We start from the raw sequence: 144179 nt of genomic DNA, 5'->3' as shown, positions 1-144179 counted from the left end.
ACAGGCACAGTACTGAACATGCCCTGGCAATCTTCCTGCCTCACATCCTCATATAAACAATGCACTATGGCTCAGGACCAGGCCATCCACTTCTCTTCACAGCTCACAGCATTGGCACAGATGAGGTGCTCCATAAATGTCTGCTGACCTGAAACGAATTGCTTCTACTTGATAAGTCACTGACCTTCTGTGTGTGGTAGGAAAAGTAACATGTCTGGCTGGCATCTTGTAGAAGAAAGATCATCAATGGTTTTGGCATCAGTTTATGTTCCAGTTCACCCTCACACCATGTTGGGAGAGTTACTGAAACTCCTTTTTCTCACATGCAGCAGCAGGATGCTATCCCCTTGGCTGTTGTGAAAATTGAATATGGTAATGCATCCTGAAAGTCCTGAAGATGGTAGTTTCTCAATGATTGCTTGTTCCTAATAATCATGGTAGCACAAGTGGGGAGATACCCTAGTATATACCAGGCAGTTGATGAAAGTGTTTTACACAAATGATCTCATTTAATCTTTACACTGGCTCTTTAAGGTTAGACCAACTACAATATGCATTTAATAGGAGAGAAAGCTGAGGCTCAGAGAGGTCAAGTAATGTGCCAGATGTAACATATGAGTCTGAGGGGACCTATACTCTAAGACTGATTCTGTCCCACACCAGAGCCTGATCTCTAATCATGACCTTGAGCTGCCCCATTATGTGCTCTCCAGCTCTCCCCATCATGGAAAACATGCAAAGTTACAAGACTTCATGTAAGTCACACATCAGATGACTAGCCTCTGTGCCTCATTGAGAAATACATTCTGGTAAAAAGGCCTTCTCACCACTGTCAGGGACCAACACCTCCACTCCTTCTTATAACTGGAAATGATGTGTAATCGGAATACATGGAAAGTCTCAACAATGCCTGACACCACTATTTTTCTGTTTCCAGTGACTTAGCTTTTCCATTCAGACCTACGAGGGAAAGAAAGCAGCACAATCGCAGTGTGTCCTAGCACCGGACACAGACAGCCTTCCCCCAGAAGGTTCAGAGGTGTCAGAAAATACATTTAGACCCGGCAGCTGGCTTGAGAATAAAGTAGTGCTTGCTCTGGGTTGTCAAGGTACATAATTTGCTAGTCATACTCACAAGGGCATCTAAACTCTGTCACGGCCCCCAAGATCTATGCCAGCCCAGACCTGCTGTCAGAGTTAAAGAATCACATAAGGAATTATGTGCTTCTGCGGGCCCAACTTTAATAAAAGTGCAGCCTCGCTGCCCGAATGATTGGGAATGAGTTGGAGAGTAGTATTTCATCAGCCTTACATGCACCTGACCTTCCTTGTGTGACAGTGCCTTGGTGAAAGGGCTTTGCATTCATTCTCTCATTTAGCAAGAATGACATCCTCACAGAAAAGAAATTATCTCAATTTTACATATCAGAACAAAGAACCTTCATAGGAAGACATTTCTTTAGCAAGTGGTTCCAACTCCCTACCTTCTCAGTGGATAATATCCACTGTTATTTACAATCCTTCTCCTTTCTTTCTAGTCTTACCCTGTCAGGATGGCTATTGGATGAAAGATGTATTTTTGGGAGAATCCATTCTTTACCTATGACTTATCTATCATACATCTTCTGAAGTATTCCCCGTAAGACCACATGTTATCCTTTCCTTTGTTATAGGCAAGGACAGTGATGTTCAAGGAAGGTGAATGACTTCACAGAGCTTATAAGTGGGAGCACCCAGGACCATTGGATTCCATTCTTGTGCTTATTCAATCTTCCATGAAAGCAAGCTAATAAGAAAAACAAGTAAAACAATAAGCTAGATCAAGGGTTCAAGTGATTCATCAATTAGATGATATTTCCCAAAAAAAATTTGCAATCTGTTTACACTAAAGTGTCTCTCTAGCAAGGGTGAAGCCAAAAAAAAAAAATACTATGACAGAAAGCAAAGATTAGGAAAGGTATTGATCTCCCTAACCCTCCAGGTGACTTTGGATGGTAGAGAGGACTGGCTGTGTTTGAAATGAATCTTCGATTCATTAGTTGATTCAATCTACCATTCATAATTATTGCTTGCTTGCTTTATATCAGCAATAGTAGGCCTAAAACTGAGAAGCTTCAGAATATATTTCCTTGGCCCAATGTGGGAACTCATAAAATCCTTGAGGAAGGAAAGACATGAGGGAAAGAGAAAATAAATGAGACTCTATCCTGGTCTTCAAAGAGTTAAGCCATGCATAAGAGCAAATGCAAGCAATTGTTAGACATCAGTGTTGACACAGGCCATGAAGGAAGAAGGAAAAGGAGATGTCATGACAGCCTCCCCAGAGGAAGAAAAGTGACTTCTAAGTTGAGATCTGGAAGACCCAGAGTAGTTGAATGGAAGTCAAAAACTGCAGGAACAAAGACGTTCAAGACAGAAGTATGACATAGTTTGAAGTGTTGCAATCTCTTTAAGAGTCCAGATATCTCAGAAAGAGCTGTTGTGGGACTATGTGTAGGGACGTACAGGGCAGCATGATTAAGGTGGGAAGAGAGGTGTCTAGAGATGAGCCTGGAGAGACTGACAGATATGACCAGGTTGTAAAGAGGATATAAAAATGTGAACTTCTTGGAAGAGTGGAAAACCATGAAAGCATTTTCAACACAAGTGAAATGTCTTTAGTTCTGTCAGCTGTAGAATAGTTTGGAGCAGTTGAGACTAGGTGCAGAGAGACATGAAAGATGATAAGAAGCTGTTGTCTTAATCCAGGTGGGCAATGCTGGTTATCTAAGTTTAGGCAATTTCAGTTTCAAAAGATTTATGATCCAAATAGGACAACTGGAGATTGTTCAGAATATTCTGAAGCCTTGAGTGGAGATTCTGATACCAAAATCAATGGTGTACCTTCCATAATTATTTACCTCTGTGGACCCAACTTTATTTTTTTTTTCAAATACAGTAACTACACTGATAAAAATTCCTCACACTTACATAAATATTACAAATGGCAATGTGTTCCCACATACCTTATACTTGAATAAGTCTGCTGTCCAGTAGGCATTCAATAAATGAATATGTTCACTGGATTAGCTCAATAAGCAGAATCATGGTCAGCTTCTCTATTTTACAGACAAAAATATTGAGGTTCAAAGAAATTAATGAGTTCCTGAGGGTCCTAGAAAATTCCAGAGTCAGTAATGAAACTAAATTCCTTGTGATCTTAGCAAAGTATTCTGCCAACTCCATGTTGGAGTATGAGCGCATAATTCTTGGCACCTAAAGACAGGATTCTTACCTTTTGAGTAGCCTAATAGCAATTGATCTTGAAAACTTAGTTTCTACTTAAGATTCTGTAGGAGGATCAGAATACAAGGTAATAAGCATAGCTGGGAGACAGGAGGAAGGTAAGGGAACTTGAAACAACATATTAAAGTGTATCTGCCCATTGGACCCCCTATTCCTGGATCTATGCCTCACTTTAAGGAGGGAAAAAAACATCTAAGATGGTCTCTTTCCCAAAGTTCCAAATATCCCAGTCAAGCTGAGCCTTAAGCTGACTGCTCTTAAGCAGTCCACGTTAGTACATGTTCATTTCCACTGACAACAAGTGAAAATCAGGTCTTGGTCCCAATCTCAGTCTCACTGTCCCATTAATCTCGGCAGATGCCAAGTCCCACATGCCATGAGTCCTTCCTCACAACTGGCACAGGCTGAGCCAGTGCTGGCTGCACACAAGAATTTCTCAGCAGTCTGAGCCACCAGCCTCTATATCCTGGGAGAAGTCCCTTCCAAACAGCATTGGGAAAGACACAGATGGTGAAATCCTTCTTAACACCTCCTGAAAAGCCACATCCTGCCAGGATCTTCCTGGCTCTGGATATAGGCTCTTTCCCTCAGTCTCCCTTCCTGGGCCAGGTGGAGATGAAGTCAGCCTCTTGGCTCCTCCATCTCATTTCTGGTCACTCAGCTCAGCCCACAGCTCTCCCACACTCAGTGAGCTTGACGACTGGCCACTGGGAAGAGGAGTAGTTGGGGGAGGTAAGCCAGTAGAGACAGAGAGTACAGTTAGCCCCGGTCCTGGCCTCTTGTGATAGACAGTATCACTGTGTACACATTCCGTGTCCTTTGTATGGAGGATTACACCCTCATCTTTTTCAATTCAGACTGTCATGTCACTTGGTTCTGGTCACGAAAACATGTGCAGGAGTGATGTGTGTACCTTCTAGGAAGAAGCTTCTAAGAGCCAATATATTGTTGTCACGTTCTTTGCTTCTCTCTGCTCACTTGGCTCACATTCTAAGCTGAGGTTGAGGATGCAACAGTGTCACAATGGCCATATAGTAAGACAGAGAAGCAAACCCTGTGATTGCACTTTGAGATTTGGGGGTATTTGTTACTTAAGCAAAACCTGAACTATCCTGACACTCTCAGGCTCCCTTTCTGCCCTTCTCCAACCCGCTAAAGTGGGCCCTGTGCCTCCTCTCCAGGTTCCCTGGAACTGTCCCCCATGTGTTGTTCCTCTCTAAGACGGACCATAGCATCTTGAAATGTGAATGTGCTGAGTATTTGTCCACAAGCTCCTAGGTTCTGTGCACCTTGATCTATACCTATATGTTTGAAATTAGCTCATTTTATTTATTCCTGCAGTTAATGTTGTATGTTATCCCTTCTTTGGACATAACATTGTGTTCAACCCCTGGGAGAATGAAGAAATAGAACAAATATCATTGATGCCTTTGTGAAGTTTCCAGGAGAGGAAGGTTGACATGACTGTACTGTCAGTTGTCTGAACTAACATACATACCTGGTGACATGTTTCTTATCATCTCTATAGAACCTAGAAACATAACCAAGAGTAACTACCTAACTTGATTTTAGACAATGAAACATAAGTAGAAACTTGCTGGGTATTCTAGGAAAACTTTTGCTTTTCTTTTAAGAGAATCAAGTGTAGATAATGTCACCTTCCCCCCTTCTTCCTGAATTGAATGGGAATGAGATGCCTGGGATTGTGACTGCTGACATGAGAAGATTCCTGGGTGAAGAACGCAGGCACAAACCTTGACATTATTGAGGCCACATTTGCTGATAGGTGAAAAAATAACCCAGTTGTATTTCTTGTTAGGTTTTTCTGTCACTGGCAACCAAACGCACCCTAACTGATATGGGAAGTAAGTTGTTTATTTTAATTCATTGTATTTTCAGGAACATCCACCTTTGCAATTCATGTGCATTATCTGTCTCCTACTGAATCCTCAAGACTCAACTTGACAAAGTTGAGTCTAGTTTTTACAGCAAAGTACAAACCTGGATCTGTTCTGCCTGAATCATTGAAAATACCCTGCTCCTACGTGAATCCATGTTCCCATGTATGTTCTATGAAAAGCTAATTGTATTATCCCTGCACATCTTCTTAATGACAAACCATGCTGAGATTTCTGCTGTCTGCTAAGTGTCCCTGACTAATCCATTCTCTCCGGATTGTACGTTTTAAGTTCCATCATATCCGAACTTGAATATCACTCGGTAGGTTAGCAGGGACCTGGCAATAATTGGGCTCAACCTGGGACACCAGGACTACAGTAAATCCTCCAGGATCTACACACTGCTCTTGATAGCTGCATATATTCAGATCCCAGAGACATTATTGAGGATGGGTCTTACTTGTTGTATATCACTGCTGAAATCCTGAATCCTGTATATTAATGCTGAAATCCCAAAACTATGTCTCTCCAGTTCTTCCCCTTAGATTCAGACTTGAATAAGTATACCCCTATTTAGTTTCTGCAAAGGCTTTCAATTGCACTGCCTTCTACCGTAGTAACCCCCTACCATGCTACATACAGAAGAAGAGTGGCATATTAAGAAGGGGGGAGAAGAGTAAGGGCATAATCTAGATCCTTGTGAATGGGGATCATGGTACAACCCAGAACAAAGCAGGGCTCAAAATTTGGCTCTCCCACTTACTAACTGTGTGACCATGGAAAATTAAATAGCCTCATTGTGCCTCGGTTTCTCATCTAAAAAGTGGGAATTTTAACAATACCTACCTCAAAAACTGTAGAGAGGATTTGTTAAGCCAGCGTATGTAAACTGCTTAGCACATTATCTGCACATAGTAATTGCTGAATAAATTTTAGTGGGTACTATCAAGATGTAAAGATAGAGGTGAATTCATTGATCTGTGGTCTCAAAATTGAGAGCTGCTGTGAAACTTTTGTACATGCAAAATGCATGAAAGGAGGCAATCAAGAAAATGAATCAGAGAAGAAGACTTGATGTCCCAATAAAAAATTAGATTGGTCAAAATATAATTCTGAAAGATTTGTTAACTCATAGGAAATGGCTCAGGCAGGGGATCAAGTGACCTGATTTGGAGAACTAATTAGACTGCAGACTGGAAACAAAGATGACTAAAAGGAAAAGAGCTCAGCATCATAGTCCAGCACTTCATTGCAGGACCTGTTTTCCTGGGGATAAACTCAGTTTAGGATTAAGAATTTGGTCCCCTTCACTGTGATGCTAAACAGCTGCAATTCATTTTCCATTCCCGTCAAGGAAGTTGGATGCAAGAAGCTGAGGCAGGAATGCAAGGATGTGACATTGAGAGAGGTCATGTTCACCAGGGAGTCATGGACATGAAGTTGATGCAGAGGCAGCCATGATTTCCAGGCTGAAATATAAATTGGGAAATATTCAGTGTGGCGAAATGAACTTCTCCGAATATGTATTTCTGTTGTTTCAAATCGGAACTGGTCACAGTGCATTGTGGTTGTGTTGTTTGGATGCAATGTGTGGGTCCCAGCCCAGGGTGGAGAGGCTCTTACCCCTACCTTGAATTAATGCCTTCTCTCTCTGGGCCTCAGTTGTCCTAAATGTTAATTGAGTTGGACTTCTCCAAATCTCCTTCCAGCTTTAGAGGGATAAGATATGTAGCCATAAAGAAAAACAAGCCACTGATCATGGTTGTGATTTTATGGAGTCCCTTAAATGACACCCAATTTCTCTCTCCAAATTCAGAATCAACTGCTTAAATGAAATTAAGATCACATTTAACAAAAGAATCAAAAATGTCAGCTTTGTTAAGTAAAAGTTTGGTTGGAGAACAAACGGTATGAGTATAGGAAATCATGGCTTCCTAACACTGCACCTGAAATTAGCATGTGGGAACACCTTTGTGTGTATGTCACAGTTGTATGTTCCCCCACATCTACTATGCCAGTAGGGCCATTTTTTTAAATCACATGGCAGAAAGCAGACCAGAAAATAATTCCTCTGCAGGCAGGCAGATCCAAGATCCAAGAGAGAAAGGAGAAATCAGCTCATCTGTGGTTGTCAATTTGAGCTTATATCCTCTGGTCCACGGCATGCTGACAAAGTCACTGTTCTAGGAGTTACAAGATTAAGGTTAGAGTACACCTAGACCATCAAATGGCCTAGTTAACACACAGGTGGCAAGGTCCACCCACAAATTTCTAGTTCAGTGAACTGGGAGTGTGCATTTCCTACATGCTTCCTAGTGATATTGATGACACTGAAGCTGGAACCACATTGAGAACTACTCAATTAAACTAAGTCTGCTCGGCAACTTCTCCCAAACTCACCAACCTGATCAAGTGACTTCTGCTCTGGGATCACAGGGGAGGAGGGAGGACATCAGTGCCACCAGGGACTCTATTTGAGCTCTCTCACATGGAGCAAGAGATGAGTGACCTTTAACACCAGCTGATAAGCTTCAAGTGTGACTTGTTCAGGTAGTACTTCTTCATTATGGACCCACAAAAGAGAGCCAGAAAGCACGCTATTACCATTGTGTTTTAGTATTTTAACTGTAACAATTGATAACTCATGGAATACTAGTCTATTTCCTTCAAATAGTTTTATTACTCTTCCAATTGAAAATAAATTTTCATAATTTTCAATTCATTAGGCTACAATGAAACAACATAATTATCAGATGGACCAAAAGGAGAATTTTTATAATTCTTGTAATTGAAATTATAGCAATATTGAATTAGCTATTGCCCTGGATCTTGCACCTGTGCTACTGATTTAAACTATTTACAGTCTTCATTAAAGAAACATCAAGGGGCTTATATCTTCTGGTCCATGGCATGCTGGCAAAGTCATTGTTGTATGAGTTAAAAGAGTGCACCTTGACTGTTGTTTTCGCTGGTTAAGCTTGGGTATGTCACATCCCCTTTTGAACCTCATTTCTTATCTGTGACATTCACAGATGTGGACACATGAAAGGTCTGTGCCCTCTTACCTTTCTCTCTTCAGGTCTGAGTATCTTCTATTTTCGCATGTCACAAGTTCATCAAGTGCTCATTGATTAAGAGCCTTTAAAATCAAGCAACTCCTCTCACTCAGTAAAGCAGGAAAAACATCATGGATGCTTAGACAGGTAGAATGCTGGTGAAATCCTGCTGTCAACTTGGCCTTCTCTACTGCCTAAATTGATTTGATTAAAGGAGAAGAGTCCCTCTCACCCTCAGGTCTTAGAGAAGAGCTCTCATTACGCTAAACAGGCAGTTGGAAGGAGTGTAAACATTCCTCCAGCTTTAGAATTTCTCTCAAGGTTGAAAGAGCTAAAGCATATCAAAATGTGTCATCATCAAAGATCTAAGAGGGATCATTCCCATCATGCAATGACTAGGAGAGCGTGGTTCTTCCTTCTAAGAAAATATCTACAAGGAGAATTTGGAGACAGGTGAAGAGGAAACAGTAGATGGGATGGGAGCAAAAATAAGGAGCACTAAGGGTGACTTTAAAACTCTAGAAGCAGAGAGTGCATTGGCTGGGAATTAATACCTCGCCCACTGTTAGCAGTCAGCTATTAAGTCAGAGAACAATTTAGAGATTTGGATCCCGGGCATGGATGAGATTATGGTGTGCAAGGGGGAGGGAACTGGAGAAAGAGAAGAGCCCCAAAGCCACAACCCAAGGAAAGCCAAAATGGAAGAGACAGAGAAGCAACCGTCACAGCTGTCCAAGCAAATGAATGATGCAAACAAATGCCAAGAGAAACGTGAGTTTCAGCAAGAACCAATTAACACTACCCAGTCCATGTAGATAAGGTGGCCACTGGGCCTAGTCATGTGAAGATGCAGACTAATGGCAGGGGATGGGGGGTTGGGGGGAAGAAGGCTGATCAATATGAATTGGCAGGGCCTCCCCGGTGGTGCAGCGGGTTGAGCGCAGCACTGTGAAGCTGTCCGCAGCCTCTGCAGCGCGGGTTCGATTCCCGGACAGCCAGGAAGATTCCCACAGGGCACGGCAGACCTCTCCTGTCTCACGCCTGCTGCTCCCCTCAGCAGTGTATTTCGGCCCGTCTGCCTGTTCTGCTCCCTGCTCTGTCTCTGGTGAATTCTCTCACCCTCCCATGCCTCTGGCCTGTACCCCGGTTCTTGTATAAATAAAAATCAATCTTAAAAAAAAAAAATAAAATGAATTGGCAAATGAGTATGAGATGAAGAAAGTGAATATAGTCCCTGCAAGGATAAGTTGAACATATCACACAGAACTGGGTCCAAAGCATGGACTTTGTGTAAAAGAAAGAGGGAAAGGGAAAACAAGGAATGTATATTTCAGGGTAGGAAGGAAATGCCATGTGGGCACATCAGAACCATGAAAGGGCTAAGGTTTCTATGGAACCCTTTCAGGGAAATTGATAGTTATGTTTTATTCAGAGACGTGTATCCATGAATTAAATTACAAGCCTGAAGAGACAACAAAGAGAAAGATCTCTTCTCCCTCTGGACAGATTCTTTGCATCTTTGGCACATTTTCTATTCAGTCTAAATATTTATGCAGACAGCTTCACTTGGAATTGTGCTGTTTTATTCAGGGAAAGTTAGCAACGTGACAAAGGCCCAAAGAGGAGTGATGATAAATGGGGATGCCTGGTGAGGTGGGGTGGCAGTGTGGGGTAAGCATTCTGAAGACGACATTTTCTAGAGATGCTTTGATAAAAATCTGACATTATAGGCAGGAACACATTAATCACAGTCCATGGCAATATTTCAGGATGGCTAATGAAAATGATTAATTTGCTATTAGCTTTGCCTTGGTCTATGTGTTGACGCCGTGGAATTGCCAGTGAGGCCTACCTGGAAGGGATAGGGAAAGCCGTTCTCCATCCACTTGCCTCTGACCCACACATCCTGTGACCTGGCCCTTGCCTGCATCTCTATCTCCATCTCTTCCCACTGCCAACCTTCACTAACTCCTCTCTACCCGTAATGCTTGCGCTTTTATCCAAATCACCAAATGAGTCTGACTCAAGGTGTTAGTCTTAGGTGGCCCTATGCTGAGGGAACAGCTATCAAAGATATTTTCAAAATCCCTCCTCATTATTTCTTTGATCAGAAGACATCCCCTGACACAGGCCTTCCCTGGCCACCCTTCCTAAAATAAATCCCCACCGCCATACTGTTCACTGGACCATTGTGTTACTTATATTCTTCATGACTGCCTCTGAATACTTACATGTTCCATTTCTTGCACTAGACAGAGGAATATTTTCATTTTCTTAGTGCCGTATCATCTAATATCTGAAAGAACTCCAGGATAAATGGAACCACTAAATATGTGGTGAATGGGTAAAAAAAACATTCATCAGTTTAATTCATGAACCCTTCAGGAAGGTCCCTCTGTTTCCCAGGCTAGGGTCGGTGCCCTGCATCACTGCTGCTTTACCTCGGGGGTCTGCATTCCCTATGATTATCTATTATTAATAAAATCAGCTGCTCTAATGTGTAACTCTTCCACTTGTTGGTGAGCCCCTGAAGCTCATGTACTGTGACATATTTGCATCTCCATTGTCTCACACACATTGTTTTTCATAGAACTAAAGGGAAAAAGTCTTATACCCCAAATGCTGGTGTCCACTAGCCAGAAAAAGGACAGTGAGGCAAAAGGTGAGCTTGGGACTTAGCAATGATTTGTTGAGAAATAAGTTGATAGTGCTGCCAAAAAAATTTCTTTTTTAAAAACTCAACCAACAAAATGTATTAACCATTCATTAAGAGTGATGTGCCTGGTAGAAGAGGGCATCTGGAACTTGGGTTCAGCAAACCTCTGTTCTGGCCTGGGCCTTTGCGTGAGTCTGAGGAATCCCTTTCTGTCTCCAAGCCCATACAGGCACTGTGCAGACTCCTATCTGTGTAGTGAGAAGATTAGACCATGAAGTGTCTAACGGTCCTTATATTCCTGATATTCTGAGATTCTGCTTACCTAGGGCAGTGACTAATGCAATGTAATAAGAAAAATATGTAAAATGCAAAGCCCTGCTCTCAAGAAAGAACAGCCACACAGGATTTGGAATCAAACACACTTGGGTTTGAATTGAGACTCTGGAACTTGCAAACTTGATGAATTTCGGAAACTCCATTAATCACTCTAGGCCTCTGTAACATGGAAAATAGTCACTCCTATCTCCATGTTCAGTAAATAGTAACTTGCTTTGTCCTTCATCTGTCCTGTGATTAGCCTGTAAGTCAAGCTGACTTAAGAACTAGAAGATTCTTTTGTAAACACCTCCCTAGCAGTTTGGATATCTCCAGCACTGCTGCAGCTTCAGTTGACCCCAACATGGGGGTAGACAGCATCCTTTGCTAGGCGAAAGTTTTCCAGGATGCCCCTTTGGTGCCTCTGAGCAAACTCCATTTGCGTTGCCCAGGAAATTTCTAGAGAAGTCTCTGTTGCTAGAATTCCATAATAAACATTCTTACAGATAACTTACTGCCTGTCACAACACTCTGCAGCTCACTTTCCAGAAAGAATTCCTGTGGAATGAAGTCAATCACATTTACTAACCATGACTTCCATTTTGTTTCACCCCTTTTGGTCTTGTTGTTAAGATGATGAGCAACAGCCTTTGCTACATCAACATCAACCAGTGGCTTCCAGCAGCTATGAGAGCAAAATGTTCCAACAGTCTAAGACAGAGCCCAGAGGACCCAGGGAGATGAGGCACGGACTTCAAATCCAACAGAGAACATTGAGGGAAACTCCAAGTTCATAGATCCAGAAATAATTTTGAGAAGTTCTTCACATGTTTCTGAGGGTTTTGGAAATGGATAATATGTGAAGGGCTTGTCCTCCCATAGAGGCCATTTATTCATCAATCGCCCCATCAGACCAGGATTGATATTTCTTCTTATTATGCTTCCAACATGTTGGAAAACCTTTAAAAAATGAGCTAAGCATGCCGTAGAGGGCATGTTTATTGTGGCTTGCTTAATGTGACTTTCACGCCTGATTGGACAGTAGCAGGAGTTCCTTTCCCAGTCACGAGAAGCACAAGCCAGGATCTTCGCATGAACATCTCCCACTGCACTCTTCAAGAGGATCCTTGATATTTCCTTCTCAGAATGTGTGCATGAGCATGTGCTCACCTTCGTATTTTCCTGAATGGCTAAATCATTAATCCATTTGATAAATCACTTTATCTTTTATCTCAGCCAGATAATGCCTGATGCATGAGAAATGCAGAAAAGGGCATTCAATAGACTCAACTAAAGACTCTTGGCCAACATGACGGAGACAACTGCTCCTATTTTGATTTCCAGTTGATAATAATGCCCTATGACTTCTTATTAGCATAACATTTCAGTAATAGCAACAGAGGAGCTCAATTTCATTCAGCCTTCTATTCCATTATTCAGCACACCTTACAGAGCCCATGAGAGAAGGATAGACTTCCAAGCATGTTACCTAAACTTCAACCCCATCTTGAGTCCACTGCCTAACTTCTCTGAGCCTTGATTTTCTAAATCATAAAATGGAGATAATATTAGAATCTATCTTCTAGTCTTGTGGGTGGGATGAAGAGTCAATACATGTAAAGTAGCATCTGGTACTGAGTAGGCTGTCGATGGTATTAGCTGTTATCTCTGGTGGTAGTAATAGTCATAGTATATAAGTAATGGCTGTATAGTGGCAATGATAGTACTAGTAGCATAACAATGTAGTAACACAGTCGTAGGATAGTACTAGTATTACAATAGTAACCATAGCATGATAATAATTATAGTCACACAATAGTAGTGGTAGTAGCATATTGGTAGCAATAGTAGTAGGAAGATATAGTAATGTTAGTCGTAATAGTTTAACATTAGAAATAGTATGAATCGTAGTACTAGGAGAGTTTGGAATCCAATTTTTAGGTACAGGTAATGTTCTAAGTGCTTATAAATGTCATTTCATTTTATTCTTATAAATACCCTTGTCTGGTTCTTTTTTTTTTAAGATTTATTGATTGATTGATTGATTGATTGATTGATTTATATAAGCACTGGGTACAATTAGAAGCGCGGGAGGGTGAGAGAATTCACCAGAGCCAGAGCGGGGAGCAGAGCAGGCAGAAGGACCGAAGTACACTGCTGAGGGGAGCAGGGGGCGGCAGGAGAGGTCTGCGTGCCATGTGGGACCCTCCTCCTGTGGCCAGGGAGCAGCCAGGGATCGAACTGGTGCTGCAGAGGCTGCAGGCAGCTTTGCAACCCAGCGCTCAACTGCTGCGCCACCAGGGAGGCCCCCTTGTCTGGTTTTTAAAATTGGTTTGTCTTGTCTGTTTTCCAGGCCATTTATTTGTTCCAATAATAATTACTGAGAACTCAGTGTAGCCGTATATTTGAGAACAGAGTAACTTTGCCCCTGTCCTCAAGAAGCTTACAGTCTAGTGAGAGGCAGTCAGGGAAGCAGCTAATTATACACAGCACAGGTCTTATAATAGTAGGGGGCCCTGCAATCTCATGGAAGGGAAACAAACCCAATCTAGGGAGCCGATGTCAGAGAATTCTTCCCGGAGGATATGTCACCTTGGATTGGACTTGAAGGATGCATTTGTTGAATGGAGAGAAGGAGGAGAACTGGTCTAGGTGGAGAAAAGTGCATGATCTAAGGACAGATGAAGAACATAGGTAGGAGAAGTGGGGGGTGTGGATGGGGAGAACAGGAATGCCAAGAGAGGGAAGTCATCGGAGATAGGCTCAAAAGGTGGGGCGCCAGCAATGCTGTGTCTGCAGGCTTAATTATGAAGTGGGTACCATCACAGACCATGAGCTCCTTGGCAAAGGAGACCTCTCTGATTTACTATTTTGTGCTTCCATATAGCACAATATTTAAAGCAGAGAAATATTTAATAAGTGTTTGTCAAATGATTGCATGGATGAACAAAAAACAATGCTTTCAAGAAAATGCCCTTTCTTTCTTTTTCACAAAGATTTCTGTTATTTCAAAGGGACAACTTTACCACCCCCAACCTGTAAGGGCTGGCTGACTGTGGAACTGACTGTGTTCAAAATGTATTCTATAAGGCATTTTTTCTGAATATTTCCCTAAATATTTTCAGTTTTCAAGAGTCAGACTAGAGACATGTGTTTGGCATTTTATTGATGGAAGAAAAAAAATACAGATTCCAGAGATGCATCAAGCTGAGCCCAAGTGATAAGAGAAATGACTCAAGAGAGAACATTAAAAGGAACTTTTTGAAAATACTTATAAATCTGAAAATTATCCTGTCACCATGCTGTCTTGATTAGAAACCTGCAATTGAGAAGTATATATTTTTTTCTTCTCTGCTAAGATTTCATCATAACTGGCAGCTCAAACCCCCTAGTTGCTGAGGGTTTGTGGATCTTTGAATTGAGAGCTAGAAGGACTGATCTCAGAGCATTACCTTCCAGCCAGTTCTCAGGAAAAAACAGAGCATTGAGTGTATCCTTCCGGGACCATTGTGTAGACCTCCAATGCAAGCACTGGTTTTCAAGAAGACAGGGCTCCCTCAGGGGGTTGGCCAGCAAAAGAAACAGTAAAAAGATAAAGTCATACCAGGCATGTTGCCAAACCTTAAATAGCCCTACGGGGCCGCTGGCTAAGGACCAGGCTGTCAGGGTTCAGCCAGTCAGTCATTTATGCGGTGTGCTCCATGCCTGTGACTGCACTTAGTCAACTGAGCCCATAGACCCTGCCCACCACTGAACGGCATGATGGATGGAAAGAGAAGAGGCTACGTGAAAATGCAGATTCCAATACTGCTGCTGTCCCTGTGCATTGCTTGCTCAAGCTAAAACTCCAAGTTCTTGTCTGGAAATACAAAAAAGAAAGGGGGCCTCCATGGTGGTGCAAGGGGTAAAGACACAACCTATGAAGCTTTCCGCAGCCTCTGCAGCATGAGTTTGATCCCCAGCCAGGGAGCTACCCACATGGCACAGCAGACCTCTCCTGACTCGCCTGCTGCTCCCCTCAGCAATGTATTTCAATCAATCTGCCTATTCTGCTCCCCACTCTGTCTCTGGTGAATCTTCTTGCCCCCACACCTCTGCCCTGTACCCCAGTTCTTGTATGCATAAAGAAATAAATCTTTTAAAAAATAAATTAACCCTACTGCTTGTTCCCAAAGAAATAGAATTTATTTATTTTTTTAAAGATCTATTTATTTATGCATACAAGAGCTGGGGTACAGGTCAGAGATGTGGGGGGTGAGAGGACCCACCAAAGACAAAGTGGGGAGCAGAACAGGCAGATTTATTGAAATACACTGCTGAGGGGAGCAGCGGGTGAGACAGGAGAGGTCTGCTGCACCATGTGGGTTTCTCCCTGGCCGGCCGGGGATCAAACTCGTGCTGCAGAGGCTGAAGATTGCTTCACAGTGCGGTGCTTAACCCCTGGTGCCACCAGGAAGGCCAGAAATAGGATTTAATAAACATCAGCAATTCTGGAATGGCCGCCTCTGTAAGAGCAAGGAGGAGTATCTGCTCTAGTTGAAAGCCTCACACTCACCTGGGAATGTCTTTGATGACCATATACCTTGCCACTTACAAAAAACCTTAAATATTTTGGGGTTTAAACTTTGAAAAATCAGAATCCTAGAGGCCCAGAAGGTAGGTTTGGGTCAGTCAGGCCAAAATGAAAATATTACCATTTAAATGAATGAAAATAATATCTGAACCTCATGAAGTTTAAGTATTAAGTGTTTTTGTTTCACACACATGAAATTGTCCAACACAGGATGTGCTCGTTGGTGTCACTGACTGCTTCATTCAACAAATATGTCAAGCATCCCCAATGTCCCAAAAATATTCTGGAGAGTGCTGATTCTGTTGTGAACTCAACAGTGCCCTGACCCTCATGGAATCTTCATTTTAGAGGAAGAAGCAGGCAGCAAACAGATAAACAGATTGCTCTCAGCTGGAATGACTGCTATGAAGTGGAATCAGAGGATGGACAGTGATAAGAGTTAGAAACAAACACTTTTTTCCCCTTTGCTCACACAGATCTTCTTTTCTTATATCCCAATCTCTGCCACCTCCTGACCACTCCAGAAAGGATGAGTCAGAGAATCTGTTGAATTGAGTCATCAGACATCTTTCAAGTAAGATTGTGGACACCAGTAGACTCTTGGAGACTAACAGTGACTTTGTCTCCAGACTTGTCATAGTTGACACTACAGAGGCAATTCTTGGATAATGGAAACCCCAACCCCCAAAGGAGGCAACCCTCGATAATGCCATCTTTGTTGTAACAAAACATCAATGACCTTGTTCTGAGCTGGGTCCAAGTTGAGAGGAAAGACGAGAATGGCCAGCTGTGAAAAGATCAATTTGTTTCCAGTCCACTCTTTCTTACCATCAGAGCGGCTGGCTCCCCACATTGGCTGGATCTGTCAGGGACAGATGCCAAGTAAGGCACAGACTGAAGCAACACCCCCTGTTCCCACTGAAGCAGGAGCATTCAGCCTTCTGAGCAGAGTCTGTGTCATTAGCCATCACCCAGTTATATTGCTCTGGGGAGACACAGGTTAAAGCAGCCAAGAGAGATGTCTCTAGCCTAATTCAAAAATTGATTATTCAAATCCTATTCTAATTCACATTTGAAATACCTAGTATCAGCTGGATATGGGAGAGCTGGTAAACTCATGTACCATAGTCAAGACCGAAAATTGGTGTAACCTCATTTGAAACCCATTTAGCAGTGTCTTGGGAAATTGAAAGCTTTGTTGCAGCCAGTCCAATTCTAGGAATTTATCCTTCATGTGAATCCTCAGATGTACTCATGAATACTCATGAAGATGTTTGTTGTAGCACTGTTAGTACTAGCAAAAGTCTAAAACCAGCTAAATCATATGTTGTAACTAAAATGAATGATGTACTTGTAGATTTATGTGGAAAGAAGTCCAAAAGCAAAAGGGAGAAAATCAATATGCAAGTTTATGCATGTGGTTGAATCGATTTGTTAGATGTAATGTTAATCCCTCTATCAGTGTGTATGTGCTATTATAACTGCTTACACTTCTATCTAATCCACCGCCAATCCCAACACTTGATAATATTCACATGGTGAAGAGACTCATGTAGGGCCCAGGAGGTGTGTAAGATGCAGGAATGAATGAACACCATAGGTAGATGTAAGAGGAAGGGATCTTGCAAACGTCTATTAACTCGACTTTGTAAATCTGTTCTCCTGGGCCAGAATGAGGTAGAATCAAAAGCCAGCTGGGCAGTAATTTTGTTTATGATTTTTTTTTTCCCCAAGACTAAGACCATACTCCTTGTATTTTCACTTTTTTAGTCTCTTCATAATGAATGACCCATTTTCTTCTTTCAGGAAATAGCACAAAGAACAAATGTGAAGGAACCTAAAAGCTCCCTGAAATAAAGAACTGTTCATATTTGTGCAGTCAGAATTTGCACCCATCCAGCTCTAAAACATCCCAAAATGTTCCCATTGCAAATATTACCAAAGTTCACAATAAGCACCAAATGTTGAAGAAAAAATAAGTAATTATGTCCATCCTGCCACTCACTAGCAATGGAAAGTTGATGGGGCATCCTGCTCTCACTGAGTTTCAGTCCTCCCTATGGTCCATGTGATATGTACTGTTTGTGCCTGGGCCAGCTCAGGATGGCAAATACAGAGCATCTGTGCCACCTCTCGCCCTGCTTCCTCCAACAGGCATGACTAATCAATCACAACATTCTTTTTTACAGACCCCAGATGGATGATTCCTCTGAATCCTCTTGATATAATATTTAAATCACTAATAATTAATCACTAACAATTAATCTAAGTTGTTATAAAAGCTTATACTTAATTGCCTTCTTCAGACTGGATGATCTCTGACATTTATTCCACATTTAACAGTCTATTTCCATAATGCAAACTCACTTAAATCCCTGGTGCTTTATAAAGTCAATCTAGATTAGTGAATCACGGATTAGTTTTTCCCACTTCTGAGTTACAGTCTAGCCCATATTAAGTCAATGTGAATTTGACTTCTGGCTGCTATGCATTGTTATCTCATTGCTGTTACCTGTATAAACATGCTGTCTGGGAGGGGGGAGGGGGAAAGAGACTTAATTTAATTACAGAAAGAACATCTCATAGCAGTTTTCAAATTGCAGTGCCTCATAACCATTAAGGCAATCAAAGGGTTTCCTAGGACTCCAGTTGACAGATAGTTTTAAGGAAATTTTCGGGTTTCCAACCTCCATTTGTAATCTTTCTCAAGAATCTGAGAATAAGGAGGCTTCTCATAAACGCCTTCCTCCCACTTTACAAGAGGAAGGCATACCTCTCACTCATCTTGAGTTGCCTTGGGGTATAAAAATCTCCAGGGGACCAAACAAAGGTACAATTCAAACTTCTGTCATAAGTGTTGAGAAAGAGCATGACTAATGATCTAGTAACAAATCATTTTACAAGTCACAGGACTTCCAATGCTTTGAGTTCAACAAAACTGATGGGCACCTAATTGAAATATCAGTTGAGAAATCATTTCAAAAAATTCTGATGATTATTCATTCCTGTGTGATTTTTGGCATACAACGTGATAGGAGATTGTAACATTGCTATAACAGAGTCCTTCTTTTCTCATCTACTTATTTCTGCTAAGAGGTTTCTGAGTGTTTACAACCAAAAAATGAAAACTAGAAATAGAATTTATATAATGCCATCTCGTGCAACCATCTCAGACTCAACAGATAGATCACCTAATTGAAATAAATTTATTTCACTCAGAAAAGCATTTTTTTTAATTAATTTATCTATGCGAGAGAACTCACCAGAGCCAGAGTGGGGAACAGAGCAGGCAGAAGGACCTAAGCACACTGCTGAGGGGAGCAGCGGGTGGCCGGAGAGGTCTGTGTGCCATGTGGGACCCTCGCCGGACAGCGGGGGAGCCGGGGATCGAACCCGCGCTGCAGAGGCTGCGGGCAGACTTGTAACCCAGTGCTCAAAAGCGGTGCCACCAGGGAGGCCCCAGAAAAGCATTTCTAGGGCCTCCCCGGTGGCGCAGCGGTTGAGCGCTGGGTTGCGAAGCTGCGCGCGGCCTCTGCGGCGCCGGTTCGATCCCCGGCTGCTCCCCGGCCACCAGAGGAGGGTCCCACATGGCGCGCAGACCTCTCCTGCCGCCCGCTGCTCCCCTCAGCAGTGTGCTTCGGTCCTTCTGCCTGCTCTGCTCCCCGCTCTGGCTCTGGTGAATTCTCTCGCCCTCCCGCGCTTCTGACTGTACCCAGTGCATGTATAAACAAAACAAACAAACAAACCAGCAAACAAATAAATAAAGCATGCCTCTATAAAAAAAAAAAAAAAAAAAAAAAAAAGAAAGCATTTCTATTTATTTATTTATTTTTTTTTTTTTTTTTTAAATAGAGGCATGTTTTATTTATTTATTTTGTTTGTTGTTTGTTTTGTTTATACATGCACTGGGTACAGTCAGAAGCGCGGGTGAGAGAATTCACCAGAGCCAGAGCGGGGAGCAGAGCAGGCAGAAGGACCGAAGTACACTGCTGAGGGGAGCAGCGGGCGGCAGGAGAGGTCTGCGCGCCATGTGGGATCCTCCGCCGGTGGCCGGGGAGCAGCCGGGGATCGAACCGGCGCCGCAGAGGCCGCGGGCAGCTTCGCAACCCAGCGCTCAACCGCTGCGCCACCGGGGAGGCCCAGAAAAGCATTTCTAATAAAACTTCATATTTCATGTCACAGGTACTTACCAAATTTTAATAAATGCATAGCAGAATGATAAATTAAGTATGTTGAATAAGTGTTATGATAATTTGATCTAGGGAGAAATTTTTGTGCCAAAATCTTTTACTTACAGAGCATTAAAGAAATCTTACTATAACTTATATATGTTTTATATCAGAGGAATGTGGTATCATGATCAATGAAAAGTTTTCAAGTATAACAAACTATGTTAGAATCTATTCCTACGGAGGGAATGGGATGGAAATTCTCATTTAAGGAGGAAAAGGAACTATGTAAGTTTTCAACTGTTAAGGAAGATCTGATTCATTTATTTCTTAATGAGTAGATATTAGTTTTATTTATTTATTAAGAGTTATTTATTTATTTATACAAGCACTGGGTACAGTCAGAAGGACGGGAGGGTGAGAGAATTCACCAGAGCCAGAGTGGAGAACAGAACAGGCAGACTGACAAAATACACTGCTGAAGGCAGCAGTGGGCACGGCAGGAGAGGTCTGTCGCTCCATGTGGGACCCTCGCCAGAGGCTGGGAATTGAACCGGCGCTGCAGAAGCTACGGGCAGCTTCGCAACCCAGCGCTCAACTGCTGTGCCACCAGGGGAGGCCCAATGAGTAGATATTAGTATCAAATCACCATGAATTTAGATTTCATTAAGTCTACTAAAAAGAGTGATAAAATTCTATTTTTATTTTTTCAAGATTTATATTTTTACGCATACAAGAACTGAGGTGTAAGCCAGAAGTGTCAGGGGTGAGAGGATTCACCATAGAGAATGGGGAGCAGAACAGGCAGATCTACTGAAATACACTGCTGAGGGGAGCAGCAGGCGAGACAGGAGAGGTCTGCTGTGCCATATGGGTTAGCTCCCTGGCCAATGGGGATCAAAATCGTGCTGCAGTGTTTGGCGATAGCTTGATAGCGCTGTCTTTCACCCCTGTGCCACCAGGGAGGCCCAAGTTTTATCTTTAAATGACTGTATTTTCAACATAGTTGAGATTATATCCATTGCAGCTACTTAAATGTACAAAAAAAGTGTTTGTCAACTTATAAATGTACATAGTTTTCTAATATTATTTTAGAGAGTACAACAAACTCTTGAAGACTAGTTTATTTTACCACAGTAAATTATCTTTAATAACTGTAATAGGGTTGATGAAATGGTAGTTGTTCAAGGGAATCTGATTTGTTGATGAATTAATCTGTGTAACCAAGGTGAGGAGGACACATTTTCTAAGTTTAAATGTTACTAGTCTAGCTGAACTGAGGTTGCACTATATTTGGACCTCTTTGTCAATCCCAGAGCAGTGTTCCTACCTCTGGAGTCATCCTACCCTTTGTAACTGAGTTCCTTAACTTGCATTAGGAAATTAAAAGGGTTTTAAACCCTATTGTTGAGAAGCTTAAAAAAAAAAAAGAAAAAAGGTGCCTTGAAATCAATGCCTTATCTGGGGGAACACAAGCAAAGCAATAAATATTTGTGCCATTCCTTAAGATTGCCCCACCTGCTTTGGCTGTTCAGATGTTTTCCTTCCTGTGTAGATTTCTAAATTGGGACAAAGGCAAGGTAAGGAGGTGGTAAGGTGTTGTCTACCTACTGTTGCCTCACTTCTAAGTGGGGTCTATTTACCCATTGACTCATTCAGTTAGTCTTAACCTGAGCACAGGCTGTGCCAAGTTCTGGGTCAAGATGAACAACCTCCAAGGCCAAGAAAACACAAGTTCTGTGAACTTACTCACCATTTACTAAAAGAAAGACAAACTCATAAATAAATAGTTAAGATACTCTGTAGAATGACTTAGATTAGAATTGGTCAGATTAGCCTGGAATGATCAGGAAGCTGAGGACCAGAGACAATGGGGTGCTCAATTCTGCAGGAAGCGTTGATATTTTCACAAGGTCCTGGTTAAGAAGTGAGAAACAAGGGTAGTGCCAGCAGAAGTCACAGAACACACTTTGACATTAAAGTGCATATGACCCAGACATTTGAAGAAAGGATATTATAGCTAAAACAGAGGGTAAAATCAACATTTAGGAGATGGGGGCAGAAGATAAAGGTCAAGAACTTGATTCTTCAAGTATGACCCAATAAGGATTTTAGATTGATAATTCTGGGTGGCCATTGTTAGAAATGTGAAAAATTTCCAGCCCAGCAATGAATTTAAACACTCTCAAAAAAATCTTAATTGACCTCTCATTACCTTTCCTCCTTAAAAAAAAAAAATAAAACAAGAGTTCTGAATCTGTGAAATATACCCAGAGAATGTCTTATAATGAGAAGAAACAGAAATGAGCCAAGCATAAGGTAAGAATTATTCATTCTTTTTTTTTTCAATATTTATCAGGTGTTTACTCTGTACCAGTGGTTCTTCACATTTATTATTTATTTTAGCATTTATTATTACATTTATTATTACATTTTTATTTCTTGATTTTGTTGAGGTGTACTGGTTCACAGCACTGTATATGATGCAGAGATATAGGATCAATCACACCTCTTCAGATGTATGTTATCACATACAACTACCATCAAAGTACCATAGTCTTCCACCACAGTCCACTGGGCCCCTTCCAGACTCTGCTGTAAACTCTCCTCCTCTCTCTTTGGTAGCCTCAATTCTGTAGTCAGACTTCTTGGGTTTGACATTGGTTCAGATATCTCTGACCCTTTGTTTTGTTTCTCTATATTCCACTAGTAAATAAAACCATCTAGTATTTGTCTCTTTCCTTCTGACTTAATCATTTAGCATTATCCCACTTGTTCCATCCAGGTTGTTGCAAATGGGAAATGTTGATCTTTTTTATGCCTGAATGGTATTCCACTGTGTATACACACCACGTTTTCTTAATCTGCTCCTCTGTTTTTGGGCACTTGGGTTGTTTCCATAACTTAAATATTGTAAATAGTACTTTAAGGAACATAGGAGAACATATATCCCTTTGAATTAGTGTTTTTGTATCCTTAGGGTAGATACCTAGGTGTGAAACTGCTGTTCATTATGGCAGATCTATGTTTAATATTCTGAGGATCTATGTTTAATAGTTTAAAATTTCCGTAGGGGCTTGACCAGTCTACATTCCCACCGACAGTGTATGAGCTTTCCTTTTTATTCACCTGGCCAAAATTTATTTTCTGTCTTTTTGATATGGGTTAGAAAAAATTAATATTGTTAAAATTATCATCTTCCCCAAAGCAATATGCATATTGAGTGCAATCCCTGTCAAGGCTCAATGGCATCCTTCAAAGAAATGAACAAATATTACTGAAATTCATATAGAATCACAGACGACCTCAAATAGCCAAAATTATCCTGACAAAAAAGGGAAAGTGGTGGTATCACACTCTCAAACTTCAAACTACACTACAAGCCGTAGCAATCAAAACAGTATGGTACTAGAACAAAAATAGACATATAGACCAATAAAATAGAATCGAGAGCCCAGAAACAACCTACACCTCCTGCCTCTACAAGCCAAGAGAACACATTGGAGAAAGGAGAGTCTCTTCAACAAATGCCATTGGGAAAACTGGACAGCCACATCTAAAAAATTTAACTAAATCACCATCTCTCCCCTTACACAAAAATTATCTCAAAATGCATTAAGTGCTTGACCTGAAACTATAAAATACATTGAAGAAAGCATAGTAAAACACTCCAGGACATTGGTTTCAGTGATGTCTTTGCGGATTCGTCTCCAATGCCAAGAGAGACAAAAGTAAATATAAACAAGTTTGTGCCTAAACAACCTAGTCCTTCTGAGGCCAGAATCACAGAGGAATCCTGTTGCTACCATCACCTCTATTCTTGAAATCAAACTCCTGGATCCAAGTGGTGGTCACCCTCAAACTCCCCTAATCCTGTTTCAGTGAGTGGCATTACTATCCACTAGCCCCATCCAGAATGCTGCTCCCTCTGATACGATACCCACACCCAATCAGTCACCAAACCCTGGCAGGCTGGTTTTCCATATCACTAAAATCTTTCCATTTCCTCCAGTCCCACAGCTCTCACTCTGGTCCAAAACACAATCATTTTTTGCTTAAATAACCATGACAGCCTGACTTCCGTTTGCCTTCTGAACAGTGCTTCACACTGAAGCCTGGATATTTCCAAAGCTTGAGTTTATGCTTGTCCCTGCTTTGTGGATACCTAGAGTGCCTTCTGTCACTTATCTCTTGGAGAAGAGCTTGAAATCCTTCCCCAGGCGCTCAAGATCCTACAATGAGAACCTGCCAATCTTGCCTCTCTCCCCAGCCACCCCCACCCCAGCATTCTCTCTTCCCTCAACCTCCCTCCTCTGACATTCCAAAAATGCAGTGAGCAGTTAGTCCTTGCCACGCTCTGGTAGTGGAAGATCCCTGTACTTCTCTCCCACTCCCTCCCTTCCCTTCCCTTCCAGGTCTGGAAGTCACATTCAAGATTCTGTTCAGGCATAACCCTCTTTAGCAAGCCTTTCCCTTTTCTTCACCCACCTGGATCCATTACTGGCTCTGTTGTGGCACTGATAGATTGGATAAAATAAATTCTTTACTTGTCTGTCTCTTCTGGGCTATAAGTATCTTAATGGCAAAGCCACAGTTCACTTATTTTTTTTTTTTCCAATGCCCAGAACAATGCTAAATACACAGCAAATGATCAGTAAATATGTATTAAGTAAATGAGTAAATATGCTCTCTTAATAGATCTGTGTGTTTGTACACAGGGTGATTGCAAAAGTTAAATGAACTTGAATATTGCTAATAACTCATTAGGGCCATCCTCAGCCTGCCTCACCATACGCTGGTAAAGATGGCTTCATCAGGGCCTCCCTGGTGGTGCAAGGGATTGAGCACCGGACTGTGAAGCTGTCTGTAGCCTTTATGGCACAAGTTCGATCCCCTGCCAGCCAGGGAGCTACCCACATGGCACAGCAGACCTCTCCTGTCTCACCCTCTGCTCCCCTCAGCAGTGTGTTTCCGTCAGTCTGCCTGTTCTGTTTCCCACTCTGTCTCTGGTGAATCCTCTCACCCCTGCACCTCTGGCCTGTGCCCCAGTTCTTGTATGCATAAATAAATTTGTGTAAAAAAAAAAAAAAAAAGATGGTGTTGTCATCTCCCTGAGACTGAATTCCCTCTAGCAGGGGAACCAACTTATCCAGCTCATTGCAAACAGGGGCAAAAAAGATACCCCTTCTGCAATTTTAAAGGTTTGAACAGGCCTTCTGACATCAGTGAACACTGGATTTTTCACACCTGCTTTTTCAAAACCAGAAAGGAATCCAGTTCAAGCTTTGCAAAAGAAGAGCCCTTGTAACCTTTTCTTTTGGAAGGAAAATATCAATATAGCAGGTCTCAGGCTACTGAGTGGAAATCATTTCCCCACTCATGTCTCCTTTCCCCAAGTATGCACTCATGAGCATGCACACACACACACAAACTCTTCGAAGCAGATGTTTGAAGATGTTCTGCAATCAAAGATTAACCAAGAAAGCGTTGCATTTCATTAGCTGTTTCATCAAGGGGAAGCGACATCGGGGTTGCTAAAGGCCATGAAAGAAGATGAAAGAGGGCAGAAGACCAGGTGGTCCACATGCCACATCATGACACACAGCTGCTTGGAAAGAGAAGTTTTGCAAACCGGATCTTAAAATATATCACAACGTCACTCCACATTCTAGTATGATGAAGCACAGAACAAGATATGTCCAGTGGTAAAGGCCATTGGCAGAAATCTGACATATTTAGTGCTCTGACTCCTTGGTTATGCCATTGTTAAGCTTTCCTGGTAATTTTTTTTCTAGTATATAATGAGCCTCGGATGGATATTCCACTACTTGGATCGAAAAAAGAAGAATTCCTAGGATTTTAGTAAAATTTATTTTGTTGCTACCATTTTCCAGGAACTGTTGTGCCATGCTGGGAGAGCGCACAGAACTCGATAAAGACATATTTTTAAGACTTCCAGGAGCTTAACATCAAAGAACCTCCCTTTACTTACTTTAAACTGGAACTAGTAACATCTGCCTACAGTCAACTTGAGAAAATTCCATGAAATAGAACATGTAAAACAATTATCCCAGGGCTTGGCATATGAAGGCTCATAATAAATGTTACTTTCGTTATTTTATATCTCATGAGAAGGGCACATATGGAAGCAATTATTTAGGCAAAGAGGGCAATCAAAGAATAAAGACATACATAAAGTAGAGAGAATCATTCTGAATTAAATATTGAGGAATGATTTACAGGACAGGTGGCATTTGGGTTGAGCATCAGAAGATGGAAAGCATTGTGGGTAGGATTAAAAGACGTCTTCCCAGAAGCCTGTGTTCAGTTCATCTTTCCAGTAGAGTGTAGAAAGAAAGTAACACTTCTTGGCTCAGTTACTATTGTATCCTTTGTTAACATTGTCACATCTTTTCCATGTGTCTCTGCTTCCTGTCCAAAAATAGATTACAAATCAGAAACTGAGATGTCATTTCCCGGAGCATCTTCCTGATGTGTCTCCTCCAAGAATGCTGGTGGCAGAGGGCAACAAGTCTCGGTGTACTCACTATACAGAAAATGGAAACAGAAAATGGAAACAGCCATCATCTCCCTGGAGATGGCAAGAGGAAGGACATCATTGTGTTGAAGCATCCCTGGGAGAACAGGCAGTGGTTCCTAAGCCGGTAGAGAATAAATGTCCATTCTGACATGCACCATTGCTATGAGACTAGAATTTGTAACAGAGATTGTGTACACACTACAGTGCCAAGGGAACATAATAAGAGAAAGTTCTTAGCCTAGTGACATGCACACAGGAGTGTTGGTAGTGCTCAGGTCATTGTGGGTAAGCAGCGAATTCTCATCAGGCCAGCTGTGGGAGTTCCATTTAGTCCCATTAGAAGTCTGAGTCCCAGTGGATATTGTCTTTTGGGGAGATAAGAAAAGGTAAAGAAATGCATACCCCCTAGGTGAACACACAGTACACTTCAGGAATTAATTTAACAATGATTCTCCCTTCCTCATGGATTTACTCCCCATCACTCCTAACCCATTCATCACTCGAGTGCCTTTCCGTGTCTCCTTGTCTTTGCACATGTTGCTCCTCTACCCAACTGTCCTCCAGCCTGGGTTAGATGAACCTCATTTGGCCTGTGCCAGTCTCCATCACAGCACTCAGGCCACTGGATTGTAGCTGTTCTGCTCCTTGTCTTTTTCACACTTGGCCTAAACTCTTCAAGAGCAGAGACTGATGTTTAGGTTCCTTGCCTGGCATTAACTAAGTGAATCAATGAATTAGTTACAACTTGGGCAGATTCACATGGAACAGTGATAAGAGGACCCCACTGACTCTTCTTCCCACAGGTTTTACTTTCACCCTATGGGGATATAGCTCAGTCACCTTGTCCTGAGCCCATCACAGTTACCAGGATGGAGGGCTGTAATAGAATTAGCCAACTGAATGATGCGATCTTGGGGTACCACCATATCTGTTACTTATCAAAACTTCCCCCAAATCCCTGACCATGTCTTCCAAGTTCAAGAACAAACTTCAGAGATCCCCCTGTAACAGAGAGAGTCTATACATAATACTCACTTCCTCATCTTCCCAGGACAACAGGGGAGCTACATTTCCCAGCTTTCCTTGCAGCTAAGTGTGGCTCTGTGATTGGGCTCCAGCCAATGGAATGTTACTACTTGAATACACTGCTGCATCAAGTCCCTAAAGCCACCCATGTTTTCATCCTTGCTTTTCCTGTTCCTGCTGGCTTACTGCCGTTAATCACAGTCTCCACAGAAGCCAAGACATTAAAGCTGTAGATTGAATCTGGTATCACTGCATGAAAGAGTGCCAACCCCCTAACAGGGCTGTAAATGAGCGAGATACAAATTTCCATTTTGTTAAGCCACTGAATTTGTGTGTCTTCTCTTTTTGTTATAGCAGCTGTCCTTACCCCAATAAATATATTTTGTCTCTGCACAGGTGCATCCTGGAGTCTTGGCACTATTCATCAGATAACCATGACCGCAGGGACACTGAGAGCATGGGCCGCGCTGAGGACTGGTAACACCTGGAACTACCACAGGGGCAGCAGCGGTGGCAAGGCCAGGTGAGAGAGGGCAGTTACTTGGCACTCACTTCACCTTCTTCCATATGCACTGAAGAGCACTGTCCTAAATTCTTCCATGGCAGTGGTGTGAGGTTTTGGATTAGCTAAGCTTTATGCAAAAGTTAGCTCCCTCCTTACTAGTGAGAGGCACCTAAGTCCCGGTAAGACCCAAGTCTCAAATGAAGTGAAGCTTGGGTTGGAATCCTGCTTTGCCACTCTGTAGTTCTTGCCTGTGGGTGAACCTCTTTCCTTTACTTTCCAGTATGTCAGCATCCAAGGGCACACGCAGACCTACTCAGTGCTGTTTTAGGATTACATGAGAAAATATTGGCCCAACATCACACAGTAACTGCTCAGTAATTAGTGCCCCTTCTTATTCTTTCACATGAAATATAAACTCTGAGACATCTAATTAGTTATAGATTTCTATTTGAAAAATTACAGACTCCTGGTACCGACCATGAAAAGCACAAGAAATAAACAGCCAGAAATATCCAGTGCCTGCCCTGAAAAGAGGACATTGATGTTCATTTCAGATTTTTTCTATTCTTAGCTTTCTTCTTTTTGATTGCCAGAACTGCCAGAGCACCCCTCTCCTTGCCTGTCTGGGGGTGAGTTTGGGTCATGAAGGTGAAAGGCCTGCCCAGAGAGTACCAGGCAACCTTGGGTCTTCAGAGCCAGCGCTGCTGTCAATGTAATCCGATCTGGCCACAGAGAATGTGGCTAAGTGAAACCCCATCTGCTGTGAGGTTTCCCTGAACTCCCCAGGGGGACCAGAGCAGGATATGAGGCGGCGGCGACGCCGAGGTGCCGGGGTCTGCCCGGAAATGGTGAGATCCCCCACGTGTGATGTGTCTCACCGCAGGCCTGTGTGGGTCTCCCCCAGCATGACATCATTCTGGAACTCACCCCTGGCTCTGCACACACTGCTCCCTCCATGTGTGCTGGGGGATTGGGGGGGGCGGTGAGCTCATATGTGTGTGTGCGCCGCCGGAAGCTATAAACCAGGTTCCTCAGTCTCAGCATTATTGCCATATTTGTGCTGGATAATTCTTTGTTTGAGGAGGCTCTCCTGCCATTGGAAAATGTTCCAAGGCATCCCTGGCCTCCACCCACCAGTTGCCGGTAGCACTACCCCCCAAGTCGTGACAGCCAGAAATGTCTCCAGTCACTTCCAATTGCCCCCTGAGGTAGCAAAACACTGGCATAAACCAAAGGGTGAAACAAATCAGACCTCCTCTTAGTAAAGGCAGGGGAAAGAATTCAGGGAGAAATAAAATACTACCGTAAGTCTCCAACTCCTTTTTTAGCTTTCGAAATGAAGTAAAAGCTGCAGAGGAAACTGTGTTTGATAGTTCAGATGATTTTTTCTTCAGTAAAGAAGAAAATCTGGAAATAACCATAATGACCAACTGTCTTGCACTTTCAATATTGTAGGCCTGCTCCCAAGTGCTTTGTCTCACTGACTCCTAACAACTAACTGGAGGTGGGTGTTCTAGTTTCCATTTCATACATAAAGATGCAGAGATTCAGCGGGTAGACAGCCCTTCCCAGGAACATACAGCCCGTAAGTAGCTGAGCTGGGATTTGAACCCAGGTCTGCATGATTTCAAGCCCCAACTCAGCACCACTGGGTTATCTTAGTCCATTATTTTGTAATCTGTTTGCAACACCATAAAAACTTCAAACTTAATGACTTAAATGGATGAATATTTAATAAGGTCTTCCACAATCAGCATCAGCCTAGACAGGAGTGGGTGGAAGTGGGTGGAAGTCAGACTTTCCATGTCCTCTCTTAAGCAAGACTAGCCCACATTCATAAATTAACATGAGATAGTATAGATCAACTCCTCAGTTGGCAGTACATGCTAAAGATGTACAAGTAAACAGAACACTGAAGAGAAGGAATTTGCTGAATGACTGTTTTTCTAAGACTCTGTCCCTGATTGGGGTGCTCTTAGACCTGGGACTCCTAGTGAACAGTTTGGAGTTGGAAGCATGTGTGGTTCTAGGTTCTAATCCGAGTCCTGACACTTACCAGTCATGTGGATTTGGGCAAAGAACTTCACCACTGGGAACCTCAGCTGACTCTTCAGCAAAATGGAGATGAAAATTCTCATGTCTCAGGAATGAACTTAGACCAGGTAGTGGGAACAAAGACAGTGTCTCACAGTTACTTGGCCTTTTTTCATCACACTCGTTACTGTAATTGTGTGCCTGTTTGTGTGTTTATGTATTTATTAGCTGTCTCTTCCATGAGTCTAAAAGTTCTGTGAGGGGGGATTGCACCCCCTTTACTCACTGTCTTACATAGTAATTAGCACATAGTAGATACTCATTCACGATACAATGAAGAGGAAGATGTGGTATATATACACAGTGGAATACTGCTCAGCTATCCAAAAAAAAAAATTCTTGATATTGTGCCAACGTGGGTAGACCGGGAGGGGATTATGCTAAGTGAAGAAAGTCAGAAGGAGAAAGACAAATACCAGGTGGTGTCACCTGTATGTAGGATATGGAGAAACCAAGCTAAGAACTAACCCTAGAAAGCTGGCTATAGACTGAGCCCATGGGATGGGGGTGGGGGCAGAAAGGGGAGGTCGGGAATAAGCACAATGGACTATGGTTATCGTGGTGGTGGTGTGGTGTGGTAATAACACCTGCAGGGCAAAGTCCTGTACTTCCAATACACAAACAATGATGTAGACCAATATTACCTCAAAAAAAAAAAAGAAAAAAAATACACAGAAGAATAGACAGTTTCAATGTATTTTTTCTCCCTGCCTTTTCTCCTGAGTTTCCTGAGGGTCAAAGTATTCAAGCAGTTCTATTCGCTGTCCCTCTGTGTCCCTGCCTTAACCTTTTATGGACACTTGCATGACAGCAGCTCAGTTTTGCAGTGACCTCTTTCTGCTCCTTTCTCCCCCATGGGCTATTAGTTCCTTCAGATCTGGATAGAACACCTTTAAATGCCCACGACATGCTCCCATTACCTATACCCAAGGTGTGACATGTGCCCAAGCCAAATAAACGTTTGCAGAATAAAGGCATGGATGCTTTAGAACTCATCTTGTTGACCAAATCAGATCTCAAACAAAAACTACCATTCTGTCTTCCAGTTCATCCATTCTCGGTTATAGCAGCTCTCACTGTCGCCAACTCTGCTACAGAACAAAAGATTAGGGTTGTTATTTGTATTGCAATAGGTAAACACAAACCATCAATAATTCATACTGAATTAAATTGGCTGTCTTTACAAGGAAATTTGTGAGCAGGATTTTCTAAATCCAGGTTTGCCCTTCAAAGATGATTAGATTCAACTATAAATAAAATAAATGCCTATTGAGTGCTTACTACATAACAGCCACTGTTCAGGTACTGGTCAAATCCTGTTGGCTCATTCAATACCTAGAAAATGGTTTTGATATTGGACAATCTCATCACCCAGAGGAAACCTGTTCGAGTTAGACAGCAAAAAAGCATTTAGAGGTCTGGGAGACAAACTCTTTATCCTCTGGTCTCAGCATCTTTGGAGAAAGGAACATCTGATACACAAAGGAAATAGTTAATTAGCCACAGCTACATCCTCCAAAACAGGTAGTCGCCAATACAGATTGCTTAGGTATTGGAAAGTTTGGCATACCTGTTGGTCTCATCTCTAACCATCATGTAACTTCCCTAAAAACAGGAAAATCTGTTCATTTGTGATTGTTCTCCATAAGAAGGGGGAAGGAAACCAGCACTTTCTGGTTAGTCATAAGCTGGTATTTTTATGTCTGTAGCCTATTAGTAGATGTTGGAGTAGAAGAAACATCCCGTTCCTTATTTCTCTCAACCATGCCATTCTTTTCTAAGTCTTCACCCAACTAGTAGGAAATTTAATGATCTGTGTTGGGGAACTGTTCTCTTTGCCCACCTGTGTATTCAGAAGTCAGGATCTTTCGTGGCCCAGAATATGGGAAAGAGTTGTATGCCTCATTCTTCTCTACCCATGGCCAGTAATGTCATCATTCAAGACTGCACCCATAAATGAATGTGACTGGCTCTGTGCCTTCTGTACCCACCTGTGGTGCTGGGCTCTTGGCAAGGCCTGGGAGACCACTCAGGGCACAGTCCATGGCTCTGATGTACTGAGGTCTCCTCACTTCCTGGGGCTGTGTTTGGGGAGATGGCTGTCCTCACATCTCACTAAACCTACAACTTCTCACACATACAGTCCCATTGCATGTCTTTTGGGTTAGTTCTCCCCATAGTAATGAATGTTACACAGTGATTTTTTGGGTCTAAGTGCAGGTCTCACACAGTAGGTAATTGTCATGGTCCCCAAATCTCTACATTCTCACTAGATCAGCATTATTCAAACTCAGCATTGTTAACATTTTGGGCCAAGTCATTGTTGCAAGGGACTATTCTAGAATAGATGTATTATAGATTGGATGTCTCCCTGCTCCACCGAGATTTTATGTGGAGCTTAGATCTAAATACACACACATGGCAGAAAGGAGTCCATTGGCCAACCATGGTTCACAGAATTAGAGGGCTAAGTTACTCCCTGCCTTCAGAAAGATTCTCCCCTACACCAACCTGGCCTATTTTCCTATGACAAAGCTACTTTATAGTCATCCAAGGTCTGCTCTGGAATTTGTCTTTGTCACAGCTTTGGTGATATAACTTGGAACATATTCAGTTGATTTAACATGAAGTGCCCTATTTGTAGGTCAAATGTAGCTGAATACCAGCAACTTCTTATAAATTACTTAATAGATTAACTGTGCAAACAAAATTGCAATTCGCTAAAAAGCTAAAGTATTTGCACTTCCTGTAAAAGCAACCACTGACTATTGACTTTTGCTCATTAAACCAGGCCCCCAGAGGAGCTCTCCTTGGCAAAACTTTACTGGCTTAGATAAGCTACTAGCAGAATACAGTTCAAAGCGAGATTCCCCTCAGCTGGTCTTCTACAAGGCAGCTGTCTCGCTGATTCATCCTGGCCCCCACCTCCTCCTGCCCATAGGGATTATCAAGTCTTCACCATAATTTCCTTATAAAGTATTTCCATGGGGGAAATCCTAAACCATCTGCCTTATGGATGAGTCATCTATCTCTACTCACTGGAGAGCACTCCCCATATAATATTCATCCACAAGTCAAGTCCAATCCTGGCCTAGGCAGGTGTTCCAAAGAATTAAGAAAGACTTTGAACTTTCCCTACAGAGGCTGTTCTCTGAGACATTGTCTGGAAGACTTAGTGTCTCACTAAGGGGCTCCTTCAGTCCCCAGATACCGCAGCTCCACATGATGAGCTCACTGAGCGAAAAGCAAGCCAGAGGGAAGCTGAGGAGAGAGTTAGGACTTGAGAATCGTGTGCAGAACACAGAAGGGAGTTGGGAGACTGGCATGTGTCCACTTCCTCCTCTCAACTCCTCTTTTATGTCTTTTCTCTCTGAATAGAAGAACCTCAATGTGTGTGGAAGATTTTTGAAGCAATAAAATCCTCTGGGGTTTGTGGGTCTTCCAGAAATCTAGACAAGTGGCTTCCTCCATGTGAAACATTATGCCAAGAAGAGATCTGGATGTGAGCCTCAGCTCACCACAGCTCACACTGTGTGGGCAGAGCAGACAACTGCCCAGGGCCTCCATTCCTTGTCTCTCCCTGGAGCACATGCTCTCTTAGCTCTTTTCAACTTGACAAAGTGTGCGGAGGACGAGTCCACAGAGTTATAGATGAGCAGCTACAGATAAGCCTGACACTTATTAGGGTCAGGCTGACTCTGGAATGATAAGGATGTAATGTTTGAGTCCAGTTTTGCTCCTTTCTCTGGGCTAAATCACTCAGCACTGCCAAGCTCCCACATCAAGAGGCCACTTCAAAACTGTCAAGTAAATGATGGGGTTGCTGCTCCCTCTGATTTCTCTTTCTTTCCATGTCTTCCAGCCAATACCTAAAAAACATGTTAGTGGAGCAGTAACAAGAGGTATTTGAAAATCCACTGAAATGGAATTACTATTTTTGAGGTCCGGTTACACACTGGGCACTTGAAGCATTCCATTTAGTTCTCCTGTTTGTTTCTTAGGATTGCTGTAAGAAATAACTAGAAACTTAGTGGTTTAAAACAACAAATACAGGGCCTCCCTGGTGGCACAGAGGTTAAAGTCTCAGCACTATCAAGCTATCACCAGCCATTGCAGCATGAGTTCGATCCCCGGCCAGGGAGCTGACACACATGGCGCAGCAGACCTCTCTGTTTCGCCTGCTGCTCCCCTCAGCAGTGTATTTCAGTAGATCTGCCTGTCCTTCTCCCCACTCTGTTTCTGGGGAATCCTCTCACTGCCCCCCAGAGGCCAGAGGGCCTACACCACAATTTTTGTATTTATAAATAAATAAATAATAAATCTTTTAAAAAAGGCACCCTCTTACAATTCTGGAGGCAGAGTCCCAAATGAGTTTTATTGGGCTAAAATCAGGTTGCCCATGGGGCTGGTCCCTTCTGGAGGCTCCAGGAGAGAATCTGTTCCTTCCTTCTTTTATTCCTTGCTTCTATTGTCTTCCAGTAACTGCCAGCATCCCTTGATTAGTGGCCACATTACTTTAATCTCCGGCCCCTGCCTTCCCTCCCATTAATCACATCTCCTTCTGCCTTTGTCTCTCCTCATGTCACAACCTTAACTTTGTCATGTCTGCAAAGTTCCTTTTGCCATGTAACATTCACGGGTTCTGGGAATTAGGGCCTGGCCATCTTGAGGGGTTATTATTCAGTCTACTGCTGTTTTTCTGTTCACTGGGTGAAGTGAATAACTTCACTCACATTTTCCAGACAATAATACAGAGGGGGGCTCACAGGAGTGAAGGAATTTCAAATATTTCACACATTAATCAATGCCAGAGCTGGGACAAAACGCTCATCTATCTCATTTGAAATACAGGCATCCACTATACCACTGTACCTCATAAAACTGATTAAATCATGTTCTTTATCAATGGCTTCTGCAGTGGAAACCAAAGACCCCAGTATTTTGCAGGTAGGGACTTTCTGTCAAACCACATACTGGGTATGTCAATTTAAGCAAATCTCTTGACCTTTTCTCACCTCAGTTTCCCCCTGAAATATGAGGGCAGTGTAGGTGTGAGGACTGAAATAATGTTAATGCTTCATAATGTTACTAGGAAATACAAGCTGTTGTTACCAGTGCTACAGTTGAAAAGCTGTGGGGCAGGGAGGGAACTGAGGTAAGATGAGCCAGTCAGGACAGAGGGCCAGCCCAGAGGACCCTCCAAGGGAGATACTGACTCCCATACCAGCACATAAATGTCTGGATCTTGCTGAGAAGGCTTCTAGCTCTGAGGGAAGTTATGTCGTCCAGCTGATTCTCAATAGGGGAGGATTTTCCAGCATCACCTGAAGAAATGGATTGTGTAAAGCCTTGGAAAACAATGGGAGAACGGGATCCTAAAGGCTGCTGTTGAATGAATAAGCAAATGTAGTTCCACCTTTCAAAGGAAGTTAATACTGTTTCTCCCAGGCAAGTAATCACTCAGAACAACACTAACCTCCCTTCAGGAGAACACTCATTTCAGTGAGCTCATGCATGCATGTGCATAGAGTGTGTGTGTGTGTGTGTGTGTGTGTGTGTGTGTGTGTGGTGGCGGGGGGTGGGGGTGGAGGAGGAGGGGGCATTTGCACAGCAGGTTGCTGAGAAAATTTATGAAGGACATTTGAATAAATAGTGTAACCAGTAACTCAGTTTGGGAATCTCATGATCTGTAACTAAAGAAGCTATATATTTTTTATTTGCTCATACATTTTTTAAATTGACATTCTTATTTTAGCGAGCACATTTCTGGAACATAGCTCTGAGATGATCTTTTTCATCATTTACACATGACAGAATAAATGCCCACAATAGAATAAGTGACTTGCCTATAACAGCCCATGGCTACTACTTTGAGATGATAGAACGTGGCAAGTCTAAACATTTGACTAAGTCTCAGGATTTCCTATAATCCCAAGAATTACTCCAAGAAATATTGCATATTACTGTACCCATTTAAAAATGAGTGACCCATCACAGATGTAATTTTCCCAAGGTCCCACTCCTTTCCATAACTAGTTACTGGTTGAATTAGGGCAGGATACTTTTTTTAAAGCCAGATACTAAAATTCCATCATTAGCACAGACATGGTCTTTTCACTGCACTGCACTGCACCCGCCACCACAGGACTCAAGAAACGTAACAAAAGCCCTTCTTACCTCATTGGATCTTTATGCACAAACTCCATGGTTACTCAACTGAATCCAAGAATGCCATCTTTGCCTTCAAATGATTGTTAAATATATAAGGAAACTCCCCCCTCAAAATAGGAAATTTGGGTTAGAGACTCAACCTGGGCTTGCTCTCATTTATTACTCATGTGTCTTGGCCAACTTTCTTGAACTTTCCGTACCTCATAACCCACATCTGCAAAATGGAAATAATGATGGCAGCTACCCAGAAGATACATTACAGAGAGTACAGGACTTAATACATGTAAACTGCTTAAATAATGCCTACATCACAGGAACTACTCAATAACTGTGAGCGATTGCTATCCATCAGTGTCCATAAAAGAAATCTAAGAAAACCAATGAGAGAAGTAAGGGGCAAACTATACTTCTTCACAAGTACCTATCTATCTCAGCTGTGGCAAATCAATCAAAGAAATTCAATCCTCATTGGCTTCAAAGCTGTGCGTTCCCTGTGACTTACATTAAACCAGAGATGCTTTGAATCACTTGTATTGGTCAGGGCAGCATGGGCTCAGGTCAGTAAAGATGACCACAACCACCTCTCTAATCCTCTCCAGTGAATGCACAAGTCCAGCCTGTCCACTTATGCTGGTTTTTTCAACTCTTCCACTTCAGCCTCCAGTGAAGAAGTGGTCTCTAGAAAGTCTTAGCAGACAAGACAGCACCAGGTGACTTCAACTCCCTTTGCCCCGCCGCCATTAATCCTTCCAAGAAGCCCAGAAATAGTTTAGATGAGGTTGAAACAATGCAGCTATGCAATGTGTGAGCTTTGAACTGGGGTTTTTAGGGGGGAAATCATTCATCATCAGAAAACTTGCAAAGGACATTATAGTTCACCAAGCACTTTCTCTGTTACTCTTAGTTGGTCTTCACACCAACTGTGGGAGGTTCTTAAGGTCGGGATTTTTATCCAGCTCACTGAGGAATTTAAGTTTCAGAGAAGGGACATGATTTTCTCATTCATCTTCTAAATGATCAAGGTGATCAGAACTCAAAATTATGTGTACCAATATTTTGCCCTTTCCACATTTTCTTTTTTTTTTTTGTAGTATTTAAGTCTTTTTTTTTAATTAATAAATTTTATTTTTATATTCCCCATACAATTGCAATCCCCCCATTCTGACCCCAATCCCTCCCCTCCCGCCCCCACCCCCCAAAAAGTGTCTCTGGTTCATAGTTTTTGTTGATTTTGATTTTCACTTTCTTATAGTTATTCATTTTCCTGGTCCCTTATTTAAGTTTTCTAGATTCCTGCTATGAGTGAGACCATCCGGTATTTTTCTTTTTCTTTTTGGCTTATTTCACTGAGTATGATCCCTTCCAGCGCCATCCATGTTGCTGCAAATTGCATGTGTTTATCTTTTTTGAATGCTAAGTAATATTCCATGGCGTATATGTACCACATCTTCTTGATCCAGTCATCTATTTTTGGGCATTTGGGCTGTTTCCAAAGCTTAGCTATTGTAAACAGTGCTGCTATAAACATAGGGGTGCAGGTGTTCTTTGGAATTGATGTTTCTGTGTCCTTTGGGTAAATACCTAGGAGTGGAATTGCTGGATCCTGTGGAAGCTCTATGTTTAGTAGGTCCAGAAATCTCCACACAGCTCTCCATAGTGGTTGGACCAGTTTGCACTCCCACCAACAGTGCAGAAGAGTTCCTTTTTCTCCACAACCTCGCCAACATTTGTTGTTGCTAGTTTTTTTTAATATGTGCCATTCTCACTGGTGTAAGATGGTATCTCATGGTAGTTTTGATTTACATTTCCCTGATTTCAAGTGATGTTGAACATTTTTTCATATGCCTGTTGGCCATTCGCATTTCCTCTTCAGAGAAGTTTCTTTTTAGCTCTTCTGCCCATTTTTTGACTGGGTTATTTTCTTTGTTGTTGTTGAGTCTCATCAGCTCTTTGCAGATTTTTGTGATCAGTCCTTTATCATTAGTGTTGTGTGCAAAAATTTTCTCCCAGTTGGTGGGGTTTCTCTTTGTTTTTGTTATTGTCTCTTTTGCTGTGCAGAAGCTCTTTAATTTAATGTAGTCCCAGCTGTTGATCTTTGCCTTCACCTTTCCACATTTTCTATCACTCAGCCAGTCAGTCATTTCCTGGGAACATTCACTGACTTCCTGGGGCTTTGGGGTGGAAGGCAAAGTTCTTGCCTACATGGAGTTCTCATCATCCCCTTGGGAAATGGATGAATAAATTGGTGACAATAATACAGACCTAAGTCACCAAACAAATCATTTCAAAAACTTTTTTTGTTGGTTTTTACCTCCATAATCCATCACAGGCCATCGTAGTCCTTCCTAAAACCATGGTTTGCAGGAATTACTAGATTTCAAATGGTATGGCATAGATGCCAATCCTTGAAATCTTTTTTTAAAGATTTATTTATTTATGCAAAAAAAAAAAAAAAACTGTGGTGTAGGCCAGAGGTACAGGTACAGGAGCTTAGAGGATTCACAAGAGACAGAGTAGGGAGCAGAACAGACAGATTGACTGAAATACACTGCTGAGGGTTGCAGCAGAAAAGACGGGAGAGGTCTGCTGTGCTATGTGAGTCAGCTCCCTGGCGGGGCTGCCAATAGCTTGATAGTGCTCTATCTTTAACCCTTGCAGTCCTTGAAATCTTCATCCTCTAATACAACCAGACAAGTGTGCAATTGCTGAAGATAAAACCTGGAAGTCTGGATGAACAGGGAGGAGGGGCACTTCTCCCTAAATATAAGGTCATGGAAACTCTCTTTACTATGAAGTAAATCTTGAAAAATAATATAGGAATTTGTCTTGTGGGTTTGTGGGGGCAGTGTGGGGGGTGGGTGTTACCCCATGGATAGAACTGAATGTGCAAAGGCTCAAAGGCCTCTAAATTATTTCTCCAAAATTTTTTATTTAAAACTTTAGTTAAGATACTTAATGATGGCTCGTTGGTAACCAGAACATGGAGGGTCAGAAAAAAGGAAGGATTTGCCCAATGTCGTGCAGGAAGTTGATCAGGACTGGAACCCACTCCAATCCAAAGCTCTTCCCATGCTGAGTGGACAGTCTACTTTTGGTTTATTATACAGCTCATTCACCCTATTCCATCAGTCAGGGAAGCTCTCCTTTATCTTGTCATTTATTCAAAGTTGTCTTTGAACTTTTTTGTGCTTTATTGTCTAAAAACAATGTGAGGTAAGACAGAGACATGAGCACTAAACAAAGACGTGCAGGCAGCAAGTTGGGAAACTAAATAAATCATTTCACTGAATGACTGGTCCATTGTGTTGGGCCAGAGCAGCTTCAGCGCTTCGGGAAAGTCTCTGGCAATTTTAGAGTCATGTGGAACTTTTGGATGGGTGTTAGCACACTAGATGAATCCCAAGAAGAAGAAGAGGCGGTTGGGGCGGTGAAGGAGTGAGTGAGCAGGGATAGGGAATAAGAGGGTCGTGTGGGAAGTAGATGCCAGAACTTAACAAATGGATGCTTGACTTCCTCACACAGCAGTAGTTCTGGCCAATATTCATTCGTTGATAGATCTGGAAAAAAATTGTATGGCATTTCACAGACCTTCAAGGAAATGAGAATGATCTCACCTAAGATGAACCCCCATGATGCCTCTAGTCTCCAATCCACAGCCTTCACCAGCAACTGTGAATGAGGATTGCAAATGAACAATAACAAAATCATTCTTTGGCTGAGAATTTCGTGCAGAGGTGGTGTTTACAAGCATTCACTCTGCCTTCTCACGTGGAAAAAAGTGCTTACCCTACTGAGAAGGATGCAATAGTAAAAGATCAGATGCCAAGATATACAGCCTCTGCCAAGGAAGATGAATGGTTATTAGTTCCATAAACATTCTCTGCGTAATATCTAGTGTGGTCCGGTTGATCGGTTCTAACTCTAAAGACCATGTCCATGACTTGGGTAGATCAGGGTCCCCTTTCCTCGTCTGTGTGATGGATGTGTCAGAAACAATAATCTAGTTTCCCTCCCACATTCTGTGAATGCAAAAGAAAGAATTTACTTATAAAGCATAGTATGTCAAATATTCTCTCATTCCTCCATTACTTCATTCATTCAGTAAACATTTGCTGAGCTTCTACACTACCCCATAGTCTATGCCAGGCACAGAAAAGACAGGTATGATCACTGCCCTCAGAACTCCAGCATAATGGAGGAACAACTAAGTCAACGTACACAAAATTACACCAAGTAGAGGCATTGGTGCCTAACAGTTACAAATTGCTATGATGCACGGAAGCGTAGCCTGTGGGAGAAATCTAGGATACTCCTTGATTGCACTGGCTTAGTGGATGAGAGAAGGTGGGGGTAAGAATTCTAGGAAGTAGCGCATTAGCAAAGGTTTGGGTAGCAGCGAGCACCTGGCTTATGCAGAGCCATCTGCCTGAAACAGACACTGCAAAAGGCCCATAGTTGGAAAACAAGTCCTCACTCAAAAGTCAAGATGTGGTTTAAGATTCCACATGGGTTTTTAGAGATAGCACCTTTTATAAGCGCCTCTTCGAAGATGCATAAATAAAATCAGTCATCTCTAGGTTATCAGAATACACTTCAGTGATAATTCTTCACTTAATGTTTAATAATATTCTTGTCTGTCTGTTTTACTGGTCTTCCTCCAGCTTCGAGGGCCAGTCTGGTCATTTGGGGTTTTGTTTTCACTGGCACTGACTACACCATGTGTGTATGCCCTAATTATTGACTGTGGAATACAACCAGGACAGGCGGCCAGAGCTAGGACATCCCCAGAAGCCATATTTGTTATCTAGTTTTCAGCATGTTTTCTAGTCTCGTTTAAATGCACACACATACTTGCAAATATATTTTGATTATGTTATATGCCAATATGGTCGATATAGCACATGACATGTACTATACACTGTTCTAACATTTTGCTCCCTGACCCAAGAGATAAACTCAGTAGCCTAAGGGAAGCCAAGAGGCATGGAAGCAGTTACTACTGGTTGAAAAACACAATCTCAGGCTATCCCGTATGTGTTGGCTAAAACACAGTAGATGAGACTTCCAAAACAACATTTGTATCAGCCAAAATGGTTCAAAAGTTCAAATGAGTTGTTTTATGACATGACTATTTATGGACTTTCTTGCTGTCTGGGAGGGTCACAGAGAATCCTAGAATGCCAGAGCCTGAGTGACTCTAAGGGTGACCTAATCTTTTCCCACTTCTTTCAAAAGGGGTAAACTGAGGCCCAGTGCAATAATGATAATAAATGTGATATCTTAATTGAAACTTCCATTATCAGTTGTGACTTAAAAAGCCAAAGATCTCCTTAAATACCTTTGTGGAACAAGGATATACTTCCAGACTCAAATATGACTGATTTTTAGACAAGTGGATCTATAATCGATTAAGATGGAAACATCATTTCAATATCATCTCACAGTTATGGTGAGCACATGTGAAAGGAGAAACCCTATACTGTGAAAGAAAAATTAACAAGAATATAAAATAATGGCACCTCATTAAAAAAGAAAAAATAATATGGTCTCACATGTTCTGGGCAGCAGTGTGTAATAGGAGGAGCGATGGGGCTCAGTGTAGTCACCCAAACTCTTGCCAGATGTATTCACCTGGACAAGCGACATCACTTCTCTGAATCCCAGTTTCTTCATCTGTAAAATGGGGACAATACCCAGCCCTATTGCACTAAGAGAATGTGAGAATGCACTGAAAGAATGTTCGAGAGTACCTTACACAGCTCCTCATACAGACTTCACAGGGAGGGTCCCGTGGTAGCTACAGGTTATTTGGTCTCTCACTTTCCTCCACTACCACAAAACTATGTGCTGTGACAAGCTCAAGCGTGGGTGCCAGGCCCTGGCTTCTTCCCCGCTCCCTCAAATGCCTGTGTGTGCCCTGCGGATACTCTGAGCATGTTAACCACCTAACGAGTGGATGACTCAGAGCTTGGAAGGAATCCACAGCAGGCTGGAGAGCAAAAGCACAGTTTATGTCTCGAAGATTAAGTTGCTGCTTTTTTTTTTCCTTTTTTTCTTTCGTGGCGGACACCTTTCAGCACGGAAAAGAAACCCTAGAGACTTTTTACCCAAAGAAGCAACTTAGAAGACAGAACCATGTAGAATGTTAAAAAATCCACAGGGACAGTGATACCCCAGGCAGCTGGACAGGGCTGGCTCCCACATTAGAGAAGCAGGACTGACTGATCTTTGCTGCCAGGGCTGTCCCACCTGCTGAGGTCTAATCCTGGGTTATCTCCCTGCTGGCGGAAAGAAACCCAAGACTCCCCAGGCTTTTGAAGGGCTTTATCTCCTCTTTCCAGGAACTCAGCTCAGTCCCTTTGCTTTCTCCGAAGTGCCACTGAGCAGCTGCTGCCCAGAGCCCAGGCAAGTCTCCTTTCCAGCCTGCCCAGTAACAGAGCCAGGGCTGCCGATCTGCTCCCTCTCTCCTGCCCGGCTTCTGTCTCACAATTACAAAATCCGTTTGGGGAGAAAAGCAAAAATCACACTTCACACAGCTGCACTGTGTTGAGGGCAGGAGGCGAGGGAAGTGGGAATTCCTACTTTCGCCATAAATTGTATGCAAATGGGGTTCTCTTCCTGGCAGAGAGCAGGCAGTGAGTGTGTCTTTCATGAGCTAACCCCATTCCGCTGGGAGGGCTGTTCCTTTAATTCAGCAACTGAAAAAGTGGGAAAGGATGTCTGGAGGCGAGGCGTCCCATTACAGAGGAAGGAGCTTGCTATATAAGCCCGCCAAAGCTGGCTGCGCTGGCCACAGCCTGCCCACTGTCACACACTCTCCCCTCGCAGACTTACGCCTGCCTCTGCTCTGCCTCTGCTCTGCACAAAGACGGCGCGGGCTCTCCTGGCGCTGGGGTGACACGGAGGGGCGCGCACGTGGGAGTCCGCTGCTGCAAATCCAGGTAGTCACTCCATGGAGCCGGTTCGCTCAGGAATCTAGGTCTTTTCCAACTCCGGAAAGGTAAGTCTGTTTCACCCCCATCACCAAAGATCCTTGTGATACACTTGTTTGTATTCCTAATAACAGATGTATTGTGGTTTCCAAGCTATCACAACTTTTGCTTTTTAATCTTCGCCACTTTGATAATGTGAAAACTTTTTGCTGAATCGGCGATTGGCAAAATGGGGTGCTGCTTATGATCGGATGCACCTTGACTTTTCTGCCTGCCCCTTCATGGTTTTGCAGATTTGGGTCTGTTTTCGTTTTCTGGAAGGAACTTTTGGTGAGGTTTTTACCTCTTCTGCTCTTAGAGGAAAAGTAAAAATTTTCTCTTCCTGACTGATTCACCTGTGAATATTTCTGCGTGAGGGTTAGAGAAGTAGTGTTTGAAGTTTGCTTATGACATTTTCTGGGACAAGTGAGAAGGAGATTGATAGAGAACTGTAGAGAACGTAAGACAATTTTACGTCTGAATAGCCCTTACCTTACAGTTTACCAGAAGTTTTATATCCCTGCCTCATTCCACAGAATCCACCCGGTAGTCAGCCATGGAAAAGGATGGGGGGGTGGGGGGGCGGGCCGTTCAGGGAGTGGGAAGCAAGGGGAGGCAAGAAAGAAGGGGACTCCTGAAGTCAGATGAATAACTATACGCCACAACAGTGGAGTGGTGGAAACATCAGCCATCAGCTTCCTTTCTGAAGGACAGGGGGACCCCCATGGGAACCTCCTAATTTACTATTTGTGTTGTGTATGTGTAAATGGGGTGCTCAGCACCAGCACCTTATCTTTGTAGGATCACCTCTCCCCTCCTTTCATTGCAGACTGCTATGGAGAAACAAATACCCCCAGGGGTGGGAAGCTCCCCTCGAAGACCGAGGGAGTGCCTGGGTCCCACTCTTCTCTCAACCTTGTTAGGGGCTTAAGACTTTAGGTGTTGAAGTCAGGGGTCACCTTGGTGTCCCTTTCACCACACATAACCATGATGAAAATGTATAACCCCTCTGGAGCCTCAGTTTCCACATCTTTAAAAGGGGGCAGTAACTCCTCTTGTAGTGAGGAGGAGGAGATGAGGTGTCCCAAAGGGCTTGGAAGAGGGTGTGCACAAGAACTGGAAGGTTGGATAATCAATGTCATTGCCAAAAAGTGCCATCAGGAAGTTAAAAGAGGCACTCAGCTGGGTTGTTTCTGTGTGCTTCTCCCCTCACCCCCACTTCCCGACAGCTTATCTCTCCAGGTCCGAGGGTGTCTCCCTTTTACAAGCAGGAGATTATGTAGGCACAAGTTGGGAGAAAAGGAAGCAGCCCAAGGCTGGATGTGATGTGTGGGGTTTTGAGTTCAGACATTGCAGATTCTAAAGCTGTTGTCCACAAAGTGCAATGCTGTGGGTGAGGGAGGGACTCTGGAAATGATTTCTGTCTAGAGGGAAATAGGACAGGGAATCCCAGTTAAAAAATGAATGACTCCATGTTTTTGTGGACCCCCCCCTTTTTTTAATGGAACTTTCCTCTATGTTGCTTTAGAAATAAAACCTGCTGCCCACCCAGTAGCTTCCTGCGCTGTCCTGCCCAGTCCAGGACTGGGACGAGGTGTGTTCAGAGAAGCCGATGGAAAGTTATTGGCATCAGAGCAGCTGAGTCCTTTGCTCAGCTGATGTGAATGAATATACTTTGACCCAGTGTGTTTCAGGGAAGCGATGCTATTTGGGGGGAAGAGCACACAATAAGAATATTCTCATGTGCTTGCTCGAACAGTGTGAATTGGATACGGGGTGATGGGGGTGATGTCAAGCTTTGCAGTCCTTAAAGATTTTGTTCTCTATACTTTGAAAACCTCAAGTTCCCTATGTCATTTCCCACTAACCACCTCTTTCCCCACTCCAAAACTTACCGACTTTCCAACCCTCAGTTTTGTCACCCCATGACAAACATGATCTAGATACAGAGAATAATCTAGATCCCATGGACTCCTGGGACATTCAAATAAGATATCGTGTAGCAAACTCTCGGCTCAGAAGCTGGCCAGTCAGTGGAGGTGTTTCTTGGTTTTCCTGCGTACCAATTTATAAGGACTTGTCCAAGTCTAATGTTCTAAATGGTTTTCAAACTTATTTTTAACAGTGGAAATACTCATTAAGTGAAATCGAGGGCAAAGCCCTCCCATCTGACAGGGAAATGTAGCCCTGCTATGGTTGAAATGGGGGGGCAAAGGGTCCACATCTTACCCGCTTGCTCTCAGATTCTGGGGCGTGCCCACAGGATCTGGAACAACACATAACACAGTTGAAAATCAGAAAATCAGGTGGCATCATTCGGTTTGCGACTTTGTTCTTCCACAAGGATTTCTGCCTCTCGAGTCCCACCTGTGCTAGGAGCCAGAACAATTCCCCAAGACAGGAATATGTGGAAATTTTAAAATGCATCACAGAGGATGATGATTTTACATAATGGCCATGCTAACAATAGCCAAAATAATGAGACAGCCAACTTCCCAACTTTTAGGCTCTTAATTATACACCATTTCATGAAATATGCACGTTTCTGAAAAACTGACTCTACCGATTAGACAAAAACGCAGCTGTAGGAGCAGAGTGGCTGAGAGACTTTTCCAGAGCCCTAGATCTAGGATGGGACCAGTTTTCAGAACCAGGTCCCCACTGCTCTCCTGTGCACATTGCTGCCTCTTGTACTGCTTGGAGAAAGAAAGCACTTCCTTTCTGACAAAAGCCGCCCTTCCAGCCAGACTGTGGCCACCCATAAATGCAGCAGTAGCCTGATCATATAACCAGAATGGAATTTGGAGTGGGAATTCAGGCCGACAGAATGAAAAACATATCCCCCTTCATCCTACCCTTTCTGTTGCTCACAAGGAACTCAAACACCTATTCTCATCACCCCCCGCCCCTGCATTTCTGTAGCCATGCTGAACAATATCCTCAGCTGAAAGCACAAGCCCCTCCATGCTGAAGCCATTTCAGTTTGACAAGCAGAAAGAAGGTCATAAACATTCAAGTGACTCTAGATGCACAATCTTCGTGATGATAAAACACACCCACACACCCAGTAGTTCATGATGCTAAGCTTGCATCATGTATGTGATTGGAGGGATTGCCTATGGCTTCTGACAAATTCTCACTCTACAGTGCCCATTATAAATCCCTAGCTCCGTTTTATGGATGGAGAAATTGAAGTCCAAGGGTGTGAAGTGACTCATCTGAGGCTTTCTGAGTGAGGAGCAGAGTTGATTTTGAACCCAAAAATTCCAACTAAAACCATACTATTCTTTCCACTATGCTGCCTTGCCTTCTGCAGTCAGCATGGCCTGCCTTGTGCAGAACCTTGAACAGTGTCCTTCAGTGATTGGCCAAGATGCCAGTGAAGCCCTGATGGGCATTGGTGTCTATTGACTTTACAGAATACCTGCATATATCACATTTCCTGGTGCTCTGGAAAGGTCAGCTCCTGGCCGAGCGATTCTCTGTGTGGAGACGGAAAAGTTCAAGTTTCAGTCCTAGGAGAGAAGAATGACACTAGAGGCAGATGTCAAGTCATTGCTGCAGATTTTCCTTCCAGAAAAGCTGACACCTGCTTCACCCTGCTCTCTCTGCCTACCTACACCCTCTCTGAGAAGCGAAGTGGACACCTGGTTTTTAAAGAGCTGGTCGGAAGATAAAGTCACATTGTGTGCCCAGCCTTGGGAGGGTGAATCCCAGGACCATGAGGAAATGGTAGTAAGTTTCGAGCCACCAGTTTCTCTGATGCCTAAGACATGACGGTTATGATGCAATCCCTTCTGACTTTGAGACAGTCTCAGGGAATCTCCCTGAATCTAATCCAGGCTCGTTTGTATACCTCCAACATGTGCGAAACATTACAGGAAAGCTCTCTTCCAAAGAACTCCCCCACAACCCTTGCAAATTCCAGGCAACAGTTGCACCTAGCACAATTTACAGTAGCCTCACCTGCCATAGAAAGACCGGGCTTTCTTTGACAGCTTTGCAGAGAAGAAAGGCTTATGTCCCATGATTCTAACCTGGTGACCAGGCTGCTTACTCTGATGCTGTTATGCCTAGAAATCCCTTTGGAGTTTCCTTGCCCCTCCTCTTGTATTTCCACCTCTCTTTAACATGGAGCACCATGTAGTTCATCACTGTCATTGCTCCTTTGGGGCCTCCATCAGGAATCAAAGCAAAACACCCACGTTGAGCAGATCGTGAGTGGAAAATCCCTTCCATGTGTATTTTTAGTCTACTGATGAGTGAAAATGAAAACAAAATTATTTCATGCCAAGTTTTCTCAGATTTTTTAAATTTCCGGAAATTCACAAGTCCTTAATGATGCATCTGTGGTAACTCAAATAACTTTGGTCGGTCCTTTCGTCCTCCCAAAGCATCCTATGCCAAGAACCAGAGATATTTTGTAAGCTCTCAAAGTAGACAGTTTTGCTTGTGCATTCGCCACTGGTCCCCTCTTACCCTGGAGAAGGTGAGTTGGCACCTGCTAACTTCCATGGGAGCACATCCAAAAAGCGCTGGAGGAGCCCAGGGGGTGATGTGTGAGCTAACATTTCCTGCATGCTCTACAAGCCTCTTGCCATTTAATCATGAACCATTGTTTCCAGTAAGTATGACTGCTGCCCCAAATTCAAACATGGGGAGCCTAAGACTGAAAACATTTCAGTAGCTACCGAACCAAACACCACACAGAAAATGATGGGTGGAGCCAGAACTCGAATCCAAGCTGGAGGTGAGAACCATTAGGATAATGGTTATAAGCAAGTCATGTTCTGTGCCGAAGTTGCATTCATCTTTTTAGGAGCGAGAGCGCTGACAAAGCCAAGCCAGTAAAGACTCAAAAGCGCGTCTCTTAGACCCCCATGTTCTCTTCATGGGTGTGGCTGCTCTCTTCAACCTGCTCCTTCAGGTTTTGGTTCCTGTGAACACTTTAAGCCAATAAACAGAATCTGAGTTCTAGTGTGAGGTGCTTCCTTTCTGCTAAGCTGCATCCCTCCTGCCAACCTGAGACTAGAGCCTGGACACACTCAAACAGGTGCTCCCTAAATGAAGCCGGGCTTGCTCTGCAGACTGGCCTAAATTCCAGTCTTCTGGGGTCCTGAGAGCTCTAAGCTTCCCATTGACCCCAATGATAACCTCCTCCCTCATCCCATTTGACTGCACCCCAAGGAGGTGTAGAATATTAATGAGGTAAAATCGTATCTTCTAGAATTATTTTTCCTCAGAGCCTAGCCCACCCTGGCACATAGCAGGCCTTCTGGAAGTTATTATTGAAGAAGCTGCTGCTCCGAAGGCAGCAGAGCAACAGAACCTCACCACATTCACTATGCTGAGCTCTGTTTTATGAAGCATTGTACATGCCAGATAAATTTTAAACAAAGAAGGACACAATTATCCATTTACAAAATGCCTTTTCTGTGCCTTGCTCTCAGATACTCCCAGCAGCTATATATCATTTTGCAGACAAGTGGACAGCCTGGAAAGATCATCACTTACACAAAGTGGGAAGGGGTGCCGTCGAGCTCCTGAAACTGCTGCTCTCACTGTGTCCCTCAGTACTCAGGTAGTCTCCTCATTTTCCAGGTGAACAAAAAAGTGAAAGACAGCAGGCCACTTGCTAGAGGAATATTTTTGCTTTCAGAAGGTAGTTTAACAAAATGGGCAATGTTCAACTCAAGAGAGAATGACCAGCAGTCAACTGTCAGCAAGAGAAAAATCAGGAAAAATAGAAGAGCTCAGATTTCATCCCCCAAGGATATATTCAGGGGTAAAAACCATACTTGGAAGGGAGAGTGAAAGATGGTAGAGACTAAGTCTTGAATGCAAGGTAGTGTTTTGGTTTTTTTTGTTTTCTGCTCAAAGTTCTAAATAAACCTGGACCTGCAGCATAGGGGACCCCGGACTAGTCACAGTGCACTGGGGACTCTGATCCGCACGCAGTGTGCTGAGAACACAAGAAAGCTCATGTCCAACCAGACAAGGGAACCTAGAGCAGCCCCCACATCTGCTGAGACCCGGGTATTTTGCATTAGAAGTCAGTTTGTTTGGCAGCCAAGGTTCCTCTTGAATATCACCCCAGGGTAATGTATTTCTTTGAAAGACAAGGTATTCAGAGTGACCAGACTGAAACATCCCCTATCACCTCTTCCCTACCTTTCCTCTCTCAGCAGATTTAAGGAAGGTTAAAATCCAGGATTTGTTCCTTCTCCCTTTCCACCTTTTCCCACCACCCCAGTCCATAGCGGTGCAAGCACAAAGGTACAAAACAGCAACCCGTGATGATGATGAGGAGGAGGAGGAGGAGGATGAAGGAGGATGAGAGTACACTAGGAAGGGGAAGCCACCTCGGGGGAAAGACAGCCTGGGAGAGGAAAACACCTAAGGAGCTTTGGTGCAACAGAGGCAACCCACCAGCTGGGGAGCTGAGGAAGCCAAAACTGGCTCTGGAAACTGATAGGTGTCCCTTTAGGGCTGCCCCCAAGGGACGTGACCTGCTCTCTGATGTTCTTATACCCTGCCCAGGGACCATCTCGCAGAAGTAACTCGCTGCAGAGATGTCACCAAGGAGTGACCTAACTTGTGGGCAGATTGTTAAGACATTTTTAAATGTTTTAGGGAGTACAATGACTCATAGGTATCCTGGAAGCCAGGGGCTTGAGGTTGGGTTTAAAAGACCTCTCCAAGGTGATTGGGGGGCTGCCATGCAGAGATGAGGGGGCAATTGGGACGCCACTCAACTTTATTTCAACTTAAGCCCCCCCTCCACTTTTCTGTTTTGTCTACGGAGCTTCCTTGTGAACTATCATTTGATGGAAGAATTCTGTGGCCAAAAAAAATGTTTTTGTAAATGATTGACCTAATTTAACTCCCTTCATTTTAAAGATGGTGAAACAGACATAGAGAAGGGAAGAGTCTTTCTAAGATCTCACGCCAATTGGCAACAGGGTCAGGACTGAATCCTAGGTTTTCTGACTCTTGCTCTCAGAAGCCAGAGACAATATAAAATGCAGAAGAGTTAACACATTCTTTAAAGAGTAAAAACTAAACATCTACTCTGAACAGCCTTAGCTAATATGGACTGGGTCCGAGCCCCCATATTAGTTATCTATGGCTGCATAACAAATCCCCACAAATCTTAGTGTTGCAGAAATAAATTCTAGCCTTTTACCCAGGCAGGAGAAGAACAAGCAGTACTTCAGGAATGGTGAGATCAGGAGAAACTTTATTACTCATGCATTAGGTCCCAGACCTGGGTAGTCCCGTAAGGTCTGAGCACTGGCCTAGAGACAGTTTTTTTTTTTTTTTATACATAACCACCTTTACATTGATAAAATTGGTTAGTTAGCATACAAATTCTTGACACAGGAAAAGGGGAAGGATACAGATCTTCCAGGATGGCCTGGGAGATCAATCAGCCTTGCAGGCTGCCAGATCTTGTTTAGATATGCTTATTAAGGAAGCAAACTTGTTATTTACTTTACATTTCCAGGTCTATGACTCTTTAACAGGGCAAGATTTCCTTTTCTTAGCAGTTCCCTTTCTTTCATTTGTAGCTAAAAACAACATATACACTCGTCATTTTATAGTTTTTGCACATCAGTAATCCAAGCCCAGCTTACCTGAATGTTCTACTTCATGGTCTCATGAGTCTTACAACACAGTGTTGGCCAAGTCAGGGTCTCATCTGAAGGCTCTGATTAACTTCCCAGCTCACTTATGTGCTTGCTGACTGGATTCAGCTCCTTGAAGGCCATTGGAAGGAGGACTTCATTCTTTGCTGGCTGTTGCTCCAGGACCTCCCTCAGTTTCTTACCATATGGGCCTTTCCACCACAGCCATTTGCTCCATCAATACCAGAAGGGAGAGGGCTTGCAAGCAAGATGGATATCACAGTCATGTGTCGTTTAGTTGTGGAAATGGCATCCCATTATCTTAGCCATATCATGTTGGTTACAAGCAAGATACCCCCACCTCAAGAGGAGGGGATTACACAAGGAAATGAGTCGTAGAAGGTTGTATCACTGAGGCCCATCTTAGAGTTTGTCTTCTATTGCCTCCAATACTCCAACACTGATTTCTGACACTTTTTTATCAATGACAACTCACTCAACCCACCTGTACTTCTACTGATAAACAATCAATAATTATGGCAGCTGCTATGGTGAACTATATCTTATTTTAACTTCTCACCTGTTTATAAGATGGAGTCAGGTATTTTGCATTAGAAATCATTGTTCATCTGAGAGCCATAATCCCTCTTGAACATCACTCCAGGGAAGGGACTTCAAATGTATTTCAATCAAAGGCAAGAAGACATTCAAAGTGGTTAAAACTGAAACTTATCCATTATCACCTCTTCCCAACCTATTCCTTCTCAGCAGCTATAAAGAAGTTTAAAATCTAAGATTAACTCCTCCCCTTTCCCATCTTTTCCTCACTACCCCACCACCCACCAAATCATGTGACTTATATTACGCTGATGTATTGTCAGTGTATTGTCTCTGTAACCTCTCCATCATCACCCTAATTCATATTGTGACATCTCCCAGACGTATCTCCATAGCAGTTTCCTATCGGCCCCCAATCCACCATCCTTCACTTATAATCTATGCCTCAACCTCAGGTTGTAAAGGTCACATTCCTAGAACTAAAGATTTGTCAATGGTGCTCTTCTGACCACAGGAAAGATAGAAATCCTCAGCCTGGCATTCTGTGTTTTCCATGATCTAGCTCCTGGTCTCTAAACAGATCATATACTTCATGCTGCCCACACCATGTCATGCTTTTCATGTCCTTAAAGTGCTGTTTTCTCTTCCCTATGTTTTTCACTTACTCATATTCTCCTTTCAAAATCGTCTCAGGAACTAGTTCCCCCAGGTAGATTAAATATTCCTTTACATCATCCAATTCTACCCCATGTTTTATTTTATCATCACCTTATCATTCTGGAATTGCCTATCTGCTCATAGGTCAACTCCTCCTGCCAACAGTGTTTTTGAAAGGAGAATTTTTATCTGGTTTATCTGAAATTAACCACAATTGGAATAAAATTTGTTGTCTTCACAAAGGACAGGCATCCTTGTAGTGTCCCAGATTTGGACTTCATCTTCTGGATCAGAGTTTATTCAGAAAGCCCAGAACTTGAAATTGTTTTCACACTTTGCCCTCTAGACTCTCAGCTGAGCAGAGTAATGACATAACATGACAGGGGGAAACAAGCCCAGCCCTAGGACAGGAAACCATCTCAGGATGCAGACTTCAAGGAATGTCCTTGTTTTCAGAGGTGGTCTCCAGGGTCAAAGCTTGCGGTTGCTGGGATTTTGAAAAGCCAGTACCAAGGACAGAGAAGGCCTGTCTGGGGATCTGAGGCTGAGTCACAGAGATAGCAGAAAATCTGGAGGTTCCAAGAAGCATCAGTCTATGATTAGTGGGAGGAAGGGAAGAGCTTAAGTCAGGAATGAAGACAGAGTTCACTATCTTTGGAACTAGGGAAATTCACAGTCCATAGAATGGATTGGATAATGGTTAAGAGCTTGGCTTTGGCATCAGAAAATTCTGGGTTCAGGAGTTTGCCATTTGCTTGTTATGTGATCTTGGCCAAGGTACTTAATTTCCCTAAGCTTCTTTTTCCTCATCTGTATTTTAGACAAAATGGTAGCACCTACATCATAAGGTTATTGTCATGGTTAAATGAGACAGTTCATTTAGCACAGGAAATGACACAGAATAAATGGTCCATTGTCGTTGTCACTGTACCTGTGGTTGAAATAGTTTTTAGTAATAGGAATCCACTAGGAAATCAGTTCCCCAGAGTGTGTTGTGTGGGAATAGGTTTCTCATGAGATACACCTAAAAAGTGTTCTGTAACCAAATGATCACTCGACACTGCCCTATTCTTGGAAATTCAGAGCTTCTATGTCCATTCAATATACCATCCTAAGGGTTGGAAATTCAGATGATAGCAAGACAGGCAAGGTCTTTCTATTCAATGAACTATGGTGAAAGAAGGTAGACACTAAAATGGAATCAAATAAACTTGTGCTACAATTTCTGGTGGAGATTTCCTAAGAAGAAATATAAAACAAAAGGCAACAGTAAGAAACAGACAACCATGATAGGGAGAAAGATGCTTTCTCCATTGGCCAGGTCATGGAGATAACGTTTGAGCAGAGCTCTGAATGTAAGAAGAAAATGAGCCCTGTAGGGAGGAGTCTGGATTTCATTCTGAATGTGCTCAGAAGCCAGTGGGAGGTTCAGGGTAGAAGAGTAAAGGATCTGATAAATCCCACAACAGTTAATCTTATGTTTAACCCAGTATCCTCAAATTTATTTGACCACAGGGAGCCTTTCCAAGGCATCTACCTAAATGTTGTCTGCAGTGGAGCACAAGACTTCACAGAATTTAAAAGAATGATAGATTTGCTCTCACTCATCTAGACTTACAGTAAAAAGCCAAACAAACAGTTTGGACTGAAACAGGCATGCCCAGAGCAGGAACACCTAGCTGTAAAGGTGGAGACAAGCAGGGTGTCACCCTAATTAGCAACTCTTTTTGGCTAAGATGATTCAATGAGCACAGCCAGGCTTCAGCAAACTGGAATCCCATCTCAGTCCAAAGGAAACTTGCCAGCATCTGCCTGGAAGCTAATAAGCGTTTGCAAAAAGTATACCTTGGCTTAAGTGGTCTCCAAAGGGGAAGCCTATGAAACCTAAGATCCAGCCAGAGGCTTACGTGTGGACAGCCACCAGATTGCTCCTTGAAGAGTTGGGAAATGAAAGGTGAAGATGTGATCCTTGGGCTCTAATCTCTCTCTTTATTGAGCCATGCTAATTTACGTTACCGCCTTATGTGAATTGCAGAAAATTGCCTGATGAACCAGCTCAGTGTAGTAATTGAGAGAACACATCTTAGAGGCATAAGTCAGGATCCAAAAGCTGACTCTGCCTCTTAATCCAGTTGCTGAACCTCCCTGAGTTCCAATCCAGCTTCCAAATAGGTATCATCATACCTGGCTCACCAGGTAGTCATGACAACTGAAAAGATACACAATGGCATATGTAGGAAAATATCTAGCACAAGACTAGGCACAAAACAGGTATATGGTAGACTCTCAACAACATGTTCTAATAGTTTTCTTTTGTCCATGTCAGTCAGTATTTGGCTTTATAATTATAGCTATCATTAACTGACCACTATATTACAGTGAGGATCAGCAAACTGCCAAGTGGCAGCCTATTTTTGTAAATAAAACTTTATTGGAACATAGCTATGCCCATTCGTTTATGCTGTGTCCATGGCTACACCTTCTATAGTGGTGCATCTGAGAAGATGTGATGGAGAATACCTAACTGCAAAGCCTAAAAGATTCACTATCTATTCACTCAGAAATATTTGCTATCTGAAAAATTTACTAACTCCTGCTAATCAATGTGTTAAATTTATATACGTAATTTCCAATCTCCAAAACCTAGCAAAGTGGATATTATTATACACAAAGAGATTAAAGCAGAAATAAATGTTCATCTAATAAATCCTCCTCCAAAAACATAATGCCAAACTCTATACCTGAAGGAAACTTCAAAGAATGAAGAAAAGATTTTTGTGTATATGATTCATTCTCATTTTACCCCTGACAGCCTCTGACTTTTAATTCTCTTAGGCTAAATTTACTGACTTCTCTTCCATATGTTGAATTAAATTATCTGTATAGAAGGAATTTCCCCCTTGTTTATTTGTTTACTCCTTGTTTATTTGTTTGTTCCGATAAGTCCATTCTTTTGAAAATAAAAGTTGTAGTTTATAGACCCTCTGAAATGCTAGGCTACCTAGACTGACTTCCTGGAAGTCATACTTTTTATTTTTTTTTTAGCTATTAACATAGCATGAACCCCAATTTTCCAGAAAGGAAAGACTTTTAAGTTCCCCTGTCTGCTACTTCCCACTTTGTCTTGCTCTCACTTACTTACTTTTTCTCCAGGCCAGACTCAAGAAGAGTAAATTGTTTCCAGGGCCTTTAAAGATTTGCCTGAGACGTCACTATTACAGCATATTTGGCTTGAAGTCTCCCCTCAAATTCAAAACTCTAAAGAGTCATGTGTGCCCCTTCCCCAACACCATCTTCCAAATGGTCCTATTTTAAGAACCTCCCACCTCTATATACATCAGTGGTGTTAGGTTTTCCTCCAATATTTATAGTGTAAATATTAATTCTTGAAACTGAACAATGAAACTTGCTTCAAAAGATAATGTGTTATACAGGAAAGAGTGTAGGGTTTGGAGTTATAAGTCTGGAATTTAATTCTGAGTCAAATAATTATGGACTGACTCACTTAACCGTCTCAAGTTTTCAGTTCTCTTATTAGTAAAATAGGACCAAGGTTCCTAGCTCAGGAAGCTGGTGTCACAATCAAGTGGCATCTATAAAGTGGAAAGCAAAGATGAAGTTTCAACTAATTGCTTTAGGAATAGCTTAAATCTCTGGAGAGCTTACGTCTAAAGCTCTGCATCTCACAGACTGATCACAGTTAGGTCTATCATTACCCCCATCTAGTACATAAGCAAATAAAAGGAAAGTCTAGGATATATTTCAAATCTTCACTCCTACCATGTGTGCCATCAAACCTAATCCTGTGACATACTCCAGACACAAAGTTACCAAGTGAGGGGGGCGGAAACACTCTATAAAGTATTTCCCCTTCTTGGACATGTCCAATGAACACACACATTAATGACTCTGGAAAATCCTGAAATAAAGCTGTGGAATTAGTTTAGTTTAAAATAGCATTTGGTTAAAAAGAGCGTTTTTTTTTAAATTTTTTAAATTTAATTTAACTTTGTATATATTTTACATCATTCTTCCTTTTTGTACAATGCATGCTTTCTTCTCTCAGATTTGGTCCCCATAAAATTCCCACCACTAATTCACCCAGGTACCATCACCGTAGTCCCTTGTATAAGAACACAGTCCCTCCCCTGTTTTGATCCTTCTCCTTTCCCCTCTGCTGCAGAGCATCGCTGATTAATAGGTGCCTGTTAATTTTGTTGTTTAATTTATTATAATTATCTTTTTTCCTGGTCCCTTTTTTGGTTCCCCTACATTCCTCCTATAAGTGAAACCATCCAATAGTTTTCTTTTACCTTCTGGCTTATTTCATTGAGCATAATCCCTTGCAGCTCCATCCATGTTGCTACGAATGGCATGAGTTTGTCCTTTTTGATTGCTGAATAGTATTCTGTTGTGTATATGCACACCACATCTTCTTGATCCAGTCATTTATTTTGGGCATTTGGGTTGTTTCCATATCTTAGCTATTGTAAACAGTGTTTAAATGAATATAGAGGTGTAGTTATCCTTAAAAAGAGCATTTTTCAAACATATTTAATTGGGGAATCTTTTTTCCTTGCTTAATACCTGTCAACATGTTGTAGATTATTTTTGAGAAAACAAAATGCTGCTCCAAGTTACACCATTAACACCAAGTCAAGGATGAGAAATGGCTCTATTTCTTCTACTCTCCCTGTAAGTTATAAAGGCCCTCCTTTGTCAATAGTCATTCTGTACCCTGACCACTGGGTCCTTTGGAAATTAGTCCTTTTAACTTATTTTTTTAAAGATTTATTTATTTATACAAGAACTGGGGTACAAGCTAGATGTGCAGGAGGGTGAGAAGATTCACCAGAGACAGAGTAGGGAACAGAACAGACAGACAGACTGAAATATACTACTGAAGGGAACAGCGGGCGAGACAGGAGAGGTCTGCCGCGCCATGTGGGCATCTCCGTGGCCTGCAGGGATTAAACCGGCACTGCAGAGGCTATGGACAGCTTCACAGCGCTGTGCTCAACCACCTCCACCACCAGGGAGGCCCAGTCCTTGTAAGTTAGATGTGCAAATTATCTTTAGCATCATTCATTGATGGCAGCAAAGCTGGTGGCTAGGAATGGGGTCTCTGACTCATTATTTAGTTCACTTGAATTAAACTCCAGCTCTCTTTCTAGTTGTCTGACCTGGAGCTGTGCAAACCTCAATTTCTTTATCATAAACTGAGAAAGTAAAGGTAGCTATCTCAAAGGTCTTAGAGAAGATTCAATGAGATAACCCCTATAAGCTACATGAAGGAGCTCCTGACTCAGAGGTATTCAATCAATGTTAGTTGTTATTGTTGCATTTAAATGACCCCATTTTGAGAAAGAGAAAGTAGATAATAAAAATGTTTGCTTGGCACACATCAATGACTAGAGTAAATCTGGGTTTTCTCTGAGAATTCAATGACCTGCAATTAGACTTAGAGGCGTATTTTCATTTCTGGAGTCAACTTTTACCAAAATGTATCAGACACTATTCAGCTTGATTCATGCAGGTGTTCTAGTGGTCATTAATTCTGTCTGGCTCCCTCTGACATAGGCCTCCATTCAGTGGTCTTCCATTCATTTGAGTATCAGCAGATAGGGTTGGAAAATATTGTCAAATCTATCTAGGGAAGCCATTGCTAATCACTTCACCTTTACACTTTGAGTGCAAACTTGGCCACAGAATCCTTCTCAACCTGCTCCAGGTAGCCTTATCAGCTAATTAAAGTTATATAAACAAACTTAATTGCCACCCCTAAACAATTCAACCTCTTAACTCATGCTTGAAGCACCTCTTCTTTATTAATGTCTCTTTTAAAATAAGTCCAAAGTTGTGGAGCTCCCTAGTAGGTAAAGCAAGAACGAAAAAGAGAAAAAGACAATAGGTACTACCAGTTGAGTAGCATCATTATTAGTTAATATGTCAGGCAAAGCCATCACTGTCTCTGGAAAGATCCTCATTTTGCAGTTCAAGAAACCATAGTTCAGGCTCCCCAGCAGGTAAGCAGAATTAGTTCTCAGGTCTTCCTCACCCTGTAGACTGTATTCTCCTTTCTCCCAACAAAGTGCCTCGTTTAGAGTTTCCAAAACCTTCCAGGTTTTAATCCTGGCATTGCGTAGCTGATGATGACAGTTTTACAGAGGCCTTTTATAGAATATCTCTTATTCGGGGTTAAGGTATGAGTCCATCCATAACCTGTCCTTTCTAAATAATCTCTTTCATTTTTTTCACTTCTATTCAAGACCTCAAGAACCCTCTTGTCTAATATTTGTGGAAGAGTCAACTAGCTTTCTTTAAATACTGGGTGAAGGCCAAAACAGAGGTCCTTGCTCCATTGGGAAATGAATTCAAATCTATTTTTGAAATGATTTTCCAGAATTTTACAGGAATCTATATTGTTGCCACTTGGTCAGACCCACTTTTTATTTTCTTTTCTGTCTGGGCAAGAAATCGAAGAGAGAAATCAAGTGCTCTGCAGAATTTTTATTCCAAAAATTGAAACCAGACCACACCAGGCCAGTTTGTGGTCTGAATGTATCAATGGATCTAGTCATATTTCATCTGAGCTTTTCATAGGTATACTTAACCACAAATATGAATCTCATTATTGTGTCTGAATGGAAATATTTTATGGATTAAGACTCAAGAACTTAATTTGATTGGTAATGAATCTTATGTTTGGGGGGATGGGAAGGAAAGCCTTGAACATGACCAAATGCTTAAGGCAAATAAACTCTTAGGACTGGAGGGGAGAGGGGGAGATGCGAAGGTGGGTTGTGCTTAATATTGGCCATTTGAAGTGGAATCAAAATTAAATCCAAAGTTAAGTTCAGCAGAAATGTTGCAAAAGTAGCAATGAACCACCAGTCATTGGAATCAAAGAGACTTTAGAATTGAAGTGAAACACAGTTGTTTATTTTGCAGGAGAATATGAGCTCTCAAGAATAGATGTCACACAAAGAGGGGTAAGCAGAACTGTGACTCTTCTAGTTCTCCAATCTGTTGTACTTTCTTTGGCCCCAGGAGAGCATCAAATCTCCAGGAGTTTAAAAATCAGTAATGAAAAGTGTAAGTTCAAAGGAGAAAGAGTTTCTGTAGCTGTGCAGAAGCTTTCTCATTTGATGCTGTCCTATTTGTTTATTTTTGCCTTTGTTTCCCTTGTCATTGGAGTCAAACCCCCCAAAATATCCCTGAAGTCCATGCCTTCAAATGTTTGTGCTTCTTTCTATGCATTTTATGGTTTCAGGTAGTCTTTAATCCATTTTGAATTAGTAAGTCCGGGAGTATGATAACTACTTTCTTCTTTTTCTCAGGATTGCTTTGGCAATTTCAGGGTTTGTTCTATTTTCTTAAAACTTCTGTTTGGGGGGATGGGAGGGAGGAAGCATGGAACACTACCAATGCTAGGAAAGTTGAGAAAGCTAATGCCACTCAAGGCCACTACAGTGTCCCAGTGATAAGAGAGATGACAGTGTGTCCAACGTGTCTGTCAACATGCTTCATCTCCTCAGCACCCACTAGGTGTCTGGCACCTTAAGTTCAAGGGCATTATTAGTGTTCCCTTTTGAGTCAACTGTTTGGAAGTTGCATAGACAGAGCTGATGTCTAGCCTTGAACATGCTGCTTGCATTGGCACTACAGCACAGCCCTGCATGTGAGAGTAGCTCAGAGCACATACTGTGGAATCGGGGAGAGTCAGTATTCAAGTCCTGACACCACTATTTCGTAGAGATCTGAAATTGCACCAGCCATCTTTTTTATCCTATCTCTCAATTTCTTCATCTGCAACATGAAAACAAAGATACTCCCTCATATAACTTTGTCAAAATTTGAAATTGGAGATTTAAAATGCATACCACAGGCTCTGACAAACGAAGCACTGAATGAATAATAATTAATGATATCTTTAATAATTTTATTTTCCTTGTTATGAATTCAGCCTCTTGCTTATCTTTCCAGGCCTCTTCAACCAATCATTTCTTAGCCCTTTCTCTCCCAAGAAGCTCTCTGTACAATTCCAAGCTGAGTCTGACACTTCCTTGATCCCTTCACCTAGACCAGTACTAGTGCTAAATCTTGCTTGTATATATTTCTTTTAGTTTCTGAGATTTTTGAGACCAAAGACCTTGTCCTTTTCCTGGATACTCTCCCCAGCATCTAGCACATTGTGAAACCCATAGTAAATAAGTAACTCTTGAAAAAATCTTAATATTTATGTACTTGCTGTCAACTGAGGAGTGTACACCATGTTCCTAATCTTCAGTGACATGTAAGAACATCACAAATATTAAATCCATGGGACATGAATTTAAAATCAATAGCATTATAGGAACTTTCAGGAGGATATTTAAGCTTCCTAAGTATAGGAAGCATGCTTATCTTCATTTTTGTATCCCTCATACTTAGCTCTGTGATTGATACATGATGTATCCATGTATTTAATAAATATGAACTGAAGAGATGGATGGTTGGATGGATGAATAGAGTAATGGAAAACTGAAGAAATCGTACAGGACCAAGAAATCTGGGATCTCAACACAAATGTTCTCCATGATCCCATTGCTGATAATTTTTCTTTGAAGACCTTTGAAATGTACTTATCTTTAAAGGTGTCTGAGTGGTGTGGGGGAAGAGATAAATTTTTATCAAATTAGTTGACCAAGAGGCAAGATGTCTGAGTTTTGATATCAGCTTTACCACTAATTAGCTGGTGAACCTCTCTGGGTATTTCAGTTCAGTTTTCTTTGAAACTATATACTACTTCCACTTAATTGACTGACTGGAGTGACACATTCATGACTCTGAAGTGTGCTGTTATTGATTAGCAATGTCTGCCACGTATACCAGAAGGGTGTGTGTTGCCACAGATTTGTCAGCCCGGGACTCAGTGTTCTTTTTACTGTTGCTATTGCTCTCTGCTCAAGTCTGATTCTGATTCCATAATTGAATGTCTGTCTGTGTCTGTAGAAAGTGCTGAAAAGTTGAGCCAAACGTTTCCTGTTAGGAGCAATGTCTTGAAAGACCAAACCACAGACAGCCTGTTCTGGACAAAGCCCTGGCTGCACAGCCCTCCCAGTAGCAACACTGCCTCTTGGCCAGAGCACTGGCCTCCCAGAAAAGAGCCCCACCCCAGGCTCATGGACTTAATTTTCTTGCTACTGAATGAGAGTAGAGAGGCTCAGAAGGAACACCAGGGGTATAACCACAGCTTCCTCACTCTCTTGAGACTGCTCTCTCTCCAGCCACACAACAAAGTGAAACATGAAAAATTATGCATTTTTGTTGAAGAACAACAGTGGGCAAGAGAGGTCACCTCCAAATTCCCTTGAGTCTTTTTTCCTTCAGAGACTAGCCTCTGGTCCTGCCTTCTCCAAATGAAAGACGCACATCATTATACAATCACGACATGTGCCAGTTACTAAATCTGCCTCCAGCTGGGTGCTGTCCTGAGTGTTTAACATGTGTTATCTCACTTTTCTTACTTGTAGTTGATGGAACATTATTGTGAGGTTGACATTAGTGTTGCTATTTTACAAACAACAAAATTGAGGCTCAGAGAGTCCATATTAGGTACCCAAGGTCATGGCTGCTAGGTGAAACCCTATCCAACCACTTTGTCATTAAAAAAAAATGACAATTTCATGTGGCTTAACAGCATATGGCAGAACCAAGATCCCATAGCTTGTGACTGAGTCTGGAGCAGATATTTTCAAATAATGTGTAGACTGGTTTTAGGTATTTGTCATTTTTAGCATTAATCATTCTTCTGTGTAAATGTTTAACAGACTGTGAACTCACTGAGGGCAAGAATTATCCATCATTGATCTTGAAAACACTTCACTGGCCAGAGGTCTTAACACTCATTCAAATTAGCCCTATTGAATGTAAGAATAAATAACAAATGAATTGATTCTCAGGCCTCTGGAATGATTGCTGGTTCCACTGACATCTTAACTGGACACCTGTTAAGCCACCATACTACCAAATGGATAAATGCTTTCCAGAGCTGGAATTCAAACACCTAGGGCTTGGAGGAGCTTTGGTTTGGCAGAATTTTCTCAATTCTTTTAAGACAAAGGTTGGGCTTGAGTCCTCAGCTAAAGGATCAGATGTCCTTGGAAAAAAATCCACACTCTGGCACTTCTCTCTTCCTGATGCATTCCAAGAAGGAATTTATGGATTTTGGGAAGGACAAGGCGTAAGAAATTTCTAAAACTTTTATGAACTCCCGTGTAACCAACTCCATGCTTAACTGACTGTGCACAATAAAGTACTCTTGCCTAGGGCCTCCCTGGTGGCGCAGCGGTTGAGCGCTGGGTTGCGAAGCTGCCCGCGGCCTCTGCGGCGCTGGTTCGATTCCCGGGTGCTCCCCGGCCACCAGAGGAGGGTCCCACATGGCGCGCAGACCCCTCCTGCCGCCCGCTGCTCCCCTCAGCAGTGTACTTCGGTCCTTCTGCCTGCTCTGCTCCCCGCTCTGGCTCTGGTGAATTCTCTCACCCTCCCGCGCTTCTGACTGTACCCAGTGCATGTATAAACAAAAACAAACAAACAAATAAATAAATAAATAAAACATGCCTCTATTAAAAAAAAAAATAAATAAATAAAGTACTCTTGCCTATAAGCAGGAAGAAAAATTTGGTGTGAACCACCCCATATGTTTCCAGAATGATGTAGAAAGAAATCCATCTACATTTCTAAACTGCAGGAATCCTCCTTGCCCCCCAGACTAGGATATTTCATGTACGTGCCTGAGTCAACAAGATAAATGCATTCTGTGATCCATTATAGATGATGTCATCAGTTAACTAATTCTGAAATATGATCCTAGCTGGTTGGAAATTTTATCTTTACCTAAAAATGGCATTGTTTATTCTCCAGCTGTGGCCAGGGGAAAATTCAAAGATTGTTCATTCCTTCATCAAGTCATGGTCTTTGTCCTGTGTGGTGGGTGCCTAAAAATAACCCTAAGTTTATTCCGTATTGCTTCCAGAAGGTTAGCTAGCAAACAGCTGTACTGGGAAAAAAACAAAAAACAAACAAAACAGAAACAAAATGAAATGAAAACATGAAACATTTGCTAATAAGCCCAGAGGAATCTTAAGTATAAAGCAAAAGCCCTGGGGGCATGCTGACTGTGGTTCCCCTGCCTGGTAAATGAAGTATTACCGCACAGTGATGTTCTGAATAAAAATCTGTAATGCCAAAATCTGGATATATCATCCTACACTGGCAACACCTAAGACCAAAGAAATTATTTTTAAAAACTTATTTATATCTTCAGTAATTAAGTACTAATACTTTAATACCTTCCTCCAGTAAAATAAGAAAAAGCCTCCAAGACCTGTGTGTGTGTGTGGGGGGGGGCATGTGCACGCACATGTGTTAGGAAAAGATGCCACTAATGCACCAGATATTTGGAGACCAAGGGAGTCTGTGTTCTGCCAAGTTTCCGTGTTGTCTCAACAGCAATTAGGTGCATCGCCTTAGAGAGCTAGAACATTGTCTACTGGCTCAGTACCCGCTCTGCACACTGACCCTTAATGCCCTCCTCCTCCATTGTGGAGCAGCTCCATGTAGTCTGTCCTTCCTACGCCCCTTCCATTTCCATCTGTGTCTCCCCACTACTGCCTATGGTCAGTGGCCACAAAGGGAAGTGGCTACTGTTACTATCTCTTTTCTCATCGCCCAGGCATTCCAGTTGCTTGCTTTTTCTCCCGCTGTTTTCTCTTTCAAAATTTGGGTAAGCTTCAAATTCTACCCACCCATGACAGTTGTATCCATCTGGTTTTAGATGGAGTCCCAGCCATTCTTTAAGCCTATCTCAGATGGCACTTCTTTCGAGGTGGCTTTCATGAGCCCCTCAAAAGAATCAAGTCTCCTCCACTGAGAACGTTAAAAGACCTAAGTTAACCAATTTCTGTTGTTATCTGTCACATTGTTATGATAGACATCAAGTAGCTCCCTGGGTCTCCTGTCCCTTCTGAATGCAAAATTTCTTTCTGGTCTGTGCTCTACTTGAACAGTGTTATTACTGTGGCTTCACTGACGAGTTAACATATATTAAGCATCTATTGTGAGTCAGGCACTGTGCTGACAGCTTAACATACATCTTTTCATCCCATCCTCCCATGGCACTGACACTGTCATGTGGATAGTCACATACCCTTGACTATATGGGGCAAGTGATACTCAGAGGGGACAGTGAATGACCACAGTTAACAGTTACTAAGTAAAAGAGATGGATTCTAAAATAAGTCCATTTTGCTCCAAAACCAGGTAATAAACCCCCTAGAAATAAATGCTAATGAATGTTTTTTCATGTGCCTTTTGGCCAACTATGTCTTCTCTGGAGAGGTGTCTATTTAGCTCTTCAGTCCAGTTTTTAATTGAGTTCTTGGTTTTCTTTTCATTGATTTGTTTGTGTTCTTTTTAGACCATGGATATCAGTCCCTTATTGGATGTATGGTATGCAAATATTTTCTTCCAGTCACTAAAGTGTCTTTTTGTTTTAGTGATAGTTATTTATTTTTTTTTTTTGCTGTGCAGAACTTTTTACCCCCGATTTTTATATTCTCTTTTGGTTATTTTGTTGTTGGAGACACAGCCACAAAGACATCACAACACTATGTCATGGAGTGTTTTGCCTATGTTTTCTTCTATGTATTTTATGGCTTCAAGTTTTATATCCAAGTATTTTCCCCATCTTAGTTATTTTTGTGTGTAAGGTATCAGATAGTGGTCTAATTTCATTCTTTTGCATGTGCCTGACCAGTTTTCCTAACACCATTTGTTAAAGAGACTTTCCTTTCTGCACTGTATACTCTAGGCTCCTTTGTTGTAGATTAACTGTCCATTTACATGTGGGTTTATTTCTGAGGTCTAAGTTCTGAGCTCTATTCCATTAATCTGTGTGTCAGTTTTTGTTCCAGTACCATGCTTTTTTGCTTAGTATAGCATTGTAATATAGTTTGAAGTCAAGGAGTGCAATTCCACCTTTCTTCATCTTTTTGTCAGTATTGCTTTGACTATTCAGGGTCTTTTGTGGTTCCATATGAATTTTAGTAATGTTTGTTCTATATCTTTGAAGAATGCCATTGAAACTTTGACAGGGATTGCATTAAAATCTGTATATTGCTCTGAATAACATGGTAACTTTAACAATGTTAAATCTTCCAGTCTATCACTGGGGAATATATTTCCATTTCTTTGTGTCTTCTCTTTCTTTTAACAATATCTTATAATTTTCCTTGTACATATTCTTCACTTCCTTTGTTATGTTTACTTCCAGGTACTTAATCTTTCTGATGCACTTGTAAATGAGATTGTTATCTTGATTTCTTCCTCTTCTGGCTCACTCTTTGCACATAAAAATGCAACGATTTTGTAACCTGCCATTTTGCTGATACTGTTTCAATTTTTTATTGGTATCTGGAGTGTTCACTATGTATATTATCATGTCATCTGCAAATAATGATAGATTTATGTCTTCTTTCCCAATCTGGATTCATTCTCTATATCCTTCTCTTTTTATATATGGTGTTTAGTATGTTGACATATCTTCTATCCCCAGTTTTTTGATGGTTTCTTTTTATCATAAATGGATGTTGAATCTTATCAGATGCTTTCTTGGCATCTATTGATATGATCGTATGGTTTTTATTTTTTCTTTTGTTGATGTGATGAATTATGCCTTCTTTTCATCAATCCTCCACCCCTCCCCAACAAAAACATACATAAAGGCTTATCCTGGCATTTGGGGCCACAAGGGACAAACCAGCTCCTGCTTCCCCAGAATTTATACATGGTTATCCTGTCCTACTTGACCTTGACTTTTTCAACTACAGGATAAAAACATGCACAGGTCTGAACTCCTTCCTCCTACAGGATATTTGCAAGACCTTCCATGATCACTTCCTGTAGAGATGAGAATCCACTTATTCTTTTTTAAGGGTGTCTATAGAATAATTTTTCCGCTCTGAAATTTTAAAAGCCCTGCTATCAGAACATGCTCTTTCATGTCTATCCTAAATTATAACAAACTGCAATCTAAGGTAATTTTTCCTAGGCTTATCCTCAAAGGAGACATTTAAGAGCAAGTTGTCTGCATGAGACTATTTTGCATTCTTAAAGGTTACTATTTGCCCCCTATCATTTTCCTCTCTGAAATAAACATTCCCAGTTCTAATAAATTTGTCTTCAGAAAGTTTACCCCCTCACCAATCAATGATTTCTGAAGCTCCATTTTGATCTACATCCAAGTTGTTAATGAGTTTAGGTCTAGATTTCAATAAAGTTCTAGCTCAAACCATGGGAGGTGATTGACCTGGACTCATGCTGGGTTTTGTTGCTAGAAGGATGACAAAATGGCAGCTACTTTTTAATGTATATCTACCAAGGGCTTGATATTGCACTGTGTGCTTTATGTAAGCTCTCTAAGCCATTCTCCCCTCTGGAAGGGTCTTGATCCCATTTTACAAATGAGATCACGGTTTAGAGAGGATAAATAGCTTGCCAAAGCCACAGAGTTAGTGATTGGCATTTGATTCCAGGTGCAGCTAATTCCAAAGCTTAGGCATTTTCCACCACACTGCAGATATAGTAGATCATTCCCAAAGTACAAAAACATCCACCTGCCCTCAGACCACCATGAGCCAATGAGAAACACACAACCTTCAAGAATTACATTTCCTTGTTCCAAACAATGCACATGTGGCTGTGCCAGTGCACGTCTCATACACACAGTGTAAAATCCCCACTCAACCCATACTCAGGTCATTATTACTCTAGACTCCATGCCTGGGAGTCTCAACCAGCAACTCTAGCAGCTTTTTAGATGGAAATTGAAGTCATTTAGCAACACACACAAAAGTGTTGGATAAAAGTCCAAAAGCATTTTAAGCTTGGCCTGTGGCCCTTCCTCATGAAAAAAAAAAAAAAAAAAAAGCTAGGGATTGATGGGATGAGGGTGGGAAGGAGCAAAGAAAGTTAAAGTAATTGAAACAGAGTATGCAATCAATAAATATTTGTCCAGTAAACAAAATAAGATGGTTTCTACTAGTCTGACAGAGAGAAGTTGCCAAGTTCTCCTCATAATTTTCTGCCCATGTCACAGTCCATGGATGCTTATTTAGGAAACTAAATAAGAATTGCAAGAGAAAGCATATTCAAAAGAAAACTTTTCTTTTGGGTGTATTTTTTTGTTGTTGTTTCTAGCTTACAGGAAGTAAACACTCTAAGTAGATGTTACATAGCTAGTAAAATATTAAATATGAATATAACTAAGATGTGGTGAGGATTTGGATTCAAAGTACACCCCACTCCATCCTACAGAAATGCTTTTTGAATGAGTTTTCTGACAGTTCCTCTCCAGCTTTTGCAAGGAAGGAGGTGATCGTGTGGGGTCAGGCTGATGCGTTCTCTTTAAGACAAGGTCTTCCTGGGGAAAAAAGATTAGAAAGCTGCTTCTAGGATAAGCAATTCAAATATCACATCTAATTGACATAAGTAACACACTTATGCAAGAATAAGACCTGAGTGGCCATTGGAAATGTCTGTTTGTGAAATGACTGATTAAAAATCAAATAGCTCTCAATTATTTTCTTGGTAGATGAATAAGACAGCTTGGCAGAGACGGAACTGTCTCACAATAGCATGTTCTCCATGCGTTGTGCATGTAATATTCCTTTTTACTCTCAGGACTCAATTTAAATCCCCTCCTTTCCAATCAGCCTTGTACCACCACTCTTAATAACTCATTATTTTTCAAATTCCATGCACATATATTGTACACTATCAAATCAAATACATAATATGTATCCCTAAATATTTAGTGGGTGATTCTACTGTCTGCTAATTCTATTGTTAAGCCCTCTAAAGTTCAACACTTGGTGTTATCTTTATTTTCTACCATCCACAGAACTCTATTGTGGGAAACACAATGTATTATACTGCCTGGACTGTTATTGCTAAATACCACAGACTGAGTGACTTAAACAACAATTTTTTTTTTTTCCTTCCAGCTCTAGAGGCTGTAAGTTTTAGAACAAGGTGCTGAACAATTCGGTTCTGGTGAGGTCTGTCTTTCTGGATTGCAGATTTGTTCTGGCCTGGCCCTTCCTCTGGACAGAGAGAAACAAAAAGAGAGGCTGGTGTCTAGTGTCTCCTCTTCTTATTAGGACACCAATACTGCAGCCTATGGGGCCACTCTTAGGATCTCAGTGAACTTTAATCATCTCCCTGAAGGCCTTCTCTCCAAATACAGTTATTTGGAGATTAGGACTTCAATATATGAATTTGAGGGAGGGACATAGCGTAGTCCACAGCACTCAGAAATTATAGTTTAGGTACCTGTGGACTGGGGAGGGGGGGAACTCCAGAGCCTCGCAGACCTCCTTCCTGAACCATCTCTTGCACTGGTCATAGTGTGCATAATGGTTTCAGGAACCTTCTCTCAGATTCTACTAGAAAGTTGACTTTTAAAGGTTTTAAGTAATTCAAGATGAGAAACAGTAGTTCAAAGAGAATACTATTCCAATCATCAAATCATCATGGAACTAGTAAGAAGCTATGCTGAAATTAAAACTCCGTTTGTCTTCTGGAGTCCTTTTTTTAATCCATACCTCTAGCAGATGGTGTTAAACTCAAATCAGAAGGTCAGTAATGAGAGGTAGGAGTTACTGAACATATGTTGGGACCACAGCCTTCATGTTACTGTCATGACTCACTCAGTGTGTTCATTTAGTAAATATTGAAGAGATTTGTGAATATGTGGATAAGTTCTGCTTAATATTTTCCCTTACAATATGTTTTTAACAATGACCTGAGCATAATAGTCTTCACTGGACAAAAAGTGAAATAAGATGAAGAAGTTTATATGTTACCCAAGACCCGTAGGTAGAAATGAGATCCAAACCTACATCTGGCTGTCTTATTGGGTGTCCCCCTTTCCTCTACACTGTCTCCCCAAATTTGCCAACATGGAATAGTGAGTGAAATCACTCCTTCAATATTGCAACATTCTTTTAGAGGCATTTCATGCCAATGCTACATCAAATATCAAAGGAATATCAGGGAAGTTACAAACACAAGAGATGTAAGATCAGAATTCACTTGGAATACCAGTGGTGTGGTCAATGTAATTAGCAGGAGATATTAATAAGCTTGTTGCTTTCCCTTTTACTTGTAGAAGAGAATTCCTTCAGGAGATCAGGGACAACAGATTTGGATTCTATTCTGTGCTTCCAAATCCCCAGTTCTGCTTGAGAGTGAGACACCCTAGGACTGCGGAACCCTAGAAACAGCCAGCCAAACCCACCTCCACCATGGGGGCTGTGACTCGGCTGCTGCCTGGCATCTTCCTAGCTTTGCTTGTCCTTCCTACTGAAAGTGGGGTCATCAAGAAAGTCATCCGGCACAAGCGACAGAGTGGGGTGAATGTCACCCTGCCAGAGGAGACCCAGCCGGTGGTGTTCAACCACATCTACAATATCAGGCTGCCCGTAGGTTCCCAGTGCTCTGTGGATCTTGACTCACCCAATGGAGACAAAGATGTGGCCCCTGCATCAGAACCCAGCGAAAGCCTCCAGGAGCACACGGTGGACGGGGAGAACCAGATCATCTTCACACACCGCATCAACATCCCCCGCCGGGCCTGTGGTTGTGCTGCTGCTCCCGACATCAAGGAGCTTCTGAGCCGCCTGGAGGAGCTGGAGGGCTTGGTGTCTTCCCTGAGGGAGCAGTGCACCTCAGGAGCCGGCTGCTGCCTCCAGCCTGCCGAAGGTACGAGCCAGGGACTGGCCAGCCTCTTGTGCATGTGGAGAGATGATGAGCAGGGCAGATGCCACCATGTGTTATTTTCAAAGTGGGTACCCTGGGGAACTAGCTTCACCCAATAGTCACTAAAAAGAGACTTTATGGTCAAATAAAGGTGGAGATGTAACCCTCTCTGCTGCCCTTGAAGGTGTTGGTTACAAGTGTTTCTCGGAGGAATTTTCAGGTCCCTGAGAAATCTTGCTTTGAGAAACCCATTTTCCCTTAAATACCAGTTTCTAAATTGTATTTAACCAGGAAATCATCCCTAAATCTTAGGAACATGTTATAATTTTTACAACCCAAAGATTACTCCCTGAAATGTGCTGATACAGCCTCATCACCTCTTTGTATAAGCAGGGAAACAAAGGCCAAGCAGGAGGAGGAGGTTCCTCCAGGCCCTGCCATATGTGGCTGAGTTAGGATTTAAGCCACAGTGTTCCACACCCCGGTGTTCTTACATAGGTGCAGCCTGCCCTTGGTGGTGCAAAGTCTGCGGGAACTAGAGAATTTGTTCCTGTTCAATGCAACAGTGAGGGGATGACAACTATCAAGTGAATCACCTTGATGGACTCTGAGTCATTATCCCATTTGCCCTCAGTGTGTATTTTACACTCACAGCCCCTTGAGATTAGGTGTGCTACACTAAAGTTGAGAGAACTACAGTCTTTCCAACAGCTTCATATCAGAGCTGAAAATCTCTGTCATTCAGGAAAAAAAAAAAAAAAAAAAAAAACAGAAAATACTTCAACATGGCAAGTTATTTCAAAAGTAGACCTAATCACTGTAAGTGGAGAGAGAACATAGAATGTGCTCCAGGATTCCAGGGAGAGAAATAGTTCATCTTCCACTCATGTTGAATCCCACGCACCATGTAGATAGAGTCGGTGCTAGTTTAGCACAGGGCTGTCCAATAGAAATACAATGTGAGCCATCTATGCAATGTTAAAATTTCTAATTGTTACATTAAAGAAAAGGACAGGGGATACATATTTCAATCCTTTCTTTTATTTCATCCAATATATAACCAAATTTTATATATATAACCAAATACCCATCTTATTTTCAGCCTGGAATCAGTATCAAAATTATGAAGTGATATTTTCTTTTACAATGTCTTTGGAATCAGTGTGTATTTTACACTTACAACAACATCGCAGTTCAGACATGTCACAAGTCCAATGGCTTCATAGCCACATGGACCAACCTGCTAGACAGGACTGGTTTAGATTCTTACTTGTCAAATCCACTTTTTTTTTTTTTTTTAATATTAGCTTCCTTCCCTTTGTCAGGAAGAGATAAACATTAATGCAGCTATCTCTAGGTGCAGGAACATGGGAGTGAATGTTGTTTCTTCTCCTTGGGCTCCATAGAGGAAACACCAATCACTCCTGTAAGACAAGTGGAGGATGATGTGGAGCTCCAGGGACTAGACTCCTGTCCGCTGTGACCACATGGCCCTCAATCCCGCCCACCTATCAGCCTTGAGGAAAGAGAGGGGGCAAGGAGTTTTGTGGGGGCAGGGCCAGACTAACAGCTGTCCCAGCAGAGTTTAGAAACCACACCTCAGCTGCCACATTTCAGTTCTGGAAAATTAGGAAGTCTTGGACTCATGAGTACAGGTACCAGCTGGAGGCAACCAAACCCTCTGGGAAAGAGCATCACATTGGGCACTGCAGCGGGCTCTAGTGTCCTCCTCCGCCCCAATCTGCCCCCAGGCAGCTGGGCTAGTGGCCTCACTTGACCAGCGAAGAAGCTGAGCTGCAGAGAATTGGGTTCAGTGTGGCAGTTACTTCCTGGGCACCTCTGATGCCCTTGACCTTGGCAAGGTACCAAAGTGGCAGTCCAGCCCAGCATCCTGCATTCCCGCTGGCAGTGATGTTATCCCTGGGGTCTGCGACTCCTGGAAAATTCTATGGAAATTGTAGATGTTCTCCCTGGGTGGTGGAAAGTGGAAACACTACAGAGCCCACCACCACCTCCACCCCTACTGCTGCAGGCACATGAGCACACGCTTCTTTACACTTGATTCTACAATTTCAGACAGGGTGGGCTGGGGCTGAGAATTCCTACTGCCTATAACTTCCTATGAGTCCCAGCTGATTTCACTCACTGAGCGATGAGGTCTCACACACAAGGCAAGCAGGTGGGACCTGGGCAGGCATGACCATGCTCTGCCTGCATTTCATCCTGGCCTTCAGGGACAGATGCCAAGAAATTGGACTGTGGGTTCAGTCAAGCACCTCGTTTCCCCTCGTTGCAGGCCGCCTGGACACCAGACCCTTCTGCAGCGGCCGGGGGAACTTTAGCACCGAAGGATGTGGCTGTGTTTGTGAACCTGGATGGAAGGGCCCCAACTGCTCTGAGCCCGAGTGCCCGGGTAGCTGCAACCTGCGGGGCCAGTGCCTGGACGGGCAGTGCGTGTGCGATGAGGGCTTCACGGGTGAGGACTGCAGCCAGCTGGCCTGTCCTGGGGACTGCAGTGACCAGGGCCGGTGCGTGAACGGCGTCTGTGTCTGCTTCGAAGGCTACTCGGGGTCTGACTGCAGCCACGAGGTGTGCCCGATGCCCTGCAGCGAGGAGCACGGGCGGTGCGTGGACGGCAGGTGCGTGTGCCAGGATGGCTTCGCAGGTGAGGACTGCCGTGAACCCCTGTGCCTCAACAACTGCCAGGGCCGCGGGCGCTGCGTGGAGAATGAGTGTGTGTGCGACGAGGGCTTCACGGGGGAGGACTGCAGCGAGCTCATCTGCCCCAACGACTGCTTCGACCGCGGCCGCTGTGTCAACGGCACCTGCTACTGCGAGGAGGGCTTCACGGGTGAGGACTGTGGCCAGCTCACCTGCCCCAACGCCTGCCATGGCCGGGGTCGCTGCGAGGAGGGCCAGTGCGTGTGCCACGAGGGCTTCGCGGGGCCCGACTGCAGCGAGCAGCGGTGTCCCGCCGACTGTCATAACCGCGGCCGCTGCGTGGACGGCCAGTGCGAGTGCGATGATGGCTTCACCGGCCACGACTGCGGCGAGCAGCAGTGTCCCCGCGGCTGCAGTGGCCACGGCCGCTGTGTCAATGGGCAGTGCGTGTGCGACGAGGGCTACACCCGCGACGACTGTGGCCAGCTGCGCTGCCCCAACGACTGCCACGGCCGGGGCCGCTGCATACGGGGCAAGTGTGTGTGCGAAGCCGGCTTCCAGGGCTTCGACTGCAGCGAGATGAGCTGCCCCAGCGACTGCCACGGCCAGGGCCGCTGTGTGAACGGCATGTGTGTGTGTGACGATGGCTACACTGGGGAGGACTGCCGGGATCGCAGGTGCCCCGGGGACTGCAGCAGCCGGGGCCGCTGCGTGGACGGGCAGTGCGTGTGTGAGGAAGGCTTCACCGGCTCCGACTGTGCAGAGCTCTCCTGTCCCCACGACTGCCACGGCCAGGGCCGCTGCATCAACGGGCAGTGTGTGTGCCACGAAGGCTTCATGGGCAGAGACTGCAAGGAGAAGAGGTGTCCGGCGGACTGTCACGGCCAGGGCCGCTGCGTAGACGGCCAGTGTGTCTGCCAAGAGGGCTTCGCAGGCCTGGACTGCGGGCAGCGCTCCTGCCCCAATGACTGCAGTAACTGGGGCCAGTGTGTCGCTGGCCGCTGCATCTGCAATGAGGGCCACACCGGGGAAGACTGCTCCGAGGGTGAGTGCAGGGCCTTGCTTGTGTGTGGGGGCGTGATGCGCGCACACCCACTGTGTTGGGGAAGTGTGTGCACATGTGTGCACACACATTGACCTTTGAAGGGACTCTGGTCATAAGCCTATTGAAAACTCAGAGGTTCCGAGAGGCTGTGACATTGTCCTAATAACACACAGCTAAGACATCACAGAGCTGGTATTCGAATCTGCCTAACTTGCCCAACCTGATTTTGACACTCACTGCCCAAGATAAGGAAGAGAAAATGATGACCTGCCTTGGGTAGACATCAGCCTTCTTTCCTAGTCCCCACTGACACCAAACCCTAGATCCCTCTACTTGGAGGAAGTCAAAATTCAGCTAAATGGGAAGAACAGTGAGATTACATAAGACAGTTTTAAGGACAAGTCAGCTAAAGCCTAAGCATGAATACCTTTCAGGCAGCCCCTGACATCATCATTCAGTACTATCTTTTACCCTATGGAGTGTGAGCTCCTTGAAGGAGCACCCTGCTGACAGCCAAGTGTGGCATACAGTAAGTGCTCAGTAAGCATACAGCAAGCACATAAGCATCATGTAAGCAGGTGAAAACAGCAAAGACTCATTAACAATCATGTTCAATGAGCATCTTGTATGTCCTTCCCTTGATTAAGCTAGAGAAGAATAAAATAAGATTAAAGGTAGGTAAGAATCAATAAATGACTCTGTGCTTAATGTGGCCAAGGCAAGGAAACCTGGGTGGAAGAACATCATCAGGCTGGTGGGGAGGAGGTATGAGTTGGAAATTTGACAAGGTAAGCAAAGTTGAGCAAGTCCCTCTGCCTCATTCACATCTAGGAAGTGAGAGTTGGGCCAGATGAGCCCCAAAGACACCTCCAGTGCTAAAAATGTCTGACCTGTAGCTTGGGGAGGGCATACTCCCAGGCTGCATTCTCCTGTGCAGAGGCCTGAATCTGAACTGAGATCTGCAGGGTGGAGAAGTTGGAGGGGCCTGACCATAAGAGTCCTCCGGGTCATATACAGATCTGGAACTTGAACCAGAAGGCCTGTGGACGACTACCCCGCCCCGAGATTCCAAGATGGGTCACAGCACATGGTCCTTGATTTTAGAAAATGGACCTGCATTTAGGAAATGGAAGCTGGATCTGGGCTTCTGTGTGTGAGGCCACAGGCAAATAACCTGGAGAGAACGCAGAGAGAATGTCACTCACCCACACTGTTCCTTCTCCTTCCTGCCAGTTTCCCCTCCCAAAGACCTCATCGTGACAGAAGTGACCGAGGAGACCGTAAACCTGGCCTGGGACAATGAGATGCGGGTCACGGAGTATCTCATCATATACACACCTACCCAGGAGGATGGCCTGGAAATGCAGTTCCGTGTCCCTGGGGACCAGACATCTACCACCATTCGGGAGCTGGAGCCGGGTGTGGAGTACTTCATCCGTGTGTTTGCCATCCTGGAGAACAAGAGGAGCATTCCCGTCAGTGCCAGGGTGGCCACCTGTGAGTGAGCACTTCTCAGCAGCCGCCAGGCCCCTCCCCTCACACCAGAGCCTTGGCCCCAGCCCTCACCACTGCTTTGCCTTTGCCTCCATAACTCCATGGCTGTTCTTCCAATGTTACACCAGTGAAGGGCTGAAAACCCACTGAAGCCCATTGAATATGTTCTTTTAAAGAGTGCCTCACTTTCTATAAAACCTCCCTCCTTGTTCTCCTGTAGCCTCCCTGGCATAGAAAATGGTCGCAGGTAGCACTTCACAGCTGTTCACCATGCAGCAGACTTCATTGGAAGCACTTTGCATGTTCTAATCAGCAACAACCCTGTGAGATAGGTGCTATTGTTAGCCCATTTTACAGATGAGCAAACTGAGGGTAGTGGTTATTCATCTCATCCAAAATTGATAGCAATAGGATTTGAGTCCTGGTAGTGTGGTGCAGGTCCATGCTCTGAACCACTCTATTCTTCCTCTCCGTTCTGATATACATAAAAAATAAAAGTGAAAAGTTTATCTATTTAAAAAATAAAAAAGTGAAACGATGAAGGTTCAAGTTGTTCCTTTAAGACTCCAGGAGCCTTGTAGTCACCTTCACACCTGAAAGGCAAGTTGTGACTAGAAATTGGTCCTTTTTGGTTTTGAGATGGCAGCATTGGCTTAATGCCAGGCACCATGGCCAGCAGCCTGCATACAGTATATTACTCAATCCTCAGAACATTCCCAGGGGACCAGCATACTTACCTCCTCCTCTCAAGTGAAGAAACTGAGTCTCAGGCTACTTTGTGCACAGGAAAGTGGTAATGGTAGGATTTAGATGATATTCCAAGGCTGATTTGAAAACCAGATTTCCAGGTATAACCATATTTAATACATAGATGACCCTCATTCATTTTCACACTGCCTTGCAGTAGACCGCATCCCAGAAGAACCCTTAAATACACTCCAGCTCTGATGGCCAGATCCTAGCTGTGGCAGGCATCGACCTTGGGGTTTTGTGGAATCAGGGCTGTGACACTCCCAACACCCATGCTGTCAGCCTCACCTCCTGTGCTCTTCCTACAGACTTGCCAGCACCTGAAGGCCTAAGATTCAAATCCATCAAAGAGACATCTGTGGAAGTAGAGTGGGATCCTCTGGACATTGCTTTCGAAAAGTGGGAGATCAGCTTCCGGAACATGGTGAGGTGTACAAAGGCATGGGTGTATTTAACTGCAGGGATCTGAAAGATGGTCCAAGGACTCTGTAAAGTTGTGTATGGTTTATATCAACTTGCTTTCCTTAGTTTTAGGCAGACAACAAGGCTCTATTTAGCACCTTGCAATTTTGCATATGTATTTTACCTAATTTTAATGACTCAATAATCATGGCTTTTAGGACTGAGACCTAGGCAAACTGGTGTTAACTCCAGGTTCTGATTGCCTGTTATACTCTTGCAAATCTCTACTCAGAGGCAAAGAAAAGAAGAAATGCCTCCAGGCATATATGGGACTAAATATCCATTCTCTCTGGAGAGAGTAAAACAGTAAAACACATGTGAATGAGTCCAGGAAGTGGGTTCTGAGTTCAAGCCCAGCCTCTTCCACAAACTAGTGAGGAGACTGAGAGCCAATCTCTTCTGTGATGCTGGCTTCTTAGTCTATAGAGGGAGGGACAGAGGTTGAGTTTCTGTAATTATTTTGTCTCTTACATTTCATGATAAGATTTGAATGTCAAAGGGGTGAGTAGAGAGGCTTACAAGAGGGAGAAACATGCTTGAGAAATGTCATTATCATTTCTGTATCCTCAGCACCTGCAGTACTGATCTAATGTCAAGTAAGTCCTTAGGGAATAGATGAAAAACTAAAAGAGAAATGAATAAAGGAAGAACAAGTGACTCACATCAATGAAGAGGCTGGCCCTTCCTTTATGTCTTACCAAGGTGTCCCTATCTTTTAGAATAAAGAAGATGAGGCAGCGATCACCCAAAGCCTGAAAAGGCCTCAGACCACGTACCAGCAAACTGGCCTGGCTCCTGGTCAACAGTATGAGATCACTCTGCACATCGTGAAAAACAACACGCGGGGCCCGGGGCTGAAGAGGGTGACAACCACCCGTGAGTATCAGCCTTAATGCCATTTACACAATGAGGAAGCTGAGTATACCTTCCAGCACCTTTTGTATAGAGACTTAACCAATTAGCATGTGCTATGTAAAAAACAAGCCCAAAACTTAGTAGCTTAAAACAGTAATTCTGCACAATGATGATTTGGGGTTGGGCTCAGTTGTATAAATTTTCTGTCTTTGCCTGGTCTCATTTATGGATCTTTGGGGGCTGGGATGATCTCAGCCCTGGGATAGCCTCAGCCAGAATGGGGCCTCTGCTCCACATGGTCTCTCAGCCTCCAGGGATGGCCCCAAACTGGTGCTATATCACTTCTGTCAAAGCAAACCTCAACCCAGTCCAGATTTAAGGGGACATGGATCCATCTCTTGATGAGAGGAGCTTTAAAGTGACATCAGGCTGACACTCTGACAGTGCAATGTAATGCTATCATCTAGTTCTGTGAAGGAGGTACGAAAAATAGTGATGTTACTCTTTTTCAAGAGCAGAAACTTGGGCATGCAGAAGCTAAGTCAATTTTACTAACCACACATTATGAATGTGATCAGGGCCAAAAACTTAAGCCATTGTCTAGTTTTATCACTTTCACCTCATTACCACTCACATTGGCTGGGCTCTGGTTTATGTAGAATCTTGATTCCAAGTCTTCAGCAGGAACCTAAATAAAATGTCACTCAATACTAATGATGTCAGAACTTCTTGGAAGTAGACTAGATTTGGCAATATTAGATCATATGTTGGGATGGGGAGGGGTAGAACAGGGGGGTTCAAATTTAGAATTGTTCTACTAGGAAGCAAATGTTTTTTAAAGAAAATAAATAGTAATTAAGTAACTCCATTAAATTATTTTGCATTGCCATTTGGAAAAATCTTCTCTAAGAGAGCAGATGTGCCAACTGTTTATGGAATTGACTCTTCCTGGCAGGGGGTTGTCGGAAAAGTTAAATCTGTTGACTAATGACAAGAGAGAACATCTTGCATTTAAATATTTGCACATTTTGCCTAGCTCAGAGCCAATTCATAGGATTGTCTCCTTTATAAGCAAGTGTTTTCCATCATCCTGACAACATCCCTCTGTGGTAGGTGGAAGGCAGGTACTGACAGGAAAAAAAAATCATTAGCTCACCAGAAAAGCATAGAAAAGAGCAAGTAAATGCTTATTTGCTACAGAGAAGGCACACTGAAAATACAAAAGACTTTTCTTTTCCTTGCCCTTTTCTTTTTAATCTAAATGTGGGGATTGGCCATTTTATTTCTTATTATTATTAAAGGACAAACAACCCAATATTTGAAGTTCTGTAATCACACAACTGTGAACGTTGAGGTAGGGATATTTACCTGTTCATTTTACTGATACACCTGAACTTTTCCCCAATTTCAAGGACCTTAGAACTTTGATGCCCAAATATGTTTGGCTTCATTCCTTTGATCTCTGTGGAGCTCCTAAGTGTGTTGCTTCAACTTATGAAACAGTAATAATCACAGATAATTGGCCATGCTGTGAAGGTGTGTCACAATCATTTCTGGGCATGGGCATGTTTTTGGGAGGCACCCTCATGTAATGGAGGAAGGGCATGGGCTTCAGCCCTCACATCTTCTTGAGCAGGTCTCCTTAAGCCTCTGACCCACCACCTGGAAGATGGGCTTCTGGTCTTTTCCTCCAGAAGTTGTCATGAGAGTTAAAGGGGACAAAGCAGCATGCTCAGCACATGGCAAGCTCAGGACAGTGCTCATCTATTTCAGTCCGAAGTCCAAAATCTGGGGGTGATCCCTGTCCTTGGTTGATTCCCCACTTCTCTAAGGAAAGGACTGCTAAGGTACCAGCATGTATCACCCACTACTTGCTAGTAGTGATGCAGGGACATGGTCAGATTGCTCCACTTTCGATTGTGGCATCACTGACACTGTGTATTTTCCAGGATCACCATCTGCCAGCTGAAACTGAAGTAGCACCACCTAAAAATCGAAAAAGAGACTCTGCTGTTTTCTCACAATCGTCTACAAATTGTTCCTCCTTCTCATTCCCTGTATAAAGCCAAATTCCTTTCATTTGACACTTTTTCCTTAACTGATAATGAAAACACAGACTTCCTTTTTTCATTTAGTTAAAACTTAATTTTAAAACTGTTTTTTAAAAATGAAGAAACTGTGAACATCTAGTCTGTCTTCATTTTAAGCATTAACTGAATGCCTAGCATGGTTAATGTTTGTATTAAAATTGCTTATATAACTTAAAACCAAACATGTTGACACATCAATGACAAAGCCTGACTCTATGCTGAGGATTAAGAAAGATCAAAGACCTACTCTGTGAATGCAGGAGTGGCCTTATCTAAATTGAACAATACAGTTTGAGTAAACTCTAGAGAAATCTGTTACAAAACAACAAGAAAAGTATGATATTAGGATGCTGTAATTTTAACACTTAACATGAGACACTATGTCATTAAGTGTACGATACAATATTGTTAACAGTACAGGGATGCACAGTGAAATCTAGAGACTTATTATCTCACATTAGTGAAATTTTATACCCTTGGTAGAGGGAGTATGTGTTTACTAGTTTGCAACAAGGTCAAGAAAGCCTTCTCATGAAGAATGACAGATAAGTGAGGTTTTGAAGGATGAATAGGAGTCTTTGGGGAGGGGGAAATCTCAGGAAGAAGAGACAAAGTAACAGCAAGTGCAAAGACCAGGAGGCGAGAAACAGTAAGGTGTTCTCTTGGGGCCCTAAGGACATACTGTCAGAGCAGAAGCACAGGGTGGAGAGTGCAGGAAGTAAGTAATGGGCAAGAGGAAGATGGACATCAGGACACAAAGATTGCAAACTGGAGACAGCCAGGACTCTCTGGCCTGAATTTTTGTTATCCCAAATCACTTGCCAGACACTGCCAATGCCATCCTTGCCTCACTTTTCAGCTCCGTAATTCTGATTGAGAAATTATCAACCGTCCAGCCCATGAGTTTGTTACTCCATCTCATTAAACAGAAATAAGAATAATGACAATGAAATGACCATTTATCAAATCTCACTTTTCTTGTAATGTGTTGTAGGCACTATGCTAGATGTTATGCAGACATGCCTTTTAATACTTGACAAGCAAAGACACCTACAAGGGAGCTATCATCCTCCCTACTTATCGAACCGGAAATCAAGGCTAAAGCCATAGTCAATGTACACCTACAGGTCTGGAGACTGCAGGCCCTCTCTGCTCAGCTCCTGCCACTGACCCTGACCTCGGAAAACATTCTGTCCTCTGCCCACCACAGGTTTGGATGCGCCCAGTCAGATCGAGGTGAAAGACGTCACGGACACGACTGCACTGATCACATGGACCAAGCCCCTGGCCGAGATTGATGGCATCAAGCTCTCGTACAGGATCAAGGACTCACCGGGCGAGCGCACCATCATCAACCTGACGCAGGACGAGAATCAGCACAACATCGGGAAACTGAAGCCAGACACCGAGTACGAAGTGTCCCTCATCTCCCATAGGGGCGACATGTCCAGCAACCCAGCCAAAGAGACCTTCACGACAGGTAACGGGCATTCCCAGCTAATGGTGGCAAGAAAGGAAAAATGGGGAGACCCCATATTGGAGGCCTTCCTGGCTCCTTTTACAGGAAGAAGTCTAGAAAGGGATTTTCATTTCCTTACATTTTATTTCAAAATATGTGGCAATGTATTCAGTTTCCAAAGAAACATATACCTTAAATAATTTGAAAAGCAAAAAAATGCTTGCATATGTAGAAGATGCTAGTCTGATATTCTCAGACTGAAATTCTAGTGAAAAATGAAAGTTAAATAACTATTTTAATAATAGAATAGAGTAGATGGAAAACATGAATGACAAAGAGGCCTTCTAACTTCTGAGGCTTATGGCATTCTTTTAAAATTACCAATGCCGGGCCTCCCCGGTGGCGCAGCGGTTGAGCACTGGGTTGTGAAGCTGCCTGCAGCCTCTGAAGCACTGGTTCGATTCCCGGCTACCGGTCGAGGGTCCCACATGGTGAGCAGACCTCTCCTGCCTCCCACCGCTCCCCTCAGCAGTGTGTTTCTCAGTCTGCCTGCTCTGCTGTCCCCTCTGGCTCTGGTGAATTCTCTCACTCTCCTGCGCTTCTGTCTGTACCCAGTGCTTGTATAAATAAATAGATAAATAAATAAATAAATCTTTAAAAAAAAATAAAAGTACCAATGCCAAAGTCATTCAATCAGTAATTATTTTTCCAGAGTTCAGTAACACCTCGTGTGAGTTCTTATAAATAGCTTAAAGGAAGCAGGGCAGTTCTTGGCTTTTTTGTAAGTTTCTGTATAGTTCTTTGAAAGTACAAAATCTGAGGAAGAAAAAGAATTATTAAAATATCACCACACGTTAATATTGGGGCAAGTGCCACAGGGATGCGTTTGTGTAGATTTGCATAGTCACTGTTGAGACACGGGTGTGTGGGTGGTTTTGTCCTTTCTCTACAATGACAGGAGCCTTTAACATCTCAGCTAAATCGTCTGAAACCCCCAGCCCCTGGTGCTCGGTGCTCTCAAGGCAAATGTCCCTCTCCCAAACAGGCCTGGATGCCCCCAGGAATCTACGACGCATATCCCAGACAGACAACAGCATCACCCTGGAGTGGAGGAACGGCAAGGCGGCTGTGGACCGTTACAGAATTAAGTACGCGCCCATCTCTGGAGGGGACCACACTGAGGTTGAAGCCCCGAAGAGCCAACAAGCCACAACCAAGACCATACTCACAAGTGAGCTCCACATCCCAACCCAGCCGGCCCCACAGGACGTCCCCACGTTGCAGCCTTCTAGAGAGGGAAGGCAGTGCAATCCCCAGGAACCCCTCTCACTCGGGCTTTTGAGAGTCAGTCTGTGGAACATCTGGGCACTGGGCAAGACAGCCTCCAGGGACCAGTTTGGGGCCCTTTGATTGTCCTCTCAAAGTCTTTCCACCTGGGGGTAGGATCTCAACCAACCCGCATTTTCTCTTGTAGATCTGAGGCCAGGAACTGAATATGGGATTGGCGTGTCTGCGGTGAAGGGAGACAAGGAAAGTGATCCAGCCACCATCAACGCGGCCACAGGTGAGGGGCACCTGCATTGTCACCAGCATGGGCTGGCCTGGGCAGACACAACAGCACCCAGGAGGCAGACAACCTACTTACAGAGAAGCAGGAGATGACTCTGCCCTGAGGAGAAAGGGCGGCCAGGGTCCTCTAGCCCAGATGTCTACATTCATCAGCCACCTAAGCCCACCACATCTGAAAAGTAGCAGCTCTGTTATCTCGTACAGAGAAGGGGATATTTTAGGGAGTATTTTAGGAAAAATTGGAACCAGATTTCAGCAGAAATTGACAAACATTTTTTTTTTAGATTCAACTTTTTTTTTTTTTTTTACATCATTGTTCATTTTTAAACAATATTTGCTTGCCCCCACACCCCGCCTGCTCAGGCGTAGTCCCCATAGACAAACTTTTTTAAAATTGGTTATCAGTTTCATTTTTTAAGAAACCACTAACTAATCAAAACACACCTGAGAGGTCGTGTTTCTATTAGAAAATGTGTCTTACCGAGTCCCTTCTGCATGTCAAGTGTAAGCAGCAGAGCAGAGTTATAGGCCAACTTCCCCAGAGCATCCTGAGCTCCAGCCTCTGGGGGAGGGTGAGGAAGGGCTCAGTGAGTTAAGGCTGATGGTTCTGTCCTCCAGTTTTTGTTTTTGTTGTTAATTTGCAAAAAGGAAAACTGTGTCTACCTCACCACCAGCCTCTTCCTCAATTCCCCCAGGCACTGATGAGAGGAGAGGTGGGCACCACGAGGACTGAGATGAGATGTCTCATCTCCTTTCACACTGCAGTGCTGAGCACTTATCTACATGCTCTTTTTACCTTTATTTTGAAGTAACTGGAGATTCACTGCAGTTGTGAGAAGTGATGTAAAGAGATTCCCTGTGCCCTCTGCCCTGTCTCCCTCAAAGGTGACAAAGTTGTAACTATAGACCATGTTCAGCCAGGAAGTTGACATTGATATCATCTATAAATTTTAGTAAGATTTCTCTAGTTTTGCATGCACTTAATCCTGTATATGTGTGTATTTAGTTGTCTACATTTTAATCACATGTAGATTCTTGAAACCGTTACTATAGTCAATACACAAAATAGTTTCATCACAAAGAACAGTCTTTCTACCTTCGAGAGACACAGCCACCTCCTTCCCTCTCCCTTCCCCAAACCCTTGGCATTCTCTAAAATAGTCTTCATCTCTATAATTTTGTCATTTCCAGAACATTACATAACAGGAATCCCACATTATGCATGCTTTAGAGTTGGCTTATTCATTGAGTATAATCCTCTTGAAATCCATCCAGATTGTTTCTTGTATCAATAGTCAGTTCCTTTTAAATGCTATTAATCGAGTAGCATTTTATGGCACAGATAGACTATTCTACTATTTTTAATCTTAAAAAAAATCTGACAGTAATGCACAGCAGCATTTCACAAAGGTGAAAGCTGAGACCCAGATGAAGCCCCTGAAGCCCATGGCCCCTCACAGGCAGATAGTGGCCAGCGCTGGCTTGGTGCTCAGCCCCAGAGAAGCTCTGCCTCACAACCTGGAGGGTGATCCTGTCTGTTTCCCTCCTAGACATAGATGCGCCGAAGGACCTCCGGGTCTCCAAAACTTCAGAGACCAGCCTGACCCTGCAGTGGAGGCCGCCGCTAGCCAAGTTTGACCATTACCGTCTCAACTACAGTTTGGCCGCGGGCCAGCCAGTGGAGGTGCAGCTTCCCAGAGACACCACCTCCTACGAGCTGCACGGCCTGGCCCCTGGGCAGGAATACACCGTCCTCCTCAAGGCTGAGAAGGGCAGGCACAAAAGCAAGGCTGTGCGTGTGAAGGCTTCCACAGGTGAGGTCAGCCTCTGAGCTCCCTCCAGGTCTGCAGCTGGCTGGGGAGTGTGGGCCCATCAGCCAGGTTGTCTGCACAGGAGAGAACCAAGAGGAAGATGTGCTGCTTCCTCTACTCACGAAGCCTCTAAATGCCACTGTGAAAGAGCTACTTATGTCTCTCTTCTCATATTAACAGATGCAGCAAAGCCCCCTTGCTGGGCAATCTAGTGGTTTTAACTATTTCTTCTTCGGAGAACTTAAAGCATCAGGGTTTGTGTTTGCTTTTGTCCTTGGTTCTCTTTTTAATTTTGTGCATTTCACAGAATCTTTTAAATGTTTCTTTTTTTCCCCCACTTTAGTATAATAATTCATTAATTTTTTAATTTTATTTCTGTTCAAGATGGCCAAGATGTCGGATGTCATTCTTTAACTGTTTCCCATTAATTGTTTTTATTCCAGGTCTTTTATTCTCTCTAAGGTTCCCTGAAAAGTTGCATATGGTCCTCTGAGCCTTCAGTGGGGCTCTCTTCATTTTCTCTTCTCCCTTAGCGATGGAGAGGTAAACTTCCTTTTACCCTGACAGCTTAATCCTGACCACCATTGTGCCTTCCAGCCTAATTATCTGCTCCCCATCCCCGCTGCATTGTTTCCTTGATGGATAATTGAAAAAGTAATCAGAAAAAAAAAATCAGTTCTTCCTACAGGAAACACAAGCACATTGACTTTTGATCCCAGCATATGTAAGAAGAATAGGTAAAATGTTAATTCTTCAGGGTTTAACAAGTAATACTTTTTAGTTTCAGTTTAATTGTTATGCATTGATTAAGTACCCACTGCGTACAATTCCCTATTTAATGCTGTTATTTTGACTCATGTTACTGCTCATAGTTCTTGGGGAAGAGTAGATATTTGGAGTATTTTAGGGAACTCAGTCAAGGAAAAGGGGGATCATGGGATTCAGGAACAGTCAAAGAAAGTGGCATTGCAGAGATGTTGCTCCAGGGGGGATCTTGATAAGCAGGAGATAGGTCATAAAGGTGGGCATATTTAGAAATGCCTTGAAGAGTCTGTCATTTATGAATATCTCCACCTGCATATAACAGAAAGCTCAAATAACAATGAATTCAGCAAGAGAGAAGTTGGTTTCCTCTCTCATAAACTAAACCTGATATTGGGTAGTTCAAGGGTAGCATAGTAGTTCCAAACTGTCAAGGACTCAGGTTCCTTGTATCTTTGCATTCCCCCATTCTTAGCATTTGCCTTCCATTCTCAAAATCCCCTCTGTGTTACAATACGGCTGCTGCAGTACAGCCTTCACATCTGTGGTCTAGGCAGCATGAAAAAAGAAGTCCTAAAACCAAAAAGGAGTTCCTCCCATATTTCATTGACCCATTGACCATTCCTAGCTAACATGAGCCTAGGAAAGCTAGTCTTCTGGCTAAAGATGTCACTACCAACAGAATATTGTGGTTGTTTATAATGTAGAAAGAGAGAAGTGATATTTGGTAAACAAAAATTAACCTGTTCCAGAGAATCTAAAAGTAGGCAATCTGTCCACCACGCAGGGAATCCTTCCCACCCAGTTATAAGGTTATCATCAAAGAGGGATGGCTTAAGAATTGATGAGGGCAGGACAGAATCAGAAAGGAAGAAATCTATGGACTATTTTATTTTGTTAAAAGTGAGACAGGAGTTTCTTTCCATCCCCCATGTTTGCTCAGTACCATACTACACCTTTGCTTTGTGCTGAGTTCAGAGCTCCTGGAGCAATTGAGACAAGTCTGCGTTTCCCAGGACCTTGATATCTAGCAAACAGACTGACAGACACGAACCCAACTCTCCACCAGATGTAATGGGGGCTGCAGGGGGCACAGTCGGCACAGAGGGAACAGTAGGATGCCTTTGGGCATCAGAAAGGATTCAAATGGAAAACAGCTTTTGGACAGAGACCCAGGAGTCCAACAAGACTTCCCCCTGTGTTCCCCCGTGCTAGGGGAACATGCAGAGAAGCAGAGTCCACATGCCAGCCCTTGGCAAACGTGGGAAGAAAAAAAGAAAGGAAAAGTGGGAGCCCTCGGGTGAATGAACTATGGGCAAGAGAAATTCCCAGCTCTATACCACAAGGTTCGTAAGAGTAGAAGTCTGCAAAGAGCCACTCATTATCTGTGGGTTTTACGATGATGGGGAATTGGCCATCCCAAGCATTTTTCCCAGGGATTTTCAGGGCTCTGGCCATGGAATTGGGCCAAAGTGCAAGCCTCTTCTTTAATGAAGCACCAAATTTAAAGCACGCAGGACCTAGACGCTGGCATACCGGAAACTACCCAGCCCTACGGAATCGGGCATTCTCAGCTCTCTGACCTCGCTGACCAGGGTCCCTTTGATACCGGAATTGTCAGGCCTAGTCTCCCAGCCAGGACAGATCCCAGGCTGCAGGGCAGCGCTGAGCCCCAGCCGCTAGACCCCCACGGGTTGGTGTCTCACGAAGCCGCAGCAGGAACTTCGCAGATGCTCAGGCAAGCAAGCGAGAAGAGGCAGTTTGTTTATAGAAAGAAAAAGTTTATTGAGGAGAAAAAGAACAGAAATAAAGTGGGACTCCCAGGCCAGGGAACCAGGCCTGGGGGGGCAAGGAAGCCAAAGTGAAGTCGTGTCTCAGGGAATATAGACCTTTTTTCCCCTCATTATTCTAAAGCTCCACCAGTCTCTTTGTGATTGGTTAGTTCTCAGCTGTCTCACTTTGCTACTGAGTGGGGGATCTTCACATTCCTTATCAAACAGCTTTCTCTTTCCCCATTTATTGCATCTTTAAATTTATGGCCCAGTCCTCTGGATGGGCATCCCTGCATTGAAGTTAAACAGCTGCCCTTCTAATGTGACCATAAATTAAACCACTCTCCATTTCTCCAATCTCCGCCTCCCTTTACCACCTGAAGGAAACCAGGACCAGCATTAACAATGTTGTCCTTGGTCCTGGGACGTTTGTTTTTCCTAGTGGAATGGGTTACTTTCCCTGGGTTGTCCTTATCTCTGAAGCCTCCCTAAATTCTTCAGAGGTCCCCTCCTGCACTGTCCCTAAAACTGCCTAATTTCTAGCTTGCCCTGTGTCTCACCTTGCTCATTTCCCCATGATCACCCTAGGCTCATTGGTTGTTACGTATGCCAAGCCTGTGCCCTGCACGTACGTTTCATGTTGCCCAGATACCACTAGGCTCCCAGTTCTTCACATGGCATCTCACTTCTTCACTCAATGTAAGCATTTTCTCAAAACAAAGGGTTTCTCTAGTCACCAGTCTAAATGGCATCCTCAGCCTGCTTACCCCCATCACGCTACTCCAGAGTTCCTCACACACTTGCCCGGTCTGATACTGTTCAGTACTTGGTTCATTTTTCCGTGACTTGCCTCCTCATACCAACCAGAATGTGAGGATTGTCCTTTCTCCAACACTGCATTCCGAGCACCCCGAGATAGTTGAACACATGGTATATGCTTCAGGAGCAATTTGGCGACCCTGACTGCTCCAGGGGCCATATTTCCATTGAATCTTCTGGTTTCTTCCCCAACCTTCTACCACCCCCGCCCCCTAGGGCTGCATTAATAGGCCACGTTCTTCTTCTTGGGGATTAAGGTAGAGGGAAAGTCTTTAATGAGGTATAATCTAGATTGGAAAGCAGGAAAAAAAGAAGTGAGGGAGGGTAGAGTAAGAGGAAGGGAATGACAATCTAGGGAAGAAGGAGAAAGAGACAGAGACAGACACACTATCCCTATTAACATTGTTAGCATTGAGTAACATTAGTGTATTCCAAGTGTCTCCCCCTTGTCTCCTCTCTGCATTTTCATCTGATGAACTCAATGAAACCCTCTCAAAATGAAGGTCATAAATTTTCCATAAGCAGTACGGGACACAAAGCAGGCAGGATAGGTAGAAACACAAGGCGACTCATGAAGCCTCTTTCCATACCAACCTATGATTCAACATGACACACCAGTAATCCTCATGCATTTGGGAAGCAGAAAGGTAGAATTTGTTTTTTAAGTATTATGAGTAACAGAGAACATTCTGCTCTGATTTACCATTTGATTTTCTCATGGAGTAAACTGAAATTTATTTAAATGTTTATCCATTCCACAAATATTTATTTCTAACAGACTAGGACTCAGGCAAGGCTGATATATTATAGAACAGAAAGACAGAACCCATCTTCTGTAGAAATGTACATTGCAATGAGAGAGAACCAAAACTGAAATTATAAGAATGAAACAAGTCACTTTTACAGGGAAGTGTGGGAAAGTACAGGAGCACAGAGGCTAACCCAGTAAGACCAGAGTTATGGAAATGAAGTGTATCAGAGGAAGTTTTTGGAAGAAGTGACACTTGGCTGAGGCTTTGGGGTAAGTGGAGAAAGGAGTAATGACATTTCCAATAGGAGAACAGCATGTGAAAAAGCTCAAAGGAATGAAAAATTTTAGTGAAACACAAACTGTGCAATCCTGCTGTGTGACCGAGCAGGGGAATAGCAAGGTACAAGGTCAGAGCTGTCATTGGGGACCAGCTGTCATCGGGGGCCAGAGGAGCAGTGAATATCATCAAGGACTTGGACTCCCTTCTTTTTTTTTTTTTTTAAATAGAGGCATGTTTTTATTTATTTATTTATTTGTTTGTTTTGTTTGTTTTGTTTATACATGCACTGGGTACAGTCAGAAGCGCGGGAGGGTGAGAGAATTCACCAGAGCCAGAGCGGGGAGCAGAGCAGGCAGAAGGACCGAAGTACACTGCTGAGGGGAGCAGCGGGCGGCAGGAGAGGTCTGCGCGCCATGTGGGACCCTCCTCTGGTGGCCGGGGAGCAGCCGGGGATCGAACCGGCACCGCAGAGGCCGCGGGCAGCTTCGCAACCCAGCGCTCAACCGCTGCGCCACCGGGGAGGCCCCTGGACTCCCTTCTTGACAGTGATGAAGAGTAGCTGAGAAGTTTTAAGACAGATATGTTTTTATCTTCAATTGTCTTATCTCTACAAGACAAGATCAAAGTGATGGAAGGTAGACTTTGGAGTCCACAAGCTTGGCTGTGGCCATCCCCCTGATGTGGGAGATTCATGCTTTCTCGTAACAGTGAACACTGAGCATAAATTCCTCATCAGTCAGCACTCTGTAAATACCATCTGCAATATAGTGGAAGCCCAAAGATTTAAAGTTGGCACTGTCAGAAATTCCTCCAAAACAGCTGGTCAACCCACCATAAGAACAGAAACGGGATTTCCAAATCCTGATTCCCCAGGCCCACTGACATTGTTCAGAGGGTAGATGCCAATGCACAGCTGTAAGAAAAAAAGACAACAGCCTTTTCATAAAGAAATGCCAAGCAATTCCCGGGGGAACTACCCAGCGGAAGCCCTGGCTTCTGGGGCACTTAGACTACATGGGTGTCACTGGTTATTGAAATGAAGACTCTGCACTTATGTGTCACCTTTTGGTCCTGACCTCAGCTATTGTCTGCTGTATTTATATTCATTCCCTCTCTTTTTATACTTCCTATCCATCTCCTTTTCATGTATCTATTTATTGACGTTGTACCTTGTATTTATCTGATTAGCATTTGGTTGGTTAGTGAAGGGCTGGGATGAGGCACCATCAGAACCCCACTGCAGGACAGCCACAGCTCTGCAGCACTAGGTAACAAACTGATGCTCTCTCTTGATTTACCTATCAAGAAATTAAAAAGAAAATCTAAAAATTTTGGTGAACATCTCATTACCATGAATATCATTTTTTCCCTGGGCAACATAATATTATGTGAAAATTGCTTCATTCAGTGCATGAATAGTTGAAGCAGGTGGGTGGGAAATTCAATAATAGTATCACTGGCACATTAAAAACTGACTCAAAGACAAAAGTCGGTGCTCATTAGGAAGAGACATTTTCTGATGTGAATCTCCCCCTCTCTGCTCTCCACCCATCTTTACTACAAAACCTACCAGACAATCCATGATCAACTGCCCCACTTAGCTGATTTCTTTCCACATCTCTTGTAACCTGGTACCTGCAATTTCTTTCATGAAGAAAAGGAAAAAAGAATGTTTTATGTCAAAAGTAGAAGGATGACTTAAAAGACAGTTATACAAAGAGGAAAAAGAGTTGCTTAATTCATAGAAAGGTATAAATTGTCAGTCAGCTAAGTTCCTGACAAGCAATGACAGCAGGCTCAAAAGAAGGTAAATAGGATAAGAAGTGGAGTTTATGAGCCAGAGGATCAATTTTCTTAATCTGATAGTTTTGCTTAGATTGTTTTTTGTCCTCTGTCCCTCTAGGCCTGAAGATGGCAAGAACTGAATTACTCCCAAATATAGTTGTGTAAATGTTGAGGTCAAGGAAGCTATTGTCTTATCTGCAGCACTGATCCCGGCCTCCAAAGGGCCAGTGGGTTTAGGGATGAATGACTCCCCTATTTTTTTTTTTTGACAGATATACCCCAAAGTAGATATCACTTGGAGTTTGTGGTCCTTTCCTCTCATGGAGTCCATGTTTATGTGGTTAAGAAATGTGATGGGATCTTGGATGTGAATTTGGGTTAAGTGAGTCCATAGAATGCAGTTCCGGTTCAGGTATCACAAATACCTGGGACAGATAACAAATAATTTAGACTTTGCAGGCCATCGTTTTCTACTACAAAGACTCTGTCATGCCCTCTGACACATAAGCAGCCACCAACAATATATAAGTGAACAAGTGTGGCTGTGTGCCAATAAAACTTTATTTGTGACACTGACATTTGAATTTCATATATGTTCATGTGCCATGATGCATTTATCGTTCTTTGAGTTTTTTCCAAGCATTCCAAAAAATTAAACTTTTTTTTCACTCAGTCATTACCAAAGTAGGCAGCTGGTCAGATACGGTACTCTATGCAGCCCTATTCTAGCTCAGATTTGAGGGAGTGTGCTATTGTGAAACAACTAAAAGAATGTCCCCAGCTGGAAAAGTCTGAAAGAAATAGAGTCTTGACAGAGAATCGTCAATGTAATTAAAAGCTAACATTTCAAGTTCAAATTCTGCCTCAATGGACACAGAGGGCTCATGTGAAGTGAGCAACAATGCAGGGCAGAAATAGAGAAACAATTTGTTCTTTTGCATGAGCTCAAGGCAGTTCTTGCTCTGTTGTTCACAGACTTATTTCCAGGGGAAATCCTTGCTTCCTTGGGCATTCATAGTCCACATAAGCCTAGCCCTGGGCAAGCCATCACCTTTTAGGCATATTCAGACAAGTGAGTTTTCATTGTATCTTGGGTGTTCAAGAAATGAATGAAGATGGTACATTCAATTTTAATTAAACTTAATAAGCTGTTTCTTCCAGGGCCCCCGTCTTTCTTTCTATCCAGGAAGGGGCAGTTTTGCAAGGACTCCTGCCTTCCTCAGTTCCGCCTTACATATTTGTAATGTGTTCTTTTCTCTCTGATCTTTATGAAAGCTTTTTACATAAACTGATTTTGAGTCCCAGAAATTGACAAAGAAAACAAAATAAAAGAACTATGAAACAGACCTTCCCAAGGAGATTAAGAATCATGAAAAGGAAAAGTTAGCTAAGAGGATAGCTCAGCCCCCAAGACCCCAAGGATAGCCCCAGGCCGTTCCCTCTGAGCTCATCCTAATGATGAGAGACACTTTGCAAAATGGAAACTGAAGGCCAGAGCAGTCCTCACAGAGAGCTGCAGATGTGTCTCCATCCACAGAACACTGGTTTCCAAAAGACAAGCTCCAGTGTGCTTCAGCTGGTGTGTATAAAGGCAAACGAAACACTCTGTTGTTTTTTTCTGTTGGTGCTTTGATGGTGGCAGCACTGTTCTGGCCCGTGGGCAGCTGCACCACAGCCTCAGGCTCCGATGGCCTTTCTGCATGGACAGCAGCCTTGCCATTTCTAGGTTCTCAGAAGAAAGCATTTTGAGAAATGGTTGAACTGACCCCATCTCTGTCATTATTCAGACCACAGCCCCGAATTGGAAAATCTCACTCTGACCGAGGTTGGCTGGGATGGCCTCCAACTCAACTGGACCGCAGCTGACCAGGCCTACGAGCACTTTGTCATTCAGGTGCAGGAGGCCAATGGGGTGGAGGCAGCTCAAAACCTCACAGTACCCGGCAGCCTTCGGGCTGCGGCCATCCCGGGCCTCAAGGCCGCCACCCCTTATAGAGTCACCATCTATGGGGTGATCGGGGGCTATAGGACTCCAGTGCTCTCTGCTGAGACCTCCACAGGTACCTTTTACCTTTGTCTCTCTAGCTTCTGTTTTTCTCAACAGGAAACTGCCCAAGGAATCAGACAAACTAACATAACTGGACTTGTGGGTACAAGTGCTAGCTGACAATATGGCATCTAATAATGGGAGTCCATCAGCCTCCAGGGTCAGCGTTCACACTGCATGGCATGTGACCCACGCCCTATGGCATGTGTCCTCCCAGCCCAGGGACTCTCCACACAGCCCTAGAAAAAATATATCACACAAGTAATCCCCTCATCACTGGAATGGAGGGCAGTTCCTTAATAAGAAATTTTTTCCTATATCTCACCCTTTGCTCTGTTTCTCAAATTAGGAATTTGCATGATGCATGTGAAGCTAAACTTGTTTTTAGTTCAAAGACTATTCTAGTTAAAGATTCCCTGGGTCTTGGTGTGTGACTGGATCATTAAACTAGCTCTCTGTCCTCCTCCAGGAGAAACTCCCAAATTGGGAGAGGTCACGGTGTCCGAGGTGGGCTGGAATACCCTCAAGCTCAACTGGACTGCTCCCGAAGGGGCCTATGAGCACTATGCCATTCAGGTGCAGGAGAAAGACATGGCAGAGGCAGCCCAGAACCTCACGGTACCTGGGGGGCTGAGATCCGTGGACCTGGCTGGGCTCAAAGCAGCCACTCATTATACAGTCACCATTCGTGGGGTCACCTCGGACTTCAGCACAACCCCTCTGTCTGTTGAAGTCTCGACAGGTATTTTAGATTAGTTGACTAACTCACTTCATTTCATTGTCTCAGCTCGAGAGACCCAGGCTGGGTTTAGCTCCTAGCTAGCTGGAGGATACCGGTGAATCATTCCTTGCTTTCATCCAAATGTCATTTCCCTTATTTGGCCAAGACCCAGTGGTAGCACAGTGGCCAATTCCATGGAAAATTCCACCTACTCTTCCTTTACAAAAGTGAGAAATGACTTTTCTTCCAAAGTCAGTTTCAGTCATAGTATCTAAGAACTTGGATACACAACTTTGTTTTAAGAACGCACCAAAGGACTCCCCAAAGCTCCATTTGTATGTCAAGAATGGAAGTTGTGAACACTGCCTAGAACTATCTTTTACTCCCTAAGGCTGAATAAAAACCCTGGCTTTGATGCCAGCAGTTTGAATACACTCACCACCATCTCTAAATCATGCATCTGTAATCAACACTAACCAGACCACTCACCCGACCTGAGCCAAAATGCCATGTCACCTGAACCCCAGCATTTAGTTGCCTTTTAGTAACTTAGCAACTCTGTGTCCTTATGCAGAGGAGGTTCCAGATCTGGGAAACCTCACAGTGACCAAGGTTAGCTGGGATGCCCTCAGGCTGGACTGGACCACCCCAGATGGAATCTATGAGCAGTTTATCATTGAGGCCCGGGAGGCTGACCAGGCTGAAGAAGCTCACAGCCTCATAGTTCCTGGCACCCTGCGCTCCACGGAAATCCCAGGCCTTCGGGCTGGTACCCCTTACACAATCACCCTGCGTGGCCAGGTCAAGGGCGGCAGCTCTCGACCCCTTGCTATGGAGGTTATCACAGGTAACACCTCCCTCCCCAAACCAGGGACATGATGGAGCCGGCCTGTCATTAGCATAGGGAACATTTCCCGTGGGGTGGGATCCTTCTTATTCTTGTTGCTAGGCATCAGGAATACAAGTACTAACTCGGAAAGTCTGGGTCAGTTCCACCTTACTGGCTGGATATTCTTGGGTGTATCACTATACATCTCTTGGCTTTTTTTCTTTTCTCATCTTTAATCAGCGACTATGCGCATACTTCAGAACACTGTTCTGAGTAGTAACTGAGATGGTGAAGGAAAGTGATTAGCAAAGTATCCATGCCGTAGTAAGTACTGGATACAAGTCGCTAAGCTTATTCTCTAGCAACACATCATAACAAAAATAAAAATAGCATAAACAGAGCTGTGGCACAAAAATGAGGTCAGGACTTTCTAGAGAACCTTGTTAGTGCCCTTAGAGTCACAGACGCCCATCCAACTTGCAGTCAGATGTCTACAGTGTAACCTTTGGGAATGATATAGTTACCTGCTGAAATTATCCAACTCTGTCTCCTTAGCAGACACTCAAATCAGGGACATTTCCCAGAAAGGACAGCTGCATTTGACCTCAATGTTTTCATACAATTTGAGGAGAAAAATAAATTCAGCTCAATTTGTCCCATGAAAATATGCTGTTCCATCTGTTATAGAAAACTCTGTGCTGTTCATGAGGATTTTAAAAACAGCTTTAAAAGCTGAATGGGTAAATGGGCCCCATGTTTGGTAGTAGAGATTTTATGCTGGACCTTAAGCCCAGGCCCCTCTCTATAAATGTACTTGATTTAATAATGTCCCCCAAATTACCTAATTCAAATAAGTGAAATGGTTTGGGTTTTTTGTTGTTGTGTATTTTTTTTTTTTTTGCTCATACATATCAAATAAACTGAATCCTTCGCAGAAATGACACACAATTCCCAAAATCAGAAAGGCAATGTTGCAGTATAGCTAGTTGAATAGGTTGCCAGTGTCCTGTGTTTCTGGAAATATCTTTGGACCAAATAAGAGCAAAAAAGGCCTTTGAGACAGGCTGGGTGCAGGATGTAATTAAATACATATGAAGTTTATAAATTTTTGTTTATAGAGCACAGATCCTTGTGCAAATGAAATCTTACAAGGAACACAGGATTCCCCCTGCCCCCACCATGATAAATCAATGAACAGCTACTCTTGGTGATCTGGGAAGGAGGAGGGGGGTTGCCTGCACCCATGTCCTCAGCCCAGATCTTCCAAAGAAGTCACGGGTCCACATAGAACACAGGCTGAGCACAGACCTCTACAAGGTGAGCTTTGCTCAGGCTGGCTCCGGTCTCAGATACCTGAGATCAAGCACCTTGCACCTTTTTTGGCTGAAATTTCTGTAGTTATTTTCCTTTCTACTCCATGGCCACGTAAGCCTTAAAAAGAAGGCTGGAAGATGGCTTTCGACCCACAGTAGCATTCCATCTCTGCTGGGTTTTTCCATATCTGAATCCAAACATTCTAAACCAGCCATAAAAGCTACACTCAATTTCCTTCCTACATTGTAGAAAAATTAATAGTGGGCCCTGCTCTGCCCCATTTACTGAGCAAAACATTATCACTTTTAATTAAAAGGAGGCACTTGTGTCACAGAAATGGCCTTCCTCTACCATGTAGCATTCGTCATGCAGACATCCAGTGCTGGGGGGTGGGGGTAGAAGAGCCAAGTGTGGTGCCAGGACAGCTGAGAGGCATGCAGAGGAAACCTCAGCTTGCCCAAACCTGAGAGCACACGCCTGCAGCCCCGTCAGCTAGCTTGTGGCCAGCACGGAGCTGGGTCACAGTAACGGAGGTGATGTGGTGGTGCCAGTCATTTCCATGTGATTGAGACTTTCCCAGGAAACACCTAAGCAACGGTCTGGCTGCCACTATGGGCCCTCGCTCTGTCAGGGCCTCTGAGCATCTGTTATGATGCTCAGAGATTTGCAAGTGTTATCGCTGACTTAGCACACAAGTCAGCAAGATAGTCACTGTTAGCTCCATTTAAAGGGTAGGTAGGAGAGGGAGGCTTAGAGATGCACTGGGTGACACACCCAACATGACAGCTTGCCCTGAAGTGCTGGAATTCTACCCAGGGGCCTCTGCCCCCAAAGTCTGCAGTTCTAACCATTCCTACTCCCTTACCCTGACCCAAGACCCCACCTTACTACGGGACCTGCGGGTGCTGGCCGCACAGTCCCCTTTCTGGCCATTTTTAGCTCCTGAAGAAAGCTGTGGTCCAATTTCAAATTGGAAATTCCTAGAGGCCAAGAATGACCCCAAAACCTCTTCTTGCCCTTTCTCTCCCCCTTAGAGCTAGGCTATGCGACATCGGGTTTCCTTGGTTTGGGTTTGCAGGACTGACAAACACTTCTCTGTCCTTCTTCAGAGGAGCTCCCAAAGCTGGGAGACTTAGCTGTGACCGAGGTTGGCTGGGATGGCCTCCAACTCAACTGGACCGCAGCTGACCAGGCCTACAAGCACTTTGTCATTCAGGTGCAGGAGGCCAACGGGGTGGAGGCAGCTCAGAACCTCACGGTACCTGGCAGCCTTCGGGCTGCAGCCATCCCGGGCCTCAAGGCTGCCACCCCTTACAGAGTCACCATCTACGGGGTGATCGGGGGCTATAGGACTCCAATGCTCTCTGCTGAGACCTCCACAGGTACCTTCTTCTCTGCTGTCCATGTCTTCTCCCCAGGGTTCCCTGTGCCTCTCCAAGAGATGGTTCAGGGGATCAGCTTTCTCCATGGCCGAATCCTTCCACACCCCTCTTAGCTGCTGGCCACGCTGCTCAGTTACCTCCCCGTGGCCTGCACCTTGGCCCAGATGCCTTTGCCCTCTTGAGAATGAACAATGCAGTTACTGCCTTTGCTGACTGCCGGCCTCCCATCCTCTCCCATACTTTACCTTCCAGCCTATAACTAGATCTCTTTTAAACTGATGGCTTTCTATTTCAGGAGACAGCCTGCTGGTTTTAATTCTCTTCTCCAGTGCTTGGGTCTAACTAACAGCCGACCTTTCCCATGTGTGAGTTCTGGTGGAGCACAGATTGTTTACTTTGAAGAGTCTTTCTGTTAGTGGAATTGGGGCATTACCATCCCAAATCCCTCCAGGTTATGGGCACTGTGGTTGTTGCCTTTAAGAAATGTTTCTTTAAAATGCACTGAGTATAAGAAAACAGAATTAGCCTCCTCCAGGCAATCTTCTCAGATCCTGAGTCATTGTTAGAACATCAGATTAACAAATAGCTCGACCAAAAAAAAAAAAAAAAAAAATCACACAATTATGACTGGAGACAGTACCAAAGAAAAAGGCATTCATTTGCAGACATACACACAGCAGTATTTGAAGCAAGGAATGTCCCAGACTATGAGCATCAGGGATTGGACGCCCTTTTTGCTGTTTTAATCAAGAGTTGTTCCCGGAAGTGTTAGCTCATGCTGGCACACTCCCTACCCAGACCCAACAGGGTGCATTATAGTTTACTTATCACTCTGCTGGGGGGATAAGGCAGCCAGTGTGTCCCTAGAAGCCTGGTAAGGGAGGGACCTTCCCCAGCCCTCTCTTAGGTCTCTCACCTTTCTTATAAGCCTCGGCCTCTGGAGCGCAGAAGAGGCTATGTATGCTGCTTTGTGTTGCACGCACCTCTCCTATTCTTAGATAATTATTGCAAGGAAACTCTTTATCAGACATGTATGTCCTAGTTGATTGTAACAAGAAAGCACAGCTCTTTATTTTAGCCTCCATCATTTCAGTAACTGTTTCCAAGATAAACAGAAAACACAGGCCACCGCTGCATGATGGTGACCTTGAAATGCCTAGAAATCACAGGTGAGGCTGATCTGGAAGGATCCAAGGTTCTTTTTACAAACCGTTCCTTTCCAGAAGGTAGAGAAATCATCTGCCACATCTGATCTTTCCTGCAGATTCTGTGATTTGGGTGTCCCTTGTATTTTTATGTATTTTTTTTCTTTTTAATGATAGCAACATTCTTGCTTCTGATGAGTTGGCCTGTGGGGAGGAAGGGCCATAATCCATCTGTGTCTCACCAAATCTGATGGGATGGGAAGGTCACCTTCCTCGCTAGAGTCAGCTTTCCTACCCCTACCTCTGCCTGCCCTCTGCATGTTTTATTCCTGCTGCTCGAATAAGAACTGGCAAGACCATCTCCAAAGCAAAATTTAATTTCTTAGCCAAGCAGGGTTGCCTGACTGCCTTGTGTTGGCTCAACTGTCTTGGCTGGCAAAGCTATTCTGTCCTTATTGGCCCACGTCAAAGCAGTAAAAGGGAGGACAAGCTGTTTTAACAGAATGTGAGAATGGCTGTCCCTTGTCAAAGTAAGTAGAAAATTACTGAGATTTACACTAAGTTGCCAATTCCCTCAAGTCACAAAATCAGGAGCCTGGAGGTACCACCTTGGGAGGGTAATGGCCTCAGAATTAGTTAGTCTTTACTTGAATAGACCAAGCATCCACAGAGAAGGATGCCTGCAGGAGGAAGCCAAGTGGTCTTGGTCTCCTGAGCACAATTCCAGAGGCCAGTAGCTGCCAGCAAGCCTATCTTTTGATCTATCGCCCGTGGGGCTTCCAGAAGCATGGAAACTCCAGCACAAGCAACAGTGCCTGCTTGGATCATTCAGCATGTCTCTCACACCCAGGACCTTGGCCAGGGACATCTAATTGCCATACCATCCTTTTTTGTTTTTCCTTTAACAAGTCCCCCTCCTCTTTCCTTCTCCTTGGCACTGACCAGGAGCACTGCTTCCTTTCACCGTAACCCTGAACTTTCAGATCTTTCTACCCAGCTCTGGTCCTAGTAACAACAACCTCAATCTTAAAACACAGCCAAATAATTAACTCAAGTGTATTTGTTTCTTCTGCCCTCCCCCCTCCTTTTTCAGCTGAAGAACCAGAAATTGGAAACTTAAGTGTTTCTGACGTAACACCTGAGAGCTTCAATCTCTCCTGGACAGCAACCGATGGAGCCTTCGAGACCTTTACCATTGAAATTATTGATTCCAATAGGTTCCTGGAGACCATGGAATATAATATTTCGGGTGATGCGCGAACTGCCCATATCTCAGGGCTCCGCCCTAGTAATGATTTTATTGTCTACCTCTCTGGAATCACTCCCAGCGTCTGGACCAAAACCATCAGTGCCACAGCCACGACAGGTACATGCTCCTTCTCCCATCTCTAACACCCTCTCTCCAGAATCTTCCTTGCAGGGTGAAACCACTGCTTCTCACCCACCGAAGCACAAGCAGTGGTACATTAACTCTTCCAGGATGCTGGGCTGGAGCACTGAACCATCTAATCTAACTCTCTCCCAATAGCAGCCCACATGGTGGATTGCCATAAAACCCTTACCTGATCTCTCGCCAGCAGGACATCCACAGCATAAAACATAGATTGGGCAAGATTGCCATATGGACTCTGGAGACAAGTTCTTTCCCTTCAATAACTAAAAAGCCAAAATGAAAGTTTCCCTTGACTTGGAAAGACATTGCCTCAATAAAAGAGGTCTAAAAATGTGCACTTTGGGTTATCCTAGTATCTTCATCTGTCTGGTGCCTTTCACCTCCTGATGTCTAAATACCCCACTGATAGATGGAATTGCTTTGGTGATAGTATATTTATTTCAAGTGGGAAATGCAAAGAGAGAGCAGAGATTACTCATTGCAGGAATGCAGGGAAGGTACGTCATCCAGGCCTCTCAATTCCAATGTCACCCCTAGGAGAGAAGACTCAAATATTCTGTCTTTCCTGCAGAATGGTAGATGGTCAATGGAAAAGTAAAAACAGAATAGTCATGTTGAAATAAGGAGCTTGGTTAACTAGAGAGTAAACTGCTCTCACTTTAAATGTATGGTAACTGTGACTCATACTATATAAGATACTCTCTTCTGCAAAAGAGAATTCTATATGATCTGGGAAGGAGACCTCTGTCCATTCAAAACAGCATTCTTAGCACAGTTTAGGCAATGCCTTCTCTTGACAGGTAAAGTAAGACAAACTAAAGGAAAAAAGTGGGTGGAGCAAAATAGGAGAATTTCTTCTTGTCTTTCACAAAGTGGGACCCCATTTTCTGGTAGTGTTGGGGGTCCAGGAAAAGGGTCACCACTGTAGCATCAAAATGATCTCTCACTCAAGTCGCTCACAGCTGAGGAACAGTCTGGCCCTGCTCCATGAGACACATTGCTCTCAGGATGGCCCACAGAAGAGGTAGGAGCCAGCAGTAGTTAGTTCTCATCTCTACCATATTCAAGTGTAATGAGACCCAGGGACAAAAACCAGCCCACCATGTAGGATTGTTTCTCCCAGTTCAATCTGGCTTTCAGCCGAGGACAAGTTCCCTTGCCAGAGGGTAAAGTCTAAAACTTTATGGATTTAGTCTTACGTGTTCTGATGTTGGCGCTCTAATGGGGTTGTTTTGTAATTGACACATTTTCATATTTTTTCTTCTTGCTTTAGTAGTTGAACCTGTCCTTAGCCATCTTACTGTCTCAAATACGACCTGGGGCAGTGTGTCCATCTCATGGAGAGCTCAGCCATCCACCTTTGATAGCTTTCTTGTAGAAGTTAGGAATTCAGACCACCTCCTGGGCACGGTGGTGCACGCCGTGCCTGCAGCATCTCGCAGCTTTGTCATCACCAACCTCAAAGCTTCTTCTAATTACACTGCCCACCTCCATGGGCTACTGAGCGGGCAGCCTGCTCAGACCCTCATGGTCCAAGCAACCACAGGTATTTCCCATTACGTGTTCACTCTTCTTTTGAACTTCCTCAGGAGAGCAGTCCAGAGAATCACCCATTCCCCATTTCTCATCCTCCTGCTTCCTCCCAATCCTTCTCATATTGGAGTCACCCAGTCAGAACTTTAACGTTTGAAAAAAAATTCTTACCCCAAATGATGGGCCTTCTGTGTGAACCTCTTTTTCCGAAATAGCCACTCACATCTGGAATTGTTATATTTGTTTGTAAGGACTTAACCTGACATGCTTTGGTCGAATTTCTAAACAATTCTTTTGTCTGATCTTGAATAATCTATTCCAGTTCCACCGATTATCATCTGCCTGTGGTCTCTCTAATCACAGTTTGCCTGCGCGATACTCAAATAGGTGGGTGCATGCCGTTCTGGTTCCTTGGTCAGAATGATCTACATTCTTTTACTCTCCATGGAGATTTTACATAGCGGTGCCACCAGCATGCAGAGAAAAGACCCTAAAGCACACCCCAAGACCCACATGAGAGGCCCCAGTGGTCTTGTCTTGTTTTTGAGACTTTCATTTACTGCCTGCATTCCCCACAAAGATGTGTTTTTTCATATCGACTCTCTCAAGCATGTTAGGCCTCCAGTGCCAGAGTCTTCTTTTGGCCATCATCTTCTCTGAATTTTGGTGCATGTCGTGAGCGTTCAGTTTCTGAAAATGTGCATCTTCCTTGGAAGCAGACAGCATGGCAAGGTATTGTTTCAAATGGTTGCAAGTGTTGAGAACAAAATTCCCCAGCTCGCATGGACTGCCTGCCTCCTACCTACCCTTCTCTTTCTGGGGTTTTTTCCCTTGCATCTCACTGTCTAGCTTGGTTGCGCCCTTTCCCAGACAGCTTGAGGTGAAGCTGACCTTGAGACACTAGGTCTCTTTCTGCATGAAATGTGTGGTCACTGCCGTCTCTGACACATGAGGAGAGTCCTTACATTCATGCCTAGTTTAGGCGATTGCTTCCACAGGAAAATATGGGGAAGGGCCATAAAGATTCCCATTTGGAGGATCCTACCTTTGGTGTGGTTGAGCCAATGCTGTGGCTGAAAATTCTAGCATCATTAGCTTTTCAAACTATCGTTAAGAGGGAGAGCCCATGTCATGACTGATGACTTTATTCTGCTTCTGAGCCAGATCCTTTGTGTCCTTGCATGGAGTTTTATGCTCAGAAATCATCCAGTTAAAGTTTGTCCAAATGTGCCCCTTCTTTCCTCCAAATTCTAGAACTTCAGCAAAACAGCTCCCAGGTCCTTGGAAGAAATAGTCTGCTTCCTCCCAATTCAAAGTCCTGACCTTAATATCTCAATCTTCTGGGACTGGTGCCTCTCTCTAAAGTATAGCCTGGGTTAAAGTTATGTTAATGTGAGTAATGTTTGTGTTAGAGAAGGAAGGAGGCGAGTCCGGGTTTGGGGGAAAAAATGCACATTTAGGAAGCCAGCCCATAAGCATTCCAGTTGAAACTAGTTGTGTAGTTAAAAATTAACATTACATGTGTTTTGAAGTACTGGAGGAATCTCTCTATCAACGAGTATCTTTGATTCAGAGATCTTGAGCTATTTGAATTCTTTTAATTCTCCAGGAACTCTTTTTTTGAAGGGAAGCATGGCACTATGTATGAAGGGCACAAGTAGTACATGATTAAATAATTTGACAGGGGAAAAAAAATAACATTACAAATGAGTTGCCCTCATAACTGACTCTCTAGATCTGAAGGAACAAGAGATACTTAACCTCAGTACAGCCATCCATCTTTCCAAATCATCCCAGAAATGAATTTGCTAATCAGAAAAAAGGTCATTCCTAAATATTTTCCTAGAATATTTTACTAGGGTGCATTCATTGAGTTTCTATATACTACAGAGAATTTCTCTTGAATGGAGATTAGCCTTTCAGTTATACAAGCCAAATTATTCAGAAGATGACTAAATAAAAAACTCCAGGGTAGCATTTTTGAAGCCGTGTTCAGTGGAACACCAGCTCCTTGAGATGTTCAAAGAATATTCCCCAGAAAGGGTACCCGTGGATCCAAAGTTGAGAAGATGCTGGGCTAAGCCAAATTAAGTGTCTCTCTTTACAGAGGCAATATTTCAACCTTTCAAGTGCTTGCGTGCTTTGTGAGTCTCCAGAGTGGATATAATTCTCAGTGTTTACAGTACATACTTCATCAGAAAGTTGTGTTTTCTTGGAACATCTTACAGAGCCAGTGCTCCATTATAAACCTTTGACAACCTTTTCCTTCATCCTATCTACTGCTCTAATGGCTTGTTCACTGTTCTTCATATGTGGGTTCTAGATTTTATTTTATTTTATTTTATTTTAAAGATTTATTTACTCATTTACACAAGAATAGGGTACAGGCCAGATACGTGGGAGGGTGAGAGGATTCACCAGAGACAGAGCGGGGAACAGAACAGGAAGACTGACCAAATACACTGCTGAGGGGAGCAGCAGGCATGACAGGAGAGTTCTGCCGCGCCATGTGGGACCCTCGCCGGTCGGCCGGGATTGAACCGGTGCTGCAGAGGCTGCAGACAGCTTCACAGCGTGGCGTTCAACCTCCTGCACCACCATGGGAGGCCCGGGTTCTAGATTTTAAAAGAAGCAAACCCACGCCTCCAGAGAAACCAATGTATTCTCTAGCATTGTCATCAATGCAGGTGTGAACGGTGCCTACTACTCTACCTTTCTGCAAATATTTAAAGGGTTGGATACTCTCATGTTCTATGGCTACCTAGAAATCCCCTTCTTCCTGTAATGATGTCTCTTTCTCTCTGCCCATGTTCCTTCTCCTCAGAACCAGAGCCACAGTTGGGCACTCTAATCCTTAGCAATATTACTCCTGACAGCTTCAATGTGTCATGGACCCACCGAGCTGGGCCTTTTGCAAAGATTGTTATCAGTGTGAGCAATGCTCACTCCCTGCATGGGTCCCAGCAACTCACGGTCCCAGGAGACGCACAGCATGCTCACGTCACAGGCTTGGAGGAGAACACGGGCTAGGATGTTAGCGTGGCAGGGACGACTTGGGCTGGGGACCCCATGAGACCCCTCACTGCCTTTGTCATGACAGGTATTCCTTCAGAGGTTCTCCTTGTTGTTTAGAACTCTGAGAAGGGGGGAGGGGAAAGGTGACAGACATTCTACAGGGAAATTCAACCCAAAATAGAGTCTTCAGTGCATATGTCAACTTGGAAGACAGAAGGGAGACATTACTATTGCAAAGCATTCTGGGGCATGGAGCCAGGTACTCCATGGCTGCATGAAGCTGTCCAAATCACTGTGCCCAGTCATTATAGGCAGTCAGATCCATGGTTTGGAGAGTCTAGATGAAGAGTAAGTTCCAAATAAAAGCCTACAGCTAGGAATTTCTTTATAAAGCATGCAATGGAAGGAAGTTCACAAACTACCTACCCCAGAAATGGAATAATTTATCTCTTTTTCTCAAAAAATGTTTCTTAAAATTGACATCGACAACAGAGGAATGAAGTCCAACCGAGGATAGCAGATAAAGCCCATTTAATTAAGCCTCACCCATTCATTAAACTTGACTTCTAACTTGTCCTTCACTTATATAAAGAAGCAGTTTTCTATTTTCTTCCTGCCATTATCCTACATCAATGGCAAAGGCTGCAAGTGGCATCAATTAACTAAATCCCTATCCTGAAAAACCTCAGAAAAGTTTTAGAAGTCTCTTGACTTCTACTAATGACAGTTTTCAGGAGATCAACTTTGCCATCTGATTTTCACATTAAACCAGATCTTTCTCTCCCACGGCCTAAATTGCTGTGAACAAGATGTTAATAAGTTCAATTGAATATTTTATTGGAGGCTGCCTGGTGTGCTAGAAAAGTCAGGATTTGGGGATCAGATCTATGTGGTTTCTGAGCCTCACCCACATCTTTTTAGCTGGATTTTAATTTCTCTGAATCCAAACTTCTTTTCGAAGAGAGGATGCCCCAAAATACTTGCTGCAGTTTTGTCTCAGGGATTAAACAGATATAATGACATTTAACTGCCTGGCCTCCAGTTGATATTTTAGAGAATCTGCTCTCTCCCAACTATGAGGACACTGGTGTTCTTAAAAAGAAGAAACAAGCCTGGATAGAAACCATAGGCCTCATGCAATCGTGGTTACATTTTATTGTCCAGTTATCTAATGTGAAGTTGATCCTTCAAGTCCAAAATACAGAAAGTGGTAGTTCCTTGGTGGGTGGAGCAGAGGGAGAAGCCAGGCCAATGGAACTTCACTGCCTGAGAGAGGAGGGATGGAGAGACGAGGGATGGCCAGGCGCAGACCCCACTGGGCCCTGACTTGTAGCCTCTTGCAGGACCTCCCATAGAACAGAGAGAAGAAAAGGGGGCTGGGAGAACTGATCCTGGGAGTCCTGGATCCAGTTACAGTATTGTCTCAGCTAATCCTTGATGTGAAAGGACTGCACTTTAAAAGAAGCATATTAATGAAAAAAAAAATGAATGTGATAGACTATAAACAACAGACCCATGATTGACTAATTAGCCTGAATGCCCTCCTTTTCAATAGAATTTGTGGCTTTGATGGTGAGGAGATGTGAGGTCAGCTATCAAAGGCAGGCCTTATCTAAACAAAATTCAGCAATAGAATTTGAGATCCTTGTGTTGCAGACAAAGAAGCATGTTTGCACAGGATATGTGATTTCATCTTTGCCTTTGATAGAGTTCTGATCTGGGGGAGAGCTTTCGTTGGTTTGAAAAAAAAAAAAATGCCTCAGAATAAACACCAAGCACTTCCAAATAAGCACAGGAAGTGCAAGCCACAACAAAATTTAAATCTCTCCTTAGAGGATGAGGATAGCCATTCATTTGCTCATGTAGTCACCAAACACTTCTTTTTTAAACAGTTTTCTTTACATCCCCTGGATTAGCCTCTGGGTATTAGTGTTAAAGTCTTTGAAAGTTTCCACGTAGCTGCAGTGGAAAAGAAGGCTCTAAACTAGATGTAGCTAAAGCAACCTTGGCCATGGAATGAACTCCCCATGTCAACACTAATAAAAAATAAATACGGTCACCATTACTGTGTTTTGTTTTCCTAGAGGGAGGCGCTGGACCTTTGCCACTAACGCAGCTTATGCCTCAGACTTGCCAGCACTGATAGAGTTGACCAAGTAGACAATGGCTTAGGAGGCAAAAAGAACATTTAAATTGGCATCAGGTGACCTGCATTGAATCCTAGCTTAGCCACCTCCTAGATTGTGATCCTCTATTAGTTATTGACCTCTGTGTCCATAGATGTCATGGTGGTGGATGTTATCTGCCTTATAGTGTCGCTAAGAGGATTAGATAGGATAATGGATGTGATGTCTTCTCAGTTGGAAAGTATTGGTAGAGACTTAGTTCACTCCTTTTGGAAATGTCAATGAGTGCAAAGACCCAGTGGCACATAAGAAATAAGAGTGCAGAGGATACAAATGTTGGGTGACTGAATGAACAAACGATGATGAAATTTACTGAAGATCCACACATGTCTTTACCTCCTAACTTTATCCAGGAAAATAAGCCGCTAAAAGGAATCAGCAGATCTTAGTACTCCTTAGTGGGCCATAACTGTAAATTGTGAATTTTGACACGTGAAAATTCTTACATTTTCCCTTTGCCTCACTCTTTGAGGATGGATGTCACTAACTGGCCTAATTGACTCGATTCAAAATGTGAATATTACTTTTTTTTTAATTTCTTTTTATTTATTTATGTATACAAGAACTGGGGTGCAGGCCAGAAGTGGATGGGGTGAGAGGATTCACCAGAGACAGAGTGGGGAGCAGAACACACCGATCTACTGATATATACTGCTGAGGGGAGCAGCTAGGCGAGACAGGAGAGGTCTGCTGGGCCTTGTGGGTCAGCTCCCTGGCCAGGGATCAAACTCAGGCCGCAGTGGCTTACAGCGCTGAGACTTTAAGCCCTGCACCACTAGGGAGGCCCTGCATATGTGAATTTTAAAAGAATAGAAATGTATGAGAAAAAAGGATATATATTTGAAAAAAAAAAAAAAAGAAGAAGAGAAAAAGCCAATTTTCTGCAAGACCAGCAGCCAGTGGGAATTCGAGAAAGGGGTCCCACCCAGGCCCAGGCCATCCAATGTTCGGGGGAAAGTTCATGGCATTGGCGTCAGACCCAACTAAAAACCTTGCTCTGTCACACACTAGCTTTGTGATCTTGACCAAGATAACCAGCTTCTTTAGAAGTAAACTTTCTTACTGTGTGATAGGAATAATAGCTATCTCATAGGCTCGATAAGAGAAACATGTGGCACTCAATGGGCTCTTACTAAATGTTCATTTCCTAAGCATATGCCATTTAATGATTGATTGGGTATCTGTCAGTATTCATGGCGTTCGTGCGATCCCAGCAGAGTCAGTGCTGCTAACCTGAGTTATTTTCATCCCTCCCTTCTTTCAGAGGCTCTGCCCCTTCTGGAAAACCTAACCATTTCCGACATTAATCCCTACGGGTTCACAGTTTCCTGGATGGCATCGGAGAATGCCTTTGACAGCTTCCTAGTAACGGTGGTGGATTCTGGGAAGCTGCTGGACCCCCAGGAATTCACACTTTCAGGAACCCAGAGGAAGCTGGAGCTCAGAGGCCTCATAACTGGCATTGGTTATGAGGTTATGGTCTCTGGCTTCACCCAAGGGCACCAAACCAAGCCCTTGAGTGCTGAGATTGTTACAGGTATTTTAATTCAAGTGAGCAATTTTCTCTTCTTGGTTCCCCTCCCATGTATTCCATCTGCTCGATCAACATGGTTTTAACATCCTTGTCCATGTTCCTTACTTAATCCATAGATGTGGCTTGTCTTTTATGGTCCCCCACATTCTTTTTTGTCTTAATGTCTCTAATGATTACCCCCTTCTCCCACTCCAGAAACGAGAAGGTCGAAATGCTTCCACTTGGTATCCCGAATCCTTAGATCATGCCTTATCCAGAGCTCTTGGGTATTGACTCACATCACCCTCCCTTGTGTTTATCCTGCCTGGTTCCCAGTTACATTTCAGCCTTCTCAAAAGAAATATGCCAATGAGTATATTTCAAGAACTTATTTACTTTTGCCATCTGTTGTTTTGACACTTATCAGATGACCTCCTCAACTGTGAATGTGTGTGTTGGTAAACACTAATATCACAGAGTTTCTTCAACACAGACTAAATCCATAATTTTCTTAAGACTAATAATTCTTAGCAATTAACAACTTATAACAGTAAAAAAAATCTGTGTTTCCCAAAGTCTTTCTAGAGAGTACTAGTGCTACAGGATGTTCAAAGGTCCTACTTTGAAGATATATTCCATTAGCAAATAAGTTTTAGAAACACCAACGTAAACAGAGTTCCACAGTGGGTCTTTTGACCACAAGGCTTTGCATCTAGAACATCCCAATGTCTCTCCAAAAGGGATTTCCCTAAGCAGTTTGACAATGGGTACCTTTTAAGGAAGCGGTTCGAGCAGGACTAGTTTGCTCTGAGTATACTTTGGGAAACTCAGTTGTAAATTTATCTTGACATTGAGTTTTGTCTAGTTAAGTCTATCCAATATAATATTTGGGTCAGCCTCAGTTTTGCCAACAGAACGCTTACCTAGTGGTTTAAAAACCATTAAGCAAGTTCAGAGTAGGAGCCTTCTTTTATAAAACTTCTCTAAGGAAAACAATCAAAGATATCATAAAGTTTATAAAATTTTAAAAGCCAACTTGTCCAGCATCAAGGGAAATATAATCAAGGGAAATATCATTGTGGGCAGCTCTACAGATCATTAATGTTCGTTTATTTGTCTTTTCAAAAAGAAAAGGAAAAGGTCTCACAGTGAATGGCACTCAGCCACTGGAAGACAGAGAGCAAATGTAAACAAGTGATTGACTTTGAACTTGTTTAATAATGCATGGGAGGGGCCAATGCTGAATCCAGATGTGGATTTATAGAATTACATGTAGACAAAACTCATAGATGCAAGCATCTACTTGACTTTTACTGAACGTGTCAACTCCATCTTTCCCTCTCCTTAAACTCCTAAGCTTGTTCATATTGAATAATTTATTTTTGCTATCTCAGGACACTTCTATCTCTGAGAGCTGGGGCATCACTGCATATTGATACCCCCACTGGAGAGAAGATTGTACTGGCCGGTAAAATGATGTTTTTTCTCCTCCTTCCACCATTCTCTTCCACTCTAGAAGCCGAGCCAGAAGTTGACAACCTTCTGGTTTCAGATGCCACCCCAGACAGTTTCCGTCTGTCCTGGACAGCTGATGAAGGGGTCTTCGACAGTTTTGTTCTCAAAATCAGAGATACTAAAAAGCAGTCTGAGCCACTGGAAATAACCCTACTTGCCCCTGAACGTACCAGGGATATAATAGGTCTCAGAGAGGCCACTGAATATGAAATTGAACTCTATGGAATAAGCAATGGAAGGCGATCCCAGCCAGTCAGTGCTGTAGCAACAACAGGTACCGTAAATAACCAGAGACCAGAGAAAAGGCATGACTTGGGGTCTTCTTACAGGGCTGGAAAATGACATGTGCTTTGGACACAGATGAGTTATGTTCAGAGCCTGGCCCTCGATGGTAAAATCAGCAATTTGCTAAATGTTTATGCATAAGAGTATGATGTCAGTTACTTAATAGAGTGGTGAGGACTGCATGAGAGAATTCATGAAAATACCATGGCAGAGGGCTTGGCACACAGCAAGGGATCAGCAAATGAGGCCTCTGAACATATTCATTATTGTCATTAGTTGTCATCATTATAATTACTGCCTTTTTATAAATTCCAAAGACCTTTTCTTCTCTTTGCAATCTCCATATTTCTCATATTTCTCATTTTATCCAGAGATAAACTTCCTTGTTCTTTGGTTCAATGTTTGAATGACTATGCAGGCTAAGGTGGTGAAGCATTATGTCAACCCACAAAGAGTAATAGTTATAAACTACTATGTGTGAATAATCAATACTCTGATCAGAAAGGCAAAAGAGGGAGCTGGCCAGATGAATCTTCCCTTCATAAAGCTCACTCATTTTTATTTGATATTCATAACAACTCTAAAAGGCACTGGAAGGAGAAACCCAAACCCTTTTTGATATGAGTTGTTTGAAAGAGAAAGACAGTTAACAGCATGACTACAATAATACTACTAAGGCTGACATGACTTTTTAGAGGAAAAAAGAAAGTTAAGTAATATATGGGATGAATTCCTTCATGAAATAGGAAATCTAGAAATGGCACTCTCTAGAGCTAACCCCTTCAAAAAGGGACCAGAGGAAGGATTGACAGAGTCACCAGAGAGGTGATAGGGTCCTGTTTGAACATGAAGACTCCAAGGCCCAGAAAGAAAGGTGAAAAGCTTTGCCTACAAGACAGATTTAGGATAGAACCCAAAGTCAACTTACTTTAATACTATGAAATAGAAGCAGCTGGATGACCAGCAGCTACACATACTTATCATCTCTGTCAGGCAGAGGGCATACCATGAGACAAAGCTTCTACTCTTTATCCAAAGATGGGCTTTTATGATGTCAAGTTTCAGGAGCAAGTGAGCTCCAAGAAGCCACATGTAAACCCTTAATCAGTATTTGTAGATGTGGAGGAAATGCTGAGATCCAAGCAGCCATTGCCGCAGAGGAAAAAAACAACAACCCTGTTTCTTACTACCACAGACACCCCGTCCTGGGAGAGAGGGCAGGTCTTCTCTCCTCTCTGTGGCTGCCTATAAAACAGCTTCAGATCAGAGCAGAGCTTGCTTTTGAACTTGGTTTATAAACACTGCTTTTCAAAGTTTACTTGTGATCACTGATTTTGTTTTGCAGATTTTTTTTTCTAGAGACCCTTAATCTGTAAAGCTAGAGGACAATTAATACTCATGAGCTTTTTTTTTTTTTTTTCAAAGAACAAAAGAAAACAAAAAGCAGATACTGATCTTTCAGAAAGGTCCTCTTTGATTCCTCTTTCTGGAGCCTTGCATCTCACAGCCAAAGAGCAGTGTCTGAGTGTGTGACTGTCTGTCTGTCTGCATGCCTGTGTCCTGGTACTGAAAAAGGACACGAGAGGTGACTTGAGAATAACAGCTGTCTAATTCCCACCTTCACCTCATCAGTTACATAAGGTTTCCTTTTTGTTTTTCCATCCCTCACACTGCGGTAGACCCTTGTCTGCATATCCTGTCCCTCTTTTTCCATCTAGAAGTAGCTATGACAGGGCAGTTAGAAGCAGTGCTGCCTAGAGGTTAAGCCTGCAGCCTGCAGGCAGAGTCCTTGAAGGCTAATCCTACCTCTTACCAGCTGTGTGACATCAGGCAAGTCTCCTATCTTCTCTGAGCTCAGTTCCCTCACCTGGCAAACAGAATTTACTCAAAGACCAAAGAGGTTTAAATAGATTGTGAATGTTGAGAATTTAGCATTGCTTCCTTGCCCATTGCAGTAATATGTTTGGGTATTTAATAGAAATTTTATTTTTAACACATCACTGTATCAAAATTCAAAAGTTAAAGGATATACAGTGAAGTCTGTTCTGTGTCGCTGCCACCAGTTGCTCTATCTAAAGCCCGTATCACCACTTCATTCTGTATTGTTCCAGAAATATTCTGCACAAATAGACAAAGCTAGGCATAAATCTATGCTCTTTATTTTTCAAAATTTTTGGCATAATGGATGGCACACCCACTTTTCCACACTGTTTTCCACACTGTATGTATGTGTGTGTGTTTCTTATTGATTAATAGATCATGTAGATAATGCAAATATATGACCGTTTCCAACTGATGAGCACTTAGGTTAGGATTTTTTTGCTCCTCCTACCTGTCAGTCCTACCTGGGCAATGAATCCTCTTCTCCTCATTCCTTTGAACCACTTCTTTGCAATATCCTAAAACCTCCTCCCCCTTTGAAAGGCCAGACTTGCCAGACACTTCTCTGGCCTATAGTGAGTTAAATGTCACATGCCCCCTGAGGGTCCCTAGAATTGACAGAATATGGTTCAAAATCCAGTCACAAAGGTGATGCTTTTATTCTCTCCTGGATGTTCCTAGAGGCCATCTCATAGTCAGTGAGGACCCTGGACCTTCCTAGACCTGTCCCCACTGGCACCCACAGTCATACATGCCTGTGCTCCCTTCAGCTCCTGATGTTAGTGAGGTAGTCAGTGCCCTTGTCCCAATTCCCAGAACCGCCCCTTCCAAGCCTACCCCACCTTCCCAGCCAAGTAGCCTCTCAATTCCCCCACTGGGTTCCAGCTTAGAGGCACCTAGAATCATACCACAGAGACGTTGTGTCCAGAGCCAGAACCAGCAGGTGCATGCAGACACCATGCTTGTAACCACCTTTTCTATTAAACCAGGCTTTTCATTCTTTGTGCTTTTAGCACTTTCTCCCACCAAGCAGAAAGATGACAAGCACCAAATAGAGCCAAGCACTTCTTTTGTGTTGTGTGCAGCAGGCAGATGACACACTTTTCCTCATTGAGTCACCACAACACTGCCAGACCCAGAAAGTACCCCATGTAACCCTATTTCACAGATGTGAAAACTGAGGACTAGGGGACCAAGGTGTTTTTAGCCAGTAAAGACAGAATGGGATTCAAAGCCAGGTCAGTCTAACACCAAAATTCTTCTTCTGAAACCATACTGATGATAAGAGCTACCTCCTTACTGTAGCACAGGGCATCATGTATTTTTATTGATCATTCAAAAATGTGAAGGGAGAATACATGTTTAAAAATCATTGTTGGTGTTCACATAATTAAAGACATTTGCTCCAGATTTGGGGAGGTAACTTTTTAGGAGAGGAGATAAAAGCCCCCTTTAATCTCCTTGAGAGATTTTAACACTGCCAGGTGTTTACTTAAAAGAGTATTAATTGAAAATCAAGAGTTTACTTAGAAAAAGAGACAGAGAAATGGCCTTGCCTGTATCTCCCCAGCTTTTTGGTAGCTATGATGTAGTTTCTTTGTGAGGCCCCTCCATCAGGTTCCTAGCAGCTGCCTTGTTTGCTGTGGTGCTGGAGACTTGCAGGCCCTATTTATAACAGAAGGAGATACACCAAGATAACACACAGTCTTCCATCTAGGAAGCTCTGTTGTGCAAAAATATTACTCCGCTGACCCTGGCATTCCACCACCATTTAACCGTTCCCAGAGGCTAACGTGGGTGTCTCCCTGCTGTCACTTTGTTCAGGCACATCCCTCAGGAGAGTGTCACAGAGGAGGCTATCCATTCTTAGGTCCTCCCAGGCAGAGCAGATACTACTGCCATTTTGAAGATGAGAAAACTGGCACCTAGAGAAGAAAGCTGTGGCCACCCTGGTAAACTGTGCCAGGCCCTACAGCAGTGAACCTTGGGACCAGAGCAATCAGGCTCACAGCAGAAGAGCCTCAGTGGCTGGATTTATAGACCTCGCTGAGGTTTTGGTTTTCTCAGTTTGCCTCATCTAGAGTTTTCCTAAGGGCTACTTCAAAACCCAGGGTGGCCCAGGAAGGAAAGAGTCATGGAGGAAAGAAAATAGAAGATGATCACTTTTTCTGAGTTCCTGCTGTGGGCCAGATTCTGTGCTGGGATTTTACATCCCTCACCTCCACTAAACTTCAACATATTTCTGGGGGTGGGCTTAATTTTTCCCTCTGGCTAGATGGAGCAACTGAGGATCGCAGAAGCAAAGGGACCTGCACCAGTTTACCCAGCCTGACTCAAGATCTTCCAGGCTCCAGAACCCATGTGTGGTTTCCAAAGGAGAGGGCAACAAGCCTAGCAGTCGCAGAGTCTGGGGGTGGCTTCTAGGTTACTGTAAAAGTGGTAGGAGAGAAAAAGAAATGGAGAGAAAGAAAAATCCCTCCCCAAAGTGGGCTGTGAGTTTCAGGACTTATGATCAACGTGGGTTGGAGAGGGGAAAAGATGAGGAAGTGAGCTCCCTGGAGAGTTGAAAATTATTTCCTGAATTCTCTGGATAAGCATGGTCAGCTGAAGAGGGCAAAAAGCAAGGCCAAAAATCACACAGAGAAAAGCCAAAAGAAATAGGGTTTTTTTTGGGGGGAGGTATTGACATAGCAGAAATGGTCCCTTGGACAAGGCTTTCCCTGCAGGTAGACCCAATGTTCGCGGGGTGTTTGCTTTGGGAATGGGCCTGAGGTTGCTCCCCTGGCTCTGGACTTCTATCCAGTTCTGGGAATGGGTTTGTCAAGGTCAGTTTCCATGTGAATATTATTTCCAGGATCCCGGGGCTGAGCTCACTGTACTGCCCAGTCCTAGAACCCAGAAGGTTACACCACAAGAATGTTCACTGGAGAAGTCTCAGTTTATGCCTCTGTGAAATGGCTACAGTCCCACCTTTCTTAGGGATTTCTAAATGAGGATGAATCCTTCTAAATGTCAAGCAATTGTACAATTTTTATGTCTTGGTATTATTTGATAACAAGAACTAGACTACAAAGATGTGAAAAAATGTTAAAACTCAAAAGGAGGCAAGTGCCAAGCTGGGAACCCACTCTCCCTCACTCCCTTAGTGTCAGCCGCTGTGGTGTTGACCTTGAAGGAGACCACATAGCAGCCGTACAGCAACCGGGTCCCCACCTGAATGAACAAGGATTATTTCCATCAAGTCATGACTTGATCACCATATTCTCCATCCTAAAGCTGTGGCTCAGGGGCCTCCCCTGGTGGCGCAGCGGTTGAGCGCTGGGCTGCTAGGCTGCAGGTTCGTTCCCCGGCGGCAGGCAAGGGTCCCACAAAAAAAAAAGCTGTGGCTCAGATGCAGAATCCACGTGCTCTTTTCCTGGATCAGGAATCCAGGCAGAATCATTGATGAGCAAGATACTTAACTGTTTCTGAGTTTCTCCTGTGCTTTCTCCTTGACAGCCATGGGTGCCCCGAAGGAAATCATTTTCTCAGACATCACTGAAAACTCGGCCATTGTCAGCTGGATGGCGCCGACGGCCCCAGTGGACAGCTTCCGGATTACCTATGTGCCCGTTGCAGGAGGTAGGAGAGGGGACGGGCAGGAGGAGTCCAGGGTTAGGTGGAATAGTGGAAAAGACCTAGGGCTGCACCAACTACTTCTTTATAGTAGTCAACTACTTGAGACCACCTGGATAGACTCCATCGGGAAAAACTATGATGTCCTTGGGAGAAATTCCTTGAGAAGGGTCATATTATAAAAACCCTTTCCAGCCTTGAAATGCTAAGATTCTATCCCCAGTCTTGTTTACACTTAATACAGAAGACGCTAAAAACATTGACCTTTTTCTCTTTCTTTTTTTTTTAAGGTTTATTTATTTATGCATACAAGAGCTGGGGTACAGGCCAGAGGCGTGGGGGGTGAGAGGACTCACCAGAGATAGAGTGGGGAACAGAACAGGCAGATTGACTGAAATACACTGTTGAGGGGAGCGGCGGCTGAGTCAGGAGAGGTCTGCTGTGCCATGTGGGTAGCTCCCTGGCTGGCTGGGGATCGAACTCATGCTGCAGAGGCTGCAGACTGCTTCATAGGTTGTGTCCCAACCCCCCGCGCCACTAGGGAGGCCCCTTTTTCTCTTTCTATATACTCATCTGAAAAGATGGTCTTGATCATAATAGACATGAGGCTTTGCTCTTGGTCTCAACACTGTTTGTCTCCATGTGGGATGGGGAGTTGTGATTTAGCAGAGTTGGGATTTCAAGTTCTGAGCACAGGGGCTGAAATGGAAACTCATGGGGTGAAGCATGGTCAGATCTATCTGGAAACACTGGGCAGGTAGTTACGCTCCCTGTGAGTTTACAAAAAGGATAGTCAGAAGCTGTCAGGGGATGCTGTAGCATCTCTGGACCAGATGGACCAGTTGATGTACAAACTCCTTACTAGCCCTGAAATGCTAAGAAGTAAAACATGTTGGGATTTTTTAATATAAGAATACAAACTCAATTAACCATGGCCATCTTCTTTCTTTTTTAAAAAAAAAGATTTATTTATTTATTTATTTATACATGCACTGGGTACAGTCAGAAGCACAGGAGGGTGAGAGAATTCACCAGAGCCAGAGCGGGGAGCAGAACAATCAGACTGACAAAGTACACTGCTAAGGGGAGCAGTGGTCACGGCAGGAGAGGTCTGTGTGCCATGTGGGACCCTCGCCAGCAGCTGGGGATCGAACCGGCGCTGCAGAGGCTGAGGGCAGCTTCAAAACCCAGCGCTCAACCACTGTGCCACCAGGGAGGCCCCCATCTTCTTTCTTAAACAGACTTTCTGCTAGGAAGGGATTCTAGATACTCCTAAGACAATGGACTAAGTAGATCAGCTCTACATTATATAGTGAGCTTCCCATATTCTTTCTGGGAAAAATAAAGAAGTAACATTTGCACAGGAGGCCAGCTCTCTACTGAACGGAAACTTGCCGTTTTTAGTACATGATGACTTCATGTTTTTTCCTCTCCTGGGTTGAATTTTGGCATCGGCACCAATGGAAAAAGCATTATACAAAAAGTAAGACCTCTTCTCTTATGCCAGAGGGTAGGTGCAAATGAGAAGTCAAGAAAATGGTATTGGATCGAGATAGAGTTTCATTTCAAATCGGATACACCCATTGCTGGGACAACAGTGAAGAGGGTTCAGTGAGGTTCACCATCCAACCTTGCTCTGCTGGTGTTGCAGGTTCACCCTCAGTGGTGACTGTGGATGGAACAGAGACCCAGGCCAGGCTGGTGAAGCTTTTCCCGGGAGCAGAGTACCTTGTCAGCGTCGTCGCCATGAAGGGCTTGGAGGAGAGTGAACCTGTGTCGGGCTCATTCAGCACAGGTACTTCTCTCACCTCAGGGCCATTGCTCCTGACCTAGCACTTGGCAAAAAAAGTTTTCATTGAAGAAATCCTAGCAGACAGTGGACTGTATTCAGAGGAATGGAGGCCTCATTTCTGACCTATCCATGGCCTCTCTTATGATCTGGGTGCCCTGGATGGCATCCTTGACCCCCCAGGGCCTCCATTTCCTGGGGTTCTATGAAAGAAAGAGGACAAGTTTGGGGCCACACTCACCTGGGTTGAATTCCCAAGGCTCTTCCTTCTAGATCTCTGTAGACCTCTTTAGAGACTAAGAGACTAGTTTCCTTCTCTGTAAAATGGGTGCAATTCTGCTTCCTTTGCAATGTGCTCTAAGAGTCACATGAAACTGTAAGCAAAGCACCCATAAGTGACTATGCACATCAGGCCCCCTCCTGCCCTTCCCTGCTAAGCACAGGACCACTGAGAGGAGGCTTCAAAGCAGGGGCTTCCCATAGACCTGTGATGGCTTCAGGGAATGGTGAAGCTCTAAAGCAACTGCTCTAGATTTGGCTGTGATTGCATTCCAGGCATTGTCCTTCAACCCTTCCCGTGTAATGCCTGCAGCTACTAGCTCTCCCATTTCACAGAGGAAACAACTCAGGCCCAGGGAAATTGAATACCTTGGCCAAAGACACTTAACACAGTAAATACTAGAAGCAAATCTGACCTGAGGTCAGTCTAACTCAATACTCTGTGTTCTTCTAAAACTAAAGGATTGTTTTCCTATTACAGATCCATTTGTACAGCACTCTGTAAGGAGGAGGAAATAATGAATTGCAGTGAAGGAGAATGAAATGGAAAATTTCTCTTCAGAGAGCCATTTCTCTTAACAATTTATCCTTTGGTATATGAGCAATTATCCAGGCTAATCCACTAAGGGATCCAAAGAAAAGGCCTCATAGGAAACTGTAACAATATCTTGATAGTCTAAAAAAGCTGATAATATGCATTAAGACATCCCATGTGATCCCAGTGTCCTGCCCACCCTGTCATACAGGCCATTATTTCCCCATGGAAATCTTTCATTCTTGAAATTTCCACGGCAACAGATGACAAAAGCTGGGTGCATTCCCTAAGTCCCCATTGTCCTGGTCAGTCCAACGGGCTTCTGTATGTGGTTGATGAAATGGGAAGGAACTGGCAATGGACAGTGGGGCTTCCAGATGACTCTGCACCTCCTAGTCATTGTATCTCCTGAGCTCAGGTGCCACGTCTGTGAACTGAGCCTCCACTAGTGTGCTCATCCTCCCGGGGATGGAGCCAACAATCACTGAGTAGGAAATGCCAACGCCAGAGAGAATTGGACATGGTTAGGCTGTTTGCTGAGAAAGGGATACTGGGTAATAGAAGCGGGCTGGTAAAAAGGGCAAGATCCTTTGAATATGGTTGTTTGCTTAGTACCACTCACTCAGAAGTTATTGCTAAGATCCAAATCACTTTAATAGTCATATTAAGACAACTGTATTTTTGAGAGGCCTACCCCTAGCGTATCTCACACACATTGTCAGGTTCCATCTAGCAAACACGCTTGACAAATGAGATTTGGAGAAAAGAAACGATTCAAGGGCACATTGACACTAGACAAAGAAACCAAGGAAGAGCCCGGGACCGGGGGGGCTCCAGAACCCAGCTCCATTTTCTCTGCAGGCCACCTAACCAGAGGGGTGACTCAAAGTCCTGCAGATCGACATGAAGTAAAGATAAACCTTGCCATGTGTTCAGTCCTTTCCAGTTTAGTCGATACCTTTCCACATGTAACATATGAAAATCACAATACCAGTCAGGATAAAGCCAGACAATTGTTATCCTCATTGGACAGGATAAGGGAGGGGAAAGAGAGACCCAAGGCAACCCAGGCACCGGAGGAAGGCATTATGATCACACCCAGGTCATCTGGCTCCACACCTAGAACTCTGCTCCATGTATGCAGCTGACCCCAAACTCCTCCCCACACCAGGTGTCCAGGAATAGTGCAGACAGAGAGCCACTGAGGTCTGATGTCCCCTGTCCCGCGATGACCTCTCTCCAACATGTCGCTACCTTTCTTTGCAGGTGTGGATGGTCCCTCCGGCCTGGTGACAGCCAACATCACTGATTCGGAGGCCTTCGCCATGTGGCAGCCAGCCATCGCCCCCGTGGACACTTACGTCATCTCTTATGCAGCAGAGAGAGGTAAGGTCGTGTCTGAGCCGTTCCCCACTGAGGAGTGTCTGTCCTGCTGTAAATGCTCCCTGTGCTCCCTTCCCCCTGCCACATTTGGTTCAGGATGATAAAAATTCTCTCAATTGCCATGTAAGGTTAGGCTCACGGGTCAGGGCTGGGGCAGGAGGGTGTAGTGTGAAGGGTCCTGTTCGCAGGATGCCCGGGGAGGCCCTAGAGTAAAACGACACAAACATCAGGGAGTCCAGTCGGCCATTTAAGAGAAAATCAAGGGGACATCTGCAGCCTCAGTGTTTCCCCAGCCTGTCAGTCCCTCTGCCTGTGAGTGTGTGCCGCCCTCTGCAGGAAGCAGCATCGTCAGGTCCCTTACAAACACAGAGTCCTGTCTGAGAGTCTGGCATCTTGGGCAGGTGGTGCTTGGAACCTGGACTTCTCAGGGGCCACAGAAGAGGCCAATTGCTGCAAATGTGATTGAAAAATCAGAAAGTATTTTTCCTTCTCTTCGCAACCATCTGTGCTAGTGTAGTGCATTGGCATATTAAACACTTGTTTGAGGCATCTGCCAACCAGAGTCATCAGAACAGTAAAAAAAGAGTGTCCCACTCTAGGGGCACGGTCCCAGGGGAGAGTCCCAGGGAAAGCCTTCTGTGTGCTAGAATGTTCTATGCCTTGATCTGAGTAGTTTCCCTTGTGTGTGTGCACATGTGTATGTGTGTATGCATATAGTCGTAAATTTAAATTTTAGGAACTGAGCCTCCCTGGTGGTGCAGTCTCAGCACTATAAAGCTATCGCCAGCCACTCTGGTATGAGTTCAATCCCTGGCCAGGAAGTTGACCCACATGGCACAGCAGACTTCTCCTGTCTTGGCTGCTGCTCCCCTCAGTGGTGTATTTCAGTAGATCTGCCTGTTCTGCTCCCACTCTGTCTCAGGTGAATCCTCTCACCTGCCAACACCTCTGGCCTGCACCCCAGCTCTTGTATGCATAAATAAATAATTTTTTTAAAAAAAAAAAGGTTAGGAACTTTCTATAGATAACACCTGAATACAATTTTTCAGTGGGAAAAAAGCCAATATAAATGAGGGGGTCCCTTTGTAATGAGCTCTCTAGGGAAAAAAGTGACTACTGTAATCTTAAAATAGATGTAAATCTCCTATTTGATGGTTCAGTGTTGTTTTAGTTTCCCTGACAGGAGAGGGCATTGTGCCTGGAGCGTCTGAAATCTCAATTCCCCCCTGCAGCCACCTAGGAAAGCCCTCTGAGGACAAAGCAAATGTGGAAAGAAGCGGAGCGGGACAGGGATAATCGGTTTTATGTTTTTACTCTTCATACTTAAATATTCCCCATGAGCAAAAAACTGTCAAGTCAGGGAAGATGTTGTCTCACTTAGATAATTCAAAGTATTGCTCAGGAGAATCACACAAATTTTGGATGGGGGTCTAGCCAAGGATGTAGGCCAGAAGAGAGAGGATAGATCATGGAGGTTGAGATGGAGTGACCAGCTCTTCCAATATTTCCTGGAACTTCCCTAGTTTTATTGCTAAAAGCCCCACGACCAGGGAAACCTCCATGCCTAGCAAGCCAGGTTGGTGGACTGCATGTGATGAGGAAGTAAGCGTATCGCTAGACACCGTGGCTGGCTCTCAATGGCTGAGCTGGAGAGGCAGTAACCAGGCTCACCTGTGGCTGCCACTGCCTAATGATCTGACAGTATTTGGCAAATTACTAGAGAACATGCAAGTAAGTGAAAGGAGGGGAGTACAAGCCATGGTAGAAATTAAGTTTGGAAAGTTGGAGATGTTACCTGCTACTCCCCTCTGGCTGGTCCCCATACCTCAGCTGCAAAGCTGACCCAGCCAACATCCATGTGGAAAAATCTCCTGACCCCCAGTTTCCCTTCCTTCTGATTTGGTGCCTGGAAAAATCCAGTCTCCAGATGATAAATCCTTTGCCTTTGAGGTACGTGCTCAAGAGAACGAGGGGTGTGCGTCATTGAGAGCCAACCTGCTTTCTGCAGGGTCACTGAGAGTTTCTGTGTTAGAAGTAGGTGCGTGTGCTGCGGGCCAAGACCGCCGATGGCTCAGACAGGGTGAGGTAACTGCCCCGCTGTGTGTGTCTCACGTTCAGTGCCAGAAATGATACACGCGGTGTCCGGGAACACGGTGGAGTACGCGCTGGCCGAACTGGAGCCTGCCACAGAGTACACGCTGAGGATCTTCGCGCAGAAAGGGACCCAGAAGAGTTCAACCCTCACCACCAAGTTCACCACAGGTACGAGGACTCGAGAGCCAGAAGGCACGTCTGTAACCCTCGCCACCTCCTCCTGCTGAAGTCAGGTCCTTGCAGTGTGGCGACTCCAGCATCACCAGGACCCCCTCAGCCAGGACCTTAAGAAACACCCCATTTCCTCTCGAACTGAAATGACCTGGTTTTCCCCACAGACTCGAAAAGGATTTTAAGGGGAAGGCTTTTTAAGTGGAAAAGCAGACTGCTCTGACCCTAAAGCCAGCATCCAATGATCCATGTTCTGTGCTGGGGAATATTTCTAAGAGGAAGGTTTTTCAGGAAGGTTTTTCTAAGATGCCCATCGGGCTCCTATACATTGAGATGTTTTTACATTTAGCAGCAAGCAGGGAAAGGGCTCGGGGCCAATGTCAGCATTCATCTGTTTTCTTACTGAGGAATGAGGGGGTCGGTACCTATGTTCACAGCTGTCTTTCACCTACGTCACCCGTGGTCAGTCAAGACCACACTGGACGCGGGGACAGTAGCCCATAGAGTGATGTGACGCACAGAGAAGTCGGTGTTTGGAGATCATGTGACTCCATCCTCTCATGTAGGAAGGTTCAGCTCAAGGTCCTGTGGGCCCTATGGTAGGGTGAGAACTTGAACTCACGCCTCTGCATGCCCAGGGAATGTTGTCCTGCCCAGGCTGACTTAGCTGATGTTCAATGTCTTGTCTTTTTCAGACCTTGATGCTCCAAGAGACTTGACTGCTTCCGAGGTTCAGTCAGAAACTGCCCTCCTCACCTGGCGACCCCCCCGGGCATCTGTCACAGGTTACCTGTTGATGTATGAATCCGTGGATGGTACAGTCAAGGTAACCTGAAGTCTATAAACAACTTCCCGCTGCTGGTTAAAAGGTTTTCATGATCCTCCAAGGAGGGATGAATTATCCTGTTTCTCTGCTCTAGTGCAAGTAGGGAGCTGAAAACAATTAGGGACAGGACGTTGTGCCAGGACTTCTGAGTCATATGCTCCAGCCGCTCTCATTTTAACCAGACCCCAGTGTGGCTAGCCAGCCAAGGTCAAGCCACTACTCACAAGACTTGAGGACATTTGGGAAACTGGATACTGGGTCCTTTAATGCTGAGCACAGACCAAGAGCTCCTCCCACATCTTTGCCATATACATTATGTTGCCGCTGGCATCCTTCCTTTATGTGCCAAAATCTATCTCCCACATGCTTATAACATCAGCGCTTAATAATGTTCACAGAAATTGTTCACACTACTTGAATTCTCTACCCAGGAACTATTTTTCAATTCCTTCTTAATTTGAAATAACTTTAAACCTTGATTCAAGTGAAAGAGTTTTCCTAAACCTTTACCTTCTGTGCTTGTTGTTGAAGTTCTCATTTTGGATATCATAGTTTATATTTCCAAAACCTTTTCCCTATTCTCTGCACATTCATCTTTTTCTGCATAGCATCTTCTCTTCATTTCCAAGAATATATGTCTTTGGTGGTTTATTGTACAATCTGCATACTATTTCCACCAAGTTCTTTGCTTCTGTTTCACTCTTGAGGTTAATTTGGTTTGGAGACTTCCACCTAGTGTCTGTTGCTCCTTTTGGACTGCAGTGAAGGACAAAACAGCAGGTTGGGAATACCTACGGCATAGGCAAGGTTTGTCCACTATGGGGCTCACCGTGAAGTGAGTGAGCAATTTCTTTAGGGAACTCCCAGTATTGGATGTGTCAGCCATTTCTTTTTTAAAAAAAAAAAAAAGATTTATTCATTTATGTATACAAGAACTGGGGTACAGGACAGATGTGCGGAGGGTGAGAGGATTCACCAGGGACACAGTAGGGAACAGAACAGGCAGATCTACTGAAATACACTGGTGAGGGGAGCAGCGGGCGAGGCAGGAGAAGTCTGCCATGCCATATGGATTGCTGCCTGGCCAGACAGGGGATTAAACTCATGCTGCAGAGGCTGCAGATTGCTTCACAGTGAAGCGCTTAACCCCTTGCACCACCAGGGAGGCCCAAGGGTATGTCAGCCTTTTCTTTTAAACTAACAGCCTCCCCAGAGAGTACTCTCACCCTTCAAAACAGGCTGCCAGGACTTGCCTGGAGAAGGCAGCTGGGCTCCTGCTGTGTACAACAGACCTTCACTGCTGTTGCCAGTTAGCACATTGGCCTCCCCCACAGCTGAACCTGGTAGATTTTAATACAGAGTCTCCTCTCTGGTTTAAGTGGTCCAGGCAGTAAACCTCAACCTTTGATCTGGACAGACAAGGGCATTGGCAAGAACTGGGATCTGCTCCTTAAAAAAAGCTTTTCAAACAAATTTTATTCAGCTGCACCCCACACTGGCCTTCAAAGCATCTTGGTTTTTGTATACATTCCACTCCTGCACTTGCAGGCTCTGCGGAATTTCCCAGCCAGCCTGTCCCAGGCTCATCCACTCAGTCCCCAGCTTTCTCCACCCCACCGCCTCAATTGTAGTGATTGTTGCTATCTCCCTTGCCATTGCCCTGATCTGTGTGGGTTTATACTGAACATTCCTTTACTCTTATTTTGGTGGGGATCACAAGCAAGCAGAGATAAAGTGGCAGGCCTGATCTGCCATGTTTAACCAGAGGAGACATACATTTCTAGTCACTGTAATGACCTTGCATGAAGCTGGTCTATCAAAGTACTATCTCACTGTGCTGATGGAGGCAAGTCTTTTGTCCTCCCTGGGTATCAGTGTTCGCATCTCTGAAATCAGTGCATTGGACTCATCCAAAATCTAAGAGCCCTTCCCGATCAGGCATTCAGGGACTCAGTATTTACCTGATGTCATGAGTCTCAATTCTATCTTTCCCAACTACCTAGAAAATGATTTTGCACAGCAGCCTAGAGAGAAGACAGGTAATTGTATCCCCAAGTAATTCAGAGAAACCTGCTTCACACCAGATCCTTCCTCAAAAACCAGACCTAGAGGCCACGTAGAGGTCACTGGGTCTCTGGTGTCAAATGGGCGCTCACCCAAATTCACTTTCTCCATGTTTAATCCCCAAAATTATATTTTCTTTTTACATTTTTTTATTATTTTTATTTTTTTACATCATTGTTCATTTTTAAACAACATTTGCTTCCCCCCACCCCCTCAGGTATAGTCCCCATCGAGTTTCCTTCACCAATATACCTGTGCACCATCACCTCAGTCCCCTGTGCTCCCCCCTCCCTCCCTCTGATCCCTCTCCCTCCTCCTCCCCTGCAGGATGTCTCTGATTTATAATTGTCTGTATTTGCTTTGTTGTGTTTTGTACTGTTATTTTTTCACACTGATGTCTTATCTGGTTCCCCTATATTCCTGCTACAAGTGAAACCATCCATTATTTTTCTCCCTCCTCCCGGCTCACTTCACTGAGCATAATTGCTCCCAGCTCCATCCAAGTTGCTGGGAATGGCATGATCCCATCTTTTTTGATTGCTGAACAATATTCCACAATTTGATTGTGGTATATATATGCCACATCTTCTTGATCCAGTCATCTATTTTGGGGTATTTGGGTTGTTTTCAGGTTTTACCTATTGTAAATAGTGCTGCAATAAACATAGAAGTACAGTGCTCTTTTGAATCAATGTTATTTTGTCCCTTGGGTAGATCCCTAGTAGAGGAATTGTCGGGTAATATGGTAGCTCCATTTTTAGTAGACTGAGGAACCTCCACACAGCTTTCCACAGTGGCTGGACCAGTTTGCACTCCCCCCAGCAATGTAGGAGAATTCCTTTTTTCCCACATCCTCGCCAACATTTGTTGCTTGTTTTTTTTTTTATATATGCACCATTCTTACTGGTGAAGGTGGTATCTCAGTGTGGCTTTGATTTTCATTTCCTTGATGATAAAGGATGTTGAACATTTTTTCATATGCCTGTTGGCCATTTGCATTTCCTCTGTGGAGAAGTGTCTTTTAAGTTCTTCTGCCCATTTCTTGGCTGGATTATTTATTTTGTTTTTGTTGAGTCCTGTGAGTTCTTTGTATATCTTTGTGATCAGTCCCTTATCCTTGACTGGAATGCAAAGATGTTTTCCCTAGCAGTGGGGTGTCTCTCTGTTTTGGTTAAAGTCTCTTTGGCTTTATAGAGGCTTTTCAGTTTGATGTAATTCCAGGTGTTCATCTTTTCCTTGACTTTCTTTGCTTTGGGTGATGAGTCTTTAAAGATGTTATTGTGATGTAACCAACATTATATTTTCACGCAAAAAAAAAAAAAAAAAAACCCCAAGCTGGCGTAAGAGGGGAGAGTCCTGGAGTAATGTTGGGAGACAGGATGCAAGACCATCCCCTGTCACCAATAAATTATGAGAGCAAGTCTCCTGGCTTCTCAGAAACTCAGCTCCACCCATTGTAAAAATGAGGACAGCATCACCTGCCCAGTTGTGAGGATGAGGATGTGAGAGAACATTATAGGTGCCCCCACACTGACTCGTTGTTGCCTGAACCGGTCGCCTATGTTTTGAGGTTAAAGAAACCACTGTTGGGTTGGGTTTTATGAATTTAGGTTGAGTTCTAATCCCAGAAACCAAGGTCACCTGCTAAAAGGTGATCCCATAGGCATTGGAAACTAGAAGGAGATCTGTTGCAAATAGAAACTGATCACTTCCCCAAATTTACTGTGCATCTGAATCTTCTGGGGGGCCTCTTAATACGCACCTGGCCAGGTCCAACCTGATACTCCTGGTTCAGTCCATCTGGCTTGGAGCCAGGTATTACATTATTTTGAAGCTACCCAGAAGGCCATGGTTAAAGAGCCATATTTAGGGACTAGTGATGTAACTGTCACAAAGTCTAAACTTTTTGTCCTTTGGTGATTCTGCCACCAGATTTAGATGGTCATTCACTTGCTCAGTCATCTTTCAGGAATCCTCATTCCTTATAATGAAAAGCTTCAAATTCTGTAGGTTGGCATTTAAGGCCCTTTGTAATCTGATCTTTGCCCATTTTTTCCACCACTTCTCCTTCTTGAACCTGGTAGGGTTGAGGTAGGTCACTGCCTCCTTGTTTTAATGCACACTGCCCCTTTCTGGCTCCAGGCCCTTTGCTTATGCTACATTCTCCCCACCTCTGACCCCCCCAGCAGCGAGCGTAGAACGTGGCACAGAGTGTGATTCAATGGGTTCTTATTAGGTGAATGCTTGATTAGATGGATAAAGGAATGAGTGTATCATCTGTTCCCTTAGAATCTACCTGGCCAAAAGATGTTGTATTCTTGTTTTTCTGTCCTTAGAAAGTCATTGTGGGTCCAGATACTACCTCCTACAGTCTGGCAGGCCTGACCCCATCCACCCACTACACGGCCAAGATCCAGGCACTGAATGGGCCTCTGAAGAGCAAACTGGTCCAGATCATCTTCACCACAAGTAAGGGGCTCAGGGAGCAGCTGGGCCTTGAGCTGGAACTCTGTGAGATTGAATTGACCCACTGCTTCTCCTCTAACTGCTACTTTTAAGTTTTTCCATGAAATTTCAGAAAAAGATCAATTCCCTGCTACTGCCTGAGAGCCCAGGAAATGTGGGTGCAGGGGGTTATGGGACCTCATGGTGAAAGGGAAGGAGGAGCAGTTGTGAGACCATCTAGCTCCATCCCATCTCCACCACTTGCTCTGGTGACTTGAGAAAGTCACATCCATTCTAAGAACCTCAGTTTTTTCATCTGCACAATGGGTTTAACAACATCTCTTCCTTACAAGGACCTGGTGAGGCTCCTTGCATTATATTTGAATTCCTAGCCCAGTGTGTAGCCTGTTGTCAGGACTTAATATAAGTCTGGCTTCCTTTTCTTTCTACTCCAGCATGTCAGCAATTACAAAGCCCATTCATGTTCCAAGTCACCAACAGTTCTGCCACCAAGCTGGCAGAATGGGCCAGGATTAGCCTGCCTGGTTTTCTGATGGGAGAACAGAGGCTTCCAGAGATTAAATAACCTTAAACGGCTCACCTCTTGAGCCAGAGCTGGGCTCAGTGTCCCAGGTCCAGGGAACCACTCTGCTGCCTGCTATCACTGGCATGCTCTGCAGAACGCAAAGGTGAACCTTGAATTCAAGGCATCTTCCATTTCTGAGAGAGGGAGGAGGCAGCCTTTGGCGAGCCCTGACCATGAATACACAGTGTACCCAGTACCTTTTCACAGTGTACTCCTGCCCTTTTCATGCCACTGTAGGACTTGCCAAGAGAGGTGCATAGGCCAAGGTACCTCTTTGCCAGCTCTTAGACCAGGTTCCGGGAGCACAAACATAAACGTGCCCTCAAATGCTCTCAGACCAGGACCCAGAGATGAACCAGGAAACAGCGAATGATAGAAACTAGGATGGGGAGAGGGGTAGGTTGAGAGGAGATCAGATCATAATAAAGAATCACTGTGGCCATCAGGTGCCCAGCTGACCTACTCAGCACAAGCTCAAGCTGACCCACCTCTATTGAGTTGGTAGTGTCTGACATCGCACTGTTGCCCTGGGGAGTCCCCAGGATTCTGCTTTATCCCTCGAAAGTTCCCAGGCTCCCAGAGGTTCAGTCACTTCGCTGGTGTCCCAGGGCAAGGGAGCGGCAAGACCCAGACTGGAGGCCTTGTCTTTGACTTCAGAAGCCTCTGAAGAAACTTCGATACATGCAGCCTAATAGAGTTCCCTGAGCCACCCAATGGGTGTGAGAAACCCAGCCATCCTGGCTGGTACCTGGGTGCCCAGCAGATGCTACCTGGGTGCCCCCCTGGTGCTGCCTGTCTGGTTCAGGTAGATTGAAGCCAGCCTGACACCGGCCCCTCACAATGGCTCAGCTCGCCTCCCACTGAGAACATAGGTGGCTTCCACCAACAAAATGGGCTGAGACGGGCCACAGATACCCACCACTTCTGAGCCTCTAGGCACTCCTGCCAATAGCTTTATCCCCATCTTGCGCAGAGGGACAGAGGCTCCAGGAAGTCGAGTTGCTTGTCACAGGCATCCAGCCAGAGGAGTGAGCTGCGATGCAAGGTGCCTGCCACAGGCAGCCCCGGCCCTGGGAGCCTCACCCTGCCCTCTTCTCCCGCAGTTGGACTCCTGTACCCATTCCCCAGGGACTGCTCCCAGGCGATGCTGAATGGAGACACTACCTCGGGCCTCTACACCATTTATCTCAACGGCGACAAGACCCAGGCTCTGGAAGTCTTCTGTGACATGACCTCTGACGGGGGCGGCTGGATTGTAAGTGCCATTCCCAGGCCTGCAGGATCAGGGCAGAGGCCAAGGGGCAAGGAGCTCCTCCCAGCCCTCTGGGCACACGGAGACAGGCATCAAGTAGCTCAGGAATTATCTCTTCAACAAGGAGATGGTGTAGAAGCCGGGGGTTAAAAAAAAAAAAGTTTTTTTTATAATTTATCTCATTTGCTCCCCCAAAGAACTCTGTAATAAAAATAGCAGTGGACAAGTCCAGTATGTACAGTAATTAGCACTATCAGGAATAGTTATCAGACATTATGCTGTTTCATACCAATCATTTCAATACGTTACCATACAGGCTGGGTAGCATCTTTGTAGTGAATAAACTTTATCTTTTAGAGCAGTTTATAGCAAATTGAGCCAAAAGTACAGAGGGTGCCCAGATCCTCAGCCCCCACACACATGCATCCCCAGTATGGACCTGGCCTCACCAAAGTGTTGCATTTGCTAAACTGGGTGGCGTTTGTAACCCCAATTTATCAGGTGAGAATCCCAAGGCACAGAAAGGGGGGTGCCAAGTGCAGAGTCACATGCAATTAAGTAAGGAAAGGAGTTAGGGTTAGAGAAGGGGGCTCAGTCCACCTGCCAAAGATGGCCCCTCTCTCCTTCAATAGCTGAGTGCAGCCAGATTCACTGCTCATGTTTGCAGGTGTTCCTGCGACGCAAGGATGGACACGAGGACTTCTACCGGAACTGGAAGGCCTATGCTGCTGGGTTTGGGGACCGCAGAGAAGAATTCTGGCTTGGTAATGCAGCCCTGCCTCAGAGCACCACATTTCTGTCCTCCTTGTCATGTGTCCTAACCCACAGTGACTTCATGGGAGGAGAGGATTAGGAAGGAAACAATGGCACTGGAAGTAGACACAGAATATTACCTAAAAACAAAAATCAGGTCAACAGGGAGAAAACTGTGAGATCTTACGAATGAGCGTGACTGTAAATCATTCCCCGAACCATTAATAGACTCATCCTCACTGACAGCATTAACTGCTTTCATTCTGGGCTCCAGGGCTGAAATGGGCTCCTGTAGCAAAAACCTCTAAGCCACAAGCCCCTTGCAAGTAACATAACTACCATCTTGCACGGGGGCAGCAGAGCCTTGGAGAGTTGAAGTCACCGGTGTGTAGGAATCTAGCAATAGGCAGTTGAGCTGCCATTTGTAATGCCCCAAGCCAACACTACAGTACCCTCCTCCATGCAGCCATCCAACTCCCACTTCCTGTAACCTGCCCACAAGGGACTTGGCTCTGTGTGCCTGGACCTGCCCAGGGAGTATCTGTCCTCCTATCATCCTCTGCCTTCTGCTTGTAAGGAGCAAAAGTTTAAAAGCTGCTTCCTCTGCCTTTTTTCTTTTGTTCATCACAATACACTAAGAGATCAGCAGGACAAAGATATCAAGGGGATGTCACCTGCAGCTTAGAAGCCTCAGGTATCCTGCCAGGTGTTGCACCAGCAAGGAGCAGGCTGAATTGCATCCCAGTGTATACGACACCAACCTCCTTAAAGTTGGCTTAGCTGCTGCTCCTACAGGGCAGAGAGGACTTATGGTCTCCCCTGTCACCCACAGGGCTGGACAACCTGAACAAAATAACAGCCCAAGGACAGTACGAGCTCCGGGTGGACCTGCAGGACCATGGGGAAGCTGCCTATGCCGTGTACGACAAGTTTAGCGTGGGCGATGCCAAGACACGCTACAAGCTGAAGGTGGAGGGCTACAGCGGGACAGCAGGTATGGAGCCCCCCAAGCCACAGAGCTTCTGGGTGTTTTTAGCTAATTCCTCCAGGTGTCACTCCTACCTTCATGAATCCATCCTAGAACTCTTCTAGGTACTCATCCAGAAGAACTAGAATTGGACAAGTTGGGGAGACATTTGGTCACTGAAATGTAGAGTAGGTTGGGAATATGGACAATGGAGACTGATTTTTAGCTACCACCACTCACAGAATGTCTTTTTTTTCTTCTCCCTTTATGGTATCTGTTGTAGACTGATGGAAAAAGAGTCTCTCAGGGCTTTCATACTCATCTAATCCAATACTTCTAAATGTATCAAGGGCATATGGCCCACGGGGGATCCTGCTAATGTTCAGGTGCTGACGGACATGGGGTACCTGGGTTGAGGGTGAGATGCCACATTTCCTGAATTAAATGTCCCTGGTGAAGCCACTGTTGATGGTCAACAGCACTCTGAGCAGCAGACAATCCCCTCCATATCTATACTGCTTGAATTGCTTTTAATACATCCCTGCAGGCTATAGTCCAGACTCAGCCTGCACCCCCATGCACAGGACTCACGATCTTTTATGCACCTCTCAGCCCTTGTCTGGTACATAATCTAGCTCAGGTCTTAGGGATTTCTTGACTTGAAATGATATCTGTGTGCATGAAGATACATGGCTTTTGTGCAGATGAGGACAGCCGGGCTCAGAAAAGTGTGGTAATCTGCTCAGGGTGAAGTACCTGGCACAAGGTGGGTCTGGGTGCAAATCTGGCTGCAGCCTGTGTACTTGGTAATGAGGAAGGACCAGGCCTGAGAGTGTGCCTGGCTCATGCCCACGCTGGGGTGGTTTTTCCAGTTCTGTTTATGAAAACAGATGCCATGGCATATTTCCAACCTCTCTGAGCCCTGCGTGAAAACTTCCAGATAGATGAAAACATCCAGATAAAGACTTGGCAAGAGCCAGGCTCAACCTCAGGAGGGACCAGGCTCTTTAGAGATGGCAGTCTGGTGGTAATGAAGAGAAAAACCCAGGGGCAAAAATTGTTTTCATTCTTGCTGCCCTCAAAGAATTCTGACTTTTTATACCTGGCAATAAATACCTCTTTGGTTGAAGAGCCTCCAGGCAAGAAGGATACTGTTACACAGTAAGCGGAGCCACCAGCAGCAGGAATGTGGCCTCCGCCCATCCTGCTCCCCAGGGAGAGACAGAGCAGCACTGTGCCCTTGCTCAGATGGCCCTTGTCCTGCATCCTCCCTGTGCCCAGGCAGCCAGCCTCACCTCAGCAGAACATCTTGTCTACTCAGTAACCACCTGCCATCCTCACGCGCTCACTGGCTTTGTCTGGTAGGAAGGCATCTACCTCCTCTTAACAACTTGCTTTAATATGGAAGGAGGATGCCTCGGAGTCTTGACATCCTTATGCACAGCACCGGCTGTTCGGGAGTCAGGAGACACAGAGCAAAAGGACATTTAAATGTTCCTGTTCAGTATCGGGCACTACACAACCAACGCCAAGTGGCACACTATGTAATGGGCTTTTGGTCTAAGAATTGGGAGCACTGGACAGGTCAATACATTAAAAATGACTGTATGATAGGCAGGTTATTTGTGACATCCGATATCTGAAGAGGTAATTATAAGTATGGCTATAAATACTGATATTGGGGTGAGGGAATGCATGCTGTAATTAAATGCAGATGTCTCATCTTACTCTCTGAGCTCTCTTATGTAAAGGGATTGGAAAAAATAATCATAAAAATAACAGCCATCATAGCTATTTGCATACCACCCAGCCTGTTTAGCATACATCTTTACACCCACTGTCCCAGGTTCTCTTTTATTAATGAGAAAACAGAGGTTCAGCAAGAGCCTTGGCTTGAGCATGGTCAATTGACCTACCCCCAACTCCAGGTCAAATAACCAAGGTCAAGGATAAATTAAGAGCTAAAAAAAAAAGTCATGGGACAGAAAGCCGGACCCTCCAAAGACCCCTGCTGCCCCCATCCTACCACAATATGCTCTATCTAGTAGACGGGAGGCCTCAGCGTGACCCTCACATCCATCCACTCCAAGTGTGATCCTAATTCTTGCCCAGTGTTCAAGGCCAGGCCACCTCAGGGTTCTTTGGTGGTCACCCCGGTTCTGCCTTCACAGTTCACGGAGACACTCCCACCGGGATTTCTCAGGTGCACTCTCTCTCTCTCCTAGGTGACTCGATGGCCTACCACAATGGCAGGTCCTTCTCTACCTTCGACAAGGATACAGATTCAGCCATCACCAACTGTGCCCTGTCTTACAAAGGGGCTTTCTGGTATAAGAACTGTCACCGTGTCAATCTGATGGGGAGATATGGGGACAACAACCACAGTCAGGTGAGTGAATGGCGATGGTCCCAGGCAGGGTTGGAAGCCAGTTGGAGGTGATGGGAGAGCAGTGTGGTCCCTCCATTCCAGCCAGGAGTAGGAGGCAGGAACTCTGGAGTATGTCATATTCCTTCCTGACACAACATGGACAAATTTAAGTGACACGGCAGGTCTGGTCAGGCCATAGAAATAGCACCTGTGTTAATCCATGCTAACCTGGGAGCGCCACTGCTCCAGTGGATTTTAAACATAGAAAGTTTTCCTTGAATAGAATCTTTGTCTGAACCTCAAATGAGAGCAGGTAAAAGAGGAGGCCCTTTCAGTGAGGAGGGATGATACAAGCCCAGGGCACTGCCACCTCATCCTGACCTGGAGCCACTCCAGACCCCAGCAACACTTTGGAAAGACCACATACTAAGTCACTTCACTGTATGACTCATGAGTGAGCCTGGAGGATGACCTCCTGAGGTCAGAGTGGAGTGGGAAGTAGACCCTGAGACCCCCACTTTGGGTCCTGGCATTTCTCTGTACCACACAAGATGCTGAACGTCATCCCCACAATGGCAGACACAGAATTTTCTTGTATTTTTTTTATTGAACTAAGTAACATTGGTTTACAGCACTGTATGTGATTTAGGGGCCTGGGGTCACACCTTTTCTGATGTATATCACCACGCCGCCCCCACTTCTCAGTTTTGTAGTCAGATTTCTAGGGTTTTTTTAGTTCGTTGAATAGTTTCGTCTGTTCCTTTGCCCTATTTCTTTAGACTCCTCATATGTGTGAAAAAAATCCGATCTTTTTGCTGGTGACTTCACTTAACCTCCTTCCCTCCAGCTGCATCCATTTTGGCAAATGACAAAATTTCTCCTTACTTGAGATTAGGAAAGTAAGAAAGCGAGCACCTACTATCACCCAGCACTGTGGGTAGCTCCTCACAATCTCATGGAATCTTGTGTCATCCTTTCGAGATTGTCATTATCAGACTGTAGGCTGAAAAAAAGACAAGGAAGCTGAAGAGGTTGATGACTGTTCAAGATCATCTCTCTCTTAAGAGCGCTAAGAGTTAACCCTATGTGTCAGGGTTCAAACTAGTATCCCAGGAAAGTGCTTTCTGACATTCCATGCAAACCCCAATCTAAATACTCCATGGAAATTCTTCCCCCACATCCAATTCTATAACTTCCCCTCAGGATGTGAATTCTCTCAGTTCCATTTCTTTTCACGATGACAAGTTTCAGCAGCCGCCATTTTGTTTCCAGAGGGTATTTCAAAGTGCATTGAAAATTCAAGCAATTCCAAGTAAAAATGTGGGTCCAGTTCAGCCCCTATGTAAGTTTGCATAGTGCAGACAGTAGACAGGCAAGAAACAGCTGTGAGCCATCACAGAGTCAAGGTCAAACTGAACATGTTTTGTTCCGTGCACTAATCAGCAGTGGCCAGAGAACACCTTGCCTGCCGTATGGACAGTCATCCAAGAGCTTTTCTTTTTCACAGGGTGTCAACTGGTTCCACTGGAAGGGCCACGAATACTCTATCCAGTTTGCTGAAATGAAGCTGAGACCCAGCAACTTCCGAAACCTTGAAGGCAGGCGCAAACGGGCATAAATTCCAGGGACAACAGGGAGGGAGAAGAGTATGGCCCAGAGAGAGAAAGAATTTTACCAAAGCTTCCGTCCATCCAGTCCAACCATCAGGCCTCAGCTGGGCATTTGGCAGGAGTGAAAGTTGGCCATGAATCTTCACAGCCAGGGGCAGCAGCCCGGGGCCCCCACTCGGCGACTCCTTCCTTCGCACCAAAGATGACCGTCTCCAGCAGGTTTCTGTTTTGTTGTTTGATTCAACAAAGAACCCTCCAGTGACAGCATCACATGGTTTTCCTCCTGTTGGGTGGCTCTGGGAACAGGAAAGGGGTAGGCTGTACAGTGGTAGTTTGTTGTAGAACCAGCTGTATTTTACACAAAGCTGTATAATTAATTATGATTATTTTTGTTAGCAGTGATTAAATATGTGTCATTGGAAGTCGTCCCGTTTTTTACATTTCATACAACAGAATCCAGAAAAGCAATACTGTTTTAATGTTAAGGATATGATTAATATTATTAATATAATAATAATGGTGGTGATGAAAACTAAGGATTTTTTAAGAGATCTTCTTTTCCAAAACACGCCTGGACAGTACCTGATTGTTTGTTGTTGTTGTTGTTTTTTAATAAAAGCACAAGTACTTTTCTGTTCGGCTGCTGTTTTGCCTTTTGTTGTTGAGCCTGAGTCCCACAAAGCCAATGTGCTTGAGACATGTCACAAAGGAGAGGAAAGGAGAGAGGGGAGTCAGGTGGGGAGGGGAGTCAGCTGGGGAGGGGAGGAGAAAAAAGCCCAGCCAGGGAGAGAGCCAATTTGATCCAAATTGAATAAGGTCAGAGAAAATTGACATGTGAAGATTCACCTTCTCGTCCTACATTTCCACATCTCATGGTTCGTGGTTTACAAGATGCTTTAATGTCTCTTTTCCAATGCAATCCTCTGTAAAAATTCTAGGTTTTTAAATCTATTTTTCAGTGCAATCTCCTACAAATTCTGTACTGCAGACAGTCACACAAGGAATAAAATCCTCGTAGGCAGACTTGCAAAAATAAAATCTTGGCTCTCCCTCTCCCTGCTTCCCTAAGGTCTCCCTGCCTCTGTTTCCTCATCAGTGAAGTGACAAGACTCACTTATGCTGCCTACTCTCACAGCATTTCTGTGAAAAATTGATGGCATAGTCCCTACAGGCCGTGGCATGGTGCCTGACACAGTAAGTGCTAACAGGCTTTCCCACTCACTAGCTCACTGGAGGGCACCCTGGGGGTGGGTCAGAGCAGTCCAATGACCTTTGAGTGGCTACTCCCCTATCAAATGGAAAAGTAGGATTTTAACAGTGGCCTCTGGCCCCCACATTTCTGATCTCTTGGGCACTTGATGAAATCTGTCCTTCCTTGAGATGTGTCCCAGGGTGAGGAGGTACAGGCTGCAGAAGGAGGGGTGTGATGAGGAGGTCCCCCTCGCTCCCTCGTCAGGTTCCCGTCAGCCCCAAGATTTAGGACTACAAAGAACGTCGGTTAGGAATATCTCCTTCTTCCCAACTCAAAGCCCCCAATGGAAAAGAGCTAAGTGGCCCCCAGGCCCAGCCTGAATACTCGTGCTGGTGGAGGTGGGGGCGGGCTTCCGCCTAGCCCAGCCCAGCGGTTCTGTTTGTACTCAGCAAATATGAGTCTGAACCACTCATTACCCTTTGTTCTTTCACAACAAGGCGGGGCAAGGGGAAGCTATTTCCAGTTCATTCTCTTAGGGATTTCCAGCAAATTGACTTATTTAATGAAACTGTTTGTGCTGATAGGCCTCATTCAAATGGAATGTGATGGCTCAGAAGCAAAGATCAGAGGAATCTATGGCTCCAAGGGATCTTTTGCTGCTGAGTTTATCTTGCTTTAATAAACGCTGTCACGTTACATGCACCATTTGCGGTTCCAGATCATGAGACGTGTTGCCTGCGCTGCAGTCATAGCAATGCTGGCCTCCGCTGGGTAACCCAAACAAAGGGCGCCCTAGAACAAGCAGGCCTTGTGCGGAAGCTTAACCCTCAGGCCCTAGATGCTGACCTGGGAGTCTCGGAGGGCCAGACCTACCCCCGCCCAGAAATGAGAGATCCCCACTCTCTGATGGTCTCCCTCGGAAGCCGCGTGAGAATGAATTCTGCTGGGGTGGAAGGAGCAAGCAGCAGTGGTTTAGCATGGGCTCTGGCTGATCGTGCTTGCCTGCATTTGGGGGCCAGGTAGGAAGAAGGGGCTGAAGCTGTGGCCTTCCAGCCCTCACCGTCGAAAGTGTGAGCTCCCCCCTTTTCATACACCCTGCAGTACCCCCGACTCTGCATTGGCAGTGCACCTCCGCCATTTTAAAAGGGCTGACATTGCAGCGCTTGGCCAAGGTCCGCTGGGCCTCAATGCGCAGGTGTGTGGCTTTCCTTAGCCCCTCCCCGACCTGCCGAAACCCTCCCAGGCCGAGCGGTGTGAACACCACCAATGAACTTCCATCTTCTCAGGCCTCCTGTCGGGTATCGAAACCAAAGGCTGAGGCCCTCGGCAGCGCGGTGAGTCAGGGGAATTATTACTTTCCAGCTCTATCTCCGCATCGCCTCCATGGCTGACAGTTTACCTGATCTCATAACAGTCACAAGGCCTGTCTGTCACTGCCATGTCCACACCAGTCTCTCTTCAGGGTTCGTGTAACTGCTCCTCAAACTGGCCCTCTCCAGCCCGAGCTTCTCTTCACCTCAGAGACCACTGCTGGCCTTGAGGAATCTGACCAGCCCTGTGCTACTCATACAGAACGCCGGCCTCAGTATCCCTCAGCCAGTGCAAGCAAACAGTTTGAGAAAAATAGTTTAATTGTGGAGAAAATGAGGCGGGCAGCAGATGCGGGTCTGAAAGACCATGGTCCTGCTCTTTGGTAGAGTGCAGGGGTGTTTCCACAGAGGAATGAAGAAAGGAGGAGATGGGCCAGGGTTTGCAGGCATATGGAGAACACCTGCTGCTTAACTTCCTGATTAGCTTGTTAGGAATGGCCTTCCTTGTCTTTAGAATGTGAGAAGACAACCCTGTTAAACAAGGATGGGACATGCAAGAGATAGGACTGCTTATGTGGTGGGGCAGGAAGAGATACCAGTCCTTTGTCACTGCCTCAGGGCTACATAGTGCCCTCACCGGTAGGAATGGTCCCTCTACTTAGACTCTTCTCAGGAATCCTGATAGGCTCCCCCACTCCAGGGAATGCCCCGGCTCCTGGTACCACCACCCTGCCTGCCTGCTTGCTTCATTTCATCGTCACTTCTCAGCACACCTTGCGCGCTGTAGTGAACTTTGGTCGTTAACGGCTTGTCAGCATCCAAACTCTTTTCTGGTTTTAGGGAATTCCGCATAATATGAGTGTTACTGGGCAAGGAAGAGGGCTACCCCAGAACCCCAACCCTGCCTGGTCTAAATAGGTTCTGCCCTCCGCTGCATCCAGACAAAACATACTGTAGTGCACAAGACCATTAATGGAAAGGAATTTTAATACAATTACTGTGCAATACAGACAAGACAAAGAATATAGTTTCCAAATCAAGCACCCAAAGTTACCCACTTCCTAGTGGGTAAATGCCCAGCCAAGCAGGACTGGCCCAAAGCAGATCCTCTGAGCTCCAAAACCTGGCCACAAGTCTGAGGCACCTTCTGGTGGGGACCCATAGAAAAGGGTCAGAAACAACCAGACCAGTCCGGGAAGAAAAGAGCAAAATCAAAATCCAGATAACGGCTGCCACTGTGAACCTCCCCACGGGTGTCTCAGCCACATCTGTTTCAACCAATCCAGGAGCAAGAAGTAAGAACAGCTTCTTCACATGCCTGTCAGCTCCACGTGCCTCTTGCAGGTCTCCTCCGCTCTCCATCCTTTTTCTCTCCTCCTCTTGTCTGCACTGTATCTTCTCCTCCCTTCTCAGCTCCACCCTCCCTAAGGTGGGGCAGGGAACCTGGCACCTACCCTTTTTCTGGGGCCCACCCTGATACAATCTCCCCTTTAATTTGTATTCCACTCTGTGTATGGTGGCACAGATATCAGGGTGCAGTCTTAGAAGACAGTTTTTTTCAAGGTTCCTTTCTGCATGACCCTGCCTTCCACCATAGAAGCCACAGGGGAAAATGTTCTTTCCTCCCTATGGTGCCAGGACATGGACCCCTCACTTGGGCTTTGCTGGTTGGATACGCAAAGAAGGGCTTTGACCCTGAGCAAGGAATGTAAAACAAGGAGCCACTTGTGCAGCTGGTTCCCCGCCACCACCCCAGGTACAGGAGCAGGGCTGTCTGTGGGTCAGTGGCCAGCAGCTGAGAGGGACGTGGCAGTGTTTTTTTCCAAAGGCAGCGTCTGCTTCCAGTGGAGACAAAGGCATACGAGCCAAGGTTTTTGCTACCTGGCCTTCTTTGGCTCCTGAGAAGTTTTCTGAGACAACTTCTCACACTCTGTTCATCTTATCAGTTCCTGAGATCCTTCCAGAAAATTCCTTTTCTGCTTAGCATCAGATGATTTCTGATGCTTACAGTGAGATATCTTGACTGCTCATCTCTTCCCCCAAACCATGGGCCCTTCCCGTTTACTGTCACAGTGAAGTTAACACTGGGCTTGGTGCTTTAAACAGCTGAGTTCAATTGAGCCACACAGCAATTGAGCTGTGAGCGAGGAAATCCCTCCATTTTTACACAAGGAAACAGCCTCAGTGGGGTCAGGTGACTTACCCACAAGCACACACTGCTAGCGCCAGATCAAGCTCTCTGGCTGGTCTCCTGATTCCAATATCTCTGCAGAAAGGAGATTTTACTGCTTTGAGGAAGCCACACGACAGTGAGAAAGGCTCTTTATTCATTGAACAAACGCTTCTTGAGTGCCTTCCATGTGGAGGGATTCTTCCGTGAAAAAGAGAGGAAAAGATTCCCTGGCATCACGGAATGTATATTCTAACAGGGGATAATGAACGATGAGCACAATAGACGAGCAAATGAAATGGTGCACGGGAAGGTGAGAGATGCCGCAGGGAAAAGAAAACGGTGCAGCAGGTAAGGCGAAAGAAAGCGCCATAGGGTAGTCAGCAGGGCAGGGCTTCATGAGTAAAGGCTTGGAGGGAGAAGTTGCTCAAGAAATGTTTGATCACTTCCTGCACTGTGACACGGGAGAGTGGCAGTCTGGAGGGTGATGAGCTCGTCCCAGGGGACAGCAGTGGGGGTTCTGCTATGAGCACAGGGGTTCTGCTAAGAGCACAGGTTGCTGTGCCCCAGGGAGCATGGGTGACTGTCCTCCAACAGGAGGGGAGTACTGCAGGTGCTCCTCAGCTTGCCTTCAGTGACCTGCCTGCTGTCAAGCATCTACCCACACAGCCTGTCCTTTGGGAATATGAAAGGTCCCAGCTTCTCTTCTCTACTCACCCCTTCCCAGTCCTGGTCCTTCCCACCTTCCCATGCCATCCCTGAGTACCCAGTTCTTGCTCTCATGGATTGTGCTTAGTGGTTCTCAAATTCTCATTTCTTTGTTCTTTTAACTGTCCACAGCTCTTGTATGCATAAATAAATGAATTTTTTAAAAAGTCAGCCAGTAGTAGGCCTAGCACCAAAGGAACAAAGTGATGTCAGACCTGCCCCCTGGGACAGCCTCCAGGCGGGAGAGGCTAATACCAGTCCCCACATTGGACAAGCTAACATGTAATTACAAACTGAGGGGCTGCTACCAGACTCTGACACCCAGAGGCATCTCTGAGGAGGGTGGTTGTAGGGTAAAGAAAATGTCAGGCTTTTCTGCCCTTCCGCCATCAGGATAGATGATGGATCCTTGTCCTGAATGCACGCCTGATGGCGGGCACCTGGAATAGGGTGTGGGCATAGGTAGATGGGATTCAGCTGAGCTAAGACTGTGCTTTTAAGGGTGGCGTCACGGGGACGCCAGTAGCAGCAGTAGAAGCCGAAGCCGAAAGAGAAGCCGAGAAGCAGCAGAACGAACTCCAGAGAGCTCAGATAGAGTGAGGACTTGCTGGAGGCTGGGAGGCTTGCCAGCCTCCCAGTCCCCCAGCCAACACCCCTGCCTGCCGTATGTCTGGTGAACCCCAATAAAAGACCTGCAAAAAACCCACTAAGGACTCTGACTCCTTCTTTACCCGGTCTGCATGGGATCAGAAAACCAGCACTGTGTCCTGTCCTGCCCTTACAGTGGTGAAGATGCTCTGTAAACAACGGGTGGGAGTTCCCCAGGGAAGGAGCAGGGGCGCTGAGGTAGAGTCTCTCCAGGGCTCTGAACTGTCAGGCTGTGCAGAAGGAAAACCTGAGGAAGGGTCTGGAGGGGGGCAGGGGAGACACAGGAATCGGTTCTGCAGGCTCCTGTGATTCAGAACAAGGATTTTGATCTTTTTCCAAAATGCAGTGAGAAGTTACTAAGGAATCTCAAGCTGGGGAGTATTATGATCATATTTGTTTTTTTAAAAAAACATCTGTTGTAGTTTGGGAGGTGCAAGGTAGGACTGAGAGGCCCCAGGAGGGGTGCAGGTGAAGGCGATAGAGCGAGCGAACCTAAGTGTGGGGCAAGGGATGGTGTGCGTGGTTCTCAGAGGTTCACAGAGAGCTTCTTCATGCCACACCCTGATGCTCAGCTGCCCTCCATTCCTACGGGATTTTTTCTTAGATGGAGGTGTCAGTTTCAGTGAGAACAGGCTAATGAGGGATGTGGGAAGCTGGGATGGAGGGTCCCTCCACTCCCTGAGCAGGGAGGGCTGCAGGGTCCTGAGCACCAGGGCAGGTCTCCCCTGAATTTTGGAGAAGGGGGTGCCGAAACCAGGGGAGGCTCCTTAGAGGTAGCTGAGGTTGGAATGAGAAATGTGCAATGGCAGGGGAAGGTCGTGGGAGGATGCCAAGGGGGTTGGTGGAAGGAAGACCTGCAAGTAAGGCCTTGCTTGGAAGTCTCTGTGTCCTCTAAGGCAGCTGAGAGTTGGCAAGGAAGTTAGGACAGAGGCAACCTAATCAGCGCTGTCCCAGAGAACATTCACTCCCTCGCTAAGAAAACGTTTTCCCAGGGCTATCTGTGCTCTCTGGCCTGTGACTGGTAGAACGTTCCTTCCCAAGCAGGCCCTGCCAGGCTTTGGGCTGCGGTGGTATATTGCTGGCCAGCAGAGGGCAGGCTCTGTAGATCCTCCTACCTCCCCTGGAGCCTGCAAATGACTTTAAGGCTCAAAAAGTGTTCAGGAAATCTGTTGTTGAGAGTCACTGCAATGCCACGAAGATGACAAAGTAGATTTGACTATGTTAGAGAAAACACTCTCAAAAGTGGCTTCCAAGTTACCCAGTTAGGGGCAAAGCAATGATGTTTGAGAGCAGTGAAATGATTTTATCCAAGTTCACCCATCTCAGGGCAGTAGAGGTGGTGGTAAAGCCAGGTCTTTCACCTCAGAATCCACCACATGCTGAGGACCACCCACATGTAATCTATTAGCTGTCCTTATGTTCAGTGCACGTGGAAAGACTGCCATTTGCTGGGCCCCTCATAGGCCTTTAAAGTTTGCAAAGCCAAAGTGAGCCTAACAATTTCTTTAAAGCAATCATCTTTGTAGCTGGGGTGCTGCTGAAATCTCAAGTGTTGCAAATAGTGGATGATTTTGGTCTAATCACATAATTTTTCTGAGTATCCTTAAAAATGAGAATGAACATGTACCTGAAAGGATTGGCATGGTAAAGAAAAGGAAAACCAGGCTAAGTTTCTCACAGGCGGGAAATTTATTGCATTCTTGGGTGAGGTTCACCAACCCCCAAAGGGGTCAGAGAAAGGGGGGGGGGGTCTGGCCTTGGAGGGAGGTGGAGAGTGCGGAGTCAAAGTTGCTTTTCAAAGAAGTTTTTTTCTCTCAGAACTGGTTGTTCTTTCAACGCTGCTTATCAGGGACTGTGCAAACCGGACAGAGCCAGCTCCCGGAACACAGGTGGCAGCCGTTTCAAGTTCCCCCCCTCTGAACCCCATCTCTGCCCTGGCTGCAACCTTAAAGTACCCTGAAGAGAAGCTTTGAGGGTGTTTACGAAGAAAATGGACAGCACCTGTCCTGGAAACACTGGTGACACAGGTCTCCCTGGAGTTGAAGCTGAGCGTGTGGGGGAAATTCTTAAGTCCACCAGCAGGTGGCAGCGTCCTCCGGCCTTGGGCGGGCTCTCTGCAGGCGCCCGCTGCGTGGATGAGTGCCCGCCTTGGCCTCTGTGGTCCAAGCTCCCAGAAAACTTCAGACAACACCTCCTTTGCAGTCTCTGTAACCCCGACTGTGCACATGGGACTCAAAGGGTACCCAGAAGGCAGCAGGGCCTGGTGGTCACATCTCGTGTTCCCTTCTGTCCCCCTGCAGTGCCAAGGCTTCAACCAGCTCCACAAGGCTTCTGGCTGATCCCCTCATGTAAGTATATCCTAGAGGTAGGAATGGGAGGGTCGGGGAGGCGGAGTCGGTCCAGTATCTAGTCCCCAGCGCCCCAAGCTGTGGGATCCCCTGACAAGACCACAGGAGTATGTGAGGCCCCGCTGTTATTGCTTGCCCACCGCTAATTTATCTGCTTGTTCCTATGCTTTTCTGCTGCTGGGAGCCAGAGGCAGTGGCTGTGCAGCACCTGTGCCAGCTGGCACGGAGAAGCGGCAGCTTTGGAGTCTTGGGTGACAGCAGACCTGGGGGCTGAGTGCGAGCTCTATGTGGGGACAAAGTACACCTAAGTCAGTGGTTCTAGATTTTTATGACTTTAATGCATGTTGTTGTAAAGCCTTTTCAACTTTCTTGTATTTTGAAACGTGGATTCAAACTAACTTACCAAGTGTCATGTTCTTGTGGTTTCTATTCTATAGAAGTATATTGGACAGATTTGTAAATATGCTTGTTGGGTTGTCTCTGGTTTCTTGACGGGGATCTGTTAGTGTTGGGACACATTGGCTTGGCTCCCAGTTACTGTCTGCTTGGCTTGAGGCGCTTTCCCACCCTGTTTGTTTTGCCTCCTCAGGTGTTTGTAATGTTGAGTTGTGAGTGGAATGCCCTGGTCAGGGTTGGGTTTTTCCTTGAGAAGCCAGGGAGCTGGGTGTTAAGAGAGCGATTAGCTCAGCCCTTTTCCAGGGCCTCCCTGGTGGCCTAGGGGTTAGTTCTCAGCACGATCACCACCACGGTGTGAGTTCGATCCCCGGCCAGGGAGCCACGCTGCAGCAGGTCTGCCTGGTGTGTCTGCCTGGTGTGTCTGCCTGGTGTGTCTGCCTGGTGTGTCTGCCTGGTGTGTCTGCCTGGTGTGTCTGCCTGGTGTGGGCCAAGCTCTATGCATTCCCACCAGCCGGGAACTGATAACCACACTGCTTGAGGCGTGTCTCTGACCCTAATAGTAGGAGCGGAGCGGGGGCCTCCCTGGTGGCTCATCGGGTTGAGCGCAGTGCTGTGAAGCTGTTCGTCAGCCTCAAGCAGTGCGGCTATCAATTCCCGGCTAGTCAGGGAGATGCCCACATACGCTGCTCCCCTCAGCAGTGTATTTCGGTCCTTCTGCCTCTTCTACTCCCACCGTCTCTGGTGAATTCTCTCACCCGCCCGCCTGTACCCCAGTACTTGTATAAATAAATCTTTAAGAAAAAACAGCAAACAACGCTTTATTTACCCTTCTTCCCTTTATTTACCCTTCTTCCCCATTAGTTCCAAATCCTGAGTCTTTGTGTGGAATTTAAATCATGTGGAATTTAAAGGGCCTCATGGACATCATGTAACACATGTTAACACTGAGGCTGGACATGGATTATATAAGGCCAGTAGACAGACTCAGGAAATTGCCTTCCTGACCAGGTGTGTCGGGGGCAGGAGCTATTTCTTTGCATAGCACATATCAGCAGCACCTGGCAGGCAAAACAGCAATATGTGAAATGAATGAAATAAATCAGCGGTTTCCCGCTCTGGCTCTATGACAGGGCTGGCTATGCGACCTTGCTTAAGGTCTTTAAAAAGTTTCCTCTGCCGTGGGACCCAGCAATGCCACTCTTAGTGATCTTGCCAAAGAATGTGAAACCAACTGAAAAAACAGGATGCCCTATCATGTATAAGGCACCCTTCCTCACAACAGCCAGGACCTGAGAGCTACCTGCCTGCCCACAGACAGGAGGCTGGATCAAGATGCTGTGGTCTAAACTCACAGTGGAATATTACTCAGCCACGAACAAAGGGGAAATGTTGCATTCTCAGTAAAATGGAAGGAGTTGGAGGGAATTCTAACAAAGCAAAACATCGAACATACACATAGTGTGATTCTGCCATGTTAAATACTTACAAAAACTAGAAGATGCTAATAAGCAAAGGCATTTCTCAGGTTAAGAGGGAGAAGGTAGAAGGATCAAAGGGAGATGTTAGGAGTGGTGAGAAAAATTCTTAAAGAGTGAAAGTAAGGCTCCTATTTAATGTTTACAGCATATTCACTTCAAATAT

General features: G+C 44.4%; 1 protein-coding gene across 5 annotated transcripts; it reads left to right on the top strand.

Moving 5' to 3' along the window:
• Positions 1-42641: 42641 nt before the first annotated feature.
• TNC (tenascin C) lies at positions 42642-134385 on the top strand. Of its 5 annotated transcripts, XM_037492259.2 has the most exons (28): positions 42642-43289; positions 69316-69908; positions 72202-73611; positions 74845-75108; positions 76164-76279; positions 77037-77193; positions 80473-80742; positions 81767-81952; positions 82196-82285; positions 83841-84104; positions 92058-92330; positions 92787-93059; positions 93613-93885; positions 96291-96563; positions 98802-99074; positions 107100-107372; positions 108865-109137; positions 114528-114650; positions 116296-116439; positions 118514-118633; positions 120749-120892; positions 121591-121721; positions 126122-126254; positions 127920-128071; positions 128736-128832; positions 129654-129815; positions 132014-132177; positions 133664-134385. In XM_037492259.2, exons 2-28 carry the CDS (start codon positions 69452-69454, stop codon positions 133772-133774), a joined length of 6606 nt encoding a protein of 2201 aa, XP_037348156.1. In that variant the 5' UTR covers positions 42642-43289; positions 69316-69451; the 3' UTR covers positions 133775-134385. The 5 variants fall into 5 exon arrangements, with proteins under 5 accessions (XP_037348156.1, XP_037348158.1, XP_037348157.1 ...); XM_037492261.2 differs by lacking the exon at positions 93613-93885; XM_037492260.2 differs by lacking the exon at positions 107100-107372.
• The last annotated feature ends 9794 nt before the right edge of the window (positions 134386-144179 follow it).

The sequence above is a fragment of the Talpa occidentalis genome, unplaced genomic scaffold (assembly GCF_014898055.3).
Source record: "Talpa occidentalis isolate TD23 unplaced genomic scaffold, MPIMG_talOcc4v2.1 talOcc4.7, whole genome shotgun sequence".
Lineage (NCBI taxonomy): Eukaryota > Metazoa > Chordata > Mammalia > Eulipotyphla > Talpidae > Talpa > Talpa occidentalis.
This window is presented reverse-complemented; position numbering and strand designations above follow the sequence as displayed.

Coding starts and splice junctions, on each gene's coding strand:
- TNC (XM_037492259.2), top strand. CDS start 69,452: ATGGGGGCTGTGACTCGGCTGCTGCCTGGCATCTTCCTAGCTTTGCTT. Junction 73,612..74,844: donor CGGGGAAGACTGCTCCGAGG/GTGAGTGCAGGG, acceptor CCTTCCTGCCAG/TTTCCCCTCCCAAAGACCTC. Junction 129,816..132,013: donor GGGCTACAGCGGGACAGCAG/GTATGGAGCCCC, acceptor TCTCTCTCCTAG/GTGACTCGATGGCCTACCAC.